General features: G+C 46.2%; 3 protein-coding genes, 1 long non-coding RNA gene and 1 pseudogene across 14 annotated transcripts; 1 reads left to right on the forward strand and 4 right to left on the reverse strand.

Moving 5' to 3' along the window:
- The first annotated feature begins 18,732 nt into the window (after positions 1-18,732).
- Positions 18,733-23,815, forward strand: LOC114198656 (uncharacterized). 4 transcript variants are annotated; one of them, XR_015766506.1, is made up of 3 exons: positions 18,733-21,649; positions 21,721-22,043; positions 22,382-23,815. It is a non-coding gene; the product is annotated as an uncharacterized LOC114198656 (long non-coding RNA). The 4 variants fall into 4 exon arrangements; XR_015766505.1 differs by having other exon boundaries at positions 18,733-20,428; positions 21,523-22,043; XR_015766503.1 differs by having other exon boundaries at positions 18,733-19,366; positions 20,321-22,043.
- A 5,627-nt stretch (positions 23,816-29,442) lies between these two features.
- On the reverse strand, positions 29,443-43,980 carry FCRL2 (Fc receptor like 2; the record flags this gene model as incomplete). Its single annotated transcript, XM_088016832.1, is given in 10 exon segments — positions 29,443-29,493; positions 29,582-29,610; positions 30,772-30,836; positions 31,016-31,157; positions 36,840-37,121; positions 37,446-37,733; positions 38,993-39,277; positions 39,513-39,779; positions 42,390-42,407; positions 43,932-43,980. Coding segments are annotated over 10 exon segments (1,476 nt in total), but the record flags the coding sequence as incomplete, so codon positions are not given.
- Positions 43,981-45,588: 1,608 nt separating this feature from the next.
- On the reverse strand, positions 45,589-45,673 carry LOC114198727 (U2 spliceosomal RNA; annotated as a pseudogene).
- A 3,023-nt stretch (positions 45,674-48,696) lies between these two features.
- FCRL1 (Fc receptor like 1) lies at positions 48,697-62,569 on the reverse strand. 8 transcript variants are annotated; one of them, XM_028090208.2, is made up of 12 exons: positions 61,966-62,564; positions 58,393-58,419; positions 55,921-56,190; positions 55,393-55,443; positions 54,560-54,847; positions 54,120-54,398; positions 53,663-53,779; positions 52,601-52,628; positions 51,544-51,626; positions 51,269-51,337; positions 50,698-50,729; positions 48,697-49,768 (listed from the first exon to the last, which is right to left on the reverse strand). In XM_028090208.2, the coding sequence occupies exons 1-12, from the start codon at positions 61,994-61,996 to the stop codon at positions 49,697-49,699; spliced, it is 1,347 nt and encodes a 448-aa protein (XP_027946009.1). In that variant the 5' UTR covers positions 61,997-62,564; the 3' UTR covers positions 48,697-49,696. The 8 variants fall into 8 exon arrangements, 5 of the variants coding, with proteins under 5 accessions (XP_027946009.1, XP_027946007.1, XP_027946006.1 ...); XR_003607147.2 differs by lacking the exon at positions 48,697-49,768 and having other exon boundaries at positions 50,712-50,729; positions 51,544-51,985; positions 61,966-62,569; XM_028090206.2 differs by lacking the exons at positions 58,393-58,419; positions 61,966-62,564 and having other exon boundaries at positions 50,698-50,726; positions 55,921-56,355.
- Positions 62,570-71,125: 8,556 nt separating this feature from the next.
- CD5L (CD5 molecule like) lies at positions 71,126-80,478 on the reverse strand. The gene is made up of 6 exons (XM_028090221.1): positions 80,367-80,478; positions 78,139-78,165; positions 75,253-75,603; positions 73,840-74,157; positions 72,775-73,095; positions 71,126-71,661 (listed from the first exon to the last, which is right to left on the reverse strand). Exons 1-6 carry the CDS (start codon positions 80,392-80,394, stop codon positions 71,654-71,656), a joined length of 1,053 nt encoding a protein of 350 aa, XP_027946022.1. The 5' UTR covers positions 80,395-80,478; the 3' UTR covers positions 71,126-71,653.
- Between the last annotated feature and the right edge of the window lie 63,701 nt (positions 80,479-144,179).

The following is a 144,179-nucleotide window of genomic DNA, read 5'->3' on the forward strand; positions in this document are numbered from 1 at the left end:
CCAACTAACTCTACACCTTAAAGAACTGGAGAAAAAGCAACAAACAACGCCTAAGCCACACATCAGAAGAGAAATAATTAAGATTAGAGCAGAGGTCAATGAATTAGAAACCAGAAACACAGTAGATCAGATCAACAAAACTAGAAGCTGGTTCTTTGAAAGGATCAGTAAGATCGATTAGCAACTGGCCAGACTTATCCAAAAGAAGAGAGAAAGGACCCAAGTTAATAAAATTATGAACGAAAGGGGAGAGATCATGACTAACACAAAGGAAATAGAAACAATTATTAGAAATTATTATCAACAACTGTATGCCAATAAACTGAGCAATCTGGATGAAACAGATGCCTTCCTGGAAACCTATAAACTGCCAAGACTGAAACAGGAAGAAATAGACAACCTGAATAGGCCAATAAGCAGTAACGAGATTGAAGCAGTGATCAAAAACCTCCCAAAAAACAAGAGTCCAGGACCTGATGGATTCCCTGGGGAATTCTACCAAACATTCAAAGAAGAAATAATACCTATTCTCCTGAAGCTGTTTCAAAAAAATAGAAACAGAAGGAAATCTTCCAGACTCATTCTATGAGGCCAGCATTACCTTAATCCCCAAACCAGGCAAAGACCCCATCAAAAAGGAGAATTTCAGACCGATATCCCTGATGAATATGGATTCCAAAATCCTCAAAAAAATCCTAGGTAATAGGATCCAACAATACATTAAAAGGATCATCCACCACAACCACGTGGGATTTATCCCCAGGATGCAAGGGTGGTTCAGCATTCGCAAATCAATCAATGTGATAGAACACACTAATAAGAGGAGAGAGAAGAACAATATGGTCCTCTCAATTGATGCAGAAAAAGCATTTGACAAAATATAACTTCCTTTCATGATTAAAACTCTTCAGAGTATAAGCATAGAAGGAACATTCCTCAAGTTCATAAAATCCATCTATGAAAAACCCACAGTGAATATCATCTTCAATGGGGAAAAGCTGAGAGCCCTTCCCTTAAGATCAAGAACACATCAAGGATCCTACTCTCGCCACTACTGTTCAACATAGTACTAGAAGTCCTAGCAACAGCTATCAGACAACAAAAGAAATAAAAAGTATTCAAATTGGCAAAGAAGAAGTCAAACTCTCCTTTTTGCAGACGACATGATACTTTATGTGGAAAACCAAAAAGACTCCATCCCCAAATTACTAGAACTCATACAGCAATTCAGTAATGTGGCAGGATACAAAATCAATGCACAGAAATTAGTTACTTTCTTATACACTAACAACAGAACTGTAGAAAGAGAAATTAGAGAAACAATTCCATTTACAATAGCACCAAAAACCAGAAGATACCTCGGAATAAACCTAACCAAAGAGGTAAAGGATCTATACTCTAGGAACTACAGAACACTCATGAAAGAAATTGAAGAAGACACAAAAAGATGGAAGAATATTCCATGCTCATGGATCAGAAGAATAAACATTGTTAAGATGTCTATGCTACCCAGAGCAATCTATACCTTCAATGCCATACCAATCAAAATTCTAATGACATTTTTCAAAGTGCTGGAACAAACAATCCTAAAATTTGCATGGAATCAGAAAAGATCCTGAACTGCCAAGGAAATGTTGAAAAAGAAAAACAAAGCTAGGGGCATCACGTTGCCCAATTTCAAGCTATATTACAAAGCAGTGATCACCAAGACAACATGATACTGGCACAAAAACAGACATAGAGACCAATGGAACAGAATAGAGAGCCAAGATATGGACCCTCAACTCTATGGTCAAATAATCTTTGACAAAGCAAGAAAGTATATGCAATGGAAAAAAGACAGTCTCTTCAATAAATGGTGCTGGGAAAATTGGACAGCCACATGCAGAAGAATGAAACTCGATCATTCCCTAACACCCTACACAAAGATAAACTCAAAATGGATGAAAGATCTCAGTGTGAGACAGGAATCTATCAAAATCCAGGAGGAGAACGTAGGCAGTAACCTCTTTGACATCGGCCACAGCAACCTCTTTCAAGATACATCTCCAGAGGCTAGTGAAACAAAAGCAAAAATGAACTTTTGGGACTTCATCAAGATAAAAAACTTCTGCACAACAAAGGAAACAGTCAACAAAACAAAGAGGCAACCCACAGAATGGGAGAAGATATTTGCAAATGACACTACAGATAAAGGGCTGGTATCCAAGATCTATAAAGAACTTCTCAAACTCAACACCCAAAAAACAAATAATCAAGTCAAAAAATGGGCAGAAGACATGAACAGACACTTCTCCAAAGAAGACATACAAATGGCTAACAGACACATGTAAAAATGTTCATCATCATTAGCTATCAGGGAAATTCAAATCAAACCACATTGAGATGCCACCTTACACCAGCTGGAATGGCAAAAATTAACAAGGCAAGAAACAACAAATGTTGGAGAGGTTGTGGAGAAAGGGGAACACTCTTACACTGTTGGTGGGAATGCAAGTTGGTCTGGCCACTTTGAAAACAGTGTGGAGGTGCCTCAGCAAATTAAAAATGGAGTTACCCTATGACCCAGCAATTACACTATTGGATATTTACCTCAAAGACACAGATGTAGTGAAAAGAAGGGCCATATGCACCCCAATATTCATAGCAGCAATGTCTGCAATAGCCAAACTGTGGAAAGAGCCAAGATGCCCTTCAACAGATGAATGAATAAAGAAGATGTGATTCATATATACAATGGAATATTACTCAGTCATCAGAAAGGATGAATACCCAACTTTTACATCAACATGGATGGGACTGGAGATTATGCTAAGTGAAATAAATCAAACAGAGAAAGTCAATTATCATATGGTTTCACTTATTTGTGGAACATAAGGAGGAGCATGGGACATAAGGAGAAGGAAGGGAAAAATGAAAGGGGGGAAATCGGAGGGAGACATGAACCATGAGAGACTATGGACTCTGAGAAACAAACTGAGGGTTTTAGAGGGGAAGGGCGTGGGGGGATGGGTTATCCTGGTGATGGGTATTAAGGAGGGCACGTACTGCATGGAGCACTGGGTGTTATATGAACACAATCAATCGTGGATCACTACATCAAAAACTAATGATGTATTGTATTGTGACTAACATAACATAATAAAATAAAAAAAGAAACTCATTGATAATAATACAATAATAGTAGGGGACTTTAACACCCCACTTACAGCAATGGACAGATCATCTAAGCAGAAAATAAATAAGGAACAATGACTTCGATTGACAGACTGGACCAGACAGACTTAACATATATATTCAGAACATTTCGTCCTAAAGCAGCAGAATGCACATTCTTTTTGAGTACTCATGGAACATTTGCCAGAATACATCACATACTGTGTCACAAATCAGCTCTCAACAAGAACAAAAAGACTGAGATCATACAATGCATATTTTCAGACCACAACGCTATGAAACTTGAGGTCAATCACAAGAAAAAAATTGGAAAGACCTCAAATACATGGAGATTAAAGAACATCCTACTAAAGAATTAATGGGAAGTTAAAGAATAAATAATTAATAATAATAATAAAAGCTCATGGAAGCAAGTGCAAATGAAAACATGACAGCCCAAAACCTTTGGGATGCAGCAAAGGCAGTCCTAAGAGGGAAGTATAATGCAATACAGGCCTACCTCAAGAAGCAAGAGAAGTCTCAAGTACACAATCTACCTTACACCTAAAGGAGCTAGAAAAGGAACAGCAAATAAAGCTTAAAGCCAAAATAAGGGAAATAATAAAGATTAGAGCAGAAATAAATGATATAGAAAGAAACAAAAAATCCCAGGAGAACAGATCAATGAAACTAAGAGCTGCTTCTTCAAAAGAATTCATATAATTGATAACCCCCTAGCTTGACTATCAAAAAGAAAAGAGAAAGGACCCAAATAAATAAAATCATGAAAGAAAGAGGAGAGGTCACAACCAACACCACAGAAATACAAACAATTATAATACTATGAAAAATTATATGCCAACAAACCAGGCAATCTGGAAGAAATGGACAGATTCCTAGAAATGTACAAACTACTAAAACTGAAACAGGAAGAAATAGAAAATTTGAACAGACCCATAACCAGCAAAGAAATAGAATCAGTAATCAAAAATCTCCCAAAAAACAAAAGTCCTGGCCAGATGGCTTCCCAGAGTAATTCTACCAAACATTTAAAGAAGAGTTAATACCTAGTCTTCTCAAACTGTTTCAAAAAATAGAAATGGGAAAAGAACTTCCAAACTCATTCTACAAAGCCAGCATTACCTTGATTCCAAAAGCAGACAAAGACCCCACTAAAAAGGAGAATTACACGCCAATATCCCTGATGAACATGGATGCAAAAATTCTCAATAAAATACTAGCAAATCAAATTCAACAGTACATTAAAAGAATTATTCACCACAATCAAGTGGGATTTATTCTTGAGTCCTAGGGGTGGTTCAATATTCATAAATCAATCAGTGATACACAACTTTAATAAAAGAAAAGATAAAAACCGTGTGATCATCTCAATAGAGGCAGAAAAATCATTTGACAAAATACAGCATCCATTCTTGATAAAAACCCTCAACAAAGTAAGGATAGATGGAACATAACTCAATGTTATAAAGGCCATATATGAAAGACCCACAGCTAATATCACCTTCAAAGATGAGAGCTTTTCCACTATGGTCAGGAAAAATACAGGGATGTCCACTCTCACCATTACTATTTAACATAGTACTGGAAGTCTTAGCCTCAGCAATCACACAACAACAACAACAACAAAAATAAAAGGCATCCAAATCAGCAAGAAAGAAATCAAACTTCCACTGTACACAAGACATGATACTCTATGTAGAAAACCTAAAAGACTCCACTGAAAAATTACTAGAATACATGAATTCAGCAAAGCTGTAAGATATAAAATCAATGTGCAGCAATCTGTTGCATTTCTATACACCAATAATGAAACAGCAGCAAAAGGAATCAGTCCCATTTGCAACTGCAGCAAAAACAATAAGATACTTAGGAATTCCAATACCTAAGAATAAATCTAACTAAAGAGGTAAAATATTTGTAGTCTGAAAACTATAGAATGCTTATGAAAGAAATTGAAGAGAACACAAAGAAATGGGAAAGCATTCCATGCTCATGGATTGGAAGAACAAACATTGTTAAAATATGTATACTACACAATCTACACATTTAATGCAATCCCTGTCAAAATACCACCAGCATTTTTCATAGAGCTAGAAGAAACAATCCTAAAATTCGTATGGAAACACAAAAGGCCCCAAATAGCCAAAGCAACCCTGAAAAAGAAAAACAAGACTGGAGGCATCACGATTCTGGATTTCAAGCTCTATTACAAAGCAGTAAGTATCAAGACAGTATGGCACTGGCACAAAAACAGACACATAGGTCAACGGAACAGAATCGAGAGCCCAGAAATGAGACCACAACTCTGTGGTCAACGAATCTTGACAAAGCAGGAAAGAATACCCAATGGAAAAAAGACAGTCTCTTCAACAAATGGTGTTGGGAAAATTGGACAGCCACATGCAGAAGAATGAAACTGGACCATTTTCTTATACCATACACAAAAATAAATTCAAAGTGGATGAAAGACCTAAATGTGAGACTGGAAACCATCAAAATCCTAGAGAAGAACACAGGCAGAAATCTCTTTGACCTCATCCATAGCAACTTCTTACTAGACACATTGCCTGAGGCAAGGGAAACAAAAGCAAAAATGAACTATTGGGACCTCATCAAGATAAAAAGCTTCTGCATAGCAAAGGGGACAATCAACAAAACTAAAAGGCAGTCTGCAGAATGGGAGAAGATATTTGCAAACAACATATCTGAAAAAGGGGTTAGTATCCAAAATCTATAAAGAACTTATCAAACTCAACACCCAAAAAACAAATAATCCATTTAAGAAATGGACAGAAGACATGAATAGACACTTTTTCAAAGAAAACATCCAGATGGTTAACAGACACATGAAAAGATGCTCAATATCACTCATCACCAAGAAAATACAAATCAAAACCACAAGGAGATACCACCTCACACCTGTCAGAATGGCTAAAATTAACAACACAGGAAACATTACAGGGGCTGGCAAGGATGCAGAGAAAGGGGAACCCTGTGCACTGTTGGTGGAAATGCAAACTGGTGCAGCCACTGGGGAAAACAGTATGGAGGTTCCTCAAAAAGTTAAAAATAGAACTACCCTATGATCCAGCAGTTGCAATACTAGGTATTTACCCAAATGATACAAAAATACAGATTTGAAGGGGTAATGCACCCCAATGCTTATAGCAACATTACAATAGCCAAACTATGGAGAGAGCCCAAATGTCCATTGACTGATGAGTCGATAAAGAAGTTTGGTTTACACACACACACACACACACACACACACACACACACACACACACACTGGAATATTACTCAGCCATCAAAAAGAATGAAATATTGTCATTTGCAATGATATGGATGCAGCTAGAGTGTATTATGCTCTGTGAAATACATCAGTCAGAGAAAGACAAATACCATATGATCTCACTCATATGTGGAATTTAAGAAACAAGACAGATGAACATTGGGGAAGGAGGAAAGAAAAAGGAGAGAGGGTAACAAACCATAAGAGAGTCTTGAAGATAGAGAACAAACTGAGGTTTGATGGAATGAGATGGGTGGGTGATGGGCTAGATGGGTGATGGGCATTAAGGAGGGTACTTGTTGTGATGAGCACTGGGTATTGTTAAGTGATGAATCACTGAATTCTACTCCAGAAACCAGTATTGCACTGTATGTTCACTTACTAAAATTTAAATTAAAAAAAAATAAAAAAGAAAAGGAAGAAAGGAAAGAAAGAACAAATGAACTAATCTTCGTATATAATACTGTCTGGCCTCAGTACTCCTTAGGAGATGAGAAAAAAATGACCCATTAATGGGACATTATACTTTAATATGATGTATAAGTTAGATCAGTTCTGTAAGAAACAGGGCAAATGGACTGAGGTACCCTATGTTCAGGCCTTCATGGCCCTAAATCAGGATCCAGACCTGAGGGCCTCTTGCAGAATGTGTCTAACCAGCAGCCAAGTTAATAATCCCCCTCTGGACATATTGGATGATGACTGTGTAAATAGACCCATTCCTCCTAACAAACCTGGGCCGCTGGAGGAATCATCAGCCAGTCCAGACAAAGAGGACACCAGCTCTGTTGCTGTCCCGCCTTCTTATTAATCCCAAGATCCATCTGCTCCCAGCCCAGCTGGGCATACCAGGAGTGGAACTCCCTATCTTCCAGGAGCTCCCCATAAATTTGGAATGCGTCCTCTTAGGGAAGTTACTAATGGAGAAATGGGCACAATTAGAGACCATGTCCCATTCTCTATGGCAGAGCTGGTTCAGATAAAACAATTAAGATGATATTCCAAGAACCCTTCTCAATTTATTGAGAACTTTCAACAGTTATCTATTATGTTTGATTTGACCTGGCAAGATATATACATCATATTAACTTGTTCTTGTACCCCTGAGGAAAAGAACCATTTCTGGGAAGGTGCTCAAGAGTTCACTGATGAGCTAGCAGGGATAGATGGGGAATGTTATCTGGTAGGGGGCTCTGCTCTCTTAAATTCTGAGTCACACTGGAGTTACAAAGAGGATAGACCAGGAAGGGAGACAAGACCATTTGATCACTTGCTTAATAGAAGAAATGAAAAAAGGATTCCCTAAACCTGTAAATTTTGATAAAAATCAGGAAGTTACCCAAGGAGCTGATGAGAATCCAGATCTATTTCAGGGTCATTTAATAGAAGCCATTCGTAAATATACAAATCTGGACCCAACCTCACCAGAGGGAACAACTATACTAAACACACGTTTTACAAGTCAGTTGGCACCTGGCATCCACCAGGAACTGACTAAAATAGCTTGGGTTGTCAAACCCCCACCCAGCCTCTACTAGAGGTAGCTACTGGGGACTTTAATAATAGGGATGTGACCTTAGAGCAAGAAAAAGACCGGAGAGCTAAATGGCAGGGTAGGGTACAGCTCAAGTATTGGCTGCCCCTACTGTGGATGCCCCACTATACCAGACTGACCAGGGGCCAAAGAAAGAGCCAGTATCATACAAAGGATCAGGCAAGACTCCATGCTATGGGTGTGGCCAGACAGAACACTGGAGCAGAGTGTCCAAACCAAGGCTCTCCCCCAGGGTCATGTCCTGTCTGTTAAAAAAAGAAAAGACATGGGGAGAGAGACTGCTCACACCCCCGGGGAGAGAGGAAGGCAGGATCTGGAGAGTCTGGCATGATGGGGCCTTGAGGTTGGTCTGGCTCCCTGTGACAGCAAGATGGTGGAGCCCTGGGTTACCCCAGATGGAGGAGATAAGTTTATGAATTTTCTTATTGATACAGGAGCCACTTACTCTGTTCTTCTTCAGCACTCTGGCCTACTTGTCTTTCTAACCATAAAATTGTTGGCAAAGAGAGGGAAACTAAAACGTGTCACCAGACATTGCCCTTAACCTGTAAATGTAGAAACCGATTGGTTACTCATTCCTTTCTAGTCCTTCTGTCTTGTCCCACTGCATTAGTTGGACAAGATTTAATGTATAAACTAGGTAGCAGCTTCGCTCACACTAAAGAAGAGGATGGCTTGTTCTCTTTAACGTCTAGGGAATTAAAACCTTACCCCAGTATCCCTTCTGACATCTGGAAGGAAGTAAACCGACAGGTCTGGGATTGCGATGTCCCAGGACAGGCTCTTAAGGCCCATCCAGTTAAAGTAAACTTAAAGGACCCAGCCACTATACCTCATAAAAGACAATACCCCTTAAAACCTGAGGCAAAAGCTGGATTACAACAACTTATTGATAAGTTTCTCAAACATAGTATTTTATTTTTTATTTTATTTTATTTTAAAGATTTTATTTATTTGAGAGAGAGAGAGAGAGACAGCATGTATGGTGGGGAGGGGCAGAGGGAGAGGGAGAAGCAGACTCCCTGCAGACTCCCTGCAGGGAACCCAATGTGGGACTCTATCCCAGGACCCTGAGATCAGACCTGAGCCAAAGATAGACACTTAACCAACTGAGCCACCCAGGAGCCCCTAAACCGTGGTATTTTAAAGCTTTGTCAATCTCCTTATAATATGACAGTTTTACCAGTAAAGAAGCCAAATGGGGAATATCAGATGGTACAAGATTTAAGAGCTATAAATGAGGCAGTGGTGCCTATTCATCCCATAGTGCCAAATCCATATACTATTCTTACCCAGGTCCCTGGGGATGCCAACTGGTTTACAGTACTCGATTTAAAGGACACCTTCTTTTGCATCCCTCTAAGTGAGGAAACATGGCTACTGTTTGCTTTTGAATGAGTCTCACCTTCATGCCCACAGGCTGCTCAATGAACTTGGACAGTCTTGCCACAGGGTGTTAGAGACAGTTCTCACTTGCTGGGGACTGCACTTAGCAAAGATCTCCATGATACCTCCTTGCCTCAAGGGACTATAATTCAATATGTGGATGACATTTTAATCTGTAGATCCACAAAGGAAACATCCGATAGTAATTCTCTAACTTCAATTTCTTGGCAGACAGAGGGTATCCCATCTCCCCTAAAAAGGGACAAATATCTAGGCAAAAAAATACAATATTTGGGATATGAACTAACACCATATCCTGTCTACCAATAGAAAAACAGCTATATAAGATCTTGGACGCCCAGCTACAAAGAAACAACTCCATACTTTCCTAGGCACGGCCAACTTTTGCCACATGTGGATTCCTGGGTTTGGGCTCTTAGCCAAACCATTATATAATTCAATTAAAGGCCCTGATGAGGAAGAACCTGTACTCTGGACTAAAGCCTAGGAGACGGCCTTTCAAACATTAAAAACTAAACTTTCATCATCCCCGGGTGTGGCTTTATCGAATTTAGAAAAACCTTTTACTTTACATGTAGCAGAAAAACAGGGACAAGATTTGGGAATTCTTACTTAAAAGTTAGGAAATGAAACAAGTTCGGCAGGCTATTTTTCAAAGTCACCTGATAATGCAACGCAGGGGTGGCTGGCTTGTCTTCAAGCAGGGGCTGCCACAGCCCTCCGGGTAGAAGCAGCTTCAAAGATTCTTATGGGACAGTCCTTACCAGTAATGATTCCACATCAGGTTCAGATTGTCTTAGAGACCAAAGGCCGCCAGTGGATGATGGGAGGCTGACTTACTAGAGGGATACTGGCCTATACTTTCAGACATACCTGAAATAATACTTAAAACCCATCAAACTTTAAACCCAGCTATCGTTATGCCTGGACCTGACCATCATACTCTGTGTTAGAACATGACTGCTCAGAAATTATTGACCTTGTTTATTCTAGCAAACCAAATTTGAAAGATTCCCCTATTGAAAACGCAGATGACAGTTGGTTTACTGATGGCAGCAGCTTCCTGGATAAGGGAGAAAGAAAAGCTGGATACTATAGTATAAGCTATAGTTAGTTTAATTAAGACCATTGAGGCAAAAGCCCTTCCAGCAAATATTTCTGCTTAAAGGCTGAATTAATAGCACTAACCCTTGCTCTTCAATTGGCAAAAGGCCTAAGAATTAATATTTATACCGACTCCAAATATGCTTTCCTGGTACTACATGCTCATGGAGCAATTTGGAAAGAAAGGGGATTATTATCAAGCCATTACTCCCCAATCAAATATGGGCCTGAAATAATTACTCTTCTTGAGGCTCTACAGCTACCTAAGGAGGTAGCCGTAATCCACCTCAGAGGACAGCAAAAGGACATGACTTTAGAATATAAAGGAAATAATTTGGTAGACTGTGCAGCCAGGCAGGCAGCACAAAATAAACAAATATTAAATTTTATACCAGTCTTAACTATAATAAAGTCCATAACTCCAGTCTATTCAGACCAAGAAGTTCACATAGCCCAGGAATGGGGATATTGAAAAAAAATGCAAAAGACTGGCTTGTTAATAATGAAGGAAAATGTTTATACCCAAAAATAACCAATGGAAGGTAATACAGGGTTTACACCAGACTACTCATTTGGGCAAAAGTAGTTTAGAATATTTAATTAAAGATACCTTTGATGGAGTAAATCTAACAACTACTATAAAACATGTATTGTTTGTGCACAAGTAAATTGAGAAGGTGCAGCCCACCCCCCTCCACTTTTAAAACCAGTCCAAAGGCGTGGAACGTAACCAGGAGAGGACTGGCAGCTTGATTTCACAAAGATGCCTCCTTGCAAAAGCTAGAAATTCCTACTAGTGTTCGTTGATACTTTCACTGGATGGATCAAGGCCTTTCCTTGTAAAACTGAGAGAACCATGGAAGTAACCAAAGTTGTTCTGTTTTTTTTTTTTTAAGATTTTATTTATTTATTTGACAGACAGAGAGAGAGAGAGCGAGCAAGAGCTAGAGAGCACAGAAGCAAGGGGATCAGTAGAGGGAGAGAGAGAAGCAGGCTCTCTGCTGAGCAAGGAGTCTGACACAGGGCTCGATCCCAGGACCCTGGAATCATGACCTGAGCTGAAGGCAGACATTTAACCAACTGAGCTGCCCAGGCGCCCCTGTAGTAACCAAAGTTTTGTTGCGAGAATTTATTCCTAGATTTGGCCTTCCACAGTCCCTTCAAAGTGATAATGGGCCTTCTTTTTCTGCACAAATAACTCAACAAATAGCACAGCTTTAAAAATTCAATATTTCCTACATTCAGCCGGGCATCCACAATCCTGTGGAAAGGTAGAAAAAGCTAATCAGGGCACCTGGGTGGCTTGGTTGGTTAAGCGTCTGCCTTCAGCTCAGGTCATGATCCCAGGGTCCTGGGATCCAGTCCCACATCGGGCTCCCTGCTCGGCAGGGAATCTGCTTCTCCCTCTCTTTCTGCCTCTCCCCCCGGCCCGTGCTTGCTCTCTCTCTCTCAAAATAAATAAATAAGTAAAATCTTAAAAAAAAAAAAAAGAAAAACTTAATCATACTTTAAAATGACACCTTACTAAACTTAGTCTAGAGACCCAGGAAAATTGGGTTACTGTCTTATGAATAGGACTTCTCAGAATGCTAACTGCTTCAAAACAACCTCCAGGACTTAGCCCTTTTGACTTATTATATAGAAAGCCATTTCTTACAGTGGACCTGTTATTGGAAGAAGATTATAATACTCTATTAAACTATTCACTCAAGGCTTATGGTTTAATTCATAAGCCACTTAGTGAATATACTGATCACCTGATCCCCAGAATTAACTCAACTATAACTGAAAATCCATCCCATCTAAGCCCGGGAGACATGGTTTATTTAAAAGACTGGAAATCAAGTACAATGGGGGACTTAAATCCAAAATGGAAAGGTCTATATTGGGTCATATATTACATACTCCCACTGCCGTAAAATTAGAGGGACATTCTTCCTGGACTCATATATCTAGAATAAAACCTATTCCTCCTTCACCGAAAATCCATGAGCAAACTACTGTACCTTCTTACTCCTGTAAACCTGTAGAAGATCTCAAACTCCTCTTCAGATGACAATGAAGTTTGTGTATTTTCTCTTTGTTCTCTGTTCACCTGTCTTAACAGACAATTCCTTTCTACAATGGGCACAACATTATGCTGAACTTCAAAACCAGACAGTTTGTTGGATATGTGGAATTTTGTCCATGTGAAGGAAACCCAGGGGGTTTCCACTTTACAACGCACTGATTGGCACTCTCTATATACTTATATTTCAGAAATAATATATAATATACCCCATTTTGTGATAAATCACTAACCAGAATGTTTCTTCTTGGCCCATCGTCAATAGGACGTGGAATTTACTAGGACACACTCAGACTTTTTCATACCCTCAAACTATTAATATATTAACTCACTTTACAAACCCACCAATTGATGCCCCTTAACTAGTGCCTAAGTTACGAAATCCTACTTATGACTATACTGAGAAGGGTATATATCAAATTTGGGATATGTATTTATGGCTCACACCCACCATTCGACAGCGCAGTCAAAAGGCACTTTTATGTTGGAAACAAAGGAATCACAATATGAAAAATGGACAAATAGCACAACATCTAGGATGGCTATCATTAGAAACGTGTCCCCGAACCATCGTGCCCCAGGGTACTGACTGGTTTGCTACTGATTAGATAAGGTGACCTGGAGTTAGACGGCTAACTCCAAATGGAACCCACTGGTTATGTGGAACTAATCTATGGCCCTGGCTTCCTGCAGGGTGGGTAGGTCATTGCACCTTAGGTTTTGCCTAGATTTGTGGGTGCATTACTAAAACCATCACTACTCCGGCTGATCTTCCCAACTTAAAACAAAGATGGACATGATCTATCTTACGTTGGTATGGTCATCTGGCATCCATCTTTGTTCCATCTGTAGGGTTAGAAAGCATAACTTGGCATGGGGAAGCCCTTAATAAATACACCGTAAAGGCACTCAATGACTCACAGACCAGAATCTCCTAACTCAATACTGAAGTTGCACAAATGTGCAAAGTAGTTCTACAAAATGGAATGGCTTTAGATGTTCTAACAGAAGCACAAGGAGGTGCATGTGTCATTATTAAAATAGAATGCTGTGTATACATCCCAGATTACCATAAAAATGTCACAGGACTGCTAAAAGATACAAATACTCAAATTGAGGCTCTACAAGATCCTTCCCTTTCTTTTAACAATTTATGTTAGTTTCCTGGTTTGGGGCAGAATTATGGTCAACTACTAAAGGTCTGTTTGTTGGACTTATTCTTATAGCCATATTGATCCTGATATGTTGCTTTTTCCAATATTTCTTTGCTTGATGCCAAGATTCCATCGTTACAATAACTTCACATCAACAGATGGTCCTTACCACCCATAGAGATACTTCTTTTTTGTCCACATTGGACTCAGCTGCCTCCACCTTTCATAACACCCTTATACGTTCCCCAACTGACCAATGTTGATGTATACTCCTATTCATCAGGAAGAAGCTACAGAAGATGAGACCTTCTGCCTTCAACGACCTTAAATATTTAAGGGTCAAAATTGTTCAGGAGGGAAAATGATGAGGAAAACAAAGACAAGAGAAATGTAGCTTAAAAGGCTAACAGACACAAGAAAAAAATGCTCAATATCACTAGCCATCAGGGAAATTCAAATCAAAACCACAACTTATGCCAATTAGAATGGCAAAAATTAACTAAACAGGAAACACAAATGTTGGCGAGCACGTGAGAAAGGGGAACCCTCTTACCCTGTTGGTGGAAATGCAAGCTGGTACAGCCACTCTGGAAAACAGTATGGAGGTTCCTCAAGAAGTTAAAAATAGAGCTACCCTATGATCCAGCAATTGCACTACTAGGGACTTACCCCAAAGATACAGATGTAGCGAAAAGAAGGGGTACATTCACCCCAATGTTCATAGCAGCAATGTCCACAATAGCCAAACTATGGAAGGAGACAAGATGCCCTTCAACAAACGAATGGATAAAGAAGATATGGCCCATATATACAATGAGATATTCCTCAGCCCTCAGAAAGGATGAATACCCACCATTTGCACTGACATGGAAGGAACTGGAGGGGATTATGCGAAGTGAAGTAAGTCAAGCAGAGAAAGACTATTATCATATGGTTTCATTCATATGTGGAACATAAGCAATAGCATAGAAGACCATAGGGGAAGGGAGGGAAAACTTAAGGGGGAGAAAGCAGAGATGGAAACAAACCATGAGAGACTATAGACCCCAAGAAACAAACTGAGGGTTTCAGAGGGGAGGGGTCAGGGGAGGGGGTAACAGGGTGACGGGTATTAAGGAGGGCATGTGTTGTCATGAGCCCTGCGTGTTATATGTAACTAATGAATCACTGAACACTACATCAAAAACTAATGATGTACTATACAGTGGCTAATTGAACATAATAAAAAAAAAAAAAAACCAAACCCAAATCTCCTTAGGGGTTGCATCCCACTGATAGATCCCTGAGACATGAAGAGTGTGACCTTTCTCGAGGAACTCATGGCTGCCTTAATGTGGATGTTTTGCTGGAGACTAAAAGTAACCATATCTTAACAGCAGCTAGACCCTCAGCATCCCGAAAGCCTTGCTTCAAAATTCCTCCAAAACTTACTCTATCTCTACCCCACCTCCCTCCATAAACTTAAAAGTATATAATCAGTCACTCCTCACAATCCCAGTGCAGCTCTTTCTGCCCGTGGACCCTGTCCCGGTGCTATAATAAAATCACATTTTTGCATCAAAAAATCTTAAGAATTCTTTCTTAGCCATTTGCTCGTGAACCCAAAACTTCAACTCACATCATTTATATCAGTCTCATCTGCGGTTGAATTGCTCCTGTGAATGTCTCAGGTCAGTTGTGTTCTTCTGCTCCGTGATATCTGTTTGGTTCTTTTTATGGTTTTTATCTCTTTGTTGTAATTTTTGCTTGTCCATGTATTGTTTTCTGGACTTTCGTGGGCATCTTTATGGGATTGTTTTTAATTCTCTGTCAGGGAAATCATATAATTCTGCTTGATTAAAATTGGTTTCTGGAAGTTTATCATGTTACTTTGTTTGGTATGTCTTTGCCTGGCTCTTCATTTTCCTTGACCCCCTGTGTAGGCATCTGTTCATTAGACAAAGCAGACAACTTTCCAGGTCTTCACAGACTGCACTCATATAGGAAAAAAACCCCACCAAGCAGGCCATCTGGAGATTTTTTGTCCACTTGCTTTGTGCTGAATTGGGGTGGGGAGTAGCTATGGTACCCATCAACCTGAAACACCATCTCCATTCTCCCTTCGGTGGTTAGACTACACAGACTCAGAGCATCAAGACTGTTGAGAGAGATGTTAGTTCTTTGGACATCCTCAGAGAAGTTGGGGTGTTGCATGCATGGATCAACTATTTCCCTCCCCAGGGAGAAGCTGAAAACTGGGATTTTTTTGTCTTGTTACTCTGTGCTGAGCAGGGGAAGGATCACTGATATCTTCCAGCACCATCTACAGACTCTCCATACTTCCCTGGGTGGCTAGGCCAGTCAGAGCTCCAGAGTGGCAAGGCAGAAGCCAGTTCTGCCGGAAGCTGGGGGCTGTAGATGCAGGAACCAACCCCTACCTCCCCTGGGTGAAGCTGGGTGCTAGGGACTCTCTTCCTGATCTCACGGTGCTGCATCAGAGGCAGAGTCCCCAGTGAGAAGATTCCTAAATCTCCCTTCTGGCTTTGATGGGTCTCTCTTCATGTTCTCATGGGATATAGAAGACTTTCATTAGTTTTGATTTCTTTCACAAGGGGAATTTGTGAGCTATTGCTGAGTTAGGGTGTTAGCGGGAAGAAGGGTGCAGGGCTTGCTACTGTACCATCTTGCTCATACCCCAAAATTCCACTGTGTTTTCAGTGCCTCCTTGCAGAGCTTTGTCATACAGTAACTTGTCAGTAAGAACCTGCTGACTGTGTGAAAGACCAGTGAACAACAAAGAGCAGGAAGACAATAGAAAAAGATCAGATGTATTTCAGATATTTTCTTAGTCACTTCCGGTTAAAGTTTTCTCTAATATTCTGGCAATGAGGTATTGGCGATATCGATCTAAATTACATTAAACTGTTTATTAGAACTGTACTCAATTTGTGTGTAGTGTGGGGATATTGTAAACCACTGATTATACAGAGTATGGGTGCCACTTTTTCTAAGAGGTCTTCCCTGACCTGCTAAATTTGAGCTGGGGGTTCTCCTCATGTCTTCGATAACACCCTGATGTCCTTCCTAACTGCGTTCGTCACAGCACAGTGTAATCTCTTCCTTCTGTGACAGTATCTCTCAGTAATGTAAGCACCTTTAGGGAAGGAAATGGCTCTGGCTCACTTTTGATTTCTCTGTGTCCAGCACAACTGTCAGCAAAAGAAAGGGTCGACTGAATATGGACAGCTTTGAGATAGTGTGTCCAAGTCAGACTTCACCTACATGTAAACAGACACAATTCATTTCATGGTCCAAGATGGATACAATGCTGATTCTTGCTAACAATTGTTTCCTGTGTCTGGAAAGAGATGCTCAGAAAGCAGCCTTTTGACTATTACTGACTATGTTGTGCCAAAAATATTGGATTTTTGATCTTCCCCTCTGTAAGGCAAGGACATGTCAGGTGCACGTTCTAGTCTCAGCTCCTAGCATAACACATGACATTAAGCTTAGTGTTGCCAGATACAGGGTTCCCAGTAAATTTGAATTTCATATGAAACATGTAATTTTTACTATAACTATGTCCCATACAATATTTGAGATATATTTACACTAAAAGAGTAGTTATCGTGTATCTGAAATTCAAATGTAACTAGAAGTTTTATATTTTTATTTGTTAAATATGGCAAACCTCACTGAACAGAATCACTTCTAATTTGCATGAATAAATTAATGAGTGTTGTTTTGGGGACACCTGTTCTCTGCCATATGTGTCCAACTCCAGCTCTGCTCCTCAGCTCACTCCACCCCAGGAGAAGTGAAATGATTTATTTGGTAAATTTGAGGGAGTAATAAATGAAACATGCTTAAGTCAGCTCTATGCTTTTCACCTTGGAGGCAAGCCCGCCTGTAGAGAGGTCTACTCTATGTGCAGGCACAAACCTTCTCTGACACTGGAAGGAATCTAGAATTTCGAGAGCAAATTCTCAGGGACACAAAAATTGGAGCATAGGCTTAAATATAACAGAAATAAAAAAAAAGAGCAGCGTATTGATGAGGTGGGCTTTCAGCGCTTGGATGTGGTCAGAGCAGGGCATTTGCACAGGCATGAGGCTCCTCCTGGACCACCTTTCTAACCTGACTGAGCTCGCAGCCATGAGCCTATGGTTTTGTGACCTTGCTGGGTGACATCGGCTTGTGGTGCCTTCTTAAATAGCCTGGTGGATGTTTCCACAGGGCAGGACTAACCTCATGGATAGCAACAAGGAAAGGGTTCCATAGCCTCATCGGGGGCCTCAAGAGAGCTGGGGTTTAAGTGAGGGCTGTGGGCACAGGGATGACCACGAGGGCTGCCCAGAAACGGAGACTTGGGGGCTGCAGGAGCGGCTCCACAAAGGCCCACGGGCACCCGAGGAGCTTTCCGAAGCAGTCACAGCTTCAGCTGTGCAGCATCCTTTAGAGAAAGTAGAACCCTCTGAAGCTTTGAAGGCACTGGAGCTGTTCCACTCACTGGTGGCTGGAACAGTTTTTCGCTCTAAGTTTCCTTGTATGCTACAGTGCACCAGTAATCATCTAGCTCCCAATTGCTCGTGCCAGGCCTAGAAAGGCTCCTCTCTCAGCCACCCCAAACTCCACCCTGCATTAAGGCCCACGATGCACACTGGAGGATCACGCCTGAATCCCTGTGGTGTTCCCTAGGCTCACGAGTAAAAGTATTTAGAGAATTAATGGGTAAGGTTCAAGGTTATGTGGTTATTATAAATGGACACGCTGGGCTTGCCTGTGCCCTCTGAGAAAGTGACTGACAAATTTATGAAATTAAAAGTGGGGGGAAGGTCAGGTTCCTGGGGTGCCCATGTGGGAAGTGTCGAGTCTTACTGGACAGACTGGTTGAGGTGTAAGTTTCAGATCACACAGAGCTGTTTCGTTTCCAGATACATCTTCCGCCTGGAACAAGGGTGGGGACCCGGTGAACCAGGCAGGCTTGTCAGGCCAGAGCTGTCCCTCAAAGAGCAGTCTGTCTACTTGCTGGAGACTACAGATGCTGTGTCACTCAGACCCCACTCCGTCCAGAACCGCAGTGTCACACGCACCTCGGAGGGGAAGTGAAAGCTATGAGAAGGTACAAAATGGGTGGTTTCCACCCACCCCCAAGATAGTAAATGTTTGGCACCAACATTAACCTTTTGCTGGAAGGGTGTCTCAACTGAGTTTATGTTAATTGCCACCAACTGACTGGCATCCTACTGACGCCAAACAGAGAATTTATCTCCCCTCCTTTCGTCATATGTGATGGGTCTCTGTTAGGGTCTTTGGAGACCTTAAACATGGGTTCTGGGGTGTGAGTCTGCTTGGTGCACGTGCTCCGGGCTGGGGGGCTGGCCTCTTAAAATCCAGTGGGTGTGGGGCCGGGGCCCTCTGCTGGGGTCATCTCTGAATCCTATTAGTTCTTTGAAATCATTAAAACCGTGTGTGGCTCATGAGAGTCTTGGCACTGCATTAACACAACTTCTACAGTCCTGGAAGGAAGTATTCAGTTCTCCGGGAACAGTCCTGCTCCAACGGCCTCGGCTCCACCCAGACACTGAGAACCTCTTCCTAGCTGAGGTCGAGCAGGAACAGAAATCGGGGTAAGGGGTGACTTTCATTTCTTTAGACTTTTGACTCAGAAGAGAAAATGTGATATCAGGGTTTGGTTTATTTTGATTTTGTTTTTTTTGGAATTCTTCTGACAAGGGAATCTAATCTTTGAACCTGACTTTCTTCCTAGGGATATTAACAAGGGAAGGAGTTTTATAGCACAATTTATGACATCTGGATATTTTAATTTTACTATTAGAGGATCTTAGGGTACCCTTAAATCTCACTGTAGAACCTCTGAACAGCTTACTGGACTGAATTTGGGATGGAAAATGTAATTAGAAGCAAATTGTCACCCTGGGATGCCAAATGACATTGGTGTTATTTAATTAACATTTTCCCCCCTGTGTCTTGGGGAAAATTGCCCAGCACTGCCCAGCAGTCGTGCCAGGAGGATACACACAGGAGCAGAGCTGGTTCTGGTGAAGCATTTGTGAGCATAGCCATCAACTTTCAGGAACATCCCATAGCTGCTGTCGGAGACACAAAGAGAAATGAGATAGGATCCCTAAAAACCTGCAAAGCATTACACCAGTTCTTAGAGAAAAGGGCAACAAATGTGATAAAAATTGTGCTTGCTTCATAAAATGACTCACAAACTACATTACCTTTTTCAAATATTTGCAGGCGTTTGTGTCAATTGGCATTATGTCTTTCAAAATACTTGGTAGAATTGCCAGCAACGCACTCTGGGCCTGGAATTTTCTTTGTTGAAAGTTTTAAACCAATTAATTAATTAGTTAATTACAGCACTGGTCATGTGTTCTTTCTCTCCTGGTGTCTTTCTCAGTTTATTTTTCAATATTTCTTCCTGGAAAAAAGTATTAATTTTTCTGGGAACTGTCCATTTCGTCTAATTTTCTTTTTTACTAAAATGATGTATTATCTTTTTTTAATTTTTAATAGGTTCAGAATATATAATCATGGCGTGTTCTTCATTGCAGATATTGGTTATCGGTGCCTTCTCTCTTCTTTTGTCCTGATCAGCCAACCATGTGTGGGACCTGTCTCTCATTACTTCTTCGGATGGTGACTCATGGTGTCGTTTCCTTGTGAGCCTGTCTTTGTATGCTTACTGCATTTGGAAATTAATTTATAGAATTAACTTGAAGCCTAAGTTGATTTAATTTTTTCCCAAGCATATTTAGTTGCTAAAAATCTATTTTGGAAAAGTCAGTGTTCTGGAGGCACTAGCAGTACAAGATCATCTTTTTAAAAAATATTTTATGTATTTATTAGAAAGAGAGAGAGAGAGAGAGAGAGAGACAGAGCATGAGCGGGGTTACAGGGGCAGAGGGAAAAGCAGACTTCCTTCTGAGCAGGGAGCCTGACACAGACCTAGGTCCCAAGACCCCAGGATCACCACCTGAGCTGAAGGCAAATGCTTAACCCATTGAGCCACCCAGGTGCCCCAGTACAAGATCATCTTAACCCACATCCAAGCATGGTGGCCTTCCAGCCACCAAATGAGCTGAAGCCAGGCACCCATTTGTAGGAGGGGTAGCTTACTTCCAGTTCACCATTTACTCGGGCAGTGGGGCCTTTTGAGGTCCCAACCCAAAAGGGAGGGTGGTTCCCAGAGGCTCACAGACACTAGATTTTGATTTTTGTTGCCAGCCTTACAAGGCTACCTCAATTTCAACTCAGTCCCTTACCAGCATTTCCCCATAGGCTTTCCACCCCCTCCCCATATTGCCACAGGGCATAACGGCCTCCAAAGCTTTTTGCATTCTGATCTTTATCCCAGATCCCTATAGCTAGCTGAAAGGACTTTTTTTGGAATTGTACCTCTGAAAGGTAACACCACTGAGATGAAGCATCTTTAATCTGGAGACCCAATTCTTTTTTTTTTTAATTTTTTATTGTTATGTTAATCACCATACATCATTAGTTTTTGATGTAGTGTTCCATGATTCATTGTTTGTGCATAACACCCAGTGCTCCACGCAGAACGTGCCCTCTTTAATACCCATCACCAGGCTAACCCATGCCCCCAACCCCCTCCCCTCTAGAAACCTCAGTTTGTTTTTCAGAGTCCATCGTCTCTCATGGTTCGTCTCCCCCTCTGACTTACTCCCCTTCATTCTTCCCCTCCTGCTATCTTCTTCTTCTTTTTTCTTAACATATATTGCATTATTTGTTTCAGAAGTACTGATCTGTGATTCAACAGTCTTGCACAATTCACAGTGTGGAGACCCAATTCTTATTCACCTTCTGGTAAATGGAGCCACCAAACTCTGCCCCACTTTCACTTCTGCGTGAAGCTGGACTTGGTAAGTCTTGAAGCCAAGCAAAGTTTCTCTGGGTTACTCAGGACTTTGTGGTTTCAAAATTCATTTGTTAGCCAGCCAGCCAGCCCTGCTAACTCAGCACCAAGCACCCTGGAGCCCAGAGATGTCAAGATTCTCAGCACAGCCCAGGCTGATGTGCTCCTGCTGGTACCCTGTCTTGAGTTGAGCTTTCCGCACCTCCCCAGTGTGAGCCAAGAAGCATGAATCAAAAATCATCTTCCGTGCACACGCAAGCTCATCTTCCCCGACAGCCTCCGTGCAGACTGCTGTGGTGTTCCGCTTCTCCCCAAACGTCCGAGTGTGCACTTGATCCCCAGTACTTGCTTCCAAACTGCCCTCCTCTGCAGCGGTCTCAGTGTCGGCTGAGGCTGGGCTGGTACGTTTCAGTCCATTCTAAGATTCTGTTTCCAAATAAAATTTTATGAATAGCCCTTTTACTTATAGTCCTTGGTGAAGACATCCTGGCAGCTTTGCCCAGTCCAGTGTGCACAGGGACATGGCCATCCTTTCTGTGGTCGCTGTGGCCCAGGGACAGGCTGCCCTGAAAGTCACACACTCTGCTTCTGTTTCCTGGGGCTCATGACTAACTACTAAGATGACTAACAACACTCATTCATATTTTTTGAAACAACCCCTTCCCACCCTTCCATCATGCTATCAGAGTCTAGAGTTTAAGTAATAAAATTTTAAAATTTATTTTTTCCTATTATTTAGCAGTTGCTTATTTAAGCAACAAAATTTCAGCCACATCTGCCATCTTCCAGTAATTCGCCAAAATGACCAACACAAAGGGAAAGAGGAGAGGCACCTGCTATAGCCTCTCTAAGCCTCTCAGAAAATGTGGAGTCGTTCCTTTGGCCACATAAGTGCAAATCCACAAGAAAGGTAACACTGTGGCAGATCTGGAAGAGTCTGTGTGTCACCCAGCATGCTGTGCGCATCATTGTAAACACACAAGTTAAGGGCAGGTTTCCTGCCAAGAGAATTAATGTGCCCAGTGAGTGTATTAAGCACTCAAAATGCCGAGCTAGCTTCCTGAGGCGTGTGAAGGAAAATGATCAGAAAGAGAAGGAAGCTGAAGAGAAAGGTACTCGGGTACTTGGTTCCATTCGAGCTAATCTGTCCCACCCAGAGACGCACCCTGTGAGAACCATGGAAAGGAGCCTGAGCAGCGGGAACCCATTCCCTACGGATTCATGGCCTGATAACTGTAAAAAAAAAAAAAAAAAAAAAAGAGACCTCAAGACTATAAAACCGTTTCTCTTTGTTGAGTAGAAGTGTGGTGTCCCCTCCCCCAAAGAAATATTTAAAGCAAACTTTGGTTGTGTCCTAATTCATTGGGTGATGTCTTCACTCAAATTTAGTGTTTTTTTTTTTTTCTTGCTGAAAGATGTGGTTTATTGTGCAACAGAATATATTCAACTGGTGAGGGAACTGCCAGATATTACTTATAAAATATCTATAGTAGTTTGAAAATAGTCCCTCTAAATCACCAAGAGAAAAGAATTTTAAAAATAAACAACAGATTATTTGCTCTAAGTCAGGCTCAGAGAAAACTGAGTACTCATAATTGTGTCCTGTCTTAAACAGCTGTGTTTTAAGCATAAGGACCTTGCCTTTGAAGCCTGATACTTAAAAATAGATTGTTTACAGCACCCTGGTTCCTACTAAAATGTTTTCCCTGACATTTCCTTTTACTGTTTTCATACATGGCCCTCTAGCGACTGGGAAACATGTTTTATTGGAACTGCTCTTTCTGGCCCTGTTCATTTGTACTTGCTTTTGCTTGAAATACCTGTACTTTCTTTGTTCAGTAGGTGAATCCCTGCCTGTCCTTTGTCCAACCTGAGTGTCCAGGTGAACCTTCCCTGACCCAAGTATTTTTAGGAGAAATGAAAGTGCTTGGAATCAGGGGAGAGAGCTTACTCCTGCTTTGGGATGCAGAATAAAATCCCTTCTATCTCTTCCCCTGTCGTGGGGACACGGCAGGCATGTTTGTTTTTCTTGTGGGTTTTATAATTTTTAAAAAGTTCTGTCTTCCCCATTAGACCTGAGGTTAGAGACTGTGTTTTAGTAAACTTCACACTCCTAGGGACTGGCACACAGTGAGCATTTAACAAATGCACTTTGAATTAATAAAAAGTAAATAAACAGCAAAATTTTACTATTTAATTACTCAAACTTACTTTTCGTATCTTCTGGCATACCTCTGAATGTATTTCTCGGCTCAATGGAGCACTTCCTCTAAGAATGTCTTGACAGGTGTGTGTGTTTGTGTGTGTCTGTGGGGTATGTGTACATGTGGTGTGTATAGTGTGTGGGGTGTTTGTGCGATGTGTGGTGTGTATGGTGTTTATGTGTGGGGTGTGTGTGTGTGTGTGTGTGTGTTCTGTATGTGTATAGCATGTAGGGTGTCTGTGGGGTGTGTGTATGTATGTGTGGTGTGTGTGTTTTGTGTGGTGTGTGTGTGTGTATGGTATGCACGTGTGGTGTGTGGTGTGTGCGTGTGTATAAAATACGGAGGCCTGTTACACCAGAGACGATCATATTCATCCTCAGAATTAAAGGAAAGGGCAGCTAGACATGAAATTAGAGGTTCCACTTTGAAAATACTATTTTCCATTGAGTTCTCATGTTTATTGTTATTGTGAGGAAGTAGGAAGTCAATCTAATTGCTGTGATTTACAATGTTTTACCCTCTTGAATATTTCGGAATTGTCCCTTGGTCTCTGACACTCATCTGCTGTGATGTTTGGCTCTCACGATCTATTCAGCTCAGCAAATTGTGACACTTTTAATGTGAAATCTTTCTTTTCTCTGCTCATGTAAGATCCTTGGTTATTTTCCCCCAGATTTTCTTTTCTTTTATCTGTGCCTGTAGCATGGATGTTACACACAGGGACACCTGAGCAACTAGCACCCAGACTGTTTCCCTTGACTTTCCGTTTCTCTACCCCATTTTGGTATTTCCAGGGGAGTTTTTCTTTTCTTTTTTTTTTTTAAAGATTTTATTTATTTATTCATGAGAGACAGAGAGAGAGAGGGAGAGAGAGAGAGAAGCAGAGGGAGAAGCAGGCTCCCAAGGAGCAGGGAGCCCGATGCGGGACTCGATCCCAGGACCCTGGGATCACGACCTGAGCCAAAGGCAGACGCTTAACCATCTGAGCCAAACAGGCGCCCAGGGGGAGTTTTTCTGATCTTCCAGGTTACTCTCTTGTTCCTCAGTATTATTCTATGTGTAAATTCATCCACCTGCCAGTTACTTATTCTGATTTTATAATTTCCACGCTTATGGTCTTGACTTGGCTATTCTTGAACTGTGCACAGATGTGTTCAGGGGGCGTGGAGGGGAGGGAGCCCACCATGTCCTTCCCTGCTCACCCACCCACGGTGCATGTCTCTGTGCTTCTGCCCTAGTCACTGTTCTGTCCCAAGACGTCTCTGCCACTCTCAGTGATGGTCACAGTCCTGGCACTGTGGGTGGAGTTGGGAGACAGGAGTTCTCAGGGGCCCAGCAACTCACCTGCACCTGCTGTTAAATCTGTGGCCCAAGACGGCTGGGCTCCCCTGGGGCCCAGACCCTGCTGGCGGGACAAGGGACCCATGGGGTCGGGCAGGGATCCCTTCGGAACAATGTTGGGGAGCAAAGGTCTCATCCAGAGAGCACTCCACCCTCCAGTCTACTTTTTCCTCCCCAAGCAGCTTCTGCTTCCCTGCATCTGAGTGTCCCATATTTAGGATATTTCATGTAAGGTTTTGATAGGCACCAACCTTCCTCTTGTTCATGTATTTCCAAGGTACAGATTAGGAGGAAGAGCCTGAAGCCGTCTTGTCCACAAATGGAAAGTTTTTAATGGGGGAAAAAAACCCCAAATTAACTAGTGAAACAAAGAGGTGTGTGAGCTAGAACCAGGCCAGAGAGCACCAGTGATGAGTACCTGATAGAAAGGGTCAAGAATCAGAGAGCTTCAGACAGCTGATTGGCATCTGTCCACTCCACAGATGCCACATGCCAGCAGTGGCCTGGGACCTGCATGGGGAGCAAGCCTCAACCTCGGGTGTCTGGGGCAGAATCTGTGTGTCTCCTGAACTGGCCAGAAGGACAGCATTTCTCAGAACCCACGAGATGGAGCAGCAGGGAAACTACCCAAGTGCTCACTGCCCAGAACAGCAAGTGCGGGGCCCAGGGACCCAGGGGCCCAGGGGCCTGTGCCCCAGCCTGAGCATGGCTCTGCTGCTCCGTGATGCCCAGGCCTCTGCCCCCCTCCACCCTCCTCTCCTCTCTGTCCTGCTCTGGCCTCCTACTCTCCACGTCTCCCCACAGGCTGCATCTTCCCCACTGTTCTGCATCTCATTCTTCTACTTTACATGCACAAAGGAGGAAAGGAGGGTTTAGTGCTGAAAAAAAAAAAATCCCAATTACATCATTTACAAACTTTCCCATACGATCAGAAGAGAAATTTATGACTAAGAGGGACTATCATTTTCCCTGATAGAAATTGAGATGCACCACTTCTACAGACTCTTGGAAACTAGGGTGTTCCCAAAGATCTCCAGATACTGGGGTGTTCCCAAAGATCTCCGGAGACTGGACTGGCTGTGGAGACCCAGACTGGCTGCTAGGCATTGGCCGGAGGCTTGAGCTGCACGACGGCCCCAGGGATGCTCCCATGCTGGGTCTCCATCCTCTTGCTTCCCTGTCTCATTCCTGTTGTCCCGCTCCCCACATACCTGCAGTACTGAGCACCTCGTACAGCAGCATGAGGTCCTCCTCATTCAGCCTTTGGAGAGGAGACTCTCAGCAGCTGGCCCGAGGGGGTCTTGCAAGAGTCCCAGGAGGCAGGAACTCGAAGCTGCTCTTCAGGATGTTTTGTATGAAGAGAAAGCAAAGAAGCAAGAACCTCCTCCAGGGCTTGATCTCTGTTTCCTCACATAGAAGGCGGGGGCGATGGAGACTGCTTTTTCTCCTTCACTTCTGTGTTGTGATAGTAGCACACAGTAAGCTGAGGGATGCTTCCCACAATCACTCAGGTTTCTTGGGAGAAATCCTGCCAAGTTATTGTCTGATTCTGAGTAGAGTATTAGGTCTTAATCTCTCTAAACTGTAATACTAACCAAATTATTGACTTAGAAGCAAGGATACTCATTGCAACACTGTTTATCATGGTGAGTAATTGTCAATATGATAATGGCCCCCAAATAAGTAATTTACAAAACAAGTTACTATTTATCCAAACATACCAAGCAACACTACAAAGGTCTTTGAACACTGAATGGCATGAAAACATCACAATTTTTAAAAAAATAAAAACAGGTTACAGTTACTATTCCTTTAAAATCACATATTTATGTACATGGGAGCACATCCATAGAAAATACTCTGGCTAACGGACATTGAAATAATAGTACAATTGTCTGAGTGATGGAAGAATGAGTGAGTTTAATAGCTGTCTCTTTCATTGTCTGTATTTCTAAATTTTCTACAATGAAGATACATTATCTTATATATTAAAATCCATAGGTTTTTGTGGCTTCTCTCAACTCCAGGTGGTAGCCCTCAAACGGCAGAACATTCGGGTCATATGCATGCGTGTGAAGTGTGTGGACGAGAGGAGCATTAAGTGTCAGCTCTTAGACTGTCCCCATCTACGGATGAGAGTGGCCACTGGCTACTTAGCCATCAGAACAGACCTTGGAAACAAGGAAGGATTCTTGATCACCTATAATTTCCCACCAGTTATGGCAAGCCAGAAATAGGTAGATAAGTAACTTGTAATGGATAAGGGTGATTTGAGATGGCTTAGTGGGAGGCTGAGCAGAGATACATCAGGTTACCTATGTCCCTGTACACAGTTTTGATATGTTCCCCTAGAAGTTTTAATGCCAAGGTTACTATTAATAATGAGAGTGTATATATCCCCCAGGGATGGTTTGGTGTAAAGAACAGCTAGGAGGGGTTTGTCACTGCTAAGGTGGTACCAGCATTAACTGTAGGGCTGAGATTACCTCACCCTATAACAATTAGATTGTTGGGATTTGCTAACTCTCAGTCCCTGATGCTTGTAGTCCAGAAGTTAGGTGGGCTTGCTAAGGGTGTATAATTATTTCAATATAAAACTTTAAATAATAATTATAGCTATTTGTAATTATTTTTTTCTGATAAACTTCAAATTTGTTGTGTGTAGTTTATAAAATACTCCAAATTATCTCTGTGTAGATTAATGACCAAACCTAAGCCCACAGTCACCTCTGTCCTTCCCATTGGTGACCTATCTTTAGCAGGGGAGTGGATTATACAAGATGTTAATCAAAGTGTTAAAAATTCTGATAGTGGCATTTGATAGTCATTTTGTTAGAGATTCTTATTACTCAACTTTTTGAACTTTTTTGTACTAAGTTTGAGGCTAAGTGATAATTATGCACAGTTTATTTAATGAATACTTATTTAGTGCTACTTATATGCCAGACATTGTTCCATGTGATTTATGAATATTTGACAAGTGGTTTTCCCCATTTAAAGGTGAAGAACCTGAGGTGCATGGAGGTTAAGTAGTTTGTTCAAGACTACACAATTAGTGGGGGAAGGGGTTGGGACTCCACCCTGGGCAGGGGTTCCCAAAGGCTGTGATCTTACTCCTTGCATGATTGTGCCAATGGATGTAAAACATTTAGCATTTCAAGAAGATATAAATACCCTTGTTACTTTTAAATCAATGCAGATTAATGTATAAACCAAGCGTTCAAGAATGGACAAATATGGCAAACTGGCTCAAGCTGCTCTTCCTTCCCACAAACTCAACCCTAAAGTTCTCACAAGAGCAAGAGAGGATTTATTTAAAACTTGAGATGTCTGTATGTGACAAAAGATAACAAAGTCCCAGTTTGGAAGACAAAGAGAAGCCCGGAAATGGATTCTGTTCACATCACCTCAGAGCAGGTGTAGGTGAAACCTTGTCTCTCATGTTTATTATTCTCCCTCAACTCTTTGAACTTTGAAGCAAATACCATATGATTTCACTCATATGTGGAATTTTTTAAAAAGATTTTATTTATTTATTTGACAGAGAGAGAGAGAGAGACACAGCGAGAGAGGGACACAAGCAGGAGGAGTGGGAGAGGGAGAAGCAGGCTTCCCACCGAGCAGGGAGCCTGATGCGGGGCTCGATCCCAGGACCCTGGGATCATGACCTGAGCCGAAGGCAGTCGCTCAACCAAACTGAGCCACCCAGGCGCCCCTCATATGTGGAATTTAAGAAACAAAATAGATGAACATAGGGGAAGGGAAGGAAAAATAAAATAAGATAAAAACAGAGAGGGAGAAAACCATAAGAGACTCTTTAAGTCTAGGAAACAAACTGAGGGTTGCTGGAGGGGAGGGGGTGGGGGATGGGGGTAACTGGGTGATGGGCATTAAGGAGGGCACGTGATGCAATGAGCACTGGGTGTTACACACAACTGATGAATCACTAAACTCTCTGAAACTAATAATACACTATATGTTAACTAAATTGAATTTAAGTTAAAAATTAAAAAAAGAGAAGATGACAAAGGTAATCGCTGTGCCCAGCCTCTGGGGTGCAGTAACAGTTCAATAAATATTGAATGAATGGAAGAATACGTTGGGAAAGAACATGATGAGGACCAAAATGATGACCCAGCTGGCCTGCTCAGCCCCTGGAGCACATTCTATCTGTGAGACATCATGAGGGTTGGGCATTTTTAGCAAGTGTTTTGCAGCCCTTAGTGCTGTTCCGTCCTCGTTGGTGTTCTGCCCGCTAGTTCCTCTGAGTGCTCTCCTTCACGTCAGAGTAGGTGACATGGGAGTCCTAGGAGAGATGCACAGTTGAAGGAAGAGAAGGAACACGGCTGGTGGGGAGCAAGATGGGGAAGGAATTCTCCAGGGGTCCAGCTCACCTTGTTCTCCAGAATGGTCCTGCTGTCTGCTGTGGAGAAAAGAAATATTACTGAGCTCTCGGGTTTCCACGTAGACCTCATTCCCTAACAGTGCTCCAGGGCACAGGATGGCGATGCTTAATGTGTGCTTTCCAGCTTCTCTTGTTCTTCTGTAAAATCCATGACTTAATGTTGTCCACCCTGCAGTCCTTCTAAGCCCACCCAAGCTCTAAGCCCTCTACCAACCCTTGTTGAACAACACCTGTCCTCTCTTTGATGCAGTTTCCATGGATTATTGACAATATTCTGTCCAGGCTCATTCTCCTGTCACCCCTTTATGTCACTCATATAACGACCACAGGTGAGTGGAACCCAATCCCCCTCCTGCCCTTGGCAACACACCAGCACCTGGAGGGCCTGGAGGATAAGCGTACGATGGACATGACTGTACCTTTTCGGTTTTGCTGGGCTGGTCCCAGGCAGGGAAGGAGAATGACAGGGTCATGGGTTCTCTGCAGGCTGCGGTGGTACAGCTCTAAGCAAGGCTGGCCGAGGACCCAGCTTCCGTGGCTCAGAGGAGCGCAGCTGGGTGACCCTTTCCCAGGAAACCCGCCAAGCTGCCAGTGGCCCCTGGCTCCAGCAGAAGCAGCCAGGAGCACAGAGCAGAGGGCGTGGTTGAAGGTTGCAGCTTCAAGGGCACCGGAGAAGCAGCTTGAAGGACATGACTCTGCCCTTCTAGAGAACCACTGCCTCAATTCTTGCAAGGCTACACATCAAAGGGCAAATTCTCTAGATTAGGCGAATGTGTTCAGTGACCCCTGCCATGGCATCTCCAGACGGCAGGTCCTTTCAAAGGAGCCTGGCAATGACCCCCCTCAACTGGGACAATTCCTCCTGGACCTTACATACCATACTTCAGATATTCTCAGTCTTACCTGATTTGATGTTATCCCTTTGCCTTGTGGCCCAGATTCTCCTTAACGTCTATTCTCAACTGACCATCTGTTTTTGTTTTGTTTTGTTTTGTTTTGTTTTGTTTTGTTTTGTAATTCAGCTTCTCCATGAGAACCGGCCTGCAAATATCTCTTGCTCCCTCTTGGATCTACAGTTTGCATATCAAGGTCAAATGATGTATGAAAGCCTCTATTGCACACATGGTGCCCCTTTCTTGGGAAGATGCATCTGACAAGAACCACTTCGCAGTCTCTCACCTGAGTCTAGTGGTGGCTGCGTGCTCCAGACTTGGGAATAAACCACATCCCACCTACAGGGCCCACTGCAGGGAAAAGACATGGTTCAAAGTTGTCCATGGACAAGCGTTCAAACGTCATATGTGCCTTCCCAGACCCCTGCTTTGTGACTGTCCTCCCAACCCCAACATGATTCTGGGGGTCATTTATTGAGACTGGGCCTCGTGGGGTCAGGGCGTGCAGACCACCTCACGGCCTTTTTCACCTGCCTTCTCTTCCTTCTCGCCCGGAGCCCCGGAGCCCCTTCCAGTGGGGAGACTCACCATTGACATACTCTGGTTGCATCTCCTCCATGTCTGAGAGTGAGTTGGAGTGGGTGGGCTCCTGAGGGTTTGTGCTGGAAGCATCTCTGAGAGAAAGCAAACTAACTACATGATAGTCTCCAGGGCAAGAGTGAGCACAGAGAGAAGGCAGGCTGGGAAGAGTGTGGGAGAAGCCAGGCAGACATGGCACTTGGCTTGGGTGAATTGATGGCCCTTGGTCTAGATTCTCGGGCTGTGGTCTTTCAGGTGGGCAGCCAGAGATAGGCCACAGAATCACAAAGTTCTTTATTAATAGGATAACCACTCTGATCTGGCAAAAATGTTCTATTCCTCATCTTTCGCTTTTTCAGAAGTTATAAATAGGAGAATGATATTGCCTGAGATTTAATTTTTTCCTCCTATAAGCTCTCCTAGAACTTCATCTGCTTCTTGCTCATCAATTTATCTCTCTTTTTTGTATATTGTATGTGTCATATATTCTCCATAAAACAATATGTCCCCTGTGGAAATAAACTCCATTTTATGCATATTTTCACACCCTTAAAAGTCTAACAAGAACTTACTCATACATTGTAAGTACTCCATAAATAATCTTGAATATGTAAATTCATAATTTAGAAATCTTGAATCGTATGCAAGACAACACCTTGTCATGTGGGCCACCCAGAGTCAGCGCTCTGATGGCATAAATGTAATGAATACAGACATGGCTGAGTATCATAGAAAGATACTGTGTGACCTGTACAAGCAGAAGGAGCAGTAACTATTGAAAATCGTGAGTGGGGAAGTTCTCTAGAGTTCCCACTTTGAATAGGAAATGTTCTCACCTGGGTGCATGAGTGACAGAGCGTCCTCCTGAAAAGCAGATGAAGGAACATTCATTTTAGGGGAAATGACCTTATCTCTTAAAACTTTCCCCTGACTTAACCACGTGTTGTCACTGGTAGGATATAAGATTCAGAGTAGGGATCCAATTGTGTTGTGTCCTGATGACTACTTATTTTCTCCAGCACTGTTAGCTGGACAATCCATTATTTTTCCCCACTGATCTAACATGCCACTTCAAATGGCAAACCCCACAGGCATGGGTCACTGTTTCTGGATTTCTTATTGCTCTTTCAATTATTGCAAAGTATATGTTAACTGCTGATGACTGCTCTCCTTGTTCAGGTGGAACATTCTCACTTTTTAAATGTTTTGATATTTGCAACCCCCGCTCTAAAGCAGTGGTCTTGGGGTCAGGCTCGATGTTGATATTCATAAGACCCACGGGGCTCTCCTTTGCACCATTTAGCTTTACAGAGAGATGCAGAGCAAGAAACACAGCGTATCAGCATGGATTTGTCAGCTGCGTCACCAGTGGTCAAGGAGCTCTTTCCTGGTCCTTCAATAACAGTTCAGGGGACAAGTCCACATGGCTGGGAGCAGACGCCACTACGAGGGACATGATCAGTCTCAAGAGCTGTGTTGCACTTGGGGGTGTGCTCATTTGTGCTACCCACCGAGCATTTATAACCCAACTCAGAGCCCTTCCAGTTTAGATGCAGCTCAGCAATCATGAAAAATATTGCCTAGTAGTACATCCAGAGCTCTAACTTCATCAGTTTTGGGGGGACGGTGTTAGAGAAGGGAGAACTAAACGATTTTCTTCAAGGAAAGGAAGAAGGATCTCAGGATTTTCTACCAAGCCAAACAGTCATTCAACCATAAGGTGAGGGATGCACATTTTCAAACAGTATGAAATCAGTGTATGTGATTCTAGCAACTCCTTCCTGAATACGGTATTTTTAAAATGGACCTTAGTCTTCTTCCTAAGCACTTTTGCACAATAACAAAAATTGATGATATCTTGGCTCCTGAAGAAAACTTCAAAAATATTCTTAAAAATGAGTATGGTATAAACGATCTTCTCTGATCTTAGTGTAACTGGAAATTCATAACAGAACTGTGAAGAAGTCTAGATATATCTATAACATATACATTTAAGGAAATTAAGTCTTAAGCTACTAAATACATATATAAATATATAAGACAAAGGAAAGCAAATATATTGAATGTCCAGTTTGTTCTAAAGAATGAGACTAACAAGAACAGAATGCAGCAACTTAACGAGGATAAAAGCAGAAATTTCAGAATTAGAAAGCAAACTGGTAGATCAAATAAATCATTCTAGCAGCTTCACTTTTGAATCGAAAGGCTGGACACTCCTTTTTCGATGCCACTCATGAACGTGAAAGGAGAAGGCACAGAGGGACCAGTGCAACCATGGGGGAGCTAGAAGAATTACAGGACACTACTTCACTCGATTCCAAGTAAGCAAATTTAGGAGCCTGGATAAAACAGATGATTTTCTAGGAAAAGTCCCCAGAAGATAAAGAAACCGTGGACAGAGTGTGGCAGTCAGGGTGGAGTGTGTTCTGCTACATTAACAAACCAACCTCAGTTTGCAGGGCCTTGCAGCAGCAAAGATTTGTAAATTCCCCCCTTGTGCTGAGACCTGTCAAAACTCTGCGGGTGGGTTCTGTCACTAGGGAACGGAGTCACTCAGGGACCGAGGCTGCTGCTGGAGGCCATACCATCTGGTGACACTGTCAACCCAGCACGCGTCTGCATGAGCACCAGCGCGTGGGAAGGACATCAGGACATCAACGCCTCGCTCCTAAATGCTTCCGCCGGGAAACAACGCAAGCGGCCGGCATTTCACTGACCGCGTCTCGTTTCGAGGAGACAGGGAAACTAACTGTCCCTGCGCCCGGGGGTAAAGGAGGGCTGAGTGGCCGTGAGCAATAGCAATGCCTCTCACAAGATTAGTTAGAAGAGCAGAGATGGCGACAGCTGTCAAGGACCCGCTCCCCCAAAACCCACCAGCCGCAGCTTCCACAGGGGAGCGCCGGGAAATCTTGAGACAACAGGTAATTACATAAACTATCCCAGAGCACACGAGACATACAAAAAGAAGGAAAATGTTGAGCTTCCTTTGTAATGGTGAATACAAAAGGCAGAAAAGATCATAATAACAACAAACCCGGCAAATGTCAACATTACTATTAATGAAAAAAAAAGTTCAAAAGAACGCTAGTTTATGTTAAAAATGCATCACTAAAATTGGATTTTTACAAAGAATGCAAAGATTAGTCAATATTAGGTATTCTGGTATATTATACTTAGTTGATTTAATAGCTGAAAAGAGAAATATAGGATTATCTTCACAGATTCTAATGAGGTATTAGCAAAAATTAAAAGTTGCTTCTGAGAAATAGTCTTAATAAAATAAGAACGCTGGAACTTCACTAAAAGGGGTATTTGAATATGTTACATAGCAAGAAATACTAGAAAAGTTTCCCTCAAAACCAGGAACCTGACAAGCTTATCCAGGTAAGATACTAGAGGCACTTGAGCATATAATTAGACACAAAAAAAATAATTTGTGTAAAAACTGAAAAGGAGCAAGTAAATGTTTTATTGCTTTGTAGATTGTTTCTGTATTTGAATCAACAGTATATCGGTATGTAACTTGACAAGTGAGAAAATTCATCACAATGAATGAATTAGAAATTATTTTATGTTAACAAACAACCTGTCTCTTCATATCCATATATTTTTATCAATTAAAACCTATAATAAAAGAAAAAAATCACAATTCCTTAGTTTTAGATAGTCTGTTTAAAAAATATAACTTCCATTGGACTTGAAAAAACTGAATTACATTTGCACTATCTGATGAGTTTCCAAAATTTCTTTCACCTTGTGGTAGTTGATAGATCTAAGGAAGCATTTTGCAAGAGTTTAAAAGTTTATGTTGCATTTCTGTTGTGCCCAGTGCTTGTCCTGTATCTTAGAGATTAATAAAGGACGCCTCACTGAAGGGGGTGGGGTGGGAGAAATGTGCAAGAGGAGAATCATTAAGGTCAGTTCTAGGCAGGCTTGAGGCTTTGTGGCCAGACCAGTGCGGACTCCGTGTTAGCTGTGCCTCCTAGTGGCTGTATGAACAAGGTAGCCCACTTCCCCAAGATTGTTAAACCTGGACCATAATACACACTTAAAAATTATTTTGTATAATTACAGATAATATGTGTAAGCTTGCCATACGTAACAGTTGTAATAGTTGGTCGTTGGTCACATGTCTTGGCTAGCAGAATACTAGTAGGGGTCGGTATGAGATATCACTTAGAGGAGTCCTCAAAATTCCTGTTCTTACAAATAATACAGAGATACTGTCATGCTGAAAACACAGCAGCTTTATGGGAGTGTTGGTTAGTGAAGCTTGTGCTTTCATGCTTCCAGTGATGACAGAAGAAGAAATTGAACAGACCTTTCTTCTGAGAACTGGAAATATTGGACAAAAATATTTGTGGAAGTCTATTTATAGTGTTGAAGAAGTGATAGGCTAGGGAAGAACTACGAGGCTCTGGGAGAGAGGCCTGGCTCTGGAACCGCTGGTCCTGTGGGGCACTTGCTAAATCCTAAGACAGGGTGGCCCGGGGGCCAGAGCTTCAGGAAGTCTGGTGGGGCGGGGAGGCATGGACTGGAATGTGTAGTGGTTTGTGTGGAAATTTTAAAAACATGGCTGTAAATTCTTTGACAATGAGACCTCCATTTGGAGGTGGAGACTGTGCTCCCTTCCCCGGCATCCGGGCAAGTTTGTTAGGGACCTGATGAAACCAAGTCACCTGAAATTAGTTGGAAAAAGACGTTGCAGGTTTGCTTTCACACTTACTTTCGAAGCGGAAGGCAGCATGTAAGATGTTTGAGTACCCGGCAGCATCATGCCGCGAGGGGGTCCAGGCCACACTGAGAGGTTGTGTGTGCTCTAGCTCAGAGTCCCAGTCAAGGTCCCACCCTCCGGCCAGCTCCAGCCATCACGTGTGCATGAGGATGCCCCACGTGACCCATATGAGACACCCAAGAATTCAAAGAGGAGTCATGCTCTTGCCATGAGTAGGTAACTAATAAGAAATCGATAAATAAAGGAGAAAATGTACTAAATTGTCTTCATTCCTTTAAATCCAGCTATTTATTATGTTTCACTCCACTGCATGTAAACTGATTATGTCTGTTGAAGGTTATTAGATGATTTAATAATTGGACATTTTTATTTAAAAGGCAAGCATGAAGGACTGTGTAAATGGTTTTAATCTACGCACGGCGGGGACATGACATATTCTAAAATATGGCAGCCTTGTCCACTGCATGAAACCTCAGAAAATCATGATGTGTAAAAAGAATTCATAGATTTGGGGAGGTTTTCTTTCTTTCTTTTTTTCTCAAATCCAATCTGTATCAGTAATGGAAAAGTTCACAGCAATAAAAGGCAATCAAAACAAACGGTAGATATCCAACCTGAGATCTTGTGGGACCAGTAATAAAAGAGCAGAGCAGTAGTTATAAAACCGAGGCCACCACACAGCACCCCGAGAAATCTGGCTGTGACATGGTCTCTTCTTTAGCCACCGGTCCCTGAGGGAAGACAACCAGTGCATCAGCCTTAGAGGGTCAAGGCTTGGGTCCTGGAATCTTGGTCTAATACTCTGCAGGAATGGTTAATATAAGTTCACATGTTATCTAATTATAATGTGTACTTTCCAGGTTGGTGTGGAGAGAAGAGAAGCAGCCAGGCACTGAGATCACCTTCTCCAGCCTCCCCCACACAGCAGGCATCACCTGGACCTCCACCCACCTTCCAAAACCCCAGTATGGTACCAGTGAAGACTGCTGGGGCAGAGCCATTGATCATAATGCTCCTGTATCCAGGAACCATCAACCCACCTGTGACGTTGAGTGGTACCGCCTTGCTGCGCTGGGCCCCCAGGCCATTGTCAGCCTCACAGGAGTAGTTTCCAGAATGTTCTGTGGTCAGAGAGAGGTTGAAGGACACTCCTCCTCCAGAGGGGGCCGAGCTGTTCCCCAGGGTGACATTCTCGTGATAAAACTGGTACAGGATCAGGGGAGAGCCACTCTGGGCCTCACAGTGAAGCTCCACCATGTCCCCCACCACCACGGCCTGGGCCCCTGGCTCCCTGAGGGTGAGGACGGGGCGGGACACTGGACCTGAGGGAGACAGGGAGCCAATGGAGAAGGTTTGTGAGGCCATTGTAGACACCCAGACCCCAGACTAGGACCTCAGCGAAGGGCCTGACCCTTGGTCAGTGTGTGTCTCTAAGATTCTTAATCATGTCTTTAGAAATTTGGGGGAATATCAAGTCTGGGCTACTGTCTAAAGACATGGTCATTCGTCATTCTCAGCTTGTATTTTCCTAATGCCAGTCCAGCCCCCTTTATATTCCCTTCCCTGGAAAGAAGGATGTCCGCAGTCTAACTTGCGGGGGTGACCCACACTCCAGTTGCCATTGGTGCTCCACAGCGCTGACTCACTTCTCACACGGATACTTAGCAGCTTGCTCTGGATGGGGTCATGGCCGTTGTCAGCTATGCAGTAATAGCGGCCGGCGTCACCCTCCTGCATGGCTGGGACCTCCAGCTCCGCTGACAGGGAACTCTGGGTCTTCCTTCCCACACTGGTTCCCGTGTCCTCTCTGTGCCTGGAGAATGTGATGTTTCCTGTGCCTTCGGCCACTGAGCAGAGGAGGATCAGATCCCCACCTTCGATCACCGGGTCCCTGGGGACCCACATCTCTAAGCTTACATTAGAGACGGGCACTCCTAGACGGATGGAATATGACAGGTGAGTAGCTGACTTCAGAGGGCTCTGGGACCAGGCTGTGACTGGCCTCACTCTAATGCTTGAAGTGGGAATACGGGTAGGGCTCATGTAATCCATTATAAGGACACCAAGGTAGGGAATCTGCGGTGATTACTCTTGAAGAATGTGGATGCAGATACTGCATGTCCCAACCCCCTTCCTGCTTAATTTCATGGGATCACTAAAGAATGTGTGATGGGTCATCTGCCCCATGGACAGTAAAACATTTCTGGGGGGAGGAGTCGCTGTGCAGAGTGGTGCCTTCTGCACAGAGTGAAGGGGTCCCTGGTAGCATCAGTCCTACCTCAGAAAAGGCAATGTCCCCCCTAACAATATCAATGACAATTCCTCCATTATTCTCAGTTTCAAGGGTCCACAAGAATTGCAACCCCTCCTCTGGCCACTTGGTTCACTCAGATTTCTGCTTTCTCTGATGCTTCATTTATCCCCCGACAATGGAGCACCACGGTGCCTTCTAATAAAACCAACTTGTGTTGCAAGCCAGCATGTGGGGCCATCTGCAGAGCCACTGGAGAGCAGGTGCTTTGCTGAGTAAAGTCCCAGCCCACTCCTAAACACCAAGGCATGAAGTGATCAGTGAAGATATGACTGATGGATGTGACTTTAATAAAGAAGAGAAAGATTATAAGGAGTGTTTTAAAAAGAAGAAAAAGAGCCCAAAATGGAGTATTTGTCCCCCACTGATATCAAACTAAGACTTAATTACAGTTTCAGCCTATCCCTGGAATGTGACCTTCTATAAATCAATCTGAAATTTCCTGATCCACACTAATGAGGTCATCTGCGTGATAAGACAAAAAACAAACAAAAAACCTTGAAGTTTCCTCTTCCCACAAATGATGTCTTGGCCTGAAGAAATCCTCTCTTTTATTTTGCTAATAACCCCCTTCCCCCACCTCATGCCTATAAAAAACTTCCATTTCCTACAACTCCTCTGAGCATCTCTCTGCTTGCTAGCTAGGATCCTGCTGATTCATGAATGCTTAATAAAGTCAATTCCATCTTCACATTTACTCCATTGGGTTCTGTGTTTTTAACAGGAGCTTTGTCCATTTGTTATTTTTATGAAATGCCCATTCTCTAGCTCACATCCCACTTTCCACAAGGACAGGAATTTCAAGAGAACCCAAAAGACGAGCCGCTGAAGTGAAGTTGCCAGACTCCTGTTTTCCCCACGTTCAGACCCAATGATACTTACTGGGCACGTGAATCTGGGATTGGAGGCTCTGTTTTCTGACCCTGGGAATCACTGTCTCTGCCTGGCACCAGTAGGACCCTGAGTCCTCTGTCCACATGGCGGGGACCCAGAGCTCTGGGGAGCTGCTCCAGCCAGACCCCAGGGCTCTGCCATCTCTGAAGAAGCAAAATCGGAGCTGAGCATTTGACCTCTGTGGAGAAAGCTGCGTCTCACAGGTCAGGGTCACTGGGCTCCCCTCGGTGGGCCAGGAGGGGCTGACAGTGAGCACAGGGTGTGGAAACAGCTCTAGAGAGAAGGATCACAAGAGCCCCAAGCAGTGAGATGGATGGTTCCTGCTCAAAAGCAACCCCAGCAAATAAGGCATTCAGACCAGACTTGTCACCTATCACGACTCCCTCCTGCGGTCAAACCACAGGACTCTGGTTCCCATCTGGTGTGGGGGCAGGTGTCCCCTCCAGGGACCCACCCTGCTCTGCTCCAGTCTTGTCCAGCCCGGCTCCCGCAGGAGGGAAAGTTTTACCTTGGACTTCAATCCTGATGCTTCTTGAAGCTTCTGACTTCAGAAAGAAGAATTTTCTAGCAGTAGCAAAACAGTGATAGCTGCCACTGTCACTCAAAGCTGCACGTGGGATAGAAAAGCTAGAGACGTTGTTTGACAGCTATAACTCTTTTCCGTCCTTGTAATAGGACATAGTCTGGATTTTCCTCCAGTTCTCTTCCTTCTGGCACACCAGATCTATGCTGTCTCCTTCAAAGACAACAGAAGGAGACTGGAGGGTCAGCCAGTCTGCAAGAGAGGGCGTCAGGGGACAGGATTTGCCATTTCTGCAGAGAGCCCAGATGCCTGACCGCTTCCTGTGCTCTTGGACCAAGCAGCCCCTTCCCCTCCGGCAGGACGGGGGTTCCAACCCCCACATTACCTACTCATGGCTAGGTCCTCTCTTGTCCTGAGGGGTATCTGAGTCAGCATGGGCTGCTGTAACAAAGTACCATAATTTTCTCAGGGTTTATTTCTCAGGGTTCTGGAGGCTGAAAGTCTAAGATCAAGGTGCCGCACAGCCAGATTCTGGTGAGGCCATTCTTCCAGGCTGTGGACGGCTGACTTCTTGTGTATCTTTACTTGCTAACTCTCTGGCCTCGTTTTCTAAGGGCACTCATCCCATCATGAGGACCCCACCTCCATGGCCTTATTACCTTCCAAGGGCCCTACCTCCAGATACCATCCTCCTGGGATTAAGGTTTCAACATAGGAGTTTGGAGGCGAGGACTCAAACACTGAGTCAGTGGCAGGGAATGTCAAAGTAAACATAATTTTTTACATGGATACAGGAGTGAAGTTCCTCCTGCTTAGCCCTCTCTATTGGTGATGTCACACGGGGGGATCACTGTCCTCAGGGGGCACGTTGCTTTCCCACCCCCTCTGCTTTGATCCAGCCTTTGAAGACATTACGCTGTGCTCTAAATTCACGTTCTTCGTCTTCTTGCCTGGCCAGAGGAAACCGCCAAGGGGCCTGGATATCTGGGGCATAGACTGGTTACTGGAATAAGATCCTGTATCTCAAGCCTCAGACCTTTCCACCTGACTAGTTTCCAAACACTTCCCCACCCATCCCATGTGTAATTAGGTGGAAGGGAGCTTTCATTCAAGGTTCAGCTCTTAGGGTACTGACCATAGTGAAAAAAAAGTCATTGCCAAGAATAAATGTCCTCCCCTGGGACTGCCTGTCTCGGATTCCACCCTGTGACTTTGCTTATTTATGGTACCAGGCCCCTTCTGTGTCTGGGACATTTGCATTACCTTTCAGGTTTGTAGTTGAGGATTTTGACCTCAAGGTGAGGAACTAAGTTATATCTCAAACAAAAATCTCCCTGCCCCTGTTCAATGGTGGTACGACGGCCGGAATTTGGATGTGTAGCATAGGGAAGCAGAGGTCAGCCGTATAAGGGGTGAAGTGCCCCATAAAATACCCCTGCAGAACCAGAACCAAAATGTAACAGGAAGCTCATGACATTTAGAATCATAATTTTTGGAAGACATGCTACTGACTCTTCCAGGTGGAGAACCAGATTTACCTGTTGGACATTGGGCGAACAATCTGGGTTATAAAAATGAGATCGGAAGGGCAGAAAAGGTGGGTTGCAGAAACAATTAGCTTAATTTGAGATTTTCGCCCTCCTTCACTAATGGAGACTGGATCCCTTGGGGATCCAGTGGCTGTGGGACTTATAATCAAGCTGATTTTTAAACCACTAGCAGACTTCATCCAGAAACTGGAAAAATTCCCAGGGAGAATGCTGTCGGGGTAGGGGGCAGACATTCTGCATCATGGTTAGAGATGCCACTGAAAAGGCACATGATGGGCAATCTCACAGGCTCGGGGCTGTGGCTGGATGACTATGTGAGCCTGTGAGTCCATTGCTAAGGATCGTTCATGGCACAGCATGGATGCCACGGATGAGTCCTGCTCCTGAACAGGCTCCGGGCCAGAGCTCCTGGAGCGGTCCCTGGCATCCCTGTCCCGTTCATGTCTCACCATGAAGGGTGAGACAGGGGTCTGTTCTCCCAGGACGGTGCCTTGGAGCCCCAAGCGCTCCTTCCACTTGGCGGTTGGTGCTGGCGAGGTCTGGGAATAATCCTCCGTCTCTAGATTCAGTCCAGGCTCATGTACATATAGAATAAAATCTCGTTTTCTGTACTTCCGTTGGTGAGCACAGATATAAGTCAAGAAGAGCAAGGTGAGATTAGTTGTGGTCATACAATGTTAGGAAGGTAGCAGAGGTGTGAGGATGGGCCCACAGAATTCAGCAATGCTGTGGAGCCAGGGCTGGCGGACCACGGCCTGGGAGCCGCTCGGCTGCCTGTTTGGGGAAAGAAAGTGTGCCCGCCTTGCAGCGTGGCCCTCCAGCAAGTGCAGTTCAGCGCTTACAGCAGATGCTGCGGGGATGCTCGCTGACTTGCACGGGACAACGCACCCACTCCCCACCCAGAGCCGGAGCAGCAACGCGGGCGCACCTGCCATCCCGACCACCCACTCGCTCTTGGCCGTGCCCCTCAGAGAACGGCTGTTTTCAGCTGCGAGCACTTTCAGCCAGACCTCATGGAGGAGTTAGGGTCCCGGGGCCTGGAGAACCATCCTCCCCCATGGGCTGGCTGTCCGGCCCGCACACCCTCTTCCAGATGCCCCTCCCCCTGCAGCTGGGGCTCTACAGGCAGGGGACTCCGCCTGGGCAGGCCGTCCTCACCCAGCCACGTGGACTGGTCTTGAGGCAGGTTGGCCCAGGGGAGCCGCGGCACTGGGACATCTCCACGGCCTGTCCTTGTCCCTCTCTGCAGGGCCTCCTGGGAACCGGCGACGGACAAACAGACCTTGGAACAATAAGGACGTAGGTGACTCACCTGCCTCTTCACTGACAGGAGCTGTGAGGGGATCAAAAACCTGAGGTTAGCCCAGAGCATTTGCCCTTACAGGTTAAACATTTCTATTACTCTGCTAAACTGACCCCGAACTCCCCATCACCCCCTTTCCTGTTCCTCTGCTCTATTGTCACCAGCAATGCAAACCCACTCAAGCACCAACTGACCCCCACTCATGTTACAATCACAAGGCAGGTGCAAATCCCTCCCTTGACCAAAGGGAGCACCCAGGGCACGTCCCACGGACGGACGCCAGATGGTCAGTGTTTCTCTCATTTCCTCGTCCTTCCCCTCTCCCCACCAACCTCCTGCACACCCAGTGAGTCCCCTGCACGATAACCCACGTCACCAAGAGTTCATCAGGAAACACCCAGTCAGACTTGTAGTGTACACCCTGACAGCTGGGGTTTTTTCTCGGCCCGACTTTGTGCCTGACTTAAGCTTTGATGCGGAGGCATCCACAGAAGACTGTGATCATTTATTTTAATTCACCAGCAAAGAGTGAGCCTGTGAAACCGTGGGCCCCCAGCCTCCACCCCAATAAGAGCAGAACCCCAAGGGCGCCTGGGTGGCTCAGTCGTTGAGCATCTGCCTTCGGCTCAGGTCATGATCCCGGGGTCCTGGGATCGAGCCCCGCATCGGGCTCCCTGCTCCGCAGGAGGTCTGCTTCTCCCTCTCCCACTCCCCCTGCTTGTGTTCCTGCTCTCACTGTCTCTCTTTCTCTGTCAGATAAATAAATAAAATCTTAAAAAAAAAGAGCCGAACCCCAGACCCATGCTGTCTCTCTCCCCACGACCTCGCTGTGTGATCCCAGGCGTGCTGTGTAGTTTCCAGGCTCTGTGAGTAATAAACATCTAGCTTTCCAAAGTTTCCTGACCGTTATTACCGAGGGGCATCTCGCAGTCATGATAAGACCCATGAGGGCTGGTCCGGCCACAACCTTGTTTACTGATGAGCTGAGACCAGCATGCACAATTTTGAAAGCCAAACCCACCTTGAAAGGATTGCTTTTCTCTGGCCATATTTTATGTGAGAGTCTTTTTACTCATTAACAAATGTTGGTTTAATGCCTCCCGCATGGAGAGAAAGGAATCGCGTTTCCCCAAAGCAGCTCTCTTGCCCTGTCCTCCTCAACAGAGGAGCCTGAGCAAAGGGTGTCCATGCATCTCCAAACCCCATCTTGGAGATAACTGTCTAAATAGTTCTCACGGAGAAGTAGTAAAGGTTGAAATTATAAGAACTGTATTTATGAGAACATATTACTCTATGAATTATCTGAGATATCAAAGCAGGAACTCATAACCCAGGAACGGTAAAGCAGCCGACCTTGAACATTAAGGACAAGGATGCGTTGCAGTCTGACTTGCCCGGAGCCCACTGCTGCGCATCAGACTCTGCTCTCTGAGCTTGAAACAGAGACCCGAGCATTCCGATTGGTCCCAGGGCTCTGATAAACCCTCAGGGCTTTCAGGAGCTGGAGACCTCATCTGCTGCCACCTCAGTACTAACTCAAATTATTGGACTCATCAAAGATGACCAGCAATGACCACAGCAGCGTGAGGACCCGGTTCAGTTACCCAAGAAGAGATAGTCCCTCGGCCACCAGCTGGGGTCTGTGAGCAGGGAATGGAAATTGCTTTTCAAAGTAAGTTTTGTACAATTAGCAAAAAAAAAAAAAAAAAAAAAGGAAGTGGAAGGGCTTCTCTCACGGTCTTCTTTCCTATACACGCTATGAGAATGAAGATGGTCCTCTGGGTGCCGAACAAACTCCTTCTCTTGACACAGATGACAGTTAACACTTACACACAGTTAATGATTTGGACACAGTTCTAAGTGCCTTACGCTCACAGGGTTTTTTAATGCCCTTAGCAAACTTCTGGAGTCTGTACGATCCCCTTTACACAGTTGGGGAAACAGGCAGCAGGGAAGGCAAGTAACGGACCAAGATCAGCCTGGTCACTTTCCAGTAGTGACAGCTAGGAGTTAATTAAACTCAGGCAACCCCATTCCACAGTCTGGTTCGCAAATGCTGTCAGATCTTACAGTGACCTATAAGGCTTCTCAGCGTTCCTTAGGATAGCAGGACCACCACTCAGGGTTCCTGGGTGATGTTTTCTTCAGTCCATATCTAGCCTTCTAGACTGGGATGTTGCTAAGATTCAAAACACCGGCTCTGTATCATTGAAAACATTGTCCTCTTCCGTATTTCTAATCCATGTTGCTTTTAGGACAGCGTGCTGCTCCCAATGCAGCCACAGCCTCCAGAGCACACATCCCCAAATTCTGTTATCGCTCCCTTTCCGATTAGATGTGGTCCCCGTAAGTGTTGTATGTAACAGTCCACCCAGGGGCAGGCTGAACAGACAGACACATGTTGCCTACATGGACCTTATGTAGCATGAAACTTTAAATCATAAAATCATAGGTATTTGTAACCTGGGAACTGACTGATAGTGAATTGAATCATAGACTCAATGTCATCTGTTCCGGTGAATACTTAACATTGTCACTCACCATACACATAGCTTTCCTTTGGGAAATGCCGAAGTATGTATGTGATGTCATACTTCGTATCATCAAAGTCTCGCTTAGAGTAGTGTAAAAAGAAAGTGCTAAAAATGCCCCAAAAAAGCAGGTTAAAAATAAATTATATGTCAAACAGTGTACTGTCAAGCAGCCCTTAAAATGATTCCGTAGAATATTCAATAGCAATAAAAGTTGTTCATGATACACCGTTAAGGCGAAGGAGGCTACCGAATGCAGTTTATCTGCTGCACACCATCCTCCTCACCAGCTGCCAATTTAAAAAAAAGTGTGGAACAATAAACACCAACATGTCAGTGCGCTTATGTCTAATGTAATTAAAGGTGGTTTTTATTTTCCTCATTTTGCTTATCAGTGTGTCCTAGTATTCTTACAATAAACACATTTATTTATATATTTCTAAAAGATTCATAAAAAACAAGACCTGGCTTTTTTTTAGCCTCTATCACCTCAAGTGTACCAAGAGATGCTACTCTATCTTTCTGCGTGGGCAAATGGTTTATTAGTGTTTGGAAGAGGGTGAGAGTTTCTCTCCCTGGGACCAGAGCTGCTCACTGAGCTTCTCGTCAAGCCCTTGCCTGTGGAAAGACTTCTAGGTGGCACGTGGCTCCTCCTCGTCCTGCTCAGTCAGGACGGCACAGGATTCTGATGGAGGACAGCGAATTGAGGAAGAAAATACAGATACTACACACTTGATCTTAGCCAAAAGGCCGAGAAGCGATGAGGAAGAAAATACAGAAAAAGGCAGAAGCAAAATGTGGAGAGGGAGCTGGTGGTAGGTGTTGGTTTTTCATAGACATCTGAGCAGATTTTTCAAAATATTTGTGGTTTCATTCTGTCCTGTATGGGCACGTGGCTCTTGAGTTGAGAATTAGCTTTCCCCCGTGGCATTACCAAACGGTAGGGAGTGTGGTTTACGTGAAAGTGAGTGATGCAGGGCAAGAGAAATGAGTGGCCACAGTGGGGTAGGTGGGCCACCGGGGTGGCAACGAGTCCTTACGGGGACTGGCCTGCTCCATCTGGGTGCTGCTCGACACCTGACAGATGGCAGACATTTATTTACATGTGTACGGACACAACTTGCAGGCTCACCTAAACTCAGATGCAAAGTAGGGCCTGCAGCCAGAGACGAGGAGCTCAGCAGTTCGTTAGAGGACAAAGTAACTTCATGTACAAGGTTACGGTGGTGGAAGTGAAACTGTAGGGTGGGGTGCACTGGCCAAAGTGAGAAATACAAACACTCCTTATGCCGGGATATTTGGCCACCAGCAAGAGGAGTCGCAGGTGCCAGCAGAGTTACCTATAGACGGAAGCCTCTGAGACCAACCAGGTAGACCCTTGACTTGGAGATTCTGCAGGTGGCAGCATACACAAGGGTACTCTGTCAGACGTGGGGCGACAGTGTCCCTGTCAACTTTGTTCGGTGTCTTCCAGGGGACACAAGATGCAATGCCAAGGTCAGGATTGAGACCGAGACAAAGACTTCATGAACTACAACTCACGATAAAATAAACATCTCCCGTTCGAAAGGAAGTTGATTACCAGGATAGTCACAATAGGAAAATGAGGCTGATTAACTTCAGAGATCTCTGGATGTATTTGGTTGAATTTGGGGTTGCAAGGCTGCGATGACAGAATTAAATGTCATAATGTATGCAAGCACTTCCTGCAGGAATTGCGACATACATGGCTGTGGACATGGTCCCAAGTCACCACCATCATCCTCGTGTGGGAGCAGTTACAGTAGTAATTTCAGCTGTTACTATAATCATCTTGAACAGCATGATAGGTCTTTGCTGAATGGGGCTTGACCTAGAAATTTTATGTCTAGGGTAAGAGATACATTCTTTTGGAAGTGCTAATGTTTGTTGGAGCAGAGCTGGCTGGTGGGAATCTCGATGTTGCGTCTGTAGATGTTCTCCAAGTGTTATTTAGGCAGACCCAGACCTTCTGCCCAGAAGACTCTCTACAATTTAATTCATCAATTCCTAGAATTCTGATGGGTTCTCCACAGTCCAGACAGCATGGCAGGGGATTTGGACCAAGAATGCCTGGAAACTTTTGTCCATTTCCTCCCTGGCAGATGTGAAGATGAAGCTCCAGAGATCCAGTTTCTCTGAGAATTATCCCTATATCTACTCCAGGAAATCTGAGAAGGACAGGAGTAAGTTTAGTTTCAGGTAATGACTGTTTTAGGAGATTGGAGTTTTACAGATCTCAAATTTTTCTTCTTCATGAGGAAGATCGTTTTCTTCAGTGTCAGTAGAAATTATTATTAACCCCTTTTGAAGAGGGTGTTGCCATTCCCATTGGCGGATTATTAACCCCTTTTGAAGAAGGTGCTGCCATTCCCATTGGCGGGGGATAGAGGTGAGCCCAGTCTTGAAGTCTGAGGTGGGAGGGGCACAGGGAGACTTAGTGAGGCTCTCGGTAGATATCTGAGCAGCACCTGCAACAGGGAGCAGACCTCTCTTGGTCTGTGAAAATACCTCCTGCCAAGGGGCCTGGGCTCCTTGAGGGTGGTAGGCATGGTGGGGCCTCCCCCAGCATCAAAGAAAATTCACTGTGAAGCTTTCTATTTTCTGTTCTAATTATATATGTGTGAACTGGGTGGAGGGGACCCTTGGGGCATTGAGAACACTGACCCTTAGCAGAGCCACCCAAAGCAGCTTCCTTGGGTGTCTTCCCAGCAGTAGAATATCGACTGTTGGTGGTAGAAGACCAAGAACCAAGATCCAGATTGTACTTCTGGCTTTTGGTTTTGATTTCCCTTCAAGGGATTTGCTCATTCTTCTAACCTACTCTGCTAATGACTGCTTCCTAGTTCTGGAGGTGGCAATTCACCAGTCAGAGGAAGGGTGCATTCATTCACTCAGGGATGGATAAATATTACATAATTCCTTAAAGGCATAATTAAACAGGTAAAAAAGAAGGGAAATTTCCTCCATTACAGATAAGAAAAAAAAGGAAGTGAAAACAGAGTGTTACACATGTAAATTGACATTACTGGTGCCCTGAGGAGAAAATATTACACTAGATAATTTTTATAAGCTTAGCATTTAGTCCATCTGGAACTCGGAGGCAAACTCCTGGGTCTGCAAAAGGTAGAAGGTTGAAACCAAAACACATAAAATCTGAACCATCAAAAGACTTTCTTTTTTTTTTTCTTTTTAATTTTTTTATTGTTATGTTAATCACCATATATTACATAATTTGTTTTGGTGTAGTGTTCCATGATTCATTGTTTGTGCATAACACCCAGTGCTCCATGCAGAACGTGCCCTCTTTAATACCCATCACCAGGCTAACCCATCCCCCACCCCCCTCCCCTCTAGAACCCTCAGTTTGTTTTTCAGAGTCCATCATCTCTCATGGTTCGTCTCCCCCTCTGACTTACTCCCCTTCATTCTTCCTCTCCTGCTATCTTCTTCTTTTTCTTTTTTCTTAAAATATGTTGCGTTATTTGTTTCAGAAGTACAGATCTGTGATTCAACAGTCTTACACAATTCACAGCGCTCACCATAGCACATAAAAAGACTTTCTTTTTAATAAAAGAGTGGCTTGGTGGGGAAAAACATTCACCCACCAGCACAGAAATGACAATTAACCTTGTCTTTCTATGAGCTCTGGGGGAAATAGAGAGTTTCCCCTGAGATGTCAGAACCCCAGGACTGTGCCACTCCCATGGGGAGACTCCCTCCACCCAAACCACCATCCTTCAGATGGATTAGCAGGAACACAGAAATACGTTTGTGCGAGAACATTTATTTTAGTATTGGTTTTGTAATATAAAGTTTTTGGAAACCACCTAATGTCCATCAGCAATTGAAAAGATTAAAATATATTACGATAGTATTTCATTAACAATGCTGTTTTTAAACAATGGACACCACTCGTGGTGTTAGATACAGGGAAGTCTCTAACATTTTACATTATATATTTCTAAATTGTTTTAATTTGTAAGAGTTGGTGTATAATTGTTTTAAAATTAAAACATAGACTCCAAATTGTATTGCCACATATTTTAAAGTTTGTGAATAAAAGAAGAAAAATTATATTCATAAAGCTTCTAGGGGTGCAACAAATACAGAACTTTGGGTGTGGTGAAACTTACAAAGATTGTATCTCGTTACAAATATGGGGGCATCTAGGTTAGTTTGTGCATACAAAATATGTCACTAAGATTGAATGTACCCATAGTAACTTTACGAAACTTTGTTTGAATTCTAATTTGGGAGCAGTGACCCCAAATGCACTGAGTCACAAATTTTATGCAGAAACAGGATGAATCATGTAATTGTCGGGGCTGGAGTTCTGTTCTGGATTTCAGTGCAGAGCTTGTCTGTACTTGGACAAGAGGACATGTACCCATCTCTGTGTGCAGCTGCCCGGCAGAATCGCTAACCTTGTGTCCATGCACTCTGAGTGAGCTTCACTGTCCCTCCACCCCAAGGTCACCCACCCTGTTTCCTCTCAGAGAAGGAAGCTAGAGCACAATTTGACCTGTGCCTAAAACAACCAGTAGGAGTCGGGTCCCACCCCTGCATTCATTGTGGTTCTTTGGGTGGTTTCTTCAGGGCTAGAAGCACCTCCGTTTCATGGTAGATGCAGGAATAGTCTCTGGGGGGGAAGCACCTGGATGAGAAGTCCTGGAAAGCAGACTACCCCAGGATCCCTGAAGAACATACTGGTTCTGAGGCTTGGGGGTCATGGATGGTTTCCCAAGAGCAGAATCTTCCAGAACTTTACATAGCGTCTTCATAGTCCACATCTGCAACGCTTGCCTTCTTCAGCCTAAAATAGATGGCTGAAGCATCCTAAAAGTAAAGGCACGTGGATAGGACCAGAGCAGGGAAGACACGTGGAACATGCCTCCGCATGGTTCTCTTCCCCAACCAGCCTGGATGCGTCCTATCGCGGCACACCGTGCAGCACAGAAGGTGGAGCCTCTTGGAAGACTGACGCTAGGTGAGCATTTGCAAAGGACCTGTGTCCTTCTGGTGGGCTGCAGAGGTGCTCCTGATGAGCCGTAAGCTCCTCCAAATGTGCAAACTCCCATTCTAATGGGCCACTGATAGGCAGTTCCATGAGCTGTCGTTTTTTTAAGGATGTCAGGATTTTGTACTCATAAACTACATTTAGCATGTCACTGGAGTTTACCAAGGACACAAATTCTGTCCTGAGACCTCTGGCTACCCCCACCACCCTAGACAAACTTACAAAGCACCCACTGTCCTTGTACACATGTGGAGTTAGAATTCCTGTAATTTTCTGAAAGTATTTTTGTATTACCAGTGATATCTTGAATTGTTCAAGGTTTACAAATTACTGAGTTGACACAGATCACTATTAGTTTAGCTTTGTTCAATATTAATTGAGTTTTCCACAGATTGTGTGGTTAACCTCACAGCACAAAGTGATGTGTGTGTGGTTCAACAGTATTTCAGGTTTCAAGATTTTCAAGGAATAGAATTTTTTAGACTAGCCATGTGCTACAGTGTATCTACAAATCATCCATGTGTCTGTTGCTAAAGGAAACATCTGTGCAAGTCTCCGAAATTCCCTTGCACCATGAGGCTTTATTATGACCAAATGTTTTTCCCACTGTGTGGGGGATAAGGGGAGAGTTGGACCATTGGAAACTTTTGCTTCTCCTAAGTTGCCATAGTTTTAAAGGTTTGAGAACCAGTCCCTAGAAGAAAGAGAGAAGAGCAGGAATGAAAGTCCAATAGGGCTTCTAACTCACCTGGTCCGTGGTATGTGTCCTCCGGGGTTCTACTGTGGAATAAAAGATGTGTGCTGTAAGATTTCACTTATATTTAAAGTCCTTCACTAAAGTTGTGCTAATAAAGGCTTCTTCTCCTCCTATCTACTTTCTGTATACTGATTTCCATCAATATTTTTAGTCTTGCTTTTCTGCTTATCACAAACATGATTTCCTTACTGTACAGAGGATGATGGGCAGCCTAGAGGTGGACAGGTAAGCAGGTCCCTCTGGGCATTTACACTCTTTTTGTTTCTGGAACCACAAGGTTATGGATGGGACAACAACAGCAAGTGGGGCCACTCAAGGAAGGCAGGTGGACACCGCCACCCCAATCTGCCATATGACCGGGGGCGCTGAGCTAGCACCAGCACTCGGGGCTGCTCCTAGACCCAAGGCCAGTGCTCAGGGAGGCAGGGAAAAGGCCACAGCCAGCTCAAGGCAGAGCACCAGTGCCGAAGAACACTTCCATATGCCATTTGCAGCCACTGAGTATCCTCTTGGTTCCAGGAAAGAAAAAAGTCAAAGATACATTCACTCCCTCACGTCTCACCCGCTGCTTGCCGCTCCTGTTGCGTATGGTACACCAAAGAGTAGACCTCTTCCCCGCTTATGACGTTCACTGAAAGAGAAGAAAGGAGGCATCCTTTCTTCCTGCCAATTACCTTACTCCATGCCTACCACTTATCACCATGAAGACAGACATGCCATTTGTGCATGGAGGCGGCTGGGGCACAGCAGGCACAGCGTGGGCTAGCAGATGTCATCCCACTGCCCCTTCCCCGGCTCCCTCTGGCTGCTTGGGCCAGGTCATTTGGGAAACCTCACCATTTTCATATACAGACTGTTCCTGCAGTGGGGCAGCTGAGTTGATGTAGTTGGACACCTGTGGCGTGGGGCTGGGAGGGCTCCTGCAGACACAGATAGTGGAATAGCATCCCAGATGCCCCAGACATCACTGTCCAGGGTTGTGAGCAAGACATTGAAGGAGAGAATCCTGTTAGCAAGTGTCCTGAGCAGAATACTGACTTCTGGGGAGATCCTCAGTGAGCTCCACTGTGTGGTACAAACTCTGTACGTGGGCTGAGCAAGGCACAGCAGAGCAGCCGTGGAGTGCACAGCCCATGAGCGCAGGTCCTTACCTGATGGGCTCAGTGTGGGGTTGCCCACACCTAGAATAGTGCCCTTCCCATTCAGGTGCTCAGTGAATACTGAGTGAAGAATATTGACTCCCCCCGATGGAGAACAGGTTACCAGGCAGAACAAGCAGCTTGAGGAAGGGAGAGAAGAATGTGAACTTGCACATACATGTACCCCTGGAAGACCACTACTCCAATTTGGGAAAATAATCTGATTTTCTCGGCATAAACAACAACACAGTATAAAAGTATGTTGACTAAACATTGATGGCCCCAGATGCAAGTGTTTTAAAAATCTTTTCCTCCTCTAAACTAAAGAATTTCACCAGCAAGTTTTCAGGATGGTTATCACTCTCTAGCCTGAATGACAGAAATGTGCATGTATCTTAAAGCCTCTGAGATACTTTCAGGATCTCAGGATCCTATTTTCCTGCCTCATCAGAATGACTCACAGACCCTCAGATATTGGTTCATTGATTGAATGAATCAGTTCATTGGTGAATGTGTGAAATGGGTCAGTTTATTGAGGGAGGTGAATTAGGAAGAATGATGGAAGAAGGATTTGAATTAATCAGTTAATGCATAAATGAAGAGGAATAGCAAATAGACACTCTTATCAGCTGGAGAACTCCAGAGTAGAAGTTGGGATAATAAATATACAACAAGCACATGAGAGAGGACAACTTAAAACTGTGAAGATGGGTTTTTCTGCATTATCACTGCACACAGACAAAGCAGAGCCTCACCTGCACGGGTCGCTGGCCGGACGTCTTCCTATAAGTCAAGCAGATGAGCAAACACGTCAAAGGGGGAATCTGTTCTTCAGTTTTCAGATGGCCCTTGGGCGGGGACTGCTCCTCAGGCCTGCCACGGCATGCCAGAGGGCATCCTGGCCATCACTTACTCAGATCCTTCCCTTTGCAGGTGAAGAGACTCAGTGCAGAGTAGTTAGTGAGCTTCCCACACAGTTCATCCCAGAGTGAGGACCTGAGCCCCAGCCTCTGAACCCGAACACCTTATTGTAGCTTTTGCTTTGGGTTTTGACAACACACTACCTACTCTTGTCATGACAAGAACCCTCAGAAACAGGCACGGGTACGGCCACTTTACAGCTGGGGTGAAGTGCCCCAAGATGCAGATCAAGCTTGGAATTTAAATGAGAATCTCTCATCGTCTCCATCTTGCTCAGTGGAGAACAGGAGTCCAAGATTAAATGCACCAATAAATATGTAATTACCAACTGTGAGCCAGGGTGAAGCTAAATAACAGGGCTCGGAGGAAGAAAAAACTGAGAGAATTGTAGGCTGTGTGGCTGGGTGAAACCTCTGGCGGTAAAGGACATTTAAGCTGAAAAGCAGGAGAGATCCTGTGGTAAGCAGACGTGAGGATGTATGGACAAGCATTTCAGAAAGTGGGAAGAGCATGTGATGGTGCCCTGGGGGGATGAGAATGGAGGCACTGACTTTAACTGGGGGTGGTCGGCAGAGCTGGAATTGCTAACTGGGTTTTTCTTCCAGTAGCTGGCTAGTTATTTTAAATAGAGTCAGAGTTTTGGGTGAAAATTAGATCCCAGAAGCACCAGACATCAGCTGAACCCCGACTGATCACACACGGGGTGGGGGACTCGACCACAGACACCGCACTATAGTAATGGGTGCTGCTCGCATGCTGGGGGTCAGGAGCAGATCTGTAGGCTGGGTGGCTGGCAGGACATATTTGTCCCTCACAGTGTTCCCGTCCCCAGCGCCACCTATTTCCGTAAAAACAAAGGTCACAGTAACAAAATACCAGAGTCTATAAATACTAACCTATTCTTTTCTTGAGCCAATAGCAGAGCAATAGGGCCATAATGGTGGGACCAAGGGTGCCAAGCAGCCCTTCAAGGATTTCTGAGGCGAGAAGTTCCTTCTTGTCCTCCGTAGGCACTGAGGGGAGAGGTCTGCACGTGAGCCACCCTGCAAGAGGGCTGGCCTTTGGAGAACAGACGTCTCAGGTGTGGGCCGAGGCCAAGGTCTGCTTTTCCTGGGCGAGGGGGGCAGAGGTTGTGGGACTGACTTATGTGACTTGGAGCTCATCACCCTGATGGCAGGAGAGGCACCAGCCTTCATGTCCTCTGTGCCCCTCAGACACACCTCCTAGACAGCACCACGTTCAGACGCTCCATCGTTGGAAGCACAGCACCAGAAATACTGTGGGGTCAGTAAAACTCTCCCAGGATGCTGGAAAGGAACTTGGACCAAGACCATTCAATAGCCTGAGCTGTACCTGTGATGTTGAGTGGCACCGCCTCACTGCGCTGGGGCCCCAGGCCGTTGTCGGCTTCACAGGAGTAGTTTCCAGAATGTTCTGTGGTCAGAGAGAGGTTGAAGGACACTCCTCCTCCAGAGGGGGCCGAGCTGCTCCCCAGGGTGACATCCTCGTGATAAAACCGGTACAGGATCGGGGGAGAGCCGCTCTGGGCCTCACAGCGAAGCTCCACCACGTCCCCAGGGAAGGCCTGGGCCCCGGGCGCCCTGAGGGTGAGGACGGGGAAAGACACCGGACCTGAGGGAGACAGGGAGTCAGCAGAGAGTGTACCATACTGTGACAGACTCGTAATCCCTGCCTACAGAGGCTCAGCCCCATTGAACTTCCCCGGGTTGCCCCAGGGAACAGGGAGTCCAGCAAGTGGGGGTGCTGGTGGGACAGAAGGTCACGGAACTTACTTCTGACGGTGACGCTCACCAGCTCGCTGATGCTGGGGCCATAGCCGTTGTCGGCCATGCAGTAGTATTTCTCTGTGTCACTCTCCGTCACCGCCGGGATCTCAAACTTCGCGGCCAATGAGCGCTGGGTCTTTGTTTCCAGGTTCAAACCCAGGGCCCCTTTGTACCAGGAGAAGGTGATGTCTCCTGTGCCCTGGGTGGCCAAACAGACGAGAACCAGCTTCTCTCCCTTCTGCACTTGTCCCCCTGGAGGCCGTGTCTCCAAGCTCACATTCCAGACAGGGACTCCTACACAAACACAAGGTGACACACGGGGCGTGACCATCCTGAGAGCAAAGGCCTTGGGTAAAGTCAATAATTTATGCAGTTTAGTGGTGGCAGGTGGTGGTGTTCTGAGGGCGGTTGCTGCTGACCGGGGTGGGCCTCGGCCAGGTGGATGTGGTAGGGTGAGAAAGGCCATACAGTTGCCACGGTGGATGCAGCACCCCCTCCCTCCCGGGAATCGTGGGTCTCCCAGGACCTTGGCCTCTCAAACCCGCACTCTGCAAGGCACGGTACTATGGTGGCCACAGTACAGATGGCAGATCAAGCTGTCGGGGCTTGAATGCCGGTCCCACGTCTTACTGTGGGCGCTTGATCCAATCACGTCACTTCTCGGAGACCCAGTTTCCCACCCGTACAATGCAGGGGGGAATGGTAGTTATCTCCTACGGTTGGGACGGCCCCATGACATAATGCATGTGGGGCCTAGAGCAGGGCCTGCTGCCCAGCAGCTCTTTGTTCTGGTCCGGCCTCACCAGTGCAGAGTTTTGAGCAAGGGCGCGAAAGCCAACCTTCTGGGGGTATTCCACATCCTCTTCCTGGCACCATGGACGCATCGTTGTCTGAGAACGGGGGAGGACATTAGCGTGCCTACCCGGACGTGCAGTGACATGGTTCAGAGTCACAAAACGCCCCTTCTCTTCCTCTCTCTCAAAACCAAGCCCCAGCTGCCCCTCCCACAGCCTTGTGCCCAAAGCCTGCCCTTACCGTGCGGGTCTGATTTCTCCCTTCTCTGTAGCTCCCGTGACTCCCCACCACCGCCACACATGTCCCCCCGTGCTGCGGAGGGTGCCATCAGGGGCCGTGATTATGCAGCGACTCGCCCCCACTCTCCAGCCCAGGGAGGACGCCGTGAGGGGTTCCTAAGTACTCTTCTGTGCACTTGAGCGCGATTAGCAAGGGTAAGGGCAGATCCCTTAAGGACTCTGAGGAGAGAAGCTCAGGCACATCTCCACCAGCTCCTTCCCCCCCCGCCCCAAGGGAAGAGCAGCCTCGTGCCCCCGGCCCCGTGTCATTCCGGCGTAGGCCCCCGCACTCACCTTGCACCTGTATCTGAATCCTGGGGCTCCGAGCGACTCTGAGATCTGAGATCTTTGCTTCACACCAGTAGGACCCCGAGTCTTCCCTCCACACAGTGGGGAGCTGGAGCTCTGGGGAGCTGCTCCAGCCCTGCCACAGGGCCTGGCTGTCTCTGAAGAAACAGAACTGGGGCTGGGCGTCTGGCTTCCAAGAAGCGGCCTGTGCCTCACAGGTCAGGGTCATTGAGCTCCCCTCCTTGGGCCGAGAGGGCCTGGCTGTCAGAAGCAGCACTAGAGAGAAGGACGAAAGACACATTCCAGGGCAATGGGTTTCAGAATTCCCACAAGAGGCACGTTGTGTTCTCAGCGTTTTGCACAAGGCCAGCTGGGTGCAGAGACCACCCCCACCCCAGCACGGCCTGCCCCTATGCAGCATCTCCTCCCCCGACAAGGCAACCTCTACCTTCAGCTTGGTTCCCACTCTTTGACATTTCCATCCATGAACTAAAAACACCTCTTTTGGAGACAGGACAGGGTACCGACGACTGTTATCGGAGATGGTAAAGCCTGACGTCTCAGGAACAGCAAGTGTGTTTCATTCATTCTTGTCGTGAACCACGTTGGTTATCTCCTTCGGCTCCCTCCCCCCACCGGCATCCCAGAGCCACACTCTGCCTTTCAAGGACAGAATGTGACCCCAGACGGATGATCTGCCAGTCGGGGAAAGATTAGAGGAATTCAATGCTTTCTTTACTGAGTCTTTCCTGCCCCTGTTACTGCTGCTCCGAATGGAAGGACCTGGCGTGTGCTTGCCTGAAAATGCTGCATGCACACATCCAGCTCCCTTGCTCTGGGACTGTGCGTAAACCTCGTGCAAGCCATGGGCATAAGGGGCAGTTTCAGCCCATACCCTGCGACTCAGGGATGTCTCCTTTTCCGGCCGTAGGGGCTCTTCTCCGGATGGACTACAGATGGGCAAAGCTGGGCCCTGCCTCCCCACATCCGCATCGGCCCAGCTGCAGCGCCCAGGGAAACATCAAACCCTGGAGGACACTGGCTCTTGAGGCATTTGTTTATCCAACCTCAGAGCCTGGGCTCTTCGAGAAAGTTTAGGAATTTTCCTAAGAAAAGCCTTTCTTGCCTCACCAGATAAAATGCCAAGTGTTCTCAATCCCTGAGAGGGGTTTGTTGCTCCAACACCTGTCATCCTCAAGCCTTGCAACTGGAATGCTTTATCCTGGGACTTTTAAAAACTTAATTTCAATGTTGGTACCAGAATGTTCGCTCTGGGGCCTGGAATTTCTGGCACTAGGGGTCATCTTCTCTCCTTGGAAAACTGCAGTCCCCAGAGGACTGAGGACAGAGAAAGGAAAAAAAAAAAGACATCTAAGCACCTGTACCCCACTCTTCTGAACGGGGCAGGTGGTGTGGAATGCGACACTGGATAGGGCGGTTTGCAAGGGCTGGAGCTCAGTCTTGCTGCTCAGAGCTTGTTTCAGATAATTCTCAGGTATTCCCAGGCAAACCTGGCAAACTCCTGGCAAAGCTTTGTTTCTTCTGGATGTGGATTTGGATTTCTGCTTAGGCTCAGATTGGGCACTCATGGGGTAAAAGCAGGATCAGGCACAGAGCGTGCTGGCGTTAACCCATGGCCTGGGTTCAACTTGGATGAACCTTGGGAGAGCATCCCAGAAGCCTGGGCTGGCTCTGAGTATCTCTGGCCATTGGCCCTGTAGAGCTGTGCTCCCCAGCCCCAGGTGCGGCCTGTGTTCTTGAGGCGGGCAGGAAGCCTCTTCGAGCCCTGTGGTTAGTATTTTATGCATAAGAGAGCAGTTCCGACATATCCTGGATTGAAACCCACTTCAGTGGAAGATTCCTTCAGGGGGAAAACTTCCTCCTCTGTTCATCTGGTAATTTGAATCAGGATCAGAGCGATGGCGGGTTTGCGCCAACCAGAGTCTGAGAGAGAAGTTGCACGGGGGATCAGCTGTGGCTACAGAGCAGGGCTGGAAATGGGAAGGGGGCAGAGTGCACTTCGTTTTCCCATGGCCCAGGGACCGACTGTCATGTTCTCCATGGATGTGTGATGGTGGCGTTTCCTCCATCGCTCCTGGGGGAGCACCCCGTGGGGAAGACACAGGGGTCTTGCAGCCCCCGAGGCTGGGGGGAGGGGGTGGCAATTCTTCTAACATCCATCTGCCACACTCGGTGACTTCCTGGGAAACAGCATCTCCCTTCCTGAGCTGGGACTTCCCACAGGAGGGACGGTGGTTTTGAGAAGGTGGGGCCAAGACCTGCTCCCCTAGCTGAGCAGCCATATGTCAGGTGCAGAAACTGGCCTGAACACAAGCAGCCTGGTCCCCAGGGAGCCTCTGTCATGTTAGACCTTGGCGGCTGCCACCAGATGGCAGACAGCATCCACTGGCCTCCTGCACAGACGTCCCAGTGACATGATGCCCATGGACCATGAAGAGGAAAGGAAGTGTTACTCACCTTCACTGGCTGGTTCACAGGGTGGAGCTAGGAGAGAATTCAGGAGAGGTCAGTACAGGCGCAGATCCCAAACAGGCAGCCCCTGCAGCCCGGCTGACCGTCCCCAGCGCTGCTCTCCGCATGCCCTCCCGCGGCCTCCCCCTCCCCTCCTCCTCCTCCCTCCCCCTCCCTCCTCCCCTTCTCCTTCTCCCCTTCTCCCTCCTTCTCCACCTCCTCCCCCTCCCCTCTCTCCTTCTTCGCCCCTGCCCACTGTTCTCCTCCCTCCTTCTCCACCTCTGTTCCTTCTCCCATGTTCCCCATCACCACACAGTTCCTTCTGTGATCAGGAAATCCTTCCCAGTCACTGCTCCCATCCGTGGTTAGGAGGTGGTGCCTTCGTTCCGTGGCTCCTTCAAGCCCTGGGCTCTCATCCCTCCCTCAAATGTCCAGATGACCCCACCCTGGCCTGGCCAACCACAGTGACAACAGCCAGGCTCCTGCTCTTGATGCCCTTTGTTCACCAACGTCCTGGCAGAGGAAGTCCACAGAGGGAATCCGGATTTCTCCAAAGATTCTCCCATACCCCAAGGGTTTGACTGTAGTACTGTGGCATAGTGATCAGGAACAGAACATCCTGGGGAGACGCAGGCTCTGCAGTCAGAGGGTACAGACCTGAGGCCTGCCTCTTCCCCTTACAAGCTGTGCTACCCCAGGGAAAATGCTTCACCTCTCTGTGCTCTCCTTTCCTTTTCTGTGAAATGCAGGTAATCACAGACCTCCCTCACAGAGTTTCTGCGAGGATTAAATAAGTTCACATCCATAAAATGCTTAGAATAGTGCTGGAATTTATGTAACAATCAGTAAATATTACTCATTATTAGTACCTATTTGAGCCCATGGTTAGTCTGAGATGTGTAGCCTGCTGTTTGAGCTTAAAAGCTGATGTGAATAACTTGTTCCTCAGGTAGGAGAATGGAATCAATGGGGCTACCGTGCAAATCGCATTTTTTATCCATCCGAACTACAAATAATTCCGAGCGCTTACTGCATGCCAGGCACTGCACCTGGGACTGGGGTTGCAGGAGCGGATGTGAACAACAGGCTTTGCTGTCGAGGAATTTAGAGGGAGAGAGCCAATTAAAAAATCAACATATAGCCTGATTTCAGAGAGTGGTCAGTGCTATAGGAGAGATGTAGCCGAGAAATAAGTTCAAGTATCTTAAGACAGTCGTGACTCTTTGGATAGATGTCAACTGAGTAGAAAACAGAATGAAAGTAGAGGGCTGCCTTCTAAGTGTTTGGGGACGAGCACCCCCAGCAGAGAACTAGCGAGTGCAAAGGACGTGAGAAGGAATGACCTCGTGGTGGGGTGGGGTGGGGAGGAGAAGGTGGTGCCCCGGAGCTGATAGAGGGGCACGGTGGGCACTGGTGTGGTGGAGGTGGTCGGAGCCAGTCATGGGGGCATCCTGGACTTGGGACCAGGTCTGGATTTCATTCCAGGTATGATTGGGAGTTGTGGACAGTTCCGACTCCACTTAGGTTTGTAAAATCACTCTTATCCTGGGAGAGGGGCAGACCGCCGTCATGCAGGAGAAGCAGGGAGGACACTAGTGGTAATTTAGTCTGGAAGACAGAGGACAACAGCTGGGCTAGGCAGGCCTGGCCATGAAGGGCCGGATTCCAGTATAAATTTGAAAGTAGAATCAATAAGAGTTCCTTATGGGTTGGAGGTCAAGTGTAGAGGAGAGAGAGGAATGAGTGTAAGTCCTAGAATCTTGGTTGCAGCCGCTGGAAGAATGGAGGTGACATTCATGAGCATGGCGCAGTCACCCGGAAAAGCAGGTTAGGTTGGGGGAATGCACAGGAGATCAGGACATGTGTTTGGCCGTGTGGAGTGCAAAGTGTCTACGGGTCAGCTGAGTGGCTGTTGAAGGCATGGAAGGTGCTCAGAGGACAAATCAGAGCTGGCAAAATAAGCTTGAGTTTAAGGTCAAAGTGGCACATGAAGTGTCTGAACTGGGCTGGGAAGTGAGCACGGGTGGAGCGTGAGATCTGGGCACCAGCCTTGGGAATGTCGGTCAGGAAGCAACAGGTGTTGAGTTAGAAAACCAGCAACGTGTGGTGTTCCAGAAGCCAAGGGAAGAAGTGCTTCCAGAAGACGGAGCGAAGGACCATCCATGAGAAGCTGAGTTAAAGGAAGCTGAAAACAGCCTGGGCCGGGGTGACGTGGAAGGTGCCGGTGGTCCCAGCAGGAGCAGTGGTGGGGACGCAAGGTGGAGAGCCGTGGCCGAGCGTAAGGAGGACCTGTGAGCACCGAGAACTGGCCAGTGGTCGCTGGGGCTTAGGAACCCAAAGGGATGGAGGCCAGGAGGGAGTGTTTGAGGAGATGGAAATGCTCTGCATCTTGAAGATACTCCAATGATTACAAATCCTTCTGGAAAATCGGAGCTGGTGTGTCATAAAAGTGAATGTTACTGTGATGTAAATTAAAAATGAGTTTAAAACAGAAAGGACAGGAGAAGATGAAGCAAGCCCAGCAGCTCCCTGGAAATTTTGTGAAAGGAAGCAGGACACTGTCGAGGCACATTTCCATCGCTTTAGGCAAAAAGACACGGTGGCGTGTTTGTGTGTTTACAGGACTAACCCAGAATGAAGAAATATGGTGATGGCACAGGGAAGGTTCTGAGAAAGCGAGAGCATCGGGGAACCCACTGCACACGGGGGTAGTCCTGTCCTGCACAGAAGGGAGGACGGTGTCGTCCTGACCGAGGACACACGGCGGGGGCGGGTGGGTTCACAGACATGGCTGCAAAAAGGTGAGGACATTCTCTTTGATGGCTTTCATTTTCTCAGTGACATGCAGCAAGATTATAAACTGAGAGTAAGAAGGAGAAGTTTGAGGAGACAGAGAAGGTGAGAGATAGTGGTCCGAGTGTGAGGCACCGAGTAGGAAGGTGTAGGAGTGTCACCTGCCCTGCCGGGGCCACCAGAGATGTGTGCCCTACATTTAAAGGATGTGAGTCAATGGGACCGTGCCTTTCGTGTGAAGTCACACGCAGCTGCTTAGGCACCCATGTGAAGCATGCAGAGAAGCGTGTTGATCAGGAGGGTGTAGCCAGGGGAGGGTTGTGTGAGCCCCAGCATCTGAGCTGAGAGGTAGGTGACGGACAATGAAAAGTCACCCAGGGGGGTTGAGAAGGGAAGTTACAAATGCCATGTGGCCATTGGGTGGGATTGGGGCGGGGTGCCGAAAACAGGGATTTTGAAAGCCAGCTGTTGTTGGTGATGATCCCTTCTAGGATTTGACGGTAAGGATGAGGGGCCAAGGACAGAAGACAAAGGAAAGGATGCTGACGGTGAGGACAAAGAACCAAGAGCCCAGGTCGTTGTGTGAGTCATCCTGTGGCTATCCACAACAGTGAGAACAGAGACAGAATTCATATTGGAAGGACAGACACCAAACACTTCCTATGAGATGAAAGGTGAAATGATAGTTTTCTTCAAACAGCTGGCTCTCCAGTCTTTACCACCTGCTGCTCGACTCTGAGCCGAAGGCGGAGACCTCGGGAGATCTGGCCTGGACGTCCTACTCACCGCACATCAGCAGCACGAGCCCCAGCAGCATGAGGACCAGGTCGGGGACTGTCACTGGAGACACTTTCTCCTGGAAGGAGGAATCCAGCTCTGCGTGGAGAGGCAGCAGCTTGGCCGACGGTTGACGAAGTCAGGATAGGAAGTCGTGCTGCAGAACGTTTACAGAAATAGAAGAGCGAGAGTCCTCCCAAGTCCCGCCTCTATTTCCTCTCCGCTGGGGGCCGAGACAACAAAGGGCGCTCCTTCTTGTAGCTCTGTCCCATGTCCACAGCTCGGAGAGAGTGCACTTTAGCATGTCAGGGCCTCCCTCAAGAGCTCAGCGGTGTCTCAAAGGACTGTTCCCAAAGGCGCTTTGATCAGTGCTCCTCAGACTGCGGTCCTGCTGAAGGCTGTGGACGCTTTCCCCGTCGGGAAGGATGTCCCCCCACAGCACATGTTCCTGCTTCGTCGGAGCTGCACGCTGTCACTCGGCATGAACGGCCAGGCCAGGCCCGACGGGCTCTCACCGGGGTTACATGCAGGGCCTGATGGATTACAGTGGGTACAGGGTCAAGCTGTTTGTAAGGTACTGGCTCCCACCCATGTTTAAACTTTCACGGGGTGGCAGTCAGTGAAGCAGAAACAGATGAAAAACAGAATCACAGGAAATTACGGCCTGGGGGGATGTTTGTAAGTGAAATACAGGAAATATGCAAATGCAAATTAGCTTCTGGGCCTTCGGGACCATTTGCCATGATCACCAGGCATGTGTGATGGTGGTCCTGCCCTCCCCCAGCCCCGGGAGTGTGTCATCTACCCCATCCCTCCCTGCAGCTCGCTGAGGCTCCCGGTCCCTGCCCCCGGAGCCTGCGGTAATTCAGACCATGCTTGGAAAGAATAAACCATCTGAATTTCCAACATTTCTTGAGTCTTTGAGGATCTAGGATTAAGAACCTGATAACGTGTGGAAGCAAAGCTATTAGGGGACATGGCAAGACGGCATTCAGTAATGATGTCCAATTGCGGTGTGAAGGCGAGCACAGGAGCACAGAGAGGTGAACGCAGGGTATACGCACAGACAGCTGAACATGCTGGATTGAGAGGGCTCCAAGAAAAGGCATGGTGAGAGAAGCATGGGGTCCACATGGCCAGCGCTGAGCCAGCTGGGGGAGGAGGGAGAAGTGCTGGAAACCGACCGGGGGCCCTGGGGAATTCCCAAAGACGAGACAGTGTGCCCCATTTTGTTAGCTGGCTCAGGAAAGCCTGCCTGGGCGTGGGTTTGCCTCGTTCAAAGCTTCAGGACTAAGGCTTCTCATTCACTGAGGAGCGCGGGGCCCTCTCGATCCAGCATGTACGGCTGTGCGTACACCCTGTGTTCACCTCTCTGTGCTCATGTGCTCGCCTTCACAATATCTCTCCCCTCCTCCTGCTCCGGTTTAAAGGCTGCACATTATTCGTTAAGCTCTCTCATGTTTTTATTCTTACACATACGTGACACACACACACATACACACACACACTAAGAAAGGTAGCGTGCTTATAAATTGTGAGATACATTGGAGTATCTCATGGGCCAAAGCCAGTGACTCAGGCACATCCACTCCTCCCAAAAGATACTTGAGTGAGTGGCTTGGTCATGAGAAAGCCTGGCTCTGTGACATGCTTTGGCCCATGGTGTAAGCATATAAGGCGTTGCTGTGTACCATCAAACGCTCACTGCACTTGCACGGTTTTGCTTGGCTACTCGTTCGATCTACTTTCCAAAGTGAGAAGACAGAGAGAACTTGAACCCCGCCCACAGCCTGAAGCCCAGCCCAGCCGCACCCAGTCCAACCTCAACTGACCTGCAGCCCTCAGTCAGCCTGGGCAAGAAATAAACGTTTGCTGTGAGCCTCGAGACATTGGTGTAGTAACAACCACAGGAAAAGCAAGCACGTTTCCACAGTAGATTTGTGGCTGGACAATAGCATGCATTACCACTTTGATTTCATCTTCAAGTTAACATTACCCATGTATTTATAGGGCCTCTGCCATGGACTGTTAGGGGTACACATCCAATACTCCTCACGTTTCCATAAACGGGAGAGATTCTCCTCCCCATGCCTCAGGAAGAAAATTATCAAGGAGATGTGACTTATTTGACTGATAAATTTAGGAGAAGCACCTGAGCAGGTGTGGCTCGGTGCCACCTGAGTTTCCTCCTTGAGAAGCCAGGCCTCACCATGCTGTCATCGGTCACCATCCACACACCAGGATCCGTCCCTGCTGCAGAGGCCCAGGGCTGTCCACACTGCCCTGGCTGGGATGGTAAACCTGCCTCGTGTAGTGGTGAGTTATGAGAACCCACTGAGACCACACAGCTAAGCGACTTCCTCCTAAGTAATTTTTACTGGTGAGAAATCTAAAGTTTGCCTCCCTCTGCGTGACTCCCATTACACTCCATTCATCCTGCACTTGGGTGAGTAAGAAAGGGATGTTACTTGTCCCCAGAAAATGGAAGGATCTGCCATGCACTGTACTACAGTCTGAGGATATGGAGGTGAGAAATACATGTTCCTTAAGTGCTGAGAATTCATGGGGCTGTAGGCAAGAAAGATTTATGAGCAAACCCAACACAGGGAAGTGTGAAAATCGTGATGACTGAGCCAGTCCTGGTAGAGCGATAAGAGCAGGAGCCTAAGTGAGCAGATGTTGGGAAAGGGGAGGTTCTGCAGAGGGTGTGATGTCTGAGCTGCTTTTCAAGGATTCCTGGGATCTCCACCAGCTGTCCAGGAGGGGAAGAACACTCCATGCAGAGTGAAGAGTGCATGCACGCCTAAACTCATGAAACAGCGAGGTGTTTTGCTGAGATAGTTGAAGCTTAATTATCGGAACAAAAAATTTTTTTTATCATGTAGCGTTTCTTTTTTTCTTTTTATTCTTTAAATTTTTAATTGTTATGTTAATCACCATACATTACATCATTAGCTTTTGATGTAGTGTTCCATGATTCATTGTGTGTGCATAACACCCAGTGCTCCATGCAGAACGTGCCCTCTTTAACACCCATCACCGGGCTAACCCATCCCCCCACCCCTCTCCCCTCTAGAACCCTCAGTTTGTTTTTCAGAGTCCATCGTCTCCCATGGTTCGTCTTGTTGGAACAAAATTTAAAGAAGTACAAACAGCATAAGGCTGAAGAGACAGAGAGAGGAGGAGAAACCATGGAAGGTTTTGTGCACTCAGCTAAGAATGCGGGAATTCTTCAGAGGGGGACAGGGGCCAGCTGGGGTCCACTGGGCTGGAGAAGGCACCTCCTGTCGGAGGTCATTGCTGTGAGGTTCCAAGGACATACTGTTTGATCATATGATTGTTCACTGAAGCCAGAATTTTGAAATTTTATGTAAAACCTACTAACTTTTAAATACTTGGGAGTAATTTTTAAAAAAACTGTTTTAAAACAAAGCATTTCTGTACAGCACCGTAGCTTTGCGACCTCTGCCCTGGGTGACGTGCATGGTGCGAAGGGAAGACACAACTAAATACACAGAAGATGAAGTCAGGGGACATACTGAGTTTGAACATTTTGAGGTAGAAAGTTTACTCATTTTACAAATTAGGAATCTGCAAGTCAGAGATGTCGGGTAATTTTCAAAGCCTTACCAGTGATGAGAAGTAAGATTGGTGTGACCCCCTGACTTCATCTTAGCCTTGGTTGCCTCTGCTGTCCGAGATAACAGTCCCTGACCACACGTGGTTTCTGAGCACTTGAAGCCTAGCTAGTCCAAATTGAGATGCACGGTGAGTACAATTTACATGCTGGGTTTTGAGAACTTGAGAACAAAATGAAAAGAACGTGAAGTGCCTCATTAATAATTTTATATAGATTACATGTTAAATGATACTAATTTGTATATAATAAGTTTAAAAATGTTAAAATTAAATTATTAATTCCACTTTTTTTTCTTTTTACTTTTTTCCAACATGGCCACTAGCAAATTCTACATTCTACCTGCAACTCGTATTACGTATCTACTGGACAGAGCGCCTCAACCATCATGCTCAGTGAGAAGAAGTGTTCTCACTCTGCCCACAGCCAGAATGCAGGCAACACTGGACCTTGGCCATTGCCTGTGTCAAGCCCCCAAAAGATGTGATGCCCCCATGTCAGAGTCGAAGAAAAGAAACACTAAGAGGGAAAGCCTGAGTTCGGGGAAGAGTAGAAATGGCAGCATCTCTAAGGAGCATGCTGGGTCTGGGCTCCTGCGTCAGGAGCAACTTTCAGAGCTTTGCCATGAATTCAAATCAAATTGTGGGCCCATCCTATAGAATACCTATGGTCCAGGTCATCTTCCCTCAGAACAGGTTACTGGCTGGTCCTGCTGAAGAAGTAGTGGGGGAAACACCTAGGGGAGGGAAACGGAATCAGACTCACCTCATCCCCCTGCTGGATCCTTGGGTATTTGCTCTTCGGGGGAAGAAAGTGTTGAGCTGTGGGCAATAACATCCCACTTTCCATACATCTCCATCTTGTCAAATACAGTTCTCAAGTATTAACCATCCTTCAAAGCTAAAATGAACACAGGATTTTATCATCCAAACCAGGACACTTTTGGGAGTGCAAGTGTCCACTAAAAACGATTAACAGAGATTAACTGGTCCTCAGCAGACATCGACCATCCTGTCCTAAGCAAACAGGGACCATGACTTTTTATGACTTCACCAGAAAATCTTCCTCTACACTCCTCAGTTAACCAAGGATCGCCTCCAGTGTTTTCCCTCCTGCTTTTCTGACACGATGGGGTCCCCTCCTGTGTCTCTGGAATAACCACTGGGGATAAGTCTTGTCACTACTACAGATGAGATGTGTTAGGTCACAATTCTTCTGGAGTTTCTCACAGAGACCGAGTCCAACAGAAGGGCCACTCAGAGACAGATGTTTGCCTCTCTCCTCCCAGGGTTAGCAAGACCAAGCCTCCTTCCAGGCTGTCACTGTGCATCGTCCGCACGGAGCGTCCACCAACCCAGCAGGGACGTTAGCGTCGCTTGGGTCTGCCGAGTCAGTCAAGAGCAGATTGACTTCAGACATCCCTGGAAAGAGGCCGAGAGAGCAGCCTGGACAGGACGTGGCTGGAGGGGCATCAGCTTCTGACGATTTAAGAGAGCCATGACCTCAAGCTGGACTAAGGACTAGCACTCTGGGATGTACGGCCGCCTGCATCTGTCGTATTGGTATCTCGGCTACAGGTCCTGGCCCTTGCCTTTTCAGAGCCATAACTTGATGCTGTAAGTGCAGTGAGAATTGATTCATTACTAATAAATGGGCTTATCACACATGATGAGTAAATTGTCACTCTCTTAATTTTAAACAAGAAAATTGGTTAGGGTTATTTTGGTTTGCAGTACAAAAACCAATGGGATAATTCAATCAAAATTTTAAATATATAATATATATAGCAAACCACAAGAGACTTCTAATGACAGAGAACAAACTGAGGGTTGACAGAGGGAGGCGGGTGGGGGATGGGCTAGATGGGGGAGGGGTATAAAAGAGGGCACTTGTTGTGATGAGCGCTGGGTGTTGTACGTAAGTGATGAATCACGGCATTCTACTTCTGAAACCAATATTGCACTTATGTTAACTAACCAGAATTTAAATAAAGATTTGGAAGAAAAAATTTACACATATATATTTTTATATGTATCTGTGTATCTACACATAAAATGTATATTATAAGTATACAGTAGTTTGTCACAGAACCTAAAATTAGGAATGCAGTTGGACTCCAGAAAAGACAAGAACCAGAACCAGAAGATGCTGTCTGGATTCTCTCTTGTCTCTCATCTGTGTTCCTCTCTGTTTTGTACCTTCTAGCTTTATCTATGTGGAAGGGCTTCTTCTCATTCTCTGATGCACCTGGTATGTGGGAAAACAGCCACCCACAGCTCCTGGGTTGATGTGCTACAAGTCCAGATACTCTCAGTCACAGTTCCCATCTCCTCAGAAGGGCTGATCCATCCAGCTTGGGACAGACGCCTACTCGTGGTACCAATTAACTGTGGCCAGGAAGACAGGACTGTGTTGTTTAAAAATGCTCCTCAGTTTTTACCCAAAGGAGTTGAAAACATAGCCACACAAAAGTCTGCACATGGATGTTTATAGCAGCTTCACTCATGGTTTTCAAAACTTGGAAGCAACCAAGTTGTCCTTCTGTAGGTTAATGGATAAATAAACGGTGGTCCATCTAGACAATGGAATATCGCTCGGTTCCAAAAAGAAATGAGCCATCAAGCCATGAAAAAACATGGAGGAAACTTAAATGCATATCTCTAAGTGAAAGAAGCCAGTCTGAGAAAGTTACGTACGGTGTGATTCCAATTCTATGACATTCTTGAAAAGGCAAAATTATGGGAGACAGTAAAAGGATCAGTGGTTGCCAGGAGTTAGGGGGGAGGGAGGGTTGAATAGGCAAGCACAGAGAACTTTAGAGGAGTTTTAGGGAGATAAACTTACTCTGCGTGACATTATAATGGTGGATACATGTTCATAAATTTGCCCAAACCCATAGAACACCACCAAGAGTGAACCCAGTGTAAACTATGGAATTTGGGTGATGACGCGTCAAAGCAGTTTGATTGTAACAAATGCAACCCCTAGTGAGGAAGGTTGGCAATTTGGGGGGGGGTCTGTGCACGTGTGGAGGCAGCAGGTATATGGGAACCCTCTGTATCTTCCTCTCTATTTTGCTGGAAACCTAAAACTGCTCTTAAAAAAAAAATAATGTCTGAAAATACACACACACACAATGTTTGCAATGGACATGTTGGGTACAGTTTAAAAACAAAAAAGCTCAGGAGACCGTCAAAAATAAACTATGATTACTTCACACTAAAAACACAATTATGAGTGGGCCAGGGGGCACATCCCCTGATTAGCACCAAATACTAGATATGCAGAGGCTTCCAAGGCAGTGGAGCATGCCTCCGGGCCTTTGTTGGCGGGCTCCAAAGAAATGTAATTGATTTTGTAAAAACTGTTTATGTCTGTGTTAGTCGGAGTAAGCCAAGTGCCTTTAATAAGCCATCCAAACATCTCCCTGGCTTGACACAGGACTTACCTGTTTCACTGTCAGCAGAGCCTGGGTGAGGAGCCTGCCACCAGGTCATCCGGATGGCTCTGGACACCCCTGTGTCACTGGGGTCTTCCCTGACAAGCCAGCAGATGGGGAGAGAGAGTATATGGACGAGGCAAGCTCTGTCAATGGCCTTGATGGGTGTCACGTCCGTTCTGAGAACTGGCCACATGGCCCCATCTGGATAGGAGAGACACCTGGGGACCCTGGCCGCTTGGAGGAGCCCAGGGCGATAAAGCAACAAGTGCCAATGGGCTGAGGGCAGAGAATCTGTAGCTGCCTCAGGGAGACTTCAGGGGCTGGCTCCCTTCTACTGGGGACTATGCCCCAGCTGCCCCAGGCTGGGTGAAGGTATGTGTGCTGTGATCAGGACCCAGACAAGAGAGGGGACAAGCAAGGTCACAAGGCGCATGCATCTTGCAAGCCCTAACTCACCTACCCAGGGGACAATATTCCACCGACGACAGAGTGAGTGGCCTGTCAGCGCAGGCCCGAGGGTTACCCACTGCATCTTCCACTAAGACAGATCTGGGAGCCCTGTGTGCTGGCGAGGACCCTGCCAGGCAGCAAGTCCAGGTGGACACTGATTGTGGCAAGTCTGTCACTGCTGCCTCAGGGGGTTTGGGGGCCCTCTGGGTCCTGGAGACTCTGCAGGTGGCTGCAACCAGTCCCTAGCTCCACGGGCCCAGAGGACCCCATCTGCCCCAGGCCAGCTGAAGGGGTGCACACTGTGCATGTGTGGGCCCAGGAGTGCAGGGTGCCTAAGAATCTGGACCCTGGCAAGGGTCTCAGGAGGGTGTCTTGTGGGAGAAGGTGTAAACCGACTCAGAATCCCTGCCCTACTCAGGCAGTACTCCCCCTGAATGCAGAGCCGCAGGTGAGTGGCCTCTTGGCAGGGGCCCGGCTGGGGGGCCCCTGGGAGAGATGAGCGACGAGTCCAGGAAGACTCAGCAGTGTCTGAGCGCTGGCAGCCAAGGTCACATGCTAGTCTGCTCAGGCTCTGATGTACTGTAACATCCGAGCCCACTGTGGACATGACCTCTGTCCCCACAACAGGCCAGGGTCACCCTCTGGGTTTGCTCTCCTTCAGTGACACTCACTATTTAGGCTACTATCAACTCTTGCTTCCGGGTGGGATTCACCCTGTCTCTCCCAAGAACTCTTACTTTTATCTGACTGATTCTCAGGGGACTTACCGGAATGGAGATAAATGAAATTTTAATATAAAATTAGAGGGAATTTGAAGTTCCTTTTGTGACATTCCAACCCTGTCTGCTCCACTGAGGATAAAATAGCTTTTCAATGGCTTGGTGCAGGCTGCTCAGAGGCCTCGGGGTTCCAGCTACCATGGGGTGAAGCGAACAGAACACTAGTGTGTAGGGAAAATCAGGAAGACCTCATCAGATAAAGAGAGCTGATCAGATAAAGACAAAATCTTTGAGTAAACAAGGTAGATCCCAAAATGTTTGGCGAGGCCTTCTCTTCTCGACTATGGAGCCAGGTGCTCTATGTTCCCGTGCCAGGGAAGAGACAAGAGGATACTGCTCTGTAACACAGCTGGTCCTATCTGCCGGCAGGTCCTCTTCTGCCCAGCGGTGCTCCGAAGGCCATTGCTGGGGAGGCGCACCTGCTTGCCGGTGGCAAGAAAAGCCCACTGCACAGGAGGCAGCTGCAGAGACTGGGGGGTCTGCTTTATTAGGCAGTGGAAATGCAGGCATACAGCAGGTGCTCAGCTGAGCCTCAGAGTGCAAGGCTGCTGAGTTTTAGAATTAAGTCCTGACCTTAGCATCACTGTGCCTTGCCTCAGACTTGCAGGCACCAGCATCTGAGCGGATACAGTGAAAGTGGTATCATCTGATTGGCAGGAGGCACAACTCCCACCTCCCCAACCTCCTTCTGCCTCAGCCTCCCCTCCTTCCAGAGGCAGCCCCATCACCAACACGTATTTCCCTAGATCAATTAGAATGCATTTGTAAGATTCTTCTTGATAAATGGCAACCACGTTGGAGGGTCAACAAAGGATTTTTATTGCAGGCATTGGAGGGGCACACCATTGCTTCCAAGGACCATCAAAGCATCTACAATTACAGGACGCTGCCCTGCTCCTGAAAGAATGTGCTGTCCCCGAGAAGCAGGAGGGCTGTGAGGTGCTATCAATTGTTGTGATCACCTAAAGCATGAGAAAAAGATCTAAAAGACTCCTCCCCAGGTTCCACGTAATGGTCTGGTTCCTTTTATGTTCTCTACAGACATAGATGGTGCCCAGCCATGGCCCACACTGGTCAGGGCACCAGCCTGGGGATCCCAGGCTGGGAGAAAAGAGATGGCACAGGTGCCAGGGCTCCTGAGTGAGGAGAGGGTGACTGTGGGCTCATCTTTCCCAGCAGAGGGCATTCAACAGCTCATGTCTCCAGGCAATGACAGGAGTGTGTGGCTATAGAGCAAGGCAGCACACAGGGTTCAGATGGCTGCTGGGGGCAGAGCGGGAGGCAGGTACAGCCTGTAGCCCAGGGCTTAGGCCAGGCCAGTCAGGGTCCATGAGAAGTAGGGGACACGTGGGGCCTGTGGGGGTTGGGTTGAGCTTCAGGTAGGCCAGGCTACTCTTCTGTAAAGAGAAGAAGAATGTACGGTAAGGATGGCACATGTCAAAAAGGATTATTTCATTCAAGCTCAAAGAGGCTAAGAAAGAAGTTTGGGCCCCAGTGTAGGAAAGAGAGGCCCTCCCAGACCCTAATCGTACACACATCCCCTGAAGATGTGAGTCAAATCAGAGTCAGGGGCAGCATCCCAGGGGCTTACTTAGCCAGCTGCCACAAACAGCGTTCCCGTACATGAACACATCTCACCCTCACACGATCATGAAACACTTTGAGGTCAATGGATCAAGGGCGTTTCTATTTTATAGATAAAAACAATGAGGTCCGGAGTAGTTAAGTGACTAAGATTACAGAGCCTCAAAATGGCAGGATCAGGGCTCAACCTGTAGTCTTCCATGACTAAATCCCTCCTCTTTTGGGTACTAGCTGGTCATCAGGCCCTTAGTCAACCTCAGCCCTCACCTGGCTCCACAGCAGCATGGTTAAACCAAGCAGCCCTGCTTTCACACCCTGCTTATCAAGCTGGGCTTCAGCCCCCAGGGGCTGAGCTTTCATTTCCTGGCTCAAGTTGGGGCAGGGCTTCCTCCTTCCCTTCCCTGAAGAGGCCTACAGTCCCCCCACTGTCTGACTCTGCTTCCTGGGCATCCCAAGAGCCCCCCTACCCCAGCACGATTCCCACAGGTTCACCTAAAATCCGTGCAGTGACATCAGGTAGAATGAGGTAGGACTGTCTCTCATAGTTTAAACTTAGTTTGTGAGGATTGGGGTCAGCTGGGAGAATGACCCCGGAGATCAGAGTCAGGACAAGTCACTTTAGTTCTGCTCTATCACTTCAAAGCAATTTTTATGATTTTGGAAAGTTGTTTATTTTCTCTGAGTCTCACTTTGTTTATGTTTAATATAAGGTGTTGATCCAGTAATTTTTAAAATCTCTCTTCCTCTCACATCAGTAAGTCTACAGTATGGGGTTTATTATTAGTATCATCATTATTTCTATTTATTGCTCAAATGCCTCACCCATATCCCCTGAAGTAAGTGTAAAATAGGAGACCACGCTGGTGGGAACCCCTGTCCGTCCCCTCCCCCCGTGATGTCCCCACGAACTCTGCCCCAGGACTTACCTGCACAGACCACAGCCACGTCCTCTGCATGTTTGCAATTGTGTTGGCCCCAAAACCTGTGCGCGCACTGCTCCAGGGACCTCTCCTCCCCTGAGCAAGCAACGTCATCCAGCCAGATGTGGCCAGCCCCAGGGCCAAATCTTCTCCGGAATTTGGCAGATGGAGAGAGGGACTCCCCACAGCCCAGCTGCCTGCATACCACCTGGTCGGCTTCTTCTCCCCAGCCATCGTCACAGACAGTGCCCCACTCGCCCTTGTGCAACACCTCCAGCCTCCCGGCGCAGCGGCTGTCTCCTCCTACCAGCTGCAGTTCAAAGGGATCTGCAAGTGCAGGAGGGAGTGAGGGTGGAGGGCGGCAGGCGGACTGACAGAGAAGTTCCTCTACACTCAGATCCCGTCAGCACGTGAGACCATCCACTGAGCTTCTGTGCCTACACCCCCTTCTCTCTGCCTGACTGTGTGGTCCGGGTCCCTTCCTTAACTAGGATTTTCCACTTCTCTGTCTAATTTATAAAAATCTAATATTAATAAGTGATTTCCCAATAGTTTTTTTTAATTAAAGAGCTCAACAATACATGGAGTGGCGTGCTCTGTCTACATTATGTAGAATTCAATATATTAATAGTTCACAATAATCTAGCACTTACTTATCACTGAAACCATTTTCCTGTACAGAGGGAGGCATTGATGTCAGCGTTTGAAAAAAACAAGAGGGGCACCTGGGTAGCTCAGTCAGTTCAGTGCCCAACTCTTGATTTTGTCTGGGGTCATGATCTCAGGGTCGTAAGATAGAGACCCGCACTGGGCTCCATGATCGGACTGGAGTCTCCTTGGGATTCTCTCTTCCCTTCCCCCCACTGTGCTTTCCCTCTCTCTCTCTCTAAAATAAATAAATAAATAAATAAATAAATAAATAAATAAATAAATAAATAACAAGAATTGATGAGTAACTGACTCTGTCACTGTCACTTGATGTCTGACTAGCTGTCTGTAGACATTGGTTAAATGGAATCCAGTTTAACCAAATTAGTGAATGAATCTAGTTTCTGGACTCATGGGCTTTACCTTCACATTCCACCCACACGTCCTCATCATGGGTGCAGTTGTTCTTTTCCCAAACCCCAGAAGGGCAATCCTGAAGGTTGATTTCTTTTCCTGAGCATGATGCCTTTCTCAGCCAGATGAGCCCTTGGCCCTGGGTGGCTTTGTTGCAGCATTTCCGGGTCAGTATGGCCCGTCCACATTCCAGCTGCCGGCAAACCACTTTGGCAGCTGCGAAGCTCCAGCCTGCTTTGCACACGGTGCCCCACTGCCCTTGGTGCTTCACCTCTACTCGGCCCTGGCAGCGCTTAGGGCCATCAACCAGCCGCACATTCTCTGGGACTGTGGGAAAGGAAAGAGGAGGTGTCTGCTCAAGCAAGAACATGGTCTTCCCAGAATAGAGCCCCATGGGCACATCCCTCTGTTCTTGGTGTTTAGTACAATGTGTCTAGAGTGCTTAGGGTTGTCCAGTAGATGCTTGTTATATGGGTTGGATGAGTGAATCAATGAAATGAATGTCATTTTTCAGTTCCAAGTGAATTAACTATTTCCATAACATTTTTAGTTTTTTGAATTATTTTCATATTCATATTCTCACTTGTTCCTCATAAGAGGCAAGTAGAGGGATTGCATAGATTTTTTTAAAAAATAAAATGCAATAGTAACATACACAATGTGTCCAAGCCCCAAAACTTCCTGGTTCATTATCAGCATTATCACCCAAGTATCATGAATTAGTGCTCCCAACCTTCAATCTCTCTAAGAAGTAGGAATGAGATCTCAGCATCAGGCACAAGGATTTATTAGTTGTTTCCCTGGTAACAGTCTGCAGGGTGACAAAGAGAAGACATGGACGAGCCTCTCAGGCAAATCACAGTCCAACGGGAGGTGCATGCAGAGAGGGGATTATTAATGCACAGAAGGCAAAGTGTTGTGTTGGTTTCCTAAGAGCATCTCTTGTCTACTCTCATTGGTGGAACACTTGAGAGCTGGAAGAGCATGCACTGTACTTGGTTTTCTTAGGGGCAGAAAACCAGGAAACATACATCATACCTTGCCAGCTCTTTTCTTCCCCATACCTCCCCCAAGCTCCAGACACAGGTTATACTCTTCAACCAACACTTAGTGGTGGATGGATCTGGGCGTACTTGTGTGTGTGTGTGTGTGTGTGTGTGTGTGTGTGCGCGCGCGTGCATGCATGAAGGAGAGAAGCAGGCTCTCATGTAGGTTGAAACTAAGCTAAATGCTTTACCTCATCCAAAGAGCAGGAATAATACTAAGTGAGGATAATGTTCCTCTGCTGGGCCCACAGTTGAGAAGGGTGAGATACGAAGGGTGAGGAGCTAGCTACTATGTGTGAAGTCCACGGTGGGGGTTAAGACAGGTGACTCTGGTCCACGGGTCTGGTGGCACAGGGTGTGGGGCTACGGTACTTACACTCACATACAGCTCCTGCATCCTCCTCGTGAGTGCAGTCAAAAAAATCTTCCCTTTCACACTGAGACAGGCTCTCTTCCATGCCATTGCATTTGAGTTCTTGGAAGAAGATTTTTTGATTTTCTTGTGTCAGTGGCCCATATACAGTACCACTGATTGCCCTCTTGACGGCTCCACAGCCCAGCTCCCGGCACACCACAGCTGCATCGTTCTTATCCCAGCCGTCATCACACACGGTGCCCCACTCGCCGGCCTGCTGTACCTCCACCCGCCCTTCACAGTGGTGGTCACCTCCCACCAGCCGCACACTGGACGAAGAACTTCCAAAGGGATGGGAGCTTGGATGGGCATCTGGAGGATGAGAGAGAACTCAGGCATCTCAGAACTCTTCCAACACTTCCAGAGGGTGTGGGATATTGGGGGCTGAGATGGAGGGCTTATGAGGGAAGTAGAGGGAGAGGAGCTTCAGGACCCCATCCCTAAGTTCTGATTCTGCTCCACTCTTAACCTACCCTGCCAAGAAACTCCGCTTCAAGACACCCACGTATATATGCTCACACCGCTAAACAGTGGAAGCCCCAGGTCAGAATACAGGTGTAGAGATGTGCTCTGTTGTGTTGTCATTTCTTGACTCTGCCTCCCCCAGTGGCAGCCGGATGGAGGCTGGCTGTATAGATATACCTTGGGCTGAACAGCCTGACTCTCTCTCCCAATATCCGTGATCCCCCACTACCCATCCTTGCTGCTTCCCATGACATCTTCCTGTGCTCAAGAACCCAGCTCAGAGGAATGCAGACAGCAGTGGGTGAAGGAAGTGTCAGAGCCTTGACCAGTCAGAATCTTAGTCTAGAGGGTTCTAGGGCTTGGGGTAGGAGACAATCTCCCCAGAGCCTCCAGATATGTTCTGAGGAATCCAGTACATGATTCTGCTTTCCCACAATAACTCTGAGGGTGGAAAAGGCTAATGGAAATTCTCTCCTTCTTCCACTGAGACAAGGCATAGAGTGGCGATGGCTGTGGGAGAGCAAAGAAGAGCCTATCAGGCAGCACACTTTTGTTGAGCATACACTATGTTCCAGGTACTGGTTTATGAACTCAGAGCATTGCTGCCCTCCAGGAGATGCTATTTAAGAGGTCTGGGGCAACCCCACAAAGACTCCAGCAGCCCGGAAGGGTGAGATACAAAGGGTGAAGAGCTAGTTAGCTACGTGTGCAGCCCTTGAATGACAGCGTGATAGAGAAGAGATGAATGGGCCATGCCTCCATGGAGTGGGGTAGTTGACCGAGACAGGTCTGGGGCACATGGAGGGGTCACACGTGACTGCTGGTCTGTGGCCTACCCCATTACGAGCAGTGTCACCTATGACCACATGGGACATGTGGGTGACTCAGGCACATGCATGAATGGAATATGACTTCGGAGGACCAGATCTTCCACCATCTACCTTGCCTCAGCTCTGCAAAAACTCCCTAGAACCTGGAATCAACCCCAGAAGAAGTTGCTGAGTGAGAAACACTGAGCTGGTTGATTTTAGAGTGCATTGGAAGTTGACATTTGGTTTGTTCATTTGTTTTTGTGCCTCCTTTTGTTCCATGTGTTTTTTGAGGGAAGCAATATGAAGAATGGAGGCTAGAAATAGATTTTAAAATTTAACTTAAAAAACTAAGAAAAGTTTTCATTTTTGCACACCTACATTTACAGCGTATAAATATAACTCAAGAAGAGTCACCGAGAAATAGCAGTTGGGTCATTGCAAGATTTGAATTTAGACATGCATTATTGTGTACTCCAGGAAGCACTAGCTATCTACATGCACATGTTATCTGATTTCGAATTGTAAAATTCTGGCTTTAAACAAGTTTTATTTTCCATGAAAAGGAGAATTAGAACCCCTCCCAGGAAAGAAGAAACATGTAAGAAAGAAACAGCCTAAGTGTCAAGGAAATGCAGCTGAGAAGAGATTTGAAAGCCAGAGAGAAGGGCAGAGGGGCCACCAGGGCAGCTGCCTCCCGGACAGTGCCCTCAGCCTACTTTGTTGGCTGTCAGCACGAGAGCAGGACTGGGGGTGGAGAAGCAGTGACCTGGGCTGTGGGAAAGCTGTAGAGCCAAGGTCCCTGTACCAGCAGTGAGGACACCCCTGTACACCACAGGAAAAAGACCATGTAATCTAATTTTTAGACCGAGAATCTGAAACGGCAATGCTGAAAGAATTGAATTACATCCTGCTGGTGTGGAGTCCATCGTGGCCACTGCAGAGTCTGTGGGTGTCCTTCTCTGGTAAAGCCTCTACTATCAAGAGAAAAAGACTCATGGGATAATGTAAAAGAAGCTGAGGGTCCACGACCAACCCCCTTGAGTCTGGAGATCACAGCCTTCCTCTTGACAGACCTATTCTCTGTGTCGCTTGTGCATGGTCCATACAGGTGGCCAGGGGAGGCTGAAATCCAGCCTGCCCACTGCTGGTCAAACCACACACTGCACACAAGTAAATGCATTTCTAGTTCAAAGGAGCCATGCAGGTTGGCACAGGGGCTGGGAAGTGGTAGAGCCCAGCAGGGCAAAAGGAAGTTCCTCTCCCAGATATGCCGACAAGGGGGTGGGATACATTTTGAGTCCCCAAACAAAGCCATCTGCTACTTGGAGGTGGCCGGGAGTTTTAGGCCACAGAGGCCAAGTGGGAGGGAATCTCCTTGCAGGAAACACCACCCAAATCCCTACCATGTTCTGGAGGTGGAAACCCACCCACATAGGATAGAGTGGTTGGACTGAGAAACTGGAGAGGAAATTTACCTAGGTTCTATTGAACTAGAGCCTCTCCCCATGCCCCAAGGAAGCATGAAGTCAAGGGCTTGGAGGCCTCCCTCTCAGGACCCCAAAAATCTTACCTAAGAGACCAGGTCCGGTGCAAATGGCTGAGGAGAGAAGAAGGAAGCGAGTGAGATCATATTGTCAATCCCAAGGCTTTGTTCAAACAACACAACTCTCTAGAAAATCTTTGCCAGACTTTGTGGGGCAGCTAGAGTGCTGGGTCAGGCCCAAGGAAACCTTGTCCTGCAATGACCAGACCGGAAGGACACATGGACAGTGACTGGGAACCACAAAGACCAATTCTACCACAGCCCAACATGTTCCCTGTACACGAGATGTTGCTCTGCCGCCGGCATGGATAGATTCACTTTCTATTCTAGCCAAATATATCGACTGATTACTGCCTGAAGTGGACGGGTGGTGTGCAGCCTCTCGGCTCCACAGCAAGGCATGCCGAAGGCCGCTGGGAAGGGCTCTGGTGCAGAAGACAGAAATGCCATGGGGGCAGCACAGAGAAGGGAAAGGGCAGGATTTGTCTGTGTCACTGGCACTGCGCTCAGGCCACGGCCAGGACACTTTTCCTGTAAAGGGCCAGAGCACAAGTAATCTGGGCTTTGTAGCCTCTGGTCTCTGTTACCACCACTCAGCTCTGTCACTGTAGCATAAGAACAGCCACGTGTGGATATGAGTATGAATGAGCATGGCCATGCTACAATAAACTTTTTTTATAGACACTGAAATTTAGATTTCCGTGTCACAAAATAGTATTCTTCTTTTGATTTTTCCCCATTGTTTAAAAATGTAAAAACCACTGTTAGCTTGTGGGCTGTAGTTTGCTGACCCCTGATCAACAGATCAGAAAGCAGCCTTACATTTGGTTCCAAACCCCAGGCTTAAGGGTCAGCACGTCATAGGACATCATAGTTTCTCCCTATAGGACCTCTGGGTGATCGGGTTCCTCTATGCATTAGGCTCCCTTCTAATGCCGCCCTGTGCCCATCAGTGGTCCCCAAGGCCCTAGGCATTCTGAACTGCAGAACAGTCATGCCCCACCCCCACATCTTATGCAATATTTCTGAAGGAGCTAATGTCTGTGGTCTAGAGTCTTTCAGGCAGATCCAAGAATTTTAGTGGCTTATTCTGAAATATTTTCTTCTTTTCATTTCCAAATAATTTCTAAATAATGCAATGCCCTTATTCTCCAGGATATAGCCAATCTCAGACTCAGTGAGACCTTGTCTGTAACTGTCTAAACCTCGAAGTAATATTACACACAACACCCCACACATCTAGTAAAGAGCACAAAGCCTGTATATACAGAATGCAAACTGAGTGTGTCGAGCCTGGCATGCAGGGATGAACACCATAGAGCCCAAGAGGGACTTGAAAGTTCTGGAGCAGGGTAGGTGACTGTGGGTAGTCAAACCAGAGAGGCTTCATGAAGGAGGTGGGGCTGAAGGAAGGCAGAGAAGAGGTGATAGGACACTCCTGATGGGGCTGGACTTGCTGGCAGGTGATACAGGAAATGTACTAGTGTTTAGGAATTCAGCCAGCACCCTACAGAGAGCACACTAAGTGCCAGTGTGAGCTTTGGTGATGCATGGGATCCTCGACACAATAAAATGGTTGTGACTGATTAGGGAAGAGACCTAGTAGGCCTTGTTAGGTGCCCCAAGTTCATTATCTCATGAAAAGTCTCCTAACAAACCTCCAAAGAACATACTATTACCTTCATTTCACAGATGAAAGTGGGATTCCAGAGAGAGAGGGTAATTTAACAATTCAGACAGGTAAGAAATCTAAGAACAAGGATTGAAACTCAGGTCGCTTTGACTCCAAAATCCCCATTTACAGTAAATTATTCTGGATGATAAGAAACGGGGACCCTAGGGAAACATTATATGGAACACCTTTGAGAGGAAACTGGAGTGTATGACCTGTGAAAGCTGTCTGTCTTCCGGTTCTCTTCCTTTTCTTGCTCTACCTGCTGTTACTCACGGTTCATTTGTCTTTTTATAAAGAATACATTTAGGGAAATTTACATAAAGAGGGAAATGGGATACACTATTATAAATTTGTCAGTGCAAATAAAGGGAAACAGAAAAAAACTCTGGTGATCAAATAGATTATAAATTGGGTATGGATTCAGTGGCTTGAGTTTAGACACAGAGAAGGCAGGAGAGCAGGTGAAGCTGCTCCTTAAAAAACAGCAGGATCTTCACTGGCAGGGAGGAGAGAGCACTCTCCCTGATCAAAGTTCTGGGGAGACGCTGAAGCCTCAGTCAGCAGGGGCAGAGATACTCACCGAGGATCAAGGAGAATAGCAGAGCCATGAGCCAGGCTGCTGGAGGTGCTGAGCTGAAATCTGAGGCTGGGAGGAGGCCCTGGAGCAGCAGCAGTCAGCCTGGCTGCCAAGTGTGCCAGCAGGACAGAGTGAGGCAGGTCCTGTCTGCAGCAGAAGCATTAAGCCTTATCAGATGACCAGAAGCCAATGGGCACAGGGGGCAGAGCTGATGGAGCTGGGCTTGCTGAGCTCGGCATATCTCCAGAGGAAGGGAGGTGGCCAGAACTGGCAGAAGAACACAGAAAAAGAAAGGAAACTACAAAAAAACCCAAGCTGTCCTGACCTGGTTCTGTGTCCCAGCTCCATCCACCTCGAGAATAGAGGAGCCAGAGACTATAGAATACATCTGGAGTTGCCTTTTGAGGCACCATAATTCAGAGTCAAGGTGTCAATCTCTGCATCTAGGGCTGGCTTTTCCTTCAAACCAGCTTTTCCAGCACAAAGCAGAGGGCTTAACCCATGGATCTGCCCCTCTCCTGTCCTTGTCCTGGCTTATGCCCATCTTTGGAAGCTGAGTGGAAAGAGTTCCCTGTGGTAATGAAATCAAGTCATCGTTTAGACCAGAATCTGATGGACAGTGGTTGAGCAGCAAGACCCCCAGTCTTCCCAGCCCCTTGCCTTGCTATTAAGCACCACTGTGCGTCAAGAGCTATTCAACACTAGACTATGGGAGCATTCAACTATATCCGCTAACAATGCTCCTACTGCTCCCCACAAGGTGGCTTTCCCTCCACGACTACACATTTTCACTTCTCTGTAATATTCAGGTCACTCGGCACAAAGATAGGTTCATTTCAGATCTCCCTGTTTAGTCCTGTACTTCTTCACCTACTTATTATTGTTTTAGGGAAGAGTTCTGAGCAGCCTGAGTGCCAGGGGAATATGATGGGTTCAGGGAACACACTAATGAATGGAGGGGTTTGGCGCTCCGTGCGATATGGTCCGGTGGCTGTGACAACGCGTGGAGGCAGCTGTGAGAGAGGAAAGTATACGACACTTTGGGAACACAGTGGAGGAAATGGTCACTTCTACTTGGGGCTAATCAGGGAATTTACAGAAGTGATGACACTTGAGCTGGAGGTGAAGGGTGAGTGGCCTGGAGAATCGGAGCAGGAAAGGCTTTGCTCTGAGTGTACAGATGAATAAAACAGTGTCACAGATGAAGGTTGGACTGGAAGGGCTGGGTCTTGCCCTGCTTGGTGGTCAGGTGTCAAGGATACTGGTGTCTAAAGGTACACATACCTAGTAATGCAATTGCTGGGTCATAGGGTAGCTCTATTTTTAACATCTTGAGGAACCTCCATACTCTTTTCCAGAGTGGCTGTACCCGCTTGCATTCCCACCAACTATGTAAGAGGGTTCACCTTTCTCCACATCTTCGCCAACATTTGTTGCTCCCTGACTTGTTAATTTTTGCCATTCTAACTGGTGTAATGTGGTATCTCATTGCAGTTTTGATGTGTATTTCCCTGATGGCTAGTGATGTTGAGTATTTTTTCATGTGTCTATTGGCCATTTATATGTCTTCTTTGGAGAAGTGTTTGTTCATGCCTTCTGCCCATTTTTTGACTTGATTATTTGTCTTTTGAGTGTTGAGTATGAGAAGTTCTTTATAGATCTTTGGTATCAGCGCTTTATCTGTAATGTCATTTGCAAATATCTTCTCCTATTCCGTGGGTTGCATCTTAGTTTTGTTGACTGTTTCCCTTGCTGTGCAGAAGCTTTTTATCTTGATGAAGTCCCAAAAGTTCATTTTCGCTTTTGTTTCCCTTGCCTTTGGAGACGTGTCTTGAAAGAAGTTGCTGTGGCTGAGGTCTAAGAGGTTACTATGTTCTCCTGTAGGATTTTGATGGATTCTTGTCTCACATTGAGGTCTTTCATCCATTTAGAGTTTATCTTTGTGTGTGGTGTCAGAGAATGGTCGAGTTTCATTCTCTGCATGTGGCTGTCCAATTTTCCCAGCACCACTTACTGGAGAGACTGTCTTTTTTCCATTGGGTATTTTTTCCTCATTTGTCTAAGATTAGTTGACCATAGAGTTGAGGGTCTATTTCTGGGGTCTCTATTCTGTTCCATTGGTCTATGTGTCTGTTTTTGTGCCAATACCATGCTGTCTTGGTGATCACAGCTTTGTGATATAGCTTGAAGTCAGGCAATGTATTTACCCCAAAGATACAGATGTAGTGAAGAGAAGGGGCATGTGCACCCCAATGTTCATAACAACAATGTCCACAATAACCAAACTGTGGAAGGAGCTGAGATGCATTTCAACAGATGAATGGATAAAGAAGATGTGATACATATATGAAATGGAATATTATTTAGCCCTCAGAAAGGATGAATACCCACCATTTGCATCGACATGGATGGAACTGGAGGGGATTATCCTAAGTGAAGTAAGTCAAGCAGAGAAAGGCAATTATCATATGGTTTCATTCATATCTGGAACATAAGCAATAGCACAGAAGACCATGGGGGAAGGGAGGGAAATCTGAAGAGGGAGAAATCAGAGAGGGGGATGAACCATGAAAGACCATAGACCCTGGGAAACAAACTGAGGGTTTCAGAGGGAAGGAGGGGATGGGGTAACAGGGTGATGGGTATTAAGGAGGGCCCATGCTGTGATGAGCACTGGGTGTTATATTCAAGTAATGAATCATTGAACAGTACATCAAAAACTAATGATGTACTATACAGTGGCTAACTGAACATAAATAAATAAATAAATAAATGTACACATAGTGGAGGGTCTATTAAAAATGGGTTTGTAAATTCTAATTCCTCACACCCTCACTCTCCAAATTCTGAAATGATGCTGTAACAGACTCAGAATGCAGAAAAGGCTCAAAAATCAGTTTTCCTGTCGATGAATCTTGATTAGATTGCAACTGAGATCCCAGATCCTGTACATTTACCTTCAGCTACAGGAAGCAGACTTGCCTTACTGAGTTTGCACTTGGAGGAGAAAGGACTTTCTGTGGCCCATGGCCCACCAGACAGCAGGGAGCTCAGGCCTCCGTGTTCAGATCTATGTCTCCCCCTCATGTGGAAACTGGATGAAAGAAAAGGAAGAAAAAATAAAGATGAAAGCTTTCTCACCAATACAATATTTTATCAGCAGAGTCAGGAACATGAAGAGAGGAAAGGAGAGGGCATTATCCCAAAGGCACAGGGAGCCTCGGTGGGATGTGACCCATGTGGAGCTCGAATTCTGACTCCAGCATGGAGGGGAGCTGGGAAGTCTGGCCCCAGGGAGGCTCGCAAAGAGACACCGGTCCAGGGGAGCAGGTGAGGGATATTGAGGGAGGGGAGGGCTGCCAGACCTAGTTAATGGTAGAATCCATAAGAAGACTTTGCTCTTTGGGTGTGAACATGAGGGTACTTAGTGGTTTCAGGTAATTCTCAGATTTCTGGGAGGGCAAAATGTGCCAGAGGGTGAAAAGACAGGTAAATGTCAGCAACTGCAGGTGGAAAGTAGGGGACTGTATGTCGTAGGCACAGTGTCTGGGGGGTGTCACGGGGGATACCTTGCTTCTGGGGAGCCAGGGAGGCTGGATTGGACAGGGGTCTCTGAAGGGTGGTGAAAGGTGGAACCATCATGGAGAGGAAAGTGACCTAGGTAAGGGTGAGCAGTATGACTGTACTTGGGGGGGGGGCTGGAAACCCACCTGTGTGAGGGACACCATGTGCCTGGCCATGACACCCTCTCCAGTTGCAGTCAGAAGGTCAGGAAGAGATGTGGGCCTCACAGATCCAGACTTGGAGGCTCGTAAGGAAAGCATGCGGAGAGGTGATCAAGCTGGGGTTCAGGCCAAGAGAGCAAACTAAGGGGCCTGCAAGACATAGAGGAGCCCAGGAAATTGGCTAAGGAAAAGTGAAAACAGAAATGACCTGTGAGAAAGGGGATGTCACTGAGGAAGGTCAAAGATGGCAAGCATCAGTGAGTTCATTGGATGGGTAGGTACAGGAGATTTGGAGAGGGGTGATTAAGGTCTTAGAGGAGAAGCAGTTCTGGGCAATAAAAAGGCCCAGGTCAGGGGACTGGGAGGGAACAAAGGTGGGAGTTTCAGAAGGTGGGCGTTTAGGGGACTGAGAAGAGGCTGTCGGTAAGAGGCTTATCCAGATGAGGGAGATGGGATGGAGTGTGGAAGGTGGGGAAGCCCAAGCTGTGTGGGAGTGGATCATTGTCTGGAGGGTGGCGATCCATGACATACATCCGAGCACAGAAGACGCTCTCTGGGGAACTCTGTTGAAGGCTGAGCTACCTATTCTGCTGTCTTAGGGCCAAGGTGAAACCCCTTTACCAGTAATGAGTATGCCAATTATTAGTGTTCTCTATGAGAGTAGGAAACTACCTGAGTTGTCCCCCTTCATAGTCCCAGAGCTTGGCCCACAATAAATGATTGTTGACTCTGTGAATGAGTGAATGACTATTGGTAGCCAGAGAACACCACTGAGTCTTTAGAACCATCAGAAACACCATGTCTTGCCCATTATGTCCACATTGCCTTGTATGGGCTGGGGGATAAAGGTCATGGGGTCTCCAGGAGGAAAAACTGGCAGAAAATAAGTAATCTGTCCATGTGGGGTTTGCATGATCAAAGGAAGATCTGAAGCTCTAACAGGATACCAAGTCTACAGGGGTCCACCACCATAATGATGGATAGGTCTTTTTCCAAGAGATTCATAGCAGTCACTCATTGGGGGACAAGGCTTTAATGTGCACCCATCTTACCTAGATCTAACTTGGGTGCTCTTGGATGATTTTCCAAAAGTAATTTTTCTAGAAAATAGGATTCTGGTGGGTTTGGTTGCTCTTCCCTGTGTACAACTGTAAGCACCTGTTAACTGGTACCATTGATCCTCTTCTGTTCCCTTCATATGCTTATCTGCCTCCCTCCCCCCCATAGTGTCCAGGATTGAGAAGGAGCTCAAAATGAGGACTAGATCTGGGACTTGGAGTTGAGTGGGAATAAGCACAGTCTTCAGTCATTTAGAGTAAAATTGTTCTGTGAGATTCCTGAAGCGATAACAAGACCTTTGTATGGAAAGTATAGGAAAAATTTTTTTTCAATTCATCATGAAAAAATCTAAAGACAGAATAGGTTGTCCCAGAGAACATGAACTTTCCATAACTGTAGGTGTTCAGTCACATGGTCTGTCAATAGATATTCTGTTATTTATGGTTTGTTGATAATTACTAATGATTTTTTTGTCCCCAAATCTCAGGGCTACAAAAACATTCTCATCAGTGTCAGGAAAAAGTTCTTTAAAAACTTCTTTAAAAACAAACAACAACCTGTGAGTCTGGGGGCCAGTGTGCATGCTGAGGGGCAGACAGGACACCTGGGCTGTGGCTTCTCCCGGGAGAACAGTGAAGTTGTAGAGGCCTCTCATTCTTTAGGCACCCAAAATGAGAAATACAAAAGAGAGGAGGACAGGGGGTGGTAGTCAGAAGAATGGGGCCGGCAGAGAGGAAGCCTATAAACCTGGCTGCCCCCTCTGCATCCTGCCTGGCTGTCCATGTCCTGCTGGCAGGACCACTGGCCCAGGCTGTCCTGATGTCCCTGGTATGCTCTGCCTGGAACTTGGGCCCATGCTTTTCTCCACTTGCCCAGAATTGTCCTTACAAAGAGGCATCACAGTGCAGAGGCTGAGAACTTGTGCTTTGGAAGCAGGTGGACATCAGTATGCTGTTAGCTCTTCAGATCTTCCTTTGATCATGCAAACCCCACATAGACAGAATACTTATTTCCCACCGGTTTTTCCTCTGGAGACCCCATGGCCTCTATCCCCCAGCCTGTACAAGGTAATGTGGACATAACAGGCAAGAGACAGTATACCTGAGGGTTCTAACTCAGTCAGTTAATAGCTATGTGACCTCCAACAAGATACTTTGGCCCTTTGCAAGTAGAATTTCTTGACTAGGATTTAGACCTTTTTTAATTTTTATTTTATTTTATTTTTTTGCTAGAATGATCAGCTTTCATTTCTGCCTTTTACTGAATAAATACTTAATTTAATCTTGCTTAATCCACTTTCGAGTTCCTCTTTTAAATGGGAAATCAAAAATGACAGCAAAGCAAGTAGTCAATGGGGTTACACCTCAGATAAGCACCCCCAGGGAAGGCCAGTTGGCCTCCTAGTGCTAAGTAGCCTTCATTAGCTCCTCTCTGATCCAAAACTCATTCCCTGAACATCCCTGATCCTAAACCTAGTTCCTATGAACTAGGAACTAGTCCTCATGTTAAAAAGCCCCTATTCTGGTAACGTAGGAATAAATATTCCAGCACAGGGCCCGGAGAAGAGTGCAGGAGGAGCCATCTGATGGGCCAGCCCTGGACTGGGAAGTGTCCCTGGGGTTACTATGTTGCCTCACCATGGAGGACATCATCTTAGTGGTGAAATGAGCGCTCTGGAGCAAGTCACATGCACAGTCTACTGTGCTTCCTACTCAGTGGTGGGAATGCTGCACTATGAAATGTCAATTCTTCCTCACCCAGAAAGTGACGATTCTCATTAATCTGTGTGACCGAGAGAACCATTTCTGTTCTGTCCAGTCCAAATGTCTCTTCTCCAGGGTCCACAGATTCTCCTCTGAGTATTCACACCATCCCTTTTCCATGGGACCTGGGTGGGGTGCCCAGTCCCTCTACTTTCTTGTTCTTTATTATTTTCTGAAGCCTGTCACCTGTCCCTCAAAAGAGGGTGGGAATGGAATGCAGAGATGACAGTGACCTGAGGGAGGGCTGAGGGCACAGAGAAGGAGAAAGGGGACCCGGAAGAGCAGACTGTGGACATTCTCTGTCACCGCTTTCTCAGTGCCCTTGAAGCTGGTAACAAAATTTTAATCAAAAATCTTATTAACTAAACAAAATTTTAATCAGAAATCTTATTAAGTTAACATGAAACATTCACTGCTTATTTCTTGTGTACAGGCCTGTTTGAGACTCTAGAAGGAGGAGGGCGGGAGTTAGTGATGGGTTCAAGACAATTATTTACATAAAGATGGAAGTGCCATATTAGAAGGCAGTATATTTTGAATGCTACTGTATAAATGTAACATTTCTAGAATAACATTTTAAATTCACAGTTCTAGTATATTCTTGTAACTATTAGAGTATTTATCCTTTCTATTTGGTTAATTAATTAATATTTTGACTAATAATTCTTTATAATCATATTAATAATTAGTCATTAAAATAATATACATTATAATTCATAACTGATTAATATTTTAAATAAATTGGTAATTTAATATTAACTTTGATACTTGAAAATATTGGTAAGTTGTGAATAGTAAGAAAGTTGGCTAAAAACCCTCACTGTATAAATGGAGAAAACTGTGTGCAGATTAATACAGGTACAGACTCAGATATAAACAGAGACACAGACACAGATATCTTATATCTCTAGAGGTAGGACCAGGAATCACTTTCTGTGAGGCTGAGAAGAGACACATTAGGAAGAATTAAAATGTTTAATTGGAACTTATTTGATTTTATTTTTTTATTGTGTGGGAGTAATGTAAATTCTCTAACTTCTCTCACAGCTCCCCTATAAAATCGTTAGTGGTGCCTCTTTGGCTCCTAAATCTGATTTTTCATATGGTCACATTATGGGCAGAGGCCCTAAGCCTGGAAATATGAGTGCTAGACCATTTGTTCAGAACATGTTCAAAGATCGTGAAACCAGGGAACTGGAGTTTGTAATCAACCATGAAGTGCTGTGGGCCAACTTGAGTTAAAACACTTTTTGGACATCACCAAGATGGCAACATAGGAGGCTCCTGAATTTCCCTCCTCCAGTGGACACACCAAGTATACAACTCGATATGGATCAATTCCCTCTGAGAGAAATCTGGAAACAAGTCGAGTGATTCCTACACATTGCGCAACTCAGAAAATACCCACACTAAAATGTGTAGAAAAAGCTGAGACACACTCTCACCACAAACCCCACCCTTGGCACAGCACCTGCTTTCAGGGGAGAACCTCCAAATTCCAGCTTCTCCCTGAGGAGGAAAGCATTTGGACCACACATCTAGCACTCCAAATTCTATGGCTTCCACCCAAGGGATGTGCACCCAAATTACTGAGCCCTGAGAGCCAATAGGGTCATCATTCACAAGATGCACAGGACTATAGCAAACAAAGAAGCAGTTGCTAAATTGGCACACTAGCACTTTGTGCAGCTGTCTCCTCCAACTCCAGGCTCTGTGCAAGAGCCTCCTGCCTCTCCAACAAACAAAATCCAGGACCAGTAGGCTTCAAAGGTGGATTCTACTAGACATTTAAAGAAGAGTTGATACCTATTCTTCTGAACCTATTCCAAAAAAATAGAAGTAAAGCTTCCAAATATATTCTATGAGGCCAGCATTACCCTGATACCAAAACCAGACAAAGACAGTACCAAGCAAAGGAAAGCACAGGCAAATATTCCTGATGAACATAGATGCAAAAGTCCTCAAAGAAATAAAATAAGCAAACTGAACTCAACAATACATTAAAAGTGTCATTCACCACCATCAAGTGGGATTTATTCCAGGAAAGCAAGGATGGTTCAATATCTGCAAATCCATCAACGTGATACACCACATTAATAAAATGAAGGATAAAAACCATATGATAATCTCAATAGATGCAGAAAAAGTATTTGACAAAATTCAACATCTACTCATAAAACTATCAACATCATAAAAACTATCAACAAAGTGGGTTTAGAGGGAATATACCTCAACATAATAAAGACCATTTATGATGAGCCCACAGCTAACATCATCCTCAATTGTGAAAAGCTGAAAGTTTTTCCTCTAAAATCAGAAACAGAACAATGATGTCCACTCTCACCACTTTTATTCAACATAGTTCTGGAAGTCCCAGTCTTATAGAGCAATTAGGCAAGAAAAAGAAAATAAAAGTCATCCAAATTGGAAAGGAAGAAGTAAAACTGTCACTATTTGCAGATGTTATAATACCATGTAAAAGGGATGTAAAACCCTAAATACTCCAGCAAAAAAATCTATTAGAACAATAAACGAATACAGTAAATTTGCAAGGTACAAAATTAATATACAGAAATCTGCTGTTTCCATACACTAATAACAAAGTAGAAGAAATAAAAATTAAGAAAACAATTTCATTTACAACTGCACCAAATAAAACCACCTTAGGAATACATTTAACCAAGGAGGTAAAAGACTTATACTCTGAAAATGATAGGACAGTGGTGAAAGAAACTGAAGAAGATATGAACAAATGAAAAGACATTCCATGCTCATGGAATGAAAGAACAAATATTGTTAAAATGTCCATACTACACAAAGCAATCTACAGGTTTAATGCAATCCCTATCAAAATACCAACAGTATTTTTCACAGAAGTACAACGAAGAATCCTAAAATTCGTATGGAACCACAAAAGACCCTGAATAGCCAAAGCAATCTTGAGAAAGAAAAGCAAAACTGGAGGTATCACAATTTCAGCTTTAAAGTTATATTACAAAGCTGTAGTAATCAAAACAGTATGGTACTGGCACAAAAATAAGCACATAGATCAATGGAACAGAACAGAACCCAGGAATAAACCCATGCATTATAGTTAATTAATTTTCAACAAAGGTGCCAAGAACATACAACAGGGAAAAAACCATCTCTTAGATAAATGGTGGTGGGAAAACTGGACAGCCACAGGCAAAAGAATGAAACAGGTTGCCTATCTTACACTGTACAAAAGATAAACTCAAAATAGATGAAAGACTTGAATACCAGACATGAAACCATAAAACTCCTAGAGGAAAACACAGTGGGTAAGCTCCTTGATATTGGTGGTTTCTCACCTACCTCTGATCTGTGTCAGATGTCAATATTCTCCAGCCAACTCTACTCCCACACAGCTTTGGGCTTCTCTAACGCTGCATCCCACCCCATCTCCCTATCTGGATAAGTCTCTTACTGACAGCCTCCTCTTAATCCCTTAAACTCTCAGCTTTTGAAACTCCCCTTCACTCCCTCCCAGTCCTATAAATGCCAACATCCAATCCTCTGAATGCAGCTTCTCTTCCCTTGAACTTTCTAACACTTTCCTTTCCTCCAACCCTTATCCCATGACTTGTTTCTATTTCTACTTTTTGCCAGCCCATTTTCTGGTCTTCTTTAAGCCTGAACCCATGGCAGGCAACTTGAGTTGCTCCCTCAACTTGATCGCAAAGTATTGGGTATTTGATTATGTGACATTCCATCTTTTGACCCTCTTTGCCTCAGTACATCTTCAAGAAGGCAATGAAGTGAAGATCTGCATCTGGACTCTTTTACTGTCAAATGCAAACCCTGATGAAGCCCAGCACCAGCATCTACTCATCGTTCCTAACCTTAAATTGAAACCATGTGTTTCGTATATACTCAAATCAAGATATCCAACCTGAAGCAAGAGCATCGTTGATATTTCCTACACTTACCTTGATTATAACTCTTCCTCTAAAAATCCCCATAATGTAATCCTTACTTAATTATTAAAATTTACCTGAATCTCACTGAAAAATTAAACATATTCTCACATCTGCAGTGATCCTTAGGTCATCGAAACATGAAAGTGAGTTTATTTTAATACTGGGTGTATTCAATCCAAAATCACAAGAAAAACCTCCTAGTGATCCTAATCATCAATATCTCTTAGGATTTATTTTAATGCCACTCTAAATACTAATCTTAATTACCATTCCACATACTGACACCAAAGTGATTTCTAGATGATCCCAATTCAATTAGATTTATAACCACATATACTGAATGGAAATACGGTAAGTCAGAAACCAAGTGCACAACAATGACAATTTTCTCCTAAGTTTTATAATTAAATTTAATTTCTATCTCTGGTCTCCATTCTGCCTACTGCCAAATAAATAAATAGACTTCAGTCTTGCCAAGGCAGGTTAATTTCAGCTCGATCAGCGTTTTCTCACTTGACCTAATGTTTCCCCCCTCCTCCTTATCCCTGAGAAGGATGCTAGGATCAGGTGTGTGCAGGAGAGAGTGCAGAAAGGCACACGTTGGGGATCTGGTTCTCAGTAGACACTTTCTATCTGTGTAGATGTCTGATCATGCCATTTGGCCTTCAAGCAAGTCATCCCTCCATATTGGTGTCTCTTAAGGTGTCCATATCCCTAATGGTCTCAGGTCAGCATTCCATGTCCTTTGCCTCCCTGTCTCAAATGTAGCTCCTGCAGGAAATGTGATAGACTGCCTCAAGCTCACTAAATACAAGCTCCTTAGGAGAAGGGATGCTATCTATCTTGTTCACCTCTGTTCTCGGTGTATAGAATACCTGAAATATAATACATGCTCAATAAATGCTTGCTGATGGATGGACTCTTTGTTTCTCAGTTCCCCACATGGCCATCTCTAACCTACATCTATGCATTGGTAGAATGGAGAGTTTCTGTCAGCCTCGTGTTGCCAGAGCTCTGGCCAAAGCAGACATGAGTCTTGAATTTCCCACAATTTATCTGGAAGTGTGAGGTCCACCACATACAACTGTGTTCTCACTGAATTCCCTAGAACAGATGCTGGCTATCACAAGTGATGACACTACTGAATTCCAATAAATTGGGTCTTTGCTCTCTCTCAATAACTGTTCTGGCAATGTGGCACTTGCAAAAAATGTAGAAATTCAAAAGAATTGAACAGTAACACAGGCCTTATTGACCATCTCTGGAGGAGGTGACCAGAGTGGATAAGATATGATGGATATTGCAACATAGAGCACACAGTAAAACTTTCTAAAATTCTCCCTTACAGATCACTCTTGAAAATTCATCATGGCATTTGCTCACCCCAAACTCCTTTGTTTGTTTCCCCAATCTCCAGTTTTCTGATTTCACTGAAGACTTCTTATCCCAATCTCTTAATTCTTCTGCCCCTCCTCCTGACTTCTAGAGCTCTCTTCTATGTCTTACTTTTGTGTACCTTCAAGTCCCCTTTCCTCATTAGAAAGACCCTAGAAGCTCTGACTTCAGGTCCAGAAGCTGGTGTGTAAGATAGGCTGATTACAGGGATGCTTTGGTGGCTCAGCTGGTTAAGCATCAGACTCTTGACCTCAGCTCAGGTCTTGATCTCAGGGTCATGAGTTCAAGCCCTGCATTGGGCTCCATGCTGGGCATGGAGCTTACTTTTAAAAAGGAAAAAGATCTTTAAAAATAAAAGATATGCTGATTACAATCGATGCTACATAAATATCTATGGGTATTGTGCTCCTGCCACCTAACACTATGAGGAGGGTTTGGAATACAATTAGTTAAATCCAACCTAATGGCAAAGACACAAAATGGGGAGGGTCATAGGCTCAAACCAGGCTTGAAAATTTGTCAAGATGTAATTTGCCTCTGGGGACAGTGAGTAGCAAGACTAACCCATTTACAGGATGTTGATAGAAGTCTTTACTGTCATGGAGACTATAAAACAGAGATCAAATTATTTTTCAGTTTTGAAAAAAGTAACCCTAGGGGTCTGTAACCTCAGGTTTTTGACATGCATAATCAGCCTACCCACACCCTAAAGCCAAGGTGGTCAGCAGGGTGTTGCAAAGGCAGCTGTTCCCACCAAAGAGTCCACCCCCTGCCCGCCTCGTAACAGCAGGGGGCAGTAATGTAACGGATGAACACCCAGGTTTCCTCCTGCTCCTTTGCAGATAGGAGTGGCCATGTGGCTGCATTCCAGGAGATGGTGTGTAGACAGAAACTGTTTGGAATAACCCCTCAACAGAGGGGATGAGGCTAACTCAACATGGAAGCCTTGCTGTTCTTCCTTCTTCCTACTTCACATGGGAATGTTGTGGTTATAACCTTGAGGCGAGCTTTAGGATGGAAACCATGTGCTAAGGATGACAGAAAAGAAAGCTAGAAAGAGCCCAGGAGACTGAAAATGAGAAAAGTGTCAAATTCAGTAGGAGGAAGATAATACTGTGGGTGAAAGGTGGAACCTGCAGTGGAAGGGACACTGCATGACCGATCAGACTTTGTGACCCCCTTTGCGAAGATTCCATTTTTGCAGGAATAGATGTTTTTCAGGAGAAGTGAAAACAAATTCCTAACACTGTAAAGCCATCATCATTCAGGTTTCTGTAACTAGAAGTTATTGCTAATATTTAGTAACTCCAAATTACATCAAAATGCTAACATTGTTTCTTTCATGGATCAGGAGATCTAGCCCAGTTAAAAAGAAGTAAGAATTGATATCGCAAAATAAAGAAAGTGCATATTTTTAATATTTACCATGTTGAGAAATAATCTTTGTATATTTGGTACTTTAAATATTTGTAATTTTAAGATAATTTGAATATTTAAGTATCTAATAAATTAACCACGAGCATGCCATTTTTATTTTATTTTATTATGTTATGTTAATCACCATACAGTACATCATTAGTTTTTGATGTAGTGATCCATGATTCATTGTTTGCGTGTAACACCTAGTGCTCCATGCAGTACATGCCCTTCTTAATACCCATCACCGGGCTAACCCATCCCCCCACCCCCCTAAAACCCTGTTTGTTTCTCAGAGTCCATCGTCTCTCATGGTTCGTCTCTCCCTCCGATTCCCCCCCTTCATTTTTTCTCTTCCTTCTCCTAATGTCCTCCCTGCCATTCCTTATGTTCCACAAATAAGTGAAACTATATGATAATTGACTTTCTCTGCTTGACTTGTTTCACTTAGCATCATCTCCTCCAGTCCCATCCATGTTGATGCAAAAGTTGGGTATTCATCCTTTCTGATGGCTGAGTCATATTCCATTGTGTATATGGACCACATCTTCTTGATCCATTCATCTGTTGAAGGGCATCTCGGCTCTTTCCACAGCTTGGCTATTCTGGACATTGTTTCTATGAACATTGGGGTGAGAATGCCATTTTTAAAATGTGTAATAAATTAATGATTTAGAATTGTGCGAGGTGTTTTGAGAAAAAAAGTCAATATTTATTTGAGCTCTAATATGTGTTTTGCACATAATTTTCTAAAAATTTTTCTAATTAAGAAAGAATTTTTATTATATTCTAAGGAAAGAACTCCAAATATTCTAAATTATTGGCATATTTTCTTGAAAACAACAACACCTTTTCCTTAATATCCCATGTGTCAAATCAGATAATCTTAAAGTGATGGCTCATAAGGTGTTATTTTTCACTTCATTGTGGTCCTCACTTTTCCCTCCATTTAATAATTTATACAAGCTCTCATTTTTCTGTCTGATAATATAAACATAGAATCAAGAGGGTCACCTAATTCAAAAAGAACATAAACGGTATCTCTGCATTTAGAAGAGTAACCAGTGATGTGCAAACAGCAATCACCTTGCCAGATGCATTAAACACCAGGGAGCGGGTGCTCTCGAGAACCAAGTATCCTATCTAAATGTGTCAAAGCTCCAAAACTTTGATAGGAATCTTCTTTGAGTAAACACAGGGGAACCATTATAAGAGGCAGCACAGGAACCCACCAGCCCATCTTGATGATACTCTGGATACTACCCATACTGTTCATTTAGAGAAATCACAGTACCCCATCTTTTTTCTTAGGCGATCAATTAAATCAACCAGACCACTCGATGGTGGAGGAGGAATTTGCCCATAGGATTGTGGCTTTAGGTTGAAAGTTGTAAGAGAATTGTACTATTTGTAAACATCACTGTGGAGAACATTATATAATAGACAGCATATTACTAAGTGTATTCATTTGATTTGTGATTACTTAAGACCATGAGAAGATTTATTAGTCAGACAGCTTACTAGGATTTACATTTATAAACACAGTTGAAAGTGTCTAGGAAATTTAATTAGCTAAGCTCCACCCCCCTTTAAAAATATGTGTTAAACTTTCATTAGCAAAAACTTGTATTAAGCATTGTTTTCTGTTTTTTGGTTCTTGTTGCTGTTGTTACCAAATATCTTGACAATATTTAACCATAAGTATCTGCAAAGACTTTTATGTGTCCTCAGTCCACCTTCGAATACACTCCAAAACTCACATTGGGTCATACTGATCTAATATAATCTCCTTAGATTCTACTGATCCATACAACTGAGCAGCACAAACAAGGGATTTCCCACAGAGGGCGAGGATGAGGTATAGACTGAATACTTAACACTTCATCTTTAGTCCCTGCCAAATTTTTACCCAGGACAATTATTGTGATCATTTAACAAGGTTTAAAACATTTAATTGGGTCGCCCAGGGTCCCTCGGACTTCAAAGTTCATCCTCACCCTTGGTGTTACCTTGCTCTGACTGGGTTCTCATGCTGCTCTCTGCCACCCTTCAGGTGGTGTTCTCTGGCTCAGCCCAATTGCTGCCCAAAATTTGGCTTAGGAAATCTTATGATGTGGAAATTCATAACAGTCCTGATGAAAAATACGTTAACAGGACTACCTGGCTTCTGTGGTGTGGATATCTGACTGTATTTGCCCCCTGAGGAGTGAGGAAGAGGGGCTGCTTCCTCTTTCCTCCCTAGTGCCACCAGATGTTGCTCTTTCCTGATCATCGCTAAGGTCCCCTTCCCTTCCCACATCCTGGGAGTCCTGGGTTGTTACCAGGTCTGTGACACTCATTGGGGACATTGCAGGCATCAACTAGACCTTGCAGAGCCTCACTTAATCCCCAACACTTCTTTTCCTCCCAGGTTGTCCAACCTGTAGGCTTGGGGAGGCAGGAAGGGATCTTACAACAGCTTGGGGTCTTCCTCTACCATCACCCTGCCATGAATTTCTCTTGTTGCTGGCAGCACATGGCCTGGAACTGTGGTTTGATACTTGCTTGATTGTGCACACAAGGGCCACACAGTCCCCAGGAGACCATTTTTCATGGCAGGAAGGGAAAAAGTCTACCCAAAACTTTTCTCCTTCTAGGAAACACTGTAATTTATTAACAAATTGTATTTCAGGAGGAGGAGGAGGAGGAGGAAGCAAGATGGTTGAAGAGTAGGGGAACTCGTTTCATCTGGTCCCTTTAATTTAGCTAGATAACTATCAAACCATTCTGAACACCCATGAATTCAGCCTACATCGACGTGGCTGGAACTGGAGGGTGTTATGGTAAGAGAAATAAGTCAATCAGCAAAAGACAATCATCATATGGTTTCACTCATATGTGGACTATAAGGAAAAACACAGAGGATCACAAGGGAAGGGAGGGAAAAACTGGGAAGGAATCAGAGAGGGAGACAAACCATGAGAGACTCTTGACTCTGGGAAACAAGCTGGGGGTTGTGGAAGGAGAGGTTGGGGCGATGGGGCAAATGAGTGATGGGCATTAAGGAAGGCACGTGATGTGGTGAGCACTGGGTGTTATGTGCAAATGATAAATTGTTGAATACTACATCTGAAAGTGATGGTGTACTATATGCTGGCTAATTGAATTTAAATTAAAAATAAAGGGAATTGTATTTCTTTGGAAACAGGGTCAAAAAGCAAAGTCTGACCTATGGAGGAGTTACTTTAGACTTCATATGAATGAACTCACTTAATGCTATAGCTCTGGTTCCCCATCTAATACACCCAGGAGTCAAAACTCTGTTATTTCCCCAGTGGGCATTATTAATATCACAGTGTTCTCTGCAATATCCTTCAAATTTGAGTGGGTATTTTGACGATCATTATAACTTGATAAGTATATATTCTTTCTTTGTTTTTAACATAGGCCAAAGACTGTGGAAGTCATGGTGAAGGTTATCTCTTTCCTAACTATATTTGAAAAGAAATTGCATCCAAAACACAAAGCCAAATTTCCTCAACATCTCATTTTTATACTCTTTTCCCCTCAAAAGTACACTCAACATAGCAGTTTAAAACTTAAAAAAAAAAAAAAATCTTCCAATGCTGGTTCCCCTGGCTCCCCTCTCTCTTCACCTCTTCTATCTCTAACCTTCTTCTCTTTTTTGTTCAGGGTATTTTCTTCTATAGCTACCTCTGTGCCCTCTCTCCAGGAATCAGTCCTTCCACTCTGGGCTTCTCCATCCCGTTATCTCTGTCAGGACTGGATGCTGAACTGAGCAGGCAGTGAATTCTACTTAGGTAGAGGAACAAGAGGAAGGCATGTTAATTTATATTTCAGTATTTTCCTAGGCAATGCAGTTACATTAACAAAAATACACATAAAGAATACATTGCAATAACAGTAGATCATTTGGAAGTAAGTGTATTGCTAGTAGCATTGAAAAATGGTAGTTTTTCAAGAAAAATAATTTCACACTATGTCAAAAGATCTGTTCAAATTCTTTCTGGTTCAGTAATCCCATCTTAGAAGTATCCCCCCAAGAGGCAAGTAAACGTCAAAATATACAAAGATGTTAGAAGCAGTGCACTGTGAAGTGAGGTAACAGAGGGTGTCATAAATACCAAAACTGATTCAGTCAAAATCGTGATTGAAGCTACATATATAGGATACAGTCCTAGGATTTGAAAAATCAAATGCTCATTCTCGGAAATGCAGGTACACAAGATTCAACATAAGAGAGAAGAAGGAGGCCATGGCCCAGTTCTTCCCAACAGGAGTCACCATCCAAAAGAATCATTTGTAGATCTTGATCTTTTGATAAGGCTTGGTAGACCCCAACTTCCAGGGAGCAGCCTAGAACATCACCAGGTGGCAGTCAGCTGGAAACTCTAATACAAAACAGTAACGGAAGAACAAGGATTGACTTTTTTTTTTTTTAAGATTTTACCTATTTATTTTGAGAGAGAGAGAGAGCACAAGCAGGGAGGAGACTGAGAAGCAGGCTCCATGCAAGCAGGGAGCCCGATGTGGGGCTTAATCCCAGGACCATGAAATCATGACCTGAGCCCAAGGCAGACGCTTACTTAATCGACTAAGCCACCCAGGTGCCCAAACCAGAATTGACTCTCAATGGCTCTCCACCGTTTTCCTCTGTAACACTTTGAATGGAGATCACATGCTCTAGTCCACACAGAAGCTCACCAGATCTAGAAAACGTTTTCTCAATTACCTGGGTGCACAAAAGTAGGTAGTAGGTGGAAGGTGAAAAGAAAAACAAGGCAAATTAGTCTCCTTGAGCTTCTGATACCTGTGCCTGCAGAGACGTCCCCCCAGATTCTGTAAGTAGGTGTTGATACACACTGGCAGGTCCTTCCTACCACCTGCTTCAGCCTGGACAATCACTGCCCTGCACTAGGACCAGCGTTAAAGCATGTACATGTGTGTCCCTAGTACAATCTGCAGAGAGGATGCTGGTACAAGCAAAGGTGGAAGGAAAGTGTACTTCCAGTCAATGTTCCTGAAGTATTTCTTATCATGTTATCTTGGGGACAATTTGGCATAAACCAGAGGGGACCTGAAGGCTCAGGTGAGGTTGCTACAGCAGGAAATGGAAGTCCAGGGGTTCCAGCAACCTCAGGCACCACCCCCATCAACCAAGGGCATAGGGGATCAATACCTCACCTGGACCTGTGGTCACAGTGTAGCAGGAGCTGGAAATGTCTGTTTAGGGGAGAGAAGATCAAGATCTACTGAAGTTCAAGTGACTTATCATAAGCCCTTCCCTCTGACTCCATGTCCTGCAAACACTACTGGTTGGATGAGACCCTGCCATACAGCAAGTGGGAAGAGCAGGGAAATGCTCCATCCCTCCTCGCTCTCATGGACCCCTCAGTGGCATGATAGTTCATTGTTCATGAGAATTAACTGAGCTTTATGTGTTCAGCTGTGGTACTAATAAAATTGAGTTAATAACTTTAAAACATACACAGATAGTGGTTAGTAGTTACCAGCACTGAGATTTGCGGTATGTCATGGAAGCTCCCTGAGCAGAGCTCTTCACTCCCCATTGATAATTATAAATGTTTTCCTCTGCCCACCTTCCAGGCAGTTTTGAGGACCCGACACTTCCAATGATGTGAATGATGCCCTTTGTACATGTGAAGTGCTGGATACATACTGTGTTTGTCATGAGTGAGGCAACAAAGGGCTGCCCCCACAGAAGGAAGTTCCAGCCTGAAGGAACAATCTGCAATTCTAAACCAGCAATGAGAAAAACAACTGTGTTAATATTTTTTAAAATTATTCTTCCATATTGTTTATGACTTCATTTATTTTATTATTCAGAAGGACTTTGGCCATACTTGGTGACCACCCACTCCCTAGATGTGGCACTGGGGTGGGAGAGGGGAGGCCATATTTGCTAACAGAAGGAAGAGGCCCACTGAAGTGTTCTGCTCCAATGAAAGAGTGGTTCTCTTCTTAAGATAAAATTTGTTTTCAGTATCTAGATTAAGTGACCCAGGTCAATATTAAGTATTTATAAAGATTTATTTATTTATTTATTTGAGAGACTGAGAGCATGTAAGTGGGGGAGGGGCAGAGGCAGAGAAAGAGAGAGAGAGAGAGAGAACCTCAAGCAGACTCCCCACCGAATGTGGAGCCCGACATGGGGCTCGATACCAGGACCCTTAGATCATGACCTGAGCCGAAACCAAGAGTTGGAGCTCAAATGACTGAGCCATGCAGGTGCCCCAATATTGGTTTTTAAATAGTAATTTCTTCATAAACATGTAATAGGATCTTACTGTAAACTATTTTATAATCTCTCTTTTATAAAGATTTTATTTATTTATTTGAGAGAGAGAGAGAGAGCATTAGTGGGGACAGGGCAGAGGAAGACAGACAAGCAGACTCCCTGCTGAGCAGGGAGCCCGATGATGCAGGCCTGGATCTCAGGACTCTGAGATCATGACCTGAGCTGCAGTCAGATGCTTAACCAACTGAACCACCCAGGTGCCCCTATAATCTCTTTCTGTTTACTTAGCTACATATCATGTATCTCTCTATATATATCAAAAAATATGTATTTACTTCAGATGGAACTATACATTATTCCATTTTGTGAATATGTAAGAATTAATCTAACCACTCCCCTAAAATTGGGTGATTTGATTGTTTTCAGCATAATTAATACCCCAATAATGAACATTGTTTTGCAATCACCACCTTAGCTTGATCTATTTTGCATGTTTTGATTTGTGGTTGAATGAAGGACTTAGAGGTAGTTTAGATTTATTAAGTGAGGAACTCTTAGAGACACTGCATTTAGCATCAAGCATTTAATCAGTATTTATTCATGATGGGGAAGCAGTACTAATGGCCTGTGGTTTCTGTCCCTGGAGGACAGCCTAAAAGGAAGTTTGTTGACTCTGACCCAACAGCAAGCCTGGCTCGAAGACCACCAGGACCACTTTCCATTCTAGTAAAGAGGGAAAAAGTAGAGGGGCTGCAGGGCTCCTGTGCGGCCCCCATCACGCACAGACTCTCTTGGCTTAGGAACATCCTGCTCCCTTCTGGGAAGCTACGGCAGCTTCCCTCAGAAATGCAGAAGTTGGGTGCTGGTTCTGGACTCAGACATTTGCTTCCTGTGGGGAGAGAAAAGGAAGTGATTTCGCCAGTACCTCCTGACATCTGGGGATCTAGTCCCATGTCCTCTGCATGTGCCACACTGTCCTCTGCTGCCCATTCATATGTACTGTCCTCTCTTCTCCTTTCGAGGCACAGGCCCCCCCCCACCCCCCGCGTGGAAAAGAAAGCAGAGGTATCCTGCGTGGGGCCATCTAAGGCAGTTTGGAGTTTGACAGATGCTGAGGGGTCATCCCTTTCCAAGCCAGTGCAGTGAAGGATACTACTCATTCTTTCCACTAACACTTACTGAGCACGTCGGTGCAGGAGGCACCGTTGGACCTGGGTGATGTCTCCGGAAACACAATGTGAAGTTTTTGGCCTCGTGGAGCTTACCTTCTCGTGGAAAGAGACAAGATAAATAAAATACATGGTGTTTCATATGTTGATAAATGCTGTTTTACAAAGAAGGTGAAGGAGATGAGGAAAGAGCTGCTTTGCTGTCGAGCTAGCCAGGCAAGGCCTCACTGATAAGGTGACGTGGGAGCAGATGAAGGGATGGACCATGCTGCTGGCTGGGGGGTAAGCCAGTGCAAAGGCCCTGATGCAGGGGAATGCTGAGCATTTCCTAGGAATGCCAAGAAGGCTGTGGTGACTGGCAGCATGAAGGGAAGTGATGGGAGAGGAGACCAGAAAGTGTATCTGGGAGCCAGGTGTCATAGCCAGAATCTTATAGCCATCGTGAGCACCCAGACTTTTACTGCAGTGGAACATGGAAAGTCACTAGGGAGAGTTCTGAGAGTTTCCATCATGCCCAGCTGATTGTGCATCGGCTTGGAGCAGGATGATGAACATGTGCTTGTACCACGGTTGTAGTAACCCTTTTGACAATATGAATCAAGAGCCTTAAAATGGTTAAAGCCAGGGGCACCTGGGTGGCTCAGTCGGTTAAGCATCTGCTTTCAGCTCAGGTCATGATCCCAGGGTCCTGGAATCGAGCCCCATGTCGGGCTCCCTGCTCAGTGGAGAGCCTGCTTCTCCCTCTCCCTCTGCCTGCCTCTCTGCCTACTTGTGCTCTCTCTCACTCTGTCAAATAAATAAATAAAATTTTAAAAAAAGTTTTCTTTAAAAAAATGGTTAAAGCCAACCATTAGTGGCAAAATAGAATAAAAGATCCCATTGGTAAATAGAAAAAAAAAAATTAAGGATGAGGTACTTCACAATAAGCCAAGCAAAACACTGCAGAACTTATATAAAGACATTTTCATACTCTAATGAGTAGGATAACACAAGATTTAAATAACACCACAATGCAAACCCTATTCTCAGACTACCGTATCATAAATATTATTTATATATTTATTCTTCATGAATGTTATTTATGTAGTTATTTGTTAATTATTTATGTGTCTATAAGTTTGAGGTAATATTGATAAAAGTGCAGAATTCATTTTTTTGTCTTTTTACTAGATAAGATCATTCTAAAGTTCACATGAAGAAATAAGCCTAAGGAAATAAGGATGATCAGAGAAATTTTGAAAGAGCACGAAAGGGTATAAGCCCCATGATATCTGAGAGTGTATTTTAAAACCATGAGAATCATAAAGCTGAGAAAAAAATGAAATCCATGAGAATCAATCCACAATACTAGTTGGAGACTCCAGCACCCCATTCTCAGCAATTGATGGAGCAAAGATGGATAAGGAACCACTGGACAACACCACCGAGCAACAGGACTGAGTGACATTCCCAGGACCCTCCACCCAACAGTAGCCTGCACCATCTTTCCAAGTGTACATGGAACATTCACCATTACAGAATACTTCTAGACTTTTCCTGGGTGATGAATCAAAACTTAACAAGAATAAAATAGCTGAAATCACACAGAATATGTTCCCAATCATAATGGAATAAAACTAGAAATGAATTTCAGAAAAAAATAGTAAAATCACACATTCAATGCAATCCATATCAAAATACCATTGATATTTTTCACAAAGCTGGAGCAAACAGAATCAGACAGACACATGCAAAAGACTGAAACTGGACCATTCTTTACACCATACACAAAGAGAAACTCAAAATGGATGAAAGGCCTAAATGTGAGACAGTAATCCATCAAAATTCTAGAGAAGAACACAGAAAGCAACCTCTTCGACCTTGGCCACAGCAACTTCTTGCTAGACATGTCTCTAAAGACAAGGGAAACAAAAGAAAAATGACCTATTGGGACTTCATCAAGATAAAAGCTTCTGCAGGGTAAAGGAAGTAGTCAATAAAACTAAAAGGCAACCTACTGAATGGGAGAAGATATTTGCAAATGACATACAGATAAAGGGCTGGTATCCAATATTTATAAAGAACTTATCAAGCTCAACACCCAAAAAATAAATAATTCAGTCAAGAAAGGGACAGAAGACATAAACAGACACTTCTCTAAAGAAGACATACAAATGGCCAACGGACACATGAAAAAGTGTTCCACATCACTTGCCATCAGGGAAATACAAATCAAAACCATAATGAGATACCACCTTACACCAATCAGAATGGCTAAAATTAATCAGACAGGAAACAACAAATGCTGGTGAGGATGTGGAGAGAGGTGAACCCTCTTACACTATTGGTGGGAATGCAAACTGGTACAGCCACTCTGGAAAACAATATGGAGGTTCCACAAGACATTAAAAATAGAGCTACCCTACAACCCAGCGATTGCACTACTGGGTATTTACCCCAAAGATACAGATGTGGTGAAACGAAGGGGTACTTGCACCCCAATGTTCAGAGCAGCATGTCCACAATAGCCAAACTATGGAAGGAGCTGAGATGTCCTTCAACAAATGAATGGATAAAGAAGATGTGGTTTATATATACAATGGAATATTACTCAGACATCAGAAAGGATGAACACCTACCATCTTCATCGGTGTGGATGGAACTGGAGGGTATTACGCTAAAAGAAATAAGTCAATCAGATAAAGACAATTATCACATGGTTTCACTCATATGTGGACTATAAGGAATAATGCAAAGGACCATAGGGAAAGGGAGGGAAAACTGAATGGGAAGAAATCAGAGAGGGAGACAAACCATGACAGACACTTGACTCCGGGAAACAAACTGAGGGTCGCAGATAGAGAGGTGGGTGGGGGTATGGGGCAACTGGGTGATGGGCATTAAGGAGGGTAGGCGATGTGATGAGCACTGGGTATTATAAGCAACTAATGAATCACTGAACATTATATCAAAAACTAAGGATGTACTCTATGTTAGCTAATTAAATTTAAATTTAAAAATGAATAAACTAGAAAACAAAACAAACAAAAAATATTTCAAACAGGTGGAAATTAAAACACATAGTAGACCAAACCTCATAAAGAGCATCTACTGAAACTCTATAGCTCATGTCATACTTAACGATGAAATACTGAGTATTTCTTCCCTAAGATTTGGAACAAAACAAAGATATCTGTTCTCACCACTCTTATTCAATAAGACAGGATGTTTTAACCACTATAATAAGACAAGAGCAATAAAGAGGCATACAAATTAGAAAGGAAGAAATAAAACTGCCTCTATCTGTAGATGGCATGATTGTCTACACATGAAACCCCCAAGAATCTATCAAAAACAAACAAAGAAAAAACCCTCCTAGAACGAAAAAGCGAGCTCTATCCAGTCAAGGTATTCAAGACTGACACACAAAAATCAACCATATTTCTGTATACTGACAGCAAAAAAGTGGAAATAAAAATAAAACACATGGCATTTATAATTTCTTCAAAGAAAAATGAAAGACTTAGATATTAATCCAACAAAATTATGTACACCATCTCTATGCTAGAAATTACAAAATGGAAGGAATCAAAGCAGACCCACATACTTGAAGAGACATATTGTGTTTGTGGATTAGAATATTCAGTGTAGTACACATTTCAATTCTTCCTACACTGATCTGTAGGCTTAACAAAATTGCTATCAGAATCTCAGCAAGGTTTCTGTAGATATAAACAAGCTTATCCTAAATGTATATGAAGTGGGAAATTCTCTAGAAGGTAAAAACAGTTTTGGAAAAGAATAGAGTGGCAGCAATCACTCTTCCCAATCTTAAGAGGTACTGAGTAGCTATAGTAAGCAAGACTGTGCTTTGTCAGAGGGACAGACCCAAAGACCACGGAACTGAATAAAGAACCCACACAAATTTGTCCTGTTAAAATTTGATAAAGGGGCAAAAACAAGCCAATGAGGATAAGTAGTAGTCTTTTAAACAAATGATATTGGCGCATTGGATATTTATAGGCAAAACCAAAAACGAAAACAGAACTTTCAACCTAAGTCACATGCCTTATACAGAATTTACTCAAGATGGATCATGGGCTTAAATATAAAAAGGTATAGCTATAAAACTTCTCAAAAAAAAAAGAAGGATAAAATCTTCAGGACCTCCTATTACACAAAGATTTATTAGATTTAACACTAAAAACACAATTCATGAAAAGGAAAATTGATAAATCGGACCTCAGAAAACTTTAAAACTTTTGCTTTGCAAAGGCTCCTGTTAAGAGGATGAACATCCAAGCTATGGGCTGAGAGAAAATATTTTTAAACCACATAGCCAACAAAGGACTGGTCTAGGCCATATTTTAAAGACCTCAGGGGTGCCTGGGTGGCTCAGTTGGTTAAGCGACTGCCTTCGGCTCAGGTCATGATCCTGGAGTCCCGGGATCGAGTCCCGCGTCGGGCTCCCTGCTCAGCGGGGACTCTGCTTCTCCCTCTGACACTCTTCCCTCTCGTGCTATCTCTCATTCTCTCTCTCAAATAAATAAATAAAATCTTAAAAAAAATAAAGACCTCAAAATTAACCATTAGAAAAACTGAAGACCCAACATAACAGAAGACATTCATCAGAGAGGATGTACACATGGCAAGAAAGCACAAGAGGAGAGAGGAACACCAGCTACTACAGAAAAGCCAACATAAACCAGTGAGTTGTCACTACACACCAGCCAAAGGGGCTGACAGTAAAGACAAAGTCTGGCACTCAGTGCTGTTGATGATGTGGAGGGTGAGGTCATGTGGACATTTCTGGGGATGAGAAACAGCACATCCACACCAGAGAATAATTTGGCAGATTTAAATAATGTATATTAAAAATGGACTTAACCATAGAACCCAGCACTTATACTCATGGGCAGAAAAATGAAAACTTATTTTTAAGCAGAAACTTGTACATAAATGCTTACAGCAGCTTTATTCATAATAGCCAAAACTTGAAAACTACCCAAATGTCCTTCTACAATTGAATGGTTCAGCAAAGTGCTCTGCATTCTATGATAAAAAAGGAACAAACGATTGATGTAGGCAAAAACCTGGATGATCCTCAAGGAGTTGTGCTGAACGAAAAAATGTCAGCCCCACAAGAGTACCTACTACATGATTCCATTTATGTAACACTTGGGCAATGACATAGTTTTAAAGGTAGAGACCAGGTTAATGGCTGTTCAGGGCTAGGGAAGGGTACGGAGGGGCTGAACAGTGCAAGGGTACAGTTAAGTACCTTGATTGTTGCGATAATTACAGGAAGTTGCACACATGATTAAATTGCATACAGGCACATACACACACACAGACCCATACCCACAAGTAAATCTGCACGACAACTAGTAAACTCTGAATAAGTTCTATGATTGCACCAATGCCGGTGTCCTGAGTTTGGCCTGCCTTATAGTAATGAAAGACGTTAGCCTTGTTGGAGACTGACTGTGGAAGACAGTATAGAGGATCCTCAAAATATTAAAAATGGAGCCACCATCTGATCCAGCAATTCCATTCCTGGGAATATATCCAAAGGAAATGAAAACACTGACTAGAAAAATGTCTTTTCCAGCATTCGCCACAGTAGCCAAGACATGGAAGCAGCCACATGCACATGGATGCATGCATGGATGAAGAGGTGTGTGCACATACATACCAGAGTGCGCAGCCATAAAAAACAGATAACAAACAACAAACAAGCAAAACAATAAACAAGGAAATCTTGCTATTGTCGACCACATGGATGGACCTTGAGAGCATGATACTAAGCAAAGTAAGTCAGGCAGAGAAAGACCAATACCGTTTAATTTCACGGTATCTATACTTAGAATCTAAAAGAACCAAACTTAGAGAGGCTCATCGACTCATCTCTCTGGTCAGAATGTGCCCTCTGGGCGTTGCCCGCCACCTTTTACTTTGACAATCTCTTCACAGGGCTCTAGGCGCACCGTGGTGGAGGCGAGGTTGGGGTAAGCCTTGGTATTCAATGCCCCAAGACCTCAGACTCAGGCTGTAGAATGGAGTGTGCTCGGATTCATGACAGGGAACATTGAGAATGGGAGGAACCCTGTTTTCAGTGCTACAGCACAAAGCTTCCTGGGATCTCTTCTAACACCTTTGCCCGTGGCCTGCCAGCCCTGAGGAAGAGACAGTCCCGTGAGCTGAGCTGACCTTGTGTTTTGCTGTGCGTGGGCCTGGATTAGCATGACGAAGCACTGCACTGGGAATTTCCTCAGATGGTGGGCTATGTTTAGAACTACAGGGGGGTTTCCCAGGCAGCTGCCCCTTGCTGACAGGAACCCGTTTTCCTCCTCAGTAGCAGAAGATAGCTATGGACATGAGCCTAAATCCTTCAGCTCTGCCCTGGGTGTCTCTGCTCTTGGGAAAGGGGCTTCGGTACCCCCACATTCCAAAATGGACTCATCTTCCTGGATAAGATCCACCCGACACCTGCTTCTGGAGCCTGAGACAGAGCTTTTGTGCTTGTAGCCTCTCCTGATCATCTCAGTCCTGGAGAGACAGGCACTCCTGTGGCATCAGAACCTTGAGGGTTTAGGTATTATTATAAATGGGACCCTGTCACAGTCCCTGACTATACCCTGGCCCTCCCCGTACTTACTTTAGACTAATGGCCAGACCTGGAACACAGCCATAGCCATCACCGACTGGCCAAATGTACCACAGACTCCAGGCTGACACTTCACAGCCTGCGCTAGATTTTGAAACACCAATGCCACCCACCAAGGTAAAAAGAGAAAAGAGGATTTTGAAAATGTTTCTATGTCAGCATCAGTGACCTGCGTTAGGAGAGGGCAGGAGACCATTATTGGGGAGGCACCAGTGGGGATGACACATCGGACAGGAAGTCTGCCACCCGCAGACTTTTCCTCCCCAAGTTCCCAAGAGCCTGAGAGGGGGGTTATTTCATATTTACCTGGATCTGCTCCCAAAGCTTCAGGGTCTTTCTGCTCCAGGAGACATGAGAGACCTCCAAACAAGGCCCACTGTCAAGGAAAAGCACCCATTGCTTTCATGACTCTTCCCATTCTTCTGGCAATAGGGAGACTCCAGGTACGATGGCCCCATAAGACAGAAGGCTATCAGATGCCTGCCTCAGCGAACATTGTCTGTCTAGCCCCTTTTGCCAAAGGCTACAGGGATGAGCTCTCCTGCTCTGCAGGTCACAGTTGTTCTGAAGACACATCAGTCCTTACCCATGACATCTCCCCATTCTCCTGGGTTTGGGTGAGATTTTGCTCACCCAACCTGGAAAGCTCCAAACTGAGAGGGACCAGATATCTACAGAGAAAAAAGGAGAAATGTGGAGCTGAAGAACATTGCAAGAATGCCTTTTCTGCAGGAAAACCCCCTTTCTGCAGCTGGGTGTCCTCTCCGGAAGGGAGGGAGGGATGGATGCTCCAGACAACAGGAACCTGCTCTCAAATCTTAAGATGGCCTATGTTCTCTTGTTTGGATAATGAGCTGGCAAAAGCATACCAGATTTTCTCTCATGGCTTAAAATTGTAATGTAATCAATAAAGAGAAGAGCTAGCTTTTATCAGGAAAGTTCTCAATAAAACCAGAATATCTCTATTAAAAGCTTTTTTTAAAAGATTTTTTTTAATTTATTTATTTGAGACAGAGAGAATGAGAGAGAGAGAGAGAGAGCACATGAGAGGGGGGAGGGTCAGAGGGAGAAGCAGACTCTCCGCCAAGCAGGGAGCCTGATGTGGGACTCGATCCAGGGACTCCTGGATCATGACCTGAGCCGAAGGCAGTCGCTTAACCAACGGAGCCACCTAGGCGCCCTCTATTAAAAGCTTTTAAAAGAAAGTTTTATTTTTCAGCAATCTGTCCTTTAAAAATATATAATTGTCCATCTTTATGCTGCTGAGCCTTTGTGCTGTCTAGCGGTGGGCTAGTGGCTCTTAATCTGATGTTCCTGGATCATTTCTGAAAGTTTTGAATCTCTCAATTTATCTGCAAAACCTTCTACCTTTGTGTGTTTGTGTATCTGGGCTGGGGTGGTGGGGGGGATAAAGTGTCTGTACCTTATAGTAAGATCCCGAAGAGCATGTAACAATCAAGAGCCATCCAATTTCCTATCTGTCTCTTGCTTCGCTGTCAGGACTTACTATTAAATCCTTGGTTCATGGTTGGAAGGTTCCAGTGGAAACATTTCCTCCCTGCCTCTGATCCTGCTGTTCACCCCCATCTTTGTCACACAACCTTGTTCCTTCTCAGACATTGCTTTGACTTAACCACTTTCCTTTCTTTCTCCCGCTGATTAAAAGCTTACGCAGAACAGGTACTTGCCCACACTTCTTTTTTTTCTTTAAATTTTTTTATTGTTATGTTAATCACCATACATTACATCATTTGTTTTTGATGTAGTGTTCCATGATTCATTGTTTGTGCCTAACACCCAGTGCTCCACGCAGAACGTGCCCTCTTTAATACCCATCACTAGGCTAACACATACCCCCACCCCCCTCCCCTCTAGAACCCTCAGTTTGTTTTTCAGAGTCCATCGTCTCTCCTGGTTCGTCTCCCCCTCCGATTTACTCCCCTTCATTCTTCCCCTCCTGCTATCTTCTTCTTTTTTTTTCTTAACATATATTGCATTATTTGTTTCAGAAGTACAGATCTGTGATTCAACAGTCTTGCACAATTCACAGCACTCACCATAGCACATACCCTCCCCAATGTCTATCACCCAGCCGCCCCATCCCTCCCACCCCACCCCCACTCCAGCAACCCTCAGTTTGTTTCCTGAGATTAAGAATTCCTCATATCAGTGAGGTCATATGATACATGTCTTTCTTTGATTGACTTATTTCACTCAGCATAACATCCTCCAGTTCCATCCACGTCATTGCAAATGGCAAGATCTCATTCCTTTTGATGGCTGCATAATATTCCATTGTGTATATATACCACCTTTTCTTTATCTATTCATCTGTCGATGGACATCTTGGCTCTTTCCACAGTTTGGCTACTGTGGACATTGCTGCTATAAACATCGGGGTGCACATACCCCTTCGGATCCCTACATTTGTATCTTTGTGGTAAATAGCCAGTAGTGCAATTGCTGGATCGTATGGTAGCTCTATTTTCAACTTTTTGAGGAACCTCCATACTGTTTTCCAGAGTGGTTGCACCAGCTTGCATTCCCACCAACAGTGTAGAAGGGTTCCCCTTTCTCCGCATCCCCACCAACATCTGTCGTTTCCTGACTTGTTAATTTTAGCCATTCTGACTGGTGTGAGGTTGTATCTCATTGAGGTTTTGATTTGGATTTCCCTGATGCCGAGCGATGTTGAGCACTTTCTCATGTGTCTGATGGCCATTTGGATGTCTTCTTTGGAAAAATGTCTGTTCATGTCTTCTGCCCATTTCTTGATTGGATTATTTGCTCTTTGGGTGTTGAGTTTGATAACTTCCTTATAGATTTTGGATACTAGCCCTTTATCTGATATGTCATTTGCAAATATTTTCTCCCATTCTGTCGGTTGTCTTTTGGTTTTGTGGACTGTTTCTTTTGCTGTGCAAAAGCTTTTTACCTTGATGAAATCCCAATAGTTCATTTTTGCCCTTGCTTCCCTTGCCTTTGGCGATGTGTCTAGGAAGAAGTTGCTGCAGCTGAGGTCGAAGAGGTTGCTGCCTGTGTTCTCCTTTAGGATTTTGATGGACTCCTGTCTCACATTGAGGTCTTTCAACCGTTTGGAGTCTATTTTTGTGTGTGGTGTAAGGAAATGGTCCAGTTTCATTCTTCTGCATGTGGCTGTCCAATTTTCCCAACACCATTTGTTGAAGAGACTGTCTTTTTTCCATTGGACATTCTTTCCTGCTTTGTCAAAGGTGAGTTGACCATAGAGTTGAGGGTCCATTTCTGGGCTCTCGATTCTGTTCCATTGATCTATGTGTCTGTTTTTGTGCCAGTACCATACTGTCTTGATGATGACAGCTTTGTAATAGAGCTGGAAATCCGGAATTGTGATGCCGCCAGTTTTGCTTTTCTTTGTCAACATTCCTCTGGGTATTCGGGGTATCTTCTGGTTCCATACAAATTTGAGGATTATTTGTTCCATTTCTTTGAAAAAAGTGGATGGTATTTTGATGGGGATTGCAATGAACGTGTAGATTGCTGTATTGAGAGGATCATATGATTCTTGTTCTTTCTTTTGTTAATATATTGTATGACGTTGATTGACTCGCAAATCAGTGGATGTTGAACCAATCTTGCAGCCCAGGGTTAAATCCCACTTGGTCATGGTGAATAATCCTTTTAATGTACTGTTGGATCCTATTGGCTAGTATTTTGGTGAGAATTTTTGCATCCATGTTCATCAAAGATAGTGGTCTATAGTTCTCCTTTTTGATGGGGTCTTTGTCTGGTTTGGGGATCAAGGTAATGGTGGCCTCATAAAATGAGTTTGGAAGTTTTCCTTCCATTTCTATTTTTTGGAACAGTTTCAGGAGAATAGGTATTAATTCTTCTTTAAATGTCTGACAGAATTCCCCTAGGAAGCCATCTGGCCCTGGGCTTTTGCTTGTTGGGAGATTTTTGATGACTGCTTCAATTTCCTTAGTGGTAATAGGTCTGTTCAGGTTTTCTATTTCTTCCTGGTTCAATTTTGGTAGTTGATACATCTCTAGGAATGCATCCATTTCTTCCAGGTTATCTAATTTGCTGGCATAGAGTCACTCATAATATGTTCTTATAATTGTTTGTATTTCTTTGGTGTTGGTTGTGATCTCTCCTGTTTCATTCATGATGTTGTTGATTTGGGTCATTTCTCTTTTCTTTTTGATGAGTCTGGCCAGGGGTTTATCAATCTTGTTAATTCTTTCAAAGAACCAGCTCCTAGTTTTGTTGATCTGTTCTACTGTTCTTTTGGTTTCTAGTTCATTGATTTCTGCTCTGATCTCTATTATTTCTCCTCTTCTGCTGGGTTTAGGCTTTATTTGCTGTTTTTTCTCTAGCTCCTTTAGGTGTAGGGTTAGGTTGTGTATTTGAGACCTTTCTTGCTTCTTGAGAAAGGCTTGTATTGCTATATACTTTCCTCTCAGGACTGCCTTTGCTGCATCCCACAGATTTTGAACAGTTGTGTTTTCATTTTCATTGGTTTCCCTGAATTTTTTTAATTCTTCTTTAATTTCCTGGTTGACCCATTCATTCTTTAGTAGGATGCTCTTTAGCCTCCATGTATTTGAGTTCTTTCCGACCTTCCTCTTGTGATTGAGTTCTAGTTTCAAAGCATTGTGGTCTGAAAATATGCAGGGAATAATCCCAATCTTTTGGTGCTGGTTGAGACCGGATTTGTGACCTAAGATGTGATCTATTCTGGAGAATGTTCCATGGGCACTAGAGAAGAATGTGTATTCCGTTGCTTTGAAATGGAATATTCTGAATATGTCTGTGAAGTCCATTTGGTCCAGTGTGTCATTTTAAGTCTTTATTTCCTTGTTGATCTTTTGCTTAGATGATCTGTCCATTTCAGTCAGGGGGGTGTTAAAGTCCCCCACTATTATTGTATTGTTGTCAATGTGTTTCTTTGCTTTTGTTATTAGTTGCTTTATATAATTGGCTGCTCCCATGTTAGGGGCATAGATATTTATAACTGTTAGATCTTCTTGTTGGATAGACCCTTTAAGTAGGATATAGTGTCCTTCCTCATCTCTTATTACAGTCTTTGTTTTAAAATTGAATTTGTCTGATATAAGGATTGCCACCTCAGCTTTCTTTTGGTGTCCATTAGCATGGTAAGTGGTTTTCCACCCCCTCACTTTCAATCTGGGGGTTTCTTTGGGTCTAAAATGAGTCTCTTGCAGACAGCATATCGATGGGTCTTGTTTTTTAATCCAATCTGATAGTCTGTGTCTTTTGATTGGGGCATTTAGCCCATTTACATTCAGGGTAACTATTGAAAGATATGAATTTAGTGCCATTGTATTGCCTGTAAGGTGACTGTTACTGTATATTGTCTGTGTTCCTTTCGGGTCTATGTTGCTTTTAGGCTCTCTCTTTGCTTAGAGGACCCCTTTCAATATTTCTTGTAGGGCTGGTTTTGTGTTTGCAAATTTCTTTAGTTTTTGTTTGTTCTGGAAGCTTTTTATCTCTCCTTCTATTTTCAATGACAGCCTAGCTGGATATAGTATTCTTGGCTGCATATTTTTCTCGTTAATGCTCTGAAGATATCATGCCAGTCCTTTCTGGACTGCCAGGTCTCTGTGGATAGGTCTGTTGCCAATCTAATGTTTCTACCATTGTAGGTTACATATCTCTCCTCCCGAGCTGCTTTCAAGATTTTCTCTTTGTCTCTGAGACTCGTAAGTTTTACTATTAGATGTCGGGGTGTTGACCTATTTTTATTGATTTTGAGAGGGGTTCTCGGTGCCTCCTGGATTTTGATGCCTGTTTCCTTCCCCACATTAGGGAAGTTCTCTGTTATAATTTGCTCCAATATAGCTTCTGCCCCTCTCTCTCTTTCTTCTTCTTCTGGGATCCCAATTATTCTAATGTTGTTTCGTCTTATCGTATCGCTTCCCTCTCGAATTCTGCCCTCGTGATCCAGTAGTTGTTTATCTCTCTTTTTCTCAGCTTCTTTATTTTCCATCATTTGGTCTTCTATATCACTGATTCTCTCTTCTGCCTCATTTATCCTAGCAGTTAGTGCCCCCAGTTTTGATTGCACCTCATTAATAGCCTTTTTGATTTCGACTTGGTTAGATTTTAGTTCTTTTATTTCTCCAGGATGGGTTTCTCTAATAACTTGCATGCTTTTTTCAAGCCCAGCTAGTATCTTTAAAATCATGATTCTGAACTCTAGGTCTGACATCATACTAACGTCCGTATTGAGTAGGTCCCTGGCAGACGGTACTACCTCTTGTTCTTTTTGCTGAGGTGATTTTTTTTCGTCTTGTCATTTTGTCTAGAGGAGGATAGATGAATGAGAAAACAAAATGCTAACAGGTTAACCACATCCCCAGAAAATATACTCTAAACAAATCAGAAAAGACCTGAAACCAGGGGAAGAGAAAGGGAAAGAAAGAGAAAAAAAAGAATAAAAAAAAGATAAAAACAAAAACAGAACAAAACAAAAAAAACAGAATATGATCAAATATGTTCAAGCTAATGCATAGATCAGTGCCACACACTAGATTTTGGGTGTTTTTTGGTCTGTTAGAAGAAAGTGCCTCCCAAAATTTTAAAGAAAGAAAGACTTATATATGTACAAAATAAGGGTTGATACAATGAAGGGATGGAAGATGCGTGTAAAGATGAAAATTATAAAAGATTTTATAAAAGGAATTGATAAGATAAGAAGTTGTTTGAAAAAAAAAGGAGATTTAAAAAAAAAAGAAAAAAGGGAGAGAATGTGATCAGGCAGGAGACTAGAACAAAGCCATACACTAGTGATTTAGGGTATATTTTGATCTGTTAGAAGAAACTATATCTCAAAATTTTAAAGAGAGAACAACTTATATATATATGCCAAAAATAAGGGTAACTACTATGAAGGGATAGAATATGACTCTAAAAATGAAAAATAAAAATGTTTTTTTAAAAAAGGGATTGATAAGATGTTGGTTGAAAAAGGGAAAAAGAAAAATTCAAAAAAAAAGATAGTTAAAAAAAATTAACTTTGAAAGACTAAAGACTCATGGTAAAAAAGCCATGAATTCTATGTGCAGTATTCCCCTAGTGCTGGAGTTCTGCCATTCCCATTGATCAGCAAACTTGGTCTTGGCTGGCCGTTCTTGCTGATCTTCTGGGGGAGGGGCCTGTTGCCGTGGTTCCCAAATGTCTTTGCCGGAGGCGGAATTGCCCCGCCCTTGCTGGTCCGGGCTAAGTAATCTGCTCGGGTTTGCTCTCGGGAGCTTTTGTTCCCTGCAAGCTTTCCGTACAGCTTTGGAGAACGAGAGTGAAATTGGAGGCCTCCCAATCTCTGCCCCGGAGGAGCCGAGAACTTGGGGCCCCGCTCCTCAGTGTGCCCCCAGAGAAAAGCAGTCAATCACTCCTGTCTCCCCGGTCTCCGGCCGCACTCTGTGCTCACCCAGCCTGTGACCGAGCGTTTCTATCTCTGGCACCCAACTCAGTGTGGAGTCTCCAAACCCAGCAGATCCCCATGGTGTGCTCCCACGCCGCTCCTCCCAGGGGAAGAAGGGGGAATCTCCCCGGATCTGCCACTTGTTGGGTCCCTGCTGGAGGAGCAGTGGCCTGACAGTGTCACTGATCACAGTTTATGGCAACCCCGAGCTGAGAGCCCATGCCTCAGCTCCATCTCTGCAGCCAGCTTCCCCGCTCCAATACCTGAGGGCTCTGCCGCACTCAGGCATTCCTGGTCCTTCTGTGACCCCGAGGGTCCCGAGACCACACTGTCCCGTGAGGGTTCTACCCCCCGCTTAGCCACTGGAGCGACTTCCCTCAGCGGAGCTGACTTCTAAAATTTCTGATTTTGTGCTCCACTGCTCTATCACTTGCCAGAAGCGTCCGACGGAGGCCCCCTCCTCCACTGTCTATCCTCCGAAATATCGCCTCGGATTCACTTCTCCACACGTCCACCTTCCAGAAGGTGGTCGCTTCTCTGTTCAGAGAGTTGTTGCCATTCCCTTCTTCAATCTCCTGTTGAGTTTGTAGGTGTTCAGAATGGTTTGATTCCTATCCAGCTGAATTCCTGAGACCCGACGAAATCCAGGTCTCCTACTCTTCCGCCATCTTGCTCTGCCAAAAATTTTATTTTTTTTAAATTTTATTTTATTATGTTATGTTAGTCACCATACAGTACATCATTAGTTTTTGATGTAGTGATCCACGATTCATTGTTTTCATATAACACCCAGTGCTCCATGCAGTACGTGCCCTCCTCAATACTCATCACCGGGCTAACCCATCCCCCCACCCGCCTCCCCTCTAAAACCCTCAGTTTGTTTCTCAGAGTCCATAGTCTTTCATGGTTCATCTCTCCCTCTGATTCCCCCCTTCATTTTTCCCTTCCTTTTCCTAATGTCTTCCATGCTCTTCCTTATGTTCCACAAATAAGTGAAACCATATGATACTTGTCTTTCTCTGCTTGACTTATTTCACTTAGCATAATCTCCTCCAGTCCCATTCATGTTGATGTAAAAGTTGGGTATTCATCCTTTCTGATGGCTGAGTAATATTCCATTGTATATACGGACCACATCAAAATCCTAGAGGAGAACATAGGCAGTATGTTCTTTGACATCGGCCACAGCAACTTCTTTCAAGATACATCTCCAAAGGCTAGTGAAACAAAAGCAAAAATGAACTTTTGGGACTTTATCAAGATAAACAGCTTTTGCACAGCAAAGGAAACAGTCAACAAAACAAAGAGGCAACCCATAGAATGGGAGAAGATATTTGCAAATGACACTACAGATAAAGGGCTGATATCCAAGATCTGTAAAGAACTTCTCAAACTCAACACCCAAAAAACAAATAATCAAGTCAAGAAATGGGCGGAAGACATGAACAGCACTTCTCCAAAGACATACAAATGGCTAACAGACACCTGAAAAAATGTTCATCATCATTAGCCATCAGGGAAATTCAAATCAAAACCACACCGAGATACCGCCTTACACAGTTAGAATGGCAAAAATTGACAAGGCAAGAAACAACTAATGTTGGAGAGGTTGTGGAGAAGGGAGGACCCTCTTACACTGTTGGTGGGAATGCAAGTTGGTCCAGCCACTTTGGAAAACAGTGTGGAGGTGCCTCAGGAAATTAAAAATAGAGGTACCCTATGACCCAGCAATTGCACTACTGGGTATTTACCCCAAAGACACAGATGCAGTGAAAAGAAGGGCCATATGCATCCCAATGTTCATAGCAGCAATGTCTGCAATAGCCAAACTGTGGAAAGAGCCAAGATGCCCTTCAACAGATGAATGGATATTCTGTAAAAATTTTAGAGTAAGTATATTGAATTGCTCAAACTGTCCAAATGGGATTTTTATTGGGATTTTACAGAATTTATAGATTAATTGGAGAGAGGCAGGGTGGCGAGTCCTCCCACATCCTCAGTCATCTTAGGTGTCTGGCCTGTTTGGTAGCTAGAGCAAGTCAGCTTACTCTTACTACCTGCCTTGGTAGCTTTTGACCCCGCAAATGATTCTCCCCTTTACTCCTCTTGGGCGAGACCACCTGAAACATCTGCAGTGGTTGCTCACTGTCCTACCTCAGAGCCAAACCAACTCTCCAGCACTCTGGCATCTAATCACAGGAAATGTGGTCACCTTCGCTGTTCCATAGGGCATCATACTGGTCCACAGAGGCCCATCAGCTGGCCACAGAGGCAATGAGGAGTGGTCCCTGACACCATGTGGAAAACAACTGGGAGCCAGAGTTCACAAACCTGGAGCATTACAGGAGAGAGACAGAATAGGAAACAGTGTCATGGAGACACATTTGGGCTTGAGATAAGTGTGGAAACATTCATCTCAACCAGCAATTCCCAAACCGAGGTCAATGTCCGCAGGGGGTAATGAGAACATTTCAGCGAGGATCCAGAGGACCCGGTCCTCCAGATCTCAGTTAGCTACTTGATGTGGTGGGCTGTTACAGGCTAGCTCCTTGGTGCTACTGCTGTTATGTATGGTGGCAGGAAGGAGGATATTGAAGGCACTGGCAAGACTGCCATGTGAAATCTATGGACATCCAGGACTCCAGATGGTTGTATAGAAGAACGATGTCCAAAGTTCCTTCGAACAGGCCGAGGAGTGATCCTTCTGGGTGCAAAGTCAGGACTGTGAGATGTTGCATATTAAGAGCTGACTGTTGACCTAGCCTAACCCTCTTGGGTAGGTGGAAAGATGGACAGCACGGGCCTCCTCTGGTGGCTCCTTTGTCTCTGTCATGTCCAGGGTCACATTCTGTCATAGCCCTCAGCCCTGGGGTCCAGAATGACATGGGGGACATGGCAGAGCTTCACCATAGGTCTAAAGAGGCTCTCCCACAATCCTCTATCACAAGCATGTCACTCTGGGGAGCACGGCAGCATCTCTTGGAGGAGCATCCTTCAACCTCTCTCTGGCCACAGAACATTCTGGGAACTACTCCTGTGAGTTGGCAGTGGCCCCAGGACCCAGTGCCATGAGGCAGTTATTGGAGGATCAAGAGGATGTGACCACTGGTTGTCCTGTGGGGAGTGGCGGTGGGGAGGTGATGGCTCTTCTGGGCCACATCCACTGCAGCAATGAAAGCCAAGGTTCTCAGGTCCATCCCAGCACCTGGTGTGGGACCCTGACATCCATGCTGAGCCCAGTCCTGGGGCAGGACACTTATGATGTTGGGCAATCATTGCTGATCCGGGGAAGACTGACAAATCCCAAGAATGGAAAGACCTGAGACAGAGAGGGAGCTCAGAAAGGCAAGAGGCTAGTAAGTGTCTGGTAAAAATAACCTGGAAGCAAATGTGGTTTAGCCTTATTTAGGTGGAGACGCCACTTAAACAGATAGACTGACAACTTAGCCCTGTGTTGGTCAGCCTTAAAACCTGAACAACAGTTCAGACCTGCATCTCTGCCCCTTCCTTCCCTGCATCTTCCAAGCAGAGCTACCATTAGAGTTAGAAGTGTTTGTGACTCTGGAAGGCATGGGTTGGGCATTGTGGCAGAGACAACGAAGGGGACAGTGCCCTAGGACTTTTGTCCCAGCTCTGGAAGGGGCAGAAGCCCCATAACCCTATAGAGCAGCTACTCCTACCAGTGGGCCCAGCGTTCCTCCAGCTGGAGCCTCTCTCTGAAGGACAGCATATCATAGTGAGAACTTCTCTGCCTGTCAGGGGTTGGGTGAGAATATGTTCCAGCAACCCACCTCTGCCATGGCTCAAATTCCCTTCGTGACTAAGCGACACTCCTGTTTGCTGCAGAGGAGCGCCCTGCACACCAGTTCACTGTCTCCAGAAATTCGGTGCTACTAGGCCCTGTGGAGAATGCAGATCCCCCACCCTATTCCTGTGCTGGTCACTACAGCCTGTAGCAAGGGAGTAGGGAAATTCCCGCTGAGATAATCCATCCACAAGGTCTGTGGTCACTAGTCAGCCCAACACTGACACCATCTGAATAAAAACAGGAACAAACCATAGCAGCCAATGGGCTGAGCTCAGAGCGGTCTGGCTGGTGATCACTCATGAGCCCTGGCCATTAGCCCTCCGCCCAGACAGTTGGGCTGTTCTAGAGGGATGAATGCCATGGCTTGGACAATGGGAAGGCGCGGGGTGGTTAATCATGAGTGGACCCTTACAGGATCAGGATGTGTGGGGGACATTTGAGTTTGCCTGGGAGAGCCTCAGGTGGTCCTCACTGTCTTCCATGTCCTGGTTCATAAGGCACTGGCACCACTGGCAATCAGGGCCCTAGCTTGGGAACGAGCCCTAGCAACTGACCCTTTAGTAGATACAACAGATTGGATGCCTAGAAAGAGTGGTTATCATGGTACCTGGGTGGGGTGACTTATTGTTAAGGCTGCCACCCGCCCTTGAAATAAGATGACCTGGTTAATGTGGTAAGAGCATGTTCTGTGTGTTCTAAACAGCACCCAAGGCAACTGCCAGAGGAGTCTGGGCCATCCACCAGAGTTCCCAAACTGTGAGGAATTGACAAATTGATTATATCAGCCCCCTCCCTCTGAATGAGTGTTCTAAATATGCCTTGGTTTGTGAGGACAACAGTTCTGGCCTCACCCAAGCTTTCCCATCTCCATGCCACCATCATCAGGGGATTAGAGAGCTGAGCACCATGTATGGATGCCCTTGTCCAATAGACAGTGATGGGGGTGCATTTCAAAGGTCATGATGTGCAAGCCCGGGCAAACGAACTTGACTCTGAATGGAGGATCCATCTCACCTATAATCCACAAGCAGCAGGATTAATGGAAAGGAAGAATGGAATATTAATGCAGCAGATTAAATTACCAACAGGTAAAACCACCTTGGCGGGATGGACTACAGTACTGTCCAGGCTTTAATACATTTGAATGATCAACCAGAAGGACCGGCTGCCCCCCATGCCAGACTGGGGACCCCTGCTGAGGCACCCAACACCATAAAGGTGTGGAAATCACAGGAAACAGCCGTTACCCCCACTCCCACCTATGGATCAGTGTGCCATGCTGGTGAGAACACCAAGCCTCATCACACCTGGAAAAGGAGTCACCTACTGAAATTTACAGCCAGACATCCTGCTGGGATGGGTGAGTTACTGCCCACTCTTGGGTGAGGGGGAACCACTCAGTCTTCTTGGGATCCCATTGTCCTGTTGCAAGCCAGACCTGTTGAAATGTACCATACCTAGAATGGAGCATGCACCATTGGAAGAGAGGAGAAGGTGGGGGTCTTGGTCTGGCATATCCCACACCCAGTCCTCCTCATGCCTGACAGTGCTACCTCTTCCAGGCAACATGCATGGTATATACAACCAGATCAAGTTCCTAAAACTGCCAACCTCCCTCTCCTCAAGGCCAGTATTGGGGGAGTGTTCTGTTTACCACTGATTTGATCATTTGTCCACCATCTTTTTTCCCTCCATTGACCTGGAGAACATTATAGAACACATAGAAGCCCTTCCTAAATTCACCCAGCAAGTCTTAAATGATAACCAACAAACCCTGTCCTTACTGAACACTGAAATGACTCTAATGAGAAAGGCTGTCTTCCAGAATAAGATGCCCTTGGACAATATTACTGCTTTGCAGGGAGGCACCTTTGCCATCATCCAAGCAGAATGTTGTGTCTTTATACCTGATGAGTGAGCTAATGTTTCATATTTATTGAATGGCATGAGGATACAAATGAACACCCTGAGTGACCCAACCCCCAGCCTAGGGGACACGACAAATCAGTAGTTCAGATCATGGGGCTCTTGGTGGAGAAAGTTGTCACTGATTTTGGCAATTGTCTTCATCAGCATTTTCTCTTGTGTATGTTTGTGTTGTTGCTGAGGCATCTGCCTCCAGTGGAACCAGGGAGCCACCAAAGGTGCCACCTCCAGGCCAGTGAAACCCCCTGCTGATGGCTCAGGGTGCCTCGCAGAAGGAGGGGTGGTGTGAGATTAAAAACGCTGGTCACTTATTGAAGAGACTGTCTTTTTTCCATTGCATGCTTTTTCCTGCTTTGTCAAAGATTATTTGACCCTAGAGTTGAGGGTCCATATCTGGGCTCTCTATTCTGTTCCATTGGTCTGTATGTCTGTTTTTGTGCCAGTACCGTGCTGTCTTGGTGATCACAGCTTTGTAATATAGCTTGAAATCGGGCAACGTGATGCCCCCAGCTTTATTTTTCTTTTTCAACATTTCCTTGGTGATTCGGGGTCTTTTCTGATTCCATACAAATTTTAGGATTGTTTGTTCCAGCACTTTGAAAAATGTCATTGGAATTTTGATCAGGATGGCATTGAAGGTATAGATTGCTCTGGGCAGCATAGACATTTTAACAATGTTTATTCTTCCGATCCATGAGCATGGAATATTTTTCCATCTTTTTGTGTCTTCTTCAATTTCTTTCATGAATGTTCTGTAGTTCCTAGAGTATAGATCCTTTATCTCTTTGGTTAGGTTTATTCAGAGGTACCTTATGGTTTTTGGTGCTATTGTAAATGGAATCGTTTCTCTAATTTCTCTTTGTACAGTTGCATTGTTAGTGTAAAAGAACGTAACTGATTTCTGTGCATTGATTTTGTATGTGCCACATTACTGAATTGCTGTATGAGTTCTAGTAATTTGGGGGTGGAGTCTTTTGGGTTTTCCACATAAAGTATCATGTCGTCTGCGAAAAGAGAGAGTTTGACTTCTTCTTTGCCAATTTGAATACCTTTTATTTCTTTTTGTTGTCTGATTGCTGTTCCTAGGACTTCTAGTACTATGTTGAACAATAGTGGCGAGAGTGGGCATCCTTGACATGTTCCTGATCTTAAGGGAAAGGCTCTCAGCTTTTCCCCATTGAGGATGATATTCGCTGTGGGTTTTTCATAGATGGATTTTATGAACTTGAGGAATGTTCCCTCTATCCCTATACTCTGAAGAGTTTTAATCATGAAAGGACGTTATATTTTGTCAAATGCTTTTTCTGCATCAAGAGGACCATATGGTTCTTCTCCCTCCTCTTATTAATGTGTTCTATCACATTGATTGATTTGTGAATGTTGAACCACCCTTGCATCCAGGGGATAAATCCCACTTGGTCGTGGTGGATGATCCTTTTAATGTATTGTTGGATCCTTTTACCTAGGATTTTTTTGAGGATTTTGGAATCCATATTCATCAGGGATATCAGTCCGAAATTCTCCTTTTTGATGGGGTCTTTGCCTGGTTTGGGGATTAAGGTAATGCTGGCCTCATAGAATGAGTTTGGGAGTTTTCCTTCTGTTTCTACTTTTTGAAACAGCTTCAGTAGAATAGGTATTATTTCTTCTTTGAATGTTTGGTAGAATTCCCCGGGAAATCCATCAGGCCCTGGACTCTTGTTTTTTGGGAGGTTTTTGATCACTGCTTCAATCTCATTACTGCTTATTGGCCTATTCAGGTTGTCTATTTCTTCCTGTTTCAGTCTTGGCAGCTTATAGGTTTCCAGGAAGGCCTCCATTTCATCCAGATTGCTCAGTTTATTGGCATATAGTTGTTGATAATAATTTCTAATAATTGTTTCTATTTCCTTGGTGTTAGACGTGATCTCTCCCCCTTCATTCATAATTTTATTAATTTGGGTCCTTTCTTTTTTGGATAAGTCTGGCCAGTGGTTTATCGATCTTATTAATTCTTTCAAAGAACCAACTTCTAGTTTCATTGATCTGATCTACTGTGTTTCTGGCTTCTAATTCATTGATTTCTGCTCTAATTTTAATTATTCCTCTCTAATGTGTGGCTTAGGCATTGTTTGTTGCTCTTTCTCTAGTTCTTTAAAGTGTAGAGTTACTTGGTGAATTTGAGATTTTTCTAATTGTTTGAGTGAGGCTTGGATGGCTATGTATTTCCCCCTTAGGACTGCCTTTGCAGTATCCCATAGGTTTTGGACCGATGTGTTTTCATTCTCATTGATTTCCATGAATTGTTTAAGTTCTTCTTTGATTTCCTGGTTGACCCAAACATTCTTGAGCAGAGTGGTCTTTAGCTTCCAAGTGTTTGAATATCTGCCAATTTTTTTCTTGTGATTGAGTTCCAGTTTTAAAGCATTATAGTCTGAGAATACACAGGGAATAATCTCAATTTTTGGTATTGGTTGAGACCTGATTTGTGACCCAGTATGTGGTCTGTTCTGGAGAAAGTTCCATGTGCACTCAAGAAGAATGAGTATTCTGTTATTTTAGGGTGGAATGTTCTGTAAATATCTATGAGGTCCATCTGGTCCAGTGTATCATTAAAAGCTCTTGTTTTCTTCTTGATTTTCTGCTTAGATGATCTGTCCATTGCTGAGAGTGGAGTATTGAGGTCTCCTACAATTAACGTATTGTTATCAATATGACTTTATTTTGGTTAACAGTTGGCTTATGTAGATGGCTGCTGGGAAAATTGGACAGCCACATGGAGAAGAATGAAACTTGACCATTCTCTAACACCATTCACAAAGATAAACTCAGAATGGATGAAAGACCTCAATGTGAGACAGGAATCCATCAAAATCCTAGAGGAGAACATAGGCAGTAACCTCTTTGACATCGCCCACAGCAACTTCTTTCAAGATACATCTCCATGAAAATATTTGCAAATGACATATCAGATAAAGGGCTAGTATCCAAAATCTATAAAGAACTTATCAAACTCAACACCCAAAGAGCAAATAATCCAATCAAGAAATGGGCAGAAGACATGAACAGACATTTTTCCAAAGAAGACATCCAAATGGCCAACAGACACATGAGAAAGTGCTCAACATCGCTCGGCATCAGGGAAATCCAAATCAAAACCTCAATGAGATACCACCTCACACCAGTCAGAATGGCTAAAATTAACAAGTCAGGAAATGACAGATGTTGGCAGGGATACAGAGAAAGGGGAACCCTCCTACACTGTTGGTGGGAATGCAAGCTGGTGCAACCACTCTGGAAAACAGTATGGAGGTTCCTCAAAAAGTTGAAAATAGAGCTACCATACGATCCAGCAATAGCACTACTGGCTATTTACCACAAAGATACAAATGTAGGGATCCGAAGGGGTATGTGCACCCCGATGTTTATAGCAGCAATGTCCACAGTAGCCAAACTGTGGAAAGAGCCAAGATGTCCATCGACAGATGAATAGATAAAGAAAAGGTGGTATATATACACAATGGAATATTATGCAGCCATCAAAAGGAATGAGATCTTGCCATTTGCAATGACGTGGATGGAACTGGAGGATGTTATGCTGAGTGAAATAAGTCAACCAAAGAAAGACATGTATCATATGACCTCACTGATATGAGGAATTCTTAATCTCAGGAAACAAACTGAGGGTTGCTGGAGTGGGGGTGGGGTGGGAGGGATGGGGTGGCTGGGTGATAGACATTGGGGAGGGTATGTGCTATGGTGAGTGCTGTGAATTGTGCAAGACTGTTGAATCACAGATCTGTACCTCTGAAACAAATAATGCAATATATGTTAAGAAAAAAAAAGAAGAAGATAGCAGGAGGGGAAGAATGAAGGGGGGTAAATCGGAGGGGGAGACGAACCATGAGAGATGATGGACTCTGAAAAACAAACTGGGGGTTCTAGAGGGGAGGGGAGTGGGGGGATGGGTTAGCCTGGTGATGGGTATTAAAGAGGGCACGTTCTGCATAGAGCACTGGGTGTTATGCACAAACAATGAATCATGGAACACTACATCAAAAAGTAATGATGTAACGTATGGTGATTAACATAACAATAAAAAATTTAAAGAAAAAAGAGTACCATTTAAAGAGAGGGTGTGTGGTAGAGAACTTCCAGCCCCATCTCCTCTCCCCTGGCAGATCTCTGGGCACTCTTTCCCTGTGCTATGTAAGCTGTAAGCTGGGTCAATTGTAGGGCTCCCTGTGTGTGTTTCCCATATATTAAGGATCATTGTCCTTTGTTGCCTGATACCCAGTGTCTCAAAGAGTGTTTTAAGTAGAAGGATAATTATGGTCCCTGTATTCCATCTTGACTAGAGGTGAAAGTACTGTAAACTTAAATTTTTACGTGAAGAAAAATCTAAATCAAGTAGAATAGTGCCCATGATCATTTAAATCCAAGATCCAGACACAATAAAGAATTTTTAAGATATGACAAAAAGAAGAGAAATGACTGAAAAATGGGGAACTCCAAACACATTTGTTCTCCTGTGCTACAAAACTTCATTAAAGAGTGCTTTAAGAAAAAAAAAAGATACATCTCCAAAAGCTAGTGAAACAAAAGCAAAAATGAACTTTTGGGACTTCATCAAGATAAAAAGCTTCTGCACAGCAAAGGAAACAGTCAACAAAACAAAGAGGCAACCCATAGAATGGGAGAAGATATTTGCAAATGACACTACAGATAAAGGGCTGGTATTCAAGATCTATAAAGAACTTCTCAAACTCAACACCCAAAAAACAAACAATCAAGTCAAAAAGTGGGCAGAAGATATGAAAAGACACTTCTCTGAAGAAGACATACAAATGGCCAACAGACACCTGAAAAAATGTTCATCATCATTAGCCATCAGGGACATTCAAATCAAAACCACATTAAGATACCACCTTACACAAGTTAGAATGGCAAAAATGGACAGGGAAAGAAACAACAAATGTTGAAGAGGTTGTGGAGAAAGGGGAACGCTCTTAACACTGTTGGTAGGAATGCAATTTGGTCCAGCCACTTTGGCAAACAGTGTGGAGGTTCCTCAAAAATTTAAAAATAGAGCTACCCTACGACCCAGCAGTTGCACTTCTGGGTATTTACCCCAAAGACACAGATGTAGTGAAAAGAAGGGCCATATGCACCCCAATGTTCACAGCAGCAAGGTCCACAACAGCCAAACTGTGGAAAGAGCCGAGATGCCCTTCAACAGACAAATGGATAAAGAAGATGCGGTCCATATACACAATGGAATATCACTCAGCCATCAGAAAGGATGAATACCCAACTTTTGCATCCACATGGATGGGACTGGAGGAGATGATGCTAAGTGGAATAAGTCAAGCAGAGAAAGTCAATTATCATATGGTTTCACTTATCTGTGGACCATAAGGAATAGCAGGGAGGACATCAGGAGAAGGAAGGGAAAAATGAAGGGGGGGGAATCGGAGGGGGAGATGGACCATGAGAGACGATGGACTCTGAGAAACAAACAGGGTTCTAGAGGGGAGGGGGTGGGGGATGGGTTAGCCTGGTGATGGGTATTAAAGAGGGCACGTTCTGCGTGGAGCACTGGGTGTTGTATGAAAACAATGAGTCATGGATCACTACATCAAAAACTAATGATGTATTGTATGGTGACTAACATAACACAAAAAAATTAAAAAATAAAAACGCTGGTCACGAGGGGTAGAGCGTTGGGGAATGTCATCACACAGCTGTGACGCTGGTTAACTCGTCAGCAGGGCCAGGCGATCAAGGCTCCTCATCCCCTCCTCTGTCCGGGGAATGTGGGTTCTGCTTGCCTTTCCCGCTCCCAGAGGCTGCCCCGAGGATACAGCCTTGGGATAGGGACGTGGCACTGAGACCATCTGCTGGTATATGTGACTGAACCCTGTTAGGACCTCCATCTGAACTTCTAAGATGCTGCTGGGCAGGTGCAGGGATCCCCTCATCTTCTAGATGCCCGGGACAAGCCCCATAAGTAAGTTTTCTTTGCTTATTAAACCTGCCACCTGCCAACATGGAGTGGCTGCCTCTTTCTCGTGTCTCTCCCAGCCCTCAGAGTTTGGGGCCTGTTTCAGATTACACACGAGAAGCTCCCCAGGAGGTTGCAAATCAACAGCAGCGACACTCTTTGTCACGGGTTGTTTGATCCTGACCCACGAGCCACAGGCCACTGACACATAATTTCCACCCTTGTGGCTCAGAGCTCCCGCTCATTCCAGAGCACGTGCAGCCCCTTTGCTGAGTGACCTGGTGGGGGACATTCAAGACAGGAGTTCAGCATAGTGATTCAGACAGACTTGAGGTCAAATTCGACTCCACCAGGTGTGTACCTTTAGGACAGTTACCTGATCCTATGGGGCCCTGCGGCTCCTTCTTCCGTGACGTGGGCAGGTTAGCTCATATCTTGTTAAAGGGGGCTGGGAGAGATTGTGAAGAGGGAAAGTGACCCTACAGAGCATCAGTGATCCCTCTTTTCTATGGATTACTGACTCTCCTAGATCTGCTGGAGTAAAGATTACATCATATCCTTGTTACACAATCCACGCCTGTCACCCATTCCTCCTGATGGCTTCAAGGGGCTTCACTGCAGCCTGGGAGACAATAGAAGGACATGTCCTGCATCTCACACAGGTCCTGCCCCAGCCATGAGCCTTCCAAAGGCAGGGCTTAAGCCAAGCCAGAAAGTCTGCGTCTCGTGGGCCCCCGTGACCCCTGCACATCCTGCCGTGGCTGGGCCCTTGCTGCCTGTGGGGGGTCCAGACCCACAGTCGGCTTCCCCTAGCCTTTGGTGGATGCCTCTCTCCTAGGACTGCTGGTTCTCAATCCTGGCTGCACACTGGAATCAGGAGGAACCTGAGAAAGTGCAGGTGCCTAGGTCCTACTTTCAAACTCTCTAGGATTCTGGGGTGATGCCTGGAAATCAAGATTTTTAAATTCAAATTATTCCCCAGGTAATTCTAATATTCAGACAAATTGAAACTACCCCAGGGAGATCCTACAGGTCCCGACATTGACTCCTGACCCTGAGAAGGGACCATGGCCTCGTTCATTACGATCAACCTGTGTATCGCTGGTACTCTGATTTTCTCTGGACCCAGAGGAAAGAGAGATGGGTAAATCCTACTGGGTCTTGGATTCCTTTGCTAGGATTGCCATAACCCAGCCACAGCCTGGGGGCTTCAACAACAGAAGTGTGTTTTCTCTCAGTTCTGGAAGCCCAAGATCCAGGTGTGGGCAGGTTGGTCTCTGTCTGCGGCCTTGTCCTTGACCTGCCGCAGAAGACGGTGTCTTCTTTCTGGCGGCATGGCCGTAACACCCAGTGCCTGCTGCCTCCAGGTACACACCTGCCTTCTCCCCGTGCAGAAGGTCAAGGCAGTCATCACACGCCGATTCATGTCCCTCCTAACTCTGCAAGCAACAGACACGCAAAGGGAAAGCGACGTTCTCAGGGCTCACCTTCTGCTGGAATGTTCAGAGCGACCCATCCACAGCCAGCCTTTTGGCGCTGTTGTTATTGAACTTCGATGATACACTATGAGTGGCCTGAGGGATAGACGGTCAGAGACGAGTCAGCCGAGATCTTCACTCTGGGGGAGCTTCACCACCTGGGGTGACACACATACACGCAGGAAGCCTCCTAAACCCCATGTTCTGATGGACGTGTGACTTATTGTGACAGATGGCAGATGGTACTGAAATTATAAAATTACCAGAAATCATTCCCTCGGCGGCTTCCTGTGTGCCCATGCTGGGACGGGCAACCCTAGCCCCACCAGCATGACTACATCCATGCATCAGGGTCTGAGACAGTGGGCCAAGGCTCACACTATGGCCCGTCTCCCCCACTGGTCACTGCTCCTCAAAGGGGACATTTAAACCGAGCAGAATAAGGAACAGTTCAGTAGATGGGAAATCAGGAAGAAGGTGGTACCCCTTGGGATGGGCAGGAGAAGAAGCCACGGGGATATGAAAAGTCACAATGTGTTTAGAGAGTGTTTTGGATGGAACTGTGTGTCCCCAAATTCATACATTGAAGCCGTAACCCCCAGCATGACTGTGTTTGGAGACAGGATCTTTAAGGAGGTGATTCAGGTTAAGTCCTGGCCATTAGGACTGGAGTCCTTAGAAGAAGAGGAACAGGCATGAGGAGTGTGCTCACACAGAGGGGCGGCTGTGTGAGGTCATGAGCGGAGGTGGCTGTCTGCAGGCCAGGAAGAGAGACCTCCCCAGAAACTACCCTGCCGGCACCTTGATCATGGACTTCCAGCCCCCAGGGTGGTGGTCTGCATGGCAGCCCAAGCCAACCAACGCACAGACAGCACGTGAACTGATAGAGAGGCTGGGAAGAAAGTTGGGACCTGACCACAAGGGACACCGTGTGGGCTCTGGTAAGAGCTGTGTGGTGACAGGAAGCCACGGAGGCAGGTGAGGGGCTGAGGGACGCACGCATGCCCTGCTGGTGGCTGTATGGACGAGAGTCTGAGGAGCAGACAAACTGTTGAGGAGGTTGGGGCCTTGGGAGAGGCACCTTCCCAGGCCTGGGCCAGCACTGCGGAGTCCACACGCCCCGGCCGGCCATCATACCCTCACCCGAGGGTCACCACCAGCGCAGTGCAAGGGGGAGATGCACTGGTTTGGTTTGCTAAGCGGTCAGGCATCTAAACTCAGTGCAGCTTTGGGATGGGTCGGCAAACAGTGGGCACCACGGTGCCCTCTCATCGCGGAGGACAGCCAGGAGCCCAGCATCCTGTACTTCCCCAAAGCAACTGACCCATCTGGTGTGTGGGGCATCCTGGGGAGAAGAGATCCCCTCTGAGAAGTTCGTGTCCAAACTTCATGACTGAAAGGGAGACGCAGGTACCTTTTCTGTAACTGTCAGCACCCAGAAAGACCATCATCCTATCCCCCTCTTGTCCACACAAACATCACGGCAGAGCTTTGTGCTGCCTCCTGAGCACGATTCGGAGAGCAGAACGGTTTCCAAGTCAGATTGGGTTCGGATCAACAGGAGCTCTGGAAACTGCAGCCGGAGCTGCGATTCGCCCGTGCAAGCTGGGCGTCATTCAGAAGCCGACTGCCAGTGCCACCCTAAGCTGGCTCTGAGAGCCAGGGCCCAGAGGCCCCCCATTATGTTGCCGTCCTTCTCCAGCAGGTCACCGTGGAGGGTTCCTGGGGTCACAAGAGCCAGCGACTCACGTCTGACCAACTGAAGTCACAGCAATAGAGCACCCCATGCAAGTGTAATTGCATTTTGGCAGAGAAATAACAAGGGGATCCCAGACCTGCTAGCAGGTCCAAAAGGAAGAAGTTTGCATGGAACCTGAATATTGAAGCTGGAAGGAAGTTTGGAGATAAACTTGGTCAAGGATCCCCACCTTTGTGGGTAGACAGTGCTCACCCTGAAAGCAGGATGAGGGACCACATAGGGGACAAGAAGATGTACAGGGGGCTTGGAAGATAGTGACCCTCCCCATGATGGACCCTTTGAACTGGCAGGTGCATCTGAGGGTCCCCTCATGGCGGCTGCCAGCCTGCAACACCACCGTCAAGGGCCCTTGGTCAAGTCTGACCCCTTCCTTGCCTTATGAAGAGAACTGAGGGCCAGGGGGATGAAGTCCTACTCGCCCAAGATCACCTGCTTGCTGGGGACAGAGCTGGCACTAGCTTCGGCAACATCCCATATTTCTCTCTAGCATTTAGAATACTTGCAACTATTTAATTATGTATGTCTTTACTGTCTGGATTGCAAGCTCTCTACAGGTGCTGTCACGTCTGTCTTCATCACACCCTCCCCAGCCCCTGGCAGAGTCCCCACTCGATAAATATCTGTTGCCCGACTCACTAGAGTGTGAGCTTCATGAGAACAGGAATAACAGCCAGCACTTAATAAGAGCTGATGGGTGCCAGGACGTTCAAAACACTTTTCTACATGCGTTGTTTAAGCCTCAGACCCCCGAGTCGCTTTCCCCATCATCTTCGCCCGCTTGGAGAAGACCTCGCAGCCCAGAGGGATTAAGTAAATTGCCAGGATCACACAGGAAGCGGCGGCCCTGGGTCTCTTCGTATCCCACTGCCTGCTTCCCCACGCCCTGCCTCCTCACCCGTCTCCTCGGGACCCCGGCCTGGAGGGTGCTGACACAGGGACGGCACGCCGCCCGCGTGAGGGAACAAGTGTCACGCCAGCTGCGGGGAGCGCACGGCCGCGGCGGCTCCTGTTCAGGCGGCAGGCAGCCGGGCCGCGGCTCCATACAGGCGCACGTCGTCCCGGCCTGAGCAAGGCACCCCGTCCCTCTGGCTGAGAGAAGGGCCTGGTGGGCTCTTCCCTCTTCCAGCGGAGCCCCTGAGCCCCCGGGAGACAGAGCCCAGTCTGTGGGGAGAGAGTGCCCCCTGCTGACACGGACAGGCGCTTGCGGAGCGGACCTCTCGAGGTTGCAGGGACCGCTGAGAAGGGGTCGGCCTGCACCGCCCGCCGGACGCTTCTCCCCTGCGGCTGCGCGCAGCGCAGACCAAGTCTCAGGCCGAGCCCGGTGAGAACAGAGGGCGCCGAGCCGTGAGCACCTGTACCCTGTGGCTCGTCCAGCTCAGGTGCCCCCGGGCCTCGCAGTCCCCACCGGCTCCTTCCCTCCTCCCGTCCGCGTAGAAAGGCCCCGCACAGACTGCATCACCTGGTGTTGAGGCTCGTTGTCCTCAGAAACGACGGCCTGCGGGCCAGAGGGGCTGCGGGGTCTGCCGCGAAAGGAGGCTCACGGGCAGCTGCCGAACGTGCATCGTATGCCGCGGGCGTGCGCAGGGCTCCCGGCCGCCCGCGCACTGGCTGGGGTTGGAGGAGACCTGTGACAGCCACGAGGTGCGCTGCCGGATCTCCCCTCAGGACGCCCCGCACCGGAGAGCGCAGTTAGTGGACAGCCTCCCGCGGCAGCCCCTCCAGGACCCCTTGTAGCGCGGAGCCCGTGCGCCCACCCCAGGCAGCCACAGCCGGCGAGCACAGCAGGGGCGCTGCCGGTCCTGGAGGGGACACTAAGGAGCCGTGGCCCCAGCACTGCACATCAGGACGCCCAAAGACGTTGCCTTTCTGTGTGCCAGGTTCTTGTACAGAGCAACAGCGTTTGCCACCCGGGCTGACGCAGCAGGTGGTCTGTGACGCCAGGCGAAGGTTGCTGTTACTATTTATGCTCCGTCCTGTAAAGCAACGGGGGGGATTTTAGTCCCTCGAATTCCCAAAGGCGCGCACGGTGAGAAAAGCTGCACCAGTGTGTGTGAGCAGCACGAACTCTGCCTCCCAGGATAGAAGGTTCAGCAAGAAGGTCAGGGGCCTGCAGGGTATGTGTGTGTGTGTGATCTGCCAGGGAGAACCCACAGTCAGGAGGGCCCTGACAGGGCAGAGAAGAGCACAGGATTGCCCCATGGACGCAGGCAGAAGCGGGGAGCTGTGGAAAAGAGAGAGCAGGAAGGAAGGAGTTCTGGAGCCAGCGCCTGGCAAAGGAGACACTGAAGGCCACCCTGGAAGGACATGCGCCTCCGGGTTGACATTTGAGATGCTTTAACTGCATTGTTCTAGCAGCCTTCTGTTTCTTGAAATGTGACTTGGTCTGGAGATTGGCTCGAACAGTAACATTCAGTCACATTTTGTGTGGTTCCCACCTCCCTTGTGCCCTGAGGGCTCATTCACCTGGTCCCGCAGTCACACCAGGTGTGCTGAGCTGTGGAGACCTAACTCAGTGACCAGTGTCACTGAGCTGAAACTGAGCCCGGTCTGCAAGGCAGGATGACGTCCGTCCGACTAGTTATGTGCACAGCTGTGTCTGGGCTTCCTGCCATTACACAGGGGTGTTTCACACGCTTCAGCGTAAACAAACATGGAGCACCTGCTACGTGCCTGGTGCTGGGTGCTCAATGCCACGTTCCTCGTTTAGGCCTCAGATCAGCGGACCGTGGCTTGGACTCCAAGCCCATCAGGTGCCACTCAAACAGAATCCTGCTAAAAGGGAAAGTTAACTGAGTCAAGATCATTCAAGGGTCCTTTCCAGGACACTTGTGCCCTGGTTCTAGCCTTCTGGCTGCCTTCTGGCTGAATGAGGTTTCTGAAAAAGTGTTCTAAGGGAAAGGTCTGCTGTTATGATGCCTTGCTTACTTAAAACCAATGAGTTACTACGTAACAATATAAGACGGATGTTCAGTGTAACATTGTCCATAATAGGGAAGAACCAGAAACAGTGAAATATCCACTAGGGGACTCATAAAATTCTTCACCAGGCATCAATACTGTAACATAACCAACCCCTCCTAAATATTTGTGCTGCTTGGGATAAAGAGGCTTATCCTGCTACAGGATAAGGAACACTGGCACATTCAAGTTCCCCAGCCTTTCCTAAGACACTCAACAGCAATAAAGAAATGCAAAATCTCGGGCGCCTGGGTGGCTCAGTCGTTAAGCGTCTGCCTTCGGCTCAGGTCATGATCCCAGGGTCCTGGGATCGAGTCCCACATCGGGCTCCCTGCTCAGCAGGAAGCCTGCTTCTCCCTCTCCCACTCCCCCTGCTTGTGTTCCTGCTCTCGCTGTCTCTCTCTGTCCAATAAATAAATAAAATCTTAAAAAAAAAAAGAAATGCAAAATCTTAAAAAGGAAGAAACAACAGCACTGTTTGCTATACGAGACAGGTCTAAAAACACTGGTTTATGAAATGGTCACTCACACAAGAGAACAAAAAAAGAAATGTGTGAGGAAAAATAAAATGCATTTTAAAAAATAGTAGATCTGTATGTAATGACAAAGAAAGGTGCCCAAGATATAAGGTTTTGCCTAGTAAGAAAAGCAAATGGCAGAACAATATGTCTAGAATAATCCCATTTGCTTAATTAAATGATAGATGTAGTCTTTAAGTTTCAGCTTGAGCCCCAGCGCTGAAAACAGTAGCTGGTTAAGACCCTACATTCTAAGAGGAGGTGCCAACTTGGTTTGCTGAACTGAGAAGAAGATCGCAAAACCTGCCCTGTATAGTCAGTCACACCTGCCCTGCAGCCACACCTGCCCAGCCACCGTCCACACCTGCCCTGCAGCCCACACCTGCCCTGTAGCCAGTCGCACCTGCCCTGCCACCCACACATACCCTGCAGCCCACACCTGCCCTGTAGCCAGTCGCACCTGCCCTGCAGCCCACACCTGTCCAGACACAGTCAACACCTGCCCTGCAGCCCACACCTGCCCTGCAGCCCACATCTACCCAGCTGTAGCCACACCTGCCCTGCAGCCCACACCTGCCCTGCAGCCCACATCTACCCAGCTGTAGCCATACCTGCCCTACAGCCCACACCTGCCTGGCCGCAGCCCAGATAGGAAGACCCCAGCACCGGATCAGGGGTTTGAGGTTACTCATATGAGCAGGCTCCTGTGATGCTTTTCTTTCCCCCAAAACAAGCCAACAAATGAAAGGTCCAAGAGGATAACTCACAAGGATTAGGGGCTCCCCAGGACAGGGAGCCTGGCTACTCACTCCCTAGCTGAACACTGGCTGAACGTGGCCCCTCGCAGGCTTGCCTGGGTGCACACGGACTGAACATGCCAGTGCCCCAGGAGAATGACTGCTCTCCGCTCCCTGCTGGCTGGGGCTGGATGAGGGGTGGGTGGAGAATCCAGGAGAGGGGCCGGCGAGTGGGGCCAGGATGTTTCCTCTGGTTTCCTAGGAGCCCAGTGGACGCTGTGGAAAGTCACCCTACTGGAACCAGTTTGATGAGCTCCTACCCAAGAAGGCTGCCCGCCAGGGCCAAGGGACTGCACCAGTACCTTGGGGGGCAGGAGTGGAGTAGGGGTCCCCAGAAATCAGCCAGCAGGAAACTGCACAGCGAGGGCCCCGCTATGACAGACCCCCAAGAACTTGCTGCCAGAGCCGAGGACATATAGGTCAGCCTCAGCCAGAGACAACTGCAGAGTGAGAAGAACGTCACCCCTCTTCCTCCGTCCAGGGAGATGGGGGCTGAGGGGGGACGAATCACCCCTTGCTCACTACTGGCTTCTGAGCCACAGGTCAGGGCTCTACTGGGGGACAAGAGAAGCTTTGAACTGGATGTGACATTTAAGTTTAAGCTGAACTGGACAAGAGCATTTTTTCAATGCCTGGAAGTGGCCAGAAAGCTGTTGTGTCTGCCCAAGGCCCACACCTGCCCAGGCCTCGGGGGCAGGTCAGAGAGCCTGCAGAGCACGGTGGGTCGGTGGGTCGCAGGAGCAGAGGTGGGAGGAAGATGAGGTGGTGTCTTGTTTCAAGCTCAGCCTGTTTCTAAACCAGCAGCTGCTCTTCTCTATGCACAAGAGAGTTCTGGAGAGACACAACAGGAGAGTGGGTACCTCTGCACCTGGAGGCGTAAAGGGAGGGAGACCTGTTTTCACTCATCTTAAGTTATTCAAAGGTTTCATAACAGCCTTGTGTTACTCTCTAATTTAAAGAATTAATTTTCTAAAAATACAGACATGTTAACCAAAATGTCTAGCTCAGAATCCTATAGCCTCCCCACCAGCGAGCGAGTTTTAGAAGGATTTGCTCAGCAGTGAGCTGGTAAACCACTGTCTGCAGAAGGTGATGTTCTGAGTAGCGTTTGCCAACTTCCATGGTGCAAACACTCCAGCCACAGTTGATTCCAAACTACCAATAGTTTAGCCAGTGGCTTGCCAAGTTCCTGGCTATTCACCAAGCAGCTGCATCCAGCTCCAGCATACCACGGAGCACGGCGTGGGAGGCGGTGGCCAGCGTCTTTCCCTGGCAGCACATCCCCAGGCTCTGCGACCTGCCAGCTGAGTACAGACAGCCCCCACCCGGGAGTAATGAGGGGTCACCAGTTCAAGAGCAAAATGCCAGGGCATTCTGGCAGGCCAGCCCCAGGACCCCAACAAGCTGCTTGTTTGAGCCAAGTGGAAGATTCTAGGAGGCCTGGGAGGGCACTCGCAGGCGGAGCCTGTGTCAGAAGAGACAGGAGCAGGGCAAACACAAACCCCAGACAGCAGGGACCCTGTGCAGCTGCAGAGCTCCCCCCGAGCAAGGATGGGGAAGATGTTGGGAAGTGGGCGTGTTGAGCATCCCACTTCAGCATGCCGCGGTCTGGTGGTCTGGTCATGATGGCAGCAGGAATGTCACGGCCCGCCATTGAATGAATGTTCAGTCGGGGCTGTGCGTTTACCATGTTCTCCATCACTGTACCCAGAGCGTCCACTTACTCCTCACAGTTGTACAAGATAAGGACTCTTATTATTCCCACTTTTCAGGAGAGGAAGCAGACACTTGGATTAAACTGCTTGCCCGAGGCTCTCAAGCTAGCTACCCTGCTGGTACTACTGAGATTCCACCTGCCACTGACCCTGGAGCCAATCTGGGTTTCTCCGAGGCTGCACTAAGCCTCACCACACAGTGAGGCAGAGTGCCCGGACAGCGAACCGGGGTCCACCAGCAGGTGTTGAAATCTGACATAAAGTGTCCAGATCTGATAGCCAACGACCTGTTCCCACTCAGGAAAGACTGCCCAGCTGGCTGCACCTTCTTGCTGGCCAGAGCCGAGCAAAGGCGCTGTCTAACTTTGCTGTGTGAGCTTTGGATACATCCTTCCATCCCTGCAGGCCTCAGTCGGTCACTTATAAAAATAGAGAATTAAAGTCAAATAATCTCAAAGAACGAAAGACCCATATGTTGATAGACCCATTCCTCTATGGGTGCAGACACCAGAGAGCCTGGGGAAATGAGTCCATTCTTTATGTGAATGTAACAGGCATTCTGCACATTTGTATCAGTGCACTGGGCACGACTCGGAAGGATGCTAAGGGTACAGCTGTTTCGTACACACAGTGGAGGTCGTCAGAAGTCAGAAATGGGAGACGAATCAGTCGAGGAAGGAGCGATCCTGCACATATTTGGCGTGCCTGCAACGTCCAGGTTGTGGCATGAGGTCGGGGGAGAGCGCCGGGAGCCTGCTGTCAGAAGGGCGAGGCCACAGGACTCTGGCTGCCCTGGGTTGCAGCTGCGGCTCTGCGGAGACGTGGTCCTGGTGGGTCGGCTCCAAGCCTCCGGTTCCTTGTCTTAAGGTTTGTGTTGTTGCTGGAAGTGGTCATATGACTGAGTTCTGGACCCTGAAATCGAAGGAGATGTCTTCGAGGGGTTTCCTGGAAAATCTTCTGCTTTCCCAATAGAAGTAACGGAAGCAGGGCTGGGTAGACGAGAGTGGCCGGTCACCCTACTCAGAGGTACCCTCAGCTCATAGATGGAATTGCTACGACCCAGGTAAGAAAGAGATTTGCCCACAATAACACAGGGACTGGCCCAGCCTGGACCACGGCCAGCCCCCTGGCTCCAAGTTCAGGGCTCCCTACAGGACCTGCGTCAGTCTGGTGGGTAAGACCTAGCTCATGAGGATGCTGAGGCATTCAGGGGAATGAGGCAAAGCCCATGTCTGTGAAGGTCACCGGAGCCAAGCTGGAGGGGCAAGACCACTCGTGGCTTCCGGAATGGGCTGGGGCACCGCACAGCCTTTTGTCATCAGGTGCTGGGCTTCCTGGCGATGAGCAGCCGCTGAATTCGTGGTAACACAAGATAATAGTCGAGGGAGGTGAGGGGCAAGGAATCCGCTCTCTACTCTTCCCGGTTTCCGGTTCAGCACTTACTGAGAATTGACAAAGGGCTATGGTTTTCACTTCATTTTCAAAACAGCCCCATGAGATGGGTGTGATTATATTTTCCCCACTTTACAGATGAAGAACCCCCTGCAGGTGCACGACGTGGCCAGTGCAGTCACTAGTCCCCGGATCTCGGCCATTACCTGTGCTTTCTCCCTGCTGTGCAGCTTCCCAGGCAGCCCCCTCCTTCCCCCCCACCCCCAGCCCTCCTGCTCTCATGACCCTTCTTCTGGCTCACATTCAGACTTCTGCTTCTCTTGCCTGGAGCCTGTGGTTCAGGAGGGCTGCAGTCAGCTGTAATGCGTCCCTCTTATCCTAAATGTGAGGTGACCTCACAGAAAGGTGCTCAGGCTGGGGTTTCCTGGAGTAAAGAAAGTGGGACCCCTTCTAAGCACTGACCTTAATACACTCTTTGCCTAGTAGGTTCTGAGCTTTCAGATACCCTTGAACCACACCCAGACTGATAGGCGGTTGTGTCTGGTTCATCCACACTAGCTTGTGGGCTGATAACCTCTCTAACCTCAGTTCCCTTGTGTGTCAAATAGGGGCGGGATTGCGTCCCACACAGGAGGCCATGTGACAGTGCCTAACAGAAACCAGCCCACAAGACTGTCCTCACTGCCAGGCAGCTCTTCCTGCAGGCTTCCCAGACGCACCTGCCTACCTCGCCTCCCCAGGATGTGCGGGGAGGTCTCCGGTGCTCCTGGTGGAGTTCCTCACAGCTTGGGGAGCAGTCACTTTTCCCCACGTGCTATCAGTTGTCTCCTCAGAGCCAAGAGGACATGTCTGTGTGTCTGCCTCCCTTTATCTTTTGTGGCCGGGGACCGGTCCTATTAGCTGTGTGCCTGAAGGGGACAAGGTGAGGCATGAGTTAGGAAGGAGGGGGGTGAGACGCGGGAGTGGGAGGGACACAGAGCCGTAAATTCCAGTTAGGAAAGATGAGTAAGTTCTAGACATCTGCTGTACAACACAGCACCTACAACTAACAATACCGTATTGTGGACTTAGGCTTCTTTTCAAGTCAGCAGATCTCCTGTGAAGTGTTCTTCCTCAATATAAAGAAACTGAACAGGAGGGAAACACAGCCGTTGGCGGCTGGCTGGGCTGGCGGCTCTGGCCGGCAGGTGGCAGCGTGGCACCGCGGAGTCCCCGAGAGCCCCGAGAGCCCCGCGCGCTGCGGCCAGCACCAAGGCTCTGGGCTCCCGGAAGGAGGGGCGGCGACAGGGAGTGTGGGGCAGGTTTGCAGGGGAGAAGCTGTGACCAGGACTCAGGCGGGAGGGTCACCAGGGAGACTGTTAGGGGCAGGGCCTGGGCTCCAGGACGGGGTGCAGTGGGACCCAGTCCTAGTTCAGGCCCTCACTCTGTCCCCTCCGGTGTGGCGGACTTTGGGCGAGCCATCTCACCATGCAGGCCTGTGAGAGGAAGCGGCGAGAATCCACGCGGGCGGCCACACAACACAACACAGACGGGCGGCTTCAACGGCAGACGTTTGTTCCTCGCGGTTCTTCAAGTCCACGATCAGGGTGGACGGCTGGTGAGGGCTCCCTCCTTGCCGGTCCCCACTTGTCCTCTGTGTGCAGTGCAGGGGTGGTGCAGGGGCGGGAGGGGGAGGTCTGCTGTCTCTTCCTCTTCTGCAAAGGACACCAGTCCTGTCGGATTAGGACCCCACCCTTATGACCCTATTTAACCTTAATTACCTCCTTAAAGGCCCTGTCTCCAAACACAGTGACGTTGGTGGTTAGGGTTCCACCACGTGGACTTTGGGGGGGACACAGCGCAGTCCACAGCAGAAGCTAGCAAGAATACTTTATGACATGGTGGTTGTGGGAATTGCATAAAAGTGAATATGATAACAAAGGACATGACTCTGTCTACTCTAGGGCCAAAGGCCTGTTTAAAATTCAAATTCCCTGAAGCCCAGAGGGGTTTCAGGGAGAAAAGGGAGCCCTGTGTTTAACAATGATGGTGCGTCTGTCCTTTCTCCCCTACCAGCTCACCTGGGGCAGCCCCAGGCTTCCCCGCCCAAAGGTGAGCCTCTCAACACCCCACACCTTCTTCCCGAACATCACAGCAAGACTGCCCGAGACTAAGGCTCTAGGAAGGACATCGGGCGGGCAAAAGCCAACAGGCACAAGGTGGAAGGGGCACGTTTTCTCCTTTCTCTTCCCGCTGGAGATCTGTACAGGGTGAGAACTGCTGTATGTAAGCCTTCTTCATTGCCTATCTGGGCAAGAACTGGAATTGACACAAAGGAGGAGAGCTTCTTTAGACAGCCTCAGCCTCAGGAAGCAGACCCAGCCCCCTCAAGGCCGGGACACAGAGAACTACATTGGGAATCCCAGCATCTCCCCAGAAGGTTCCGGGCGGGGTAGATGGGGCTGCAGAAGGATCTTCAATAAGAGCAGATAGCTTGACTCTAGCTCTTGGACCCTCCACTTGCTTCCTCTCCAGTGAGTCTGCCCGAACACACCTCTCCATCCCAGCGTGAGCTCCTGTATCCACTTAGGGTGCCACTCAGGCGCTCAAAGAACTTCACAGATGCAGCCACATGCTTCCACTGTCTCTGGAGGCTAGGCAAGGTGTGCAGGGAGGACAGCAGTGGGGGGACACGGAGGAAGTCAACAACACAACCGCCTACGTTAGCATCCTCACTTTCACCATTGGCATCAATGGCCCACACTTTTTTAACCCCCTGGGCGGTGGGCTCGGAGCTAGCTATAGTGGGGGACACGTTCAGTTTGGCTGAGTCCTGCCCCCAGGAGACACCTCATCTAGCTGGGGAGACAGACTAATCAGCAGCATGTGTAACGTACTCAATGTGTGCCTGGTGCTTGGTAGGTTCTCCTGGGGGCAAGCAGGGCTCAGGTACTCTGGGAGGGCTTCCTGCTGGAGGTGGGCTTTGAGTTGAAAACTGAATACAAAGTAGCAGTTAAAAGAGTAGAGACGGGCAATGCAGGCAGGAGGTGAGCCTTGCAGGCAGGAGCCATGAGCAAATGCATGGAGGGGCAAGGCATGCCTCCTTGGGGCCCAGTGGCCGTGCTGACCTAAGACCAGGCAGGAACTGGGGACAGTTGTGGGAGGGTCTTGAATGTCAGGTGGGGGTGTGTGGAAAGCTCCCGAAGCTGGGGTTTGTCTCCACTCTGGAGCTAAGACCTACCATTTTTTGACTTGTCTCTGCACACTTACTTCCCCTCTGCACACTGTCCCCCCAAAGATTAGACCAGGGACTGACATCCTTCTGTACCCAACGTCAACCTGACTCAGAGCAGAAGCTCCTTGCAGGGGCCTGGGCACCTGCCTGCTGCATCCCGAAGGCGCAGCCTGGACCTGCGTGAGGAGGTCAGCCCTCAGCCCCTCCCTTCCCCGGCCTTCACATCCCAGTTCCCCGGCTGCGCACTCATGTGAGATCATAAGTCACAGTGCCATAAACCACTCCGGAGTGTGTAATAAGTGAATTATTTACCAATGACCCTGGCTAAATGTTCAGAGGGATAAATGATTAAGCCGCAGATCTGTCAGAAAGTTCCCATAAATAAGTAATTCTGTGCCGCCTTAATGGGCTTTGTAAATTACTCCTTCATGCCAGTGCTGGATCACTCTCTGGGGTAAGTTCCTCACACCTGCTGATTTACTGCCGCGGTCTGAAGAGGATGGGACAAACCCTGCCTGCCAGCCGGGTAGACTCCCCAGGTGCCAGGTTCCTAGAATAGCTCACCCTGCTGTGTCACCTCCCAAGAATGTGAAGTCAGAGGTGGACTGGCCTTCTTGGTCACCTGGAGGTGTGTCCTGCGGGGTAACTGTGGTGCCCAGGGTCCTCTCCTCCAGGTCTTGGCTCAGTGAACATGCTCTTAGCACCTCCTGTGCTTTGGGCTCTGTGCTGGGAAGCCAGAGACCAGAAGTGCGCCCCTGGGAGCTCAGTCTGATGACAGAGATGAGCATGAACGTACCGTATGGTCAGCGTCTCTCTGCGGTACTAGGGGAACATCTAGTCAGCGAAGAAACTGGGGAACACGGCCAGGCACTGGGTTTCTGAGTCTTCACTGTGCTGGGGGGCCTGGTTCCCCCTCAGTCAAGACAGGCTGAGCTGTGTTGCTGGGAAAACAGCCCCAAAAGGCTGACTGTGGGTCGGCTGAGGGATGGTGCTTCCCCCGGGATGCAGGCTGATGGTGCAGCACTGCCCGGACGCTGCCAGGTGCCAAGCACATCCTGGCTCCTAGCGCTGCCGGCCAGGGTGACACGTGCCCTCTCCTTCCATTGGCCGGAGCAGGTCCTGCAGCCATGCTCCACCTCAGCGGACACAACCTTCAGAGAGAGAGAGAGAGAGAGAGAGAGATTTACGAACAGCCCTGATGCTTACCCCAAGCACAGACTCTGGCTGTGTGTACTCACTGGCTGTGCAGCCATGAGCAGGTTCTGGAACTTCCTCATCGTTCAGTTTCTTCAGCTATAGAATGGGGGTAATCCTAACAACTACTGTTTTGGGAGGATCCTCCCCGTTCCGCACTCAGCCCTGTGCCTGGCACACGGCAGGTGCTCGGGGGCTTGGGTGGCTGTCGTCACGGGTTTCCAGCATCATCAGCACTAGTAGAAGACAGGATAGTGAGAACCGGGTCCCTCCCACAAACGCATGCACAAGCGCACGTGCACACGGGCCTTGCCCCTCTGGTGACAGCGCCCTCCAGCCTCCGCTTACCCCCAGCGCCAGCACCACCCTCAGTCCGCAGGCAGGGACGGCGGGCAGCTCCCATCCTCTGGTGTCCGCACACACGCTGAGTGTCCGCTGGGTCCGGTCACTCACCTACTCCCGGCCTCAGGTGCTACCTCGCTGCAAAACCAGAGCAGGAAACCACCTAATGACCGAGCTCCGGGCCGGATAAGGCCTGCGTTCTCCTTCAGGTCCAGGCCTTTGAATGTCCTTTCCTCTCCAGCTGCCATCGCGCCAGCCCCCAGCAACCTGGGCCATCTCCTGGACTGGTCCTGGGTGGCTCAGGCCTGCACAACCCTCGGCCCGGGAAGAAGAAGAGAAGCGTCAGACACGGCCTGGACTTCCTCCGCCTTCCTGGAGGCCAGAGACATCTGTTCCTGTGGCTCTCGAGTCAGCACAAAATGTGTCCCAGGGAACGGGGAGCGGGAAGATTATGTAAATTGGCTTGTCTTCGGGGAGAGTTTCTGGCCGGCTCTTAGAGGCCCAGACCCCTCATTGGGAGGAGGCCCTGGAGGGTCGGTGACCACCATGGCCCTTTGCCTCCTCAGCTGCGTTCCAGGGACCATCAGGCTCTATGAGCGGATCGGGGTTTAGATGATCAAGGGTACAATTCGGGGCCACAGGTCCCGGCCCTGCCTGCTCTCTGCCCGAGCAAGGCTTTACATTCCACTCTGAAGGACAATGTGATTTCCCATCTTTCAAGAGCAAAGCTGCTCACAGGTCTTCACAGCCTTGCAGGCACTGCACCGCTGAACTCTTCCTTCAGCTCATGCACGCAGGCCACTGCCCCCAGCCCAGAGGTATCTACCCTGCAGCCCGTGCCTTCAGGACACGGTTCCGGGAGATCAGACACAGGTCTTGTGAAACGGTGTTACATGGGTCAAGGGTCAGAGGAAGCACAAGAGCATCTAATGACCAAAGCAGATAAAGGAATGCTGTGACGTGTGACTCGGAAGCTTTCTTTGCCCACTCTCCAGCCCCGGGGACGTGGTCCTGGCCTAGGGGACGGCAGACACTTTAGGGGTAACTGGGTCTCCTACCGAGCCAGGGGAAGCAGGCAGCTCCGGAGGCGGGAGAGCGGGGCAGGAGGGAATGAGATGGTGCTGGCGCCCAGAAGCCAGGGAGATCCGGGCCTGCACACGGGGCTTCGAGCGCCTCTCCTATGATTCGATTGCACCAAAACTCCCGTTCACATCAAAAGTCGTGTTTGCTGCGTGTCTACCGTGCATCTCGCGTGGGTTCCATTATTTAATGCCCCACTCGCTGCAGCTCTTAGGTGTATGTTGCAAACCTTTCCTCCCAGACCGACAAAGTGAGGCTCAAGGAAGGAACTGCCTGGCACACGGATGGGAGTTGAGCCGGCACGCCCCGTCGGGTCTTCTGAACCCTGCCTCCAGGACTCCACGGCTTTCCTTACAGCCACCCGCCGTGGGGGCCACGGTAAAGCTGTGGAGACGCCAGTCGGATCTTGTCGTTCCTCAGCCTAAGCCCCTTCGATGGCTCCAGGGCCAGAACGAAGTCACGTCCCCCGTGTCTGGCTGACTGCGCCTCCCACCCTGTCCACCCATCGCCGCCGCATCATCTGCACCAGCAGTTAGAAGAGAGCACGCTGAGCGTCTGCCCCGGGCCCCATACCTACAAGCACTGTGCGCTCGGCGTCGGTTCATCCTCACGATGAGCCGGTGAGACGGGTACTGCTTTATGGAAGAGGAAGCAGATCCCAGGGCGCTGTGGTGATCTGCCCACGGTCACGCGTCCTGCTGAGTCCGGAGGTCATACTTGGGCAGCGCCGTTCTAGAACAGAAATGCTGAGCTCCCTGGGATTCCCACGCACAAGGAGCCTTTCAGGTCTCCACGATTTGACTCGTGTCCTTGCTTCTATCAGAAATGCCATTCCTGGGGCACCGGGGGGGCT

Source organism: Eumetopias jubatus, unplaced genomic scaffold (genome assembly GCF_037043125.1).
Source record: "Eumetopias jubatus isolate StellerSeaLion01/CBP00866 unplaced genomic scaffold, mEumJub1_p1.0 scaffold_12, whole genome shotgun sequence".
NCBI classification, from domain to species: domain Eukaryota; kingdom Metazoa; phylum Chordata; class Mammalia; order Carnivora; family Otariidae; genus Eumetopias; species Eumetopias jubatus.

Coding starts and splice junctions, on each gene's coding strand:
- FCRL1 (XM_028090205.2), bottom strand. CDS start 56,335: ATGCTGCATAGGGGCAGGCCGTGCTGGGGTGGGGGTGGTCTCTGCACC. Junction 52,629..53,662: donor TTGGCTCAAGAAAAGAATAG/GTTAGTATTTAT, acceptor CTTGACTTATAG/GAAGACGTCCGGCCAGCGAC. Junction 51,627..52,600: donor CCGGCCAGCGACCCGTGCAG/GTGAGGCTCTGC, acceptor CTGTGTCTGCAG/GAGCCCTCCCAGCCCCACGC.
- CD5L (XM_028090221.1), bottom strand. CDS start 80,394: ATGGCTCTGCTATTCTCCTTGATCCTCG. Junction 75,604..78,138: donor CACCGGACCTGGTCTCTTAG/GTAAGATTTTTG, acceptor CTCATCCTCCAG/ATGCCCATCCAAGCTCCCAT. Junction 74,158..75,252: donor TGCAGGAGCTGTATGTGAGT/GTAAGTACCGTA, acceptor CCTTTCCCACAG/TCCCAGAGAATGTGCGGCTG.